Genomic DNA, 126,751 nt, shown 5'->3' on the forward strand with positions numbered 1-126,751 from the left:
GAGGTACAAAAGCGACCTCGGAGACAGACAGGCGGCTGCCTGACAGCGAGCCAGACAAACAGACAGGAGGAGTTGCACCACACAGCAGGTGGGGTTCAGGCATTGCCGGAGCCTCCACACAGAGAGAGGAAAGACGTCTCCAGTAGTACATTCTGATCGAGGTGGAAATGAGTAACCAGTGGAGCCTGTCAGAGCAGATGGCTGAGAATCCATTAGCTAATAGTGGAGGAGCCTCCCAGCCAAACTAATGACGCCCTCATTACTACGCTGCACGCGCTCCCACCCAGCCAATGGACTCTGGCTGGGCCTTTGTCTGGACCGGGACACACAAACACACACACACATTTAGAAATGTACGCACTCGTACATGCATCTGCACATGTGTATACAGACACAGTCACACACATTGTGAGACCTCGTACATTCTCCAGTAAGTGCATGAAAACACACATACGCAGCAGTACTGTGATGCCTGCAGGGAGGGGCCACATTTGGTGAGAGAGGAAAGAGACAAAAATGTGTGGACCGAGAGACTATCCCATCCATCTATCCATCCTCCTGCACACATGACTGCCACCTCAAAATATGCCATCTGCTTTTCACAGCACGGAGAGATGAGAAACGAAGCAGAGATGAAAAACGCAATATCACAGCTGCATAAATAATTTGGCCTGTGTGTGCTCTGCATGTGATAATGCACAGCTATTCATTCACCGATCTGTTATCACCTGTGTTTATAAACACACTCTGGCACATGCTAGTGGGCTTGCAGACACACGTGGGCGCACACAACCTTCTGCAAGCTGAAAAGCCAGCCAGGTAGACAGACGGGCAAAGAGACAAGGACAAAAGTTAGACAGCCGTTAAAGTGACAGCAGTGGTGTCTAAATACTGTCTAACTCCATTGAGCATTCCAGTTTTAACAATGGTGTTTATGTATATTTTAGTGCTAAACTGAATATTAAGAGGAGCTGACAGCTCTCAGGACCCTCTCTGGGGACAGCTGAACTACATCTGAACTGTGTTTCATTTTGCATCTACCTTGTTTCCTTCTCAGAGGAGGATTCACCTTCTTTGTATTTTGCAGTCAAAGAGGAAGCTAAAAAAGTGAACTCAGTAGAATGCAGATCTTCATCCAACGTTGAGATTCTCTCGCGAAGCAAAGCTCTGATCGATCTGAACTCCAGCAAGAAAGCAAATTTTACAAGATGTTTGCTTGTCATTTTGTGGACACACCTATCAGCCTGAATTCAGACATTTTACAAATAATCTTAGCATTATGTTGGCATCAAAAGTTTGTATTGAGTAGGGTTGCAAAATTCTAAGAGCTTCCAAAGTTGGAAACTTTACATGGGAATTAATGTAAATTTATGTAAATTAACAGGAATTTATGGCCCTTAACAGGGAACTTAAATATAGTTGGGGAAAACTATTCTAGCAAAATCTTGACTAAAACAAGCAGATTTCATGCAAGTACACTTGAATATCTCTGCTATTCTTCCATCACATGTACACAGCACACTGCTTCCTGCAGGGCTGCTGAGGCCTATATGCACTGTGCATCCCTCCATCATGTGCACAGATGATTTCTAGAACCCTGGACCACACTTTTGAGCCCAGGCTAGCAAGGTTATTATAGTTAACGAAAACTAACTAAATAACGAAAACTAGAATTGAAAAAACATTTTCGTTAACTGAAATAAAAATAAAAACTAGAGTTTTTAAAAAAACGGTAACTAACTGAAACTGTATTGTGAGGTTACAAAACTAACTAAAACTAACTGAAATTATAGTGAAAATGTCCTTAGTTTTCGTTTTTTTGTCAACTTTTTTCATTCATAATTCAGTGTTTCTTTTTGAAAATGCAACACATGGTGAATATGTTTACTGAGACTGGGATGGGAAACAAAATTCAAAACAGCCAGAACTGTAAGAGTTAATAACCTTATTGGGGCTGAGATGATAAACCAAATGAAATAAAGGCAAAATTTATTATGACCTCTTTGAATCTGGCACCCAACACATAGCCCATTACCAAAAAACTAAAACTAACACTAAAACTAATAAAAACTAAACTAAAACTAAGCATTTTCAAAAAATAAAAACTAAACTAAAACTAACTGAATTTGAAAACAAAAATTCACAACGAAATTAAAACTAAAACTAATGAAAAATACAAAACTATTATAACCTTGCAGGCCAGTGCCTGAAAGGGTTTGGGAAAAAAAAATATTTGACTCACTCAACATTCATGATTTTGTTGTTCAATGAAAAAAATTATTGTTCAACAAAATAATTAAAACATAAAGTTCTGCTTATTTGTAAGTAGAACTTTGTTTTCAACAAATAAATCTATTGAAATGTCACATTTTTTAATTGTATTATCTAGCATGGATGTCTGCTTATGACGGAACAAAATGTTTATATTTATGTTTGGATATGATATAGTTGAATGTAGAAATGTAATGAATCTCTGCATCACTGGGATGTCTTTCAGCATCCAGTCCTAAATGTGCTAAACAAATCTAAACATGATTGATCCAGTATATGAGAGATTATCTGTGGATACAGATCAACAGACAAACACTCACACACCAAACCAAATGCATGATCCCTTCCAGGTTTACACCTGGTTGAAAATAATAGCACTGACGGGCGCAGTAATGTGCTGCCCACTGCTCCTTGCATGGTGTGTTCACTTGTGTGTAAAAAAGGATGGGTTAAATGCAGAGGTTGAATTTCCCCATTGTGGGAATAATAAAATAATCTTCTTCTTCTTCTGACATACAAAAAGAAGACAACAGATGCTGATCACATCTGCTTTAATATTTCCGTTTACCTTGCTATAAGCTATAATGTATTTCCACAGCTGACAGCAAGTGATTCCACTGAGCAGTGACCGGTCAGTAGAGGTCAGCTTAGTCATGTTCATGTCCTTCATTGACATTATCAGGATCTGAGGACAGAAAGACAAGGGCAGAGTCAAACATAATTTCCCCTCCTGATGTTTGACTTCAGCTTGGTTCATTTGTAAGACCAGAAGAGAGGTTAGTGCAGCTATTGTGGCTTTAGAGGTGCTGGTTCACCTATATTACAGACAGGACACTAAAGGAGGGATGACAGCCCAGCTTGGGTCCACATTCCAGCTAATGCAGTCACAGCAACCGCCTGCTATTCCCATGAAAGTTTGTCCTAGACCACTCAGCCAGCAGGGCAACCCCACAGAGAGAAAGTTGACAGCAGCTTGCATGACTAATATTACTTTGAAATGCAAGCTAATAGGCTTTTAAACAATGGCGACATTTTTGGGTAAAAACTGTGAAATGTGACAACCACTCTCTGTTATTAGTGAACGATTGGCTCACATCGCCCCAAAAAACCTGAAGAAAAGATTTTGCGATCAGGTACAAAATGATGAGGTCTTTTCAAGTTTGCTGTTTCAAGTTTTTTTCCCCCTCTTTGATACATTTTTGATCACAGCCAGATCCCCTGTGGGGCGTTAGACACACATTTCCCTGGTGTCAAGCCTTCATCTACAGTCACTGTCATCAACTCCCTGTATGAGTGAGTGTGCACAATTGTGTACGTGTATATGCTAGTCTGTGTGGGTGTGCAGGTGGAGGCGGGCCACTTCCCCAACAGACCTTGGAGGACTGTAGTCCTGTTAGTCTGACTGGCGGAGGATGAGATCTGAGGTCACAAAGAAGTGAGTAGGGGTGAACATTGCACTCTGCAGTGCCAATTGCCTCTGAGACCTTTCTTTGGTCTGCAAGATAGAAACATGCAATCTCAATGAAGGTGTTAGTTTAGGCAGTTTGGTGCAATCAAAAATAAAAGCTTGACAGTGTTTTCTCTGTGTTAGGAAGTTTGGAGCTCCACTGGCTAGCTTGTATTGCAAGCATGAGAAAAGGATGAATTTTGTGGACAAAGAAGGAAGGTTCTGTGGTCCAAGCTATCACGTCTTTGTGTCACTAGAGGGGAAAGCTGTGTCCTCAGCAGGAGGTCGACTGCATTCTCACTGGCTACTGAGCTCTGCCACGGCTCTGCCTTGTCGCCCATTCTGTTTTTATGATTTTAATTATGAGTGTCCAGTTTGTGGCCTCAGTACTGCATCTCTGCCTCTTGCTGATTTGGTTGTGCTAGATTTGTCAGTCTGTGACCATCAGTGTGCTTGGGAGCAGCTTGTACCTTCAAATCCAAAAACAAATTTTATCTAGAAATGACATTTTTACTAGATTTTCTTACATCACTATTGCTATCTCACTTTATTTTCATTGCTTTCATTTTCAATCTATTCAAATGTATTACTTTTTAAAAATGTAATAAAATTAATTATATTTGATCTAGAAATGATTTACTGACTTTGTTTTAAAGTAACCCTTTTTAAATAGATGTTTACATCACTATTATTATCTTCTTTTTATTAATGTATTTCATATTTATATTTTCATTGCTTCAACTTAAAATGTATTTAAATGTATTGCTATTTTTTAAATTTCATTATTTTTTTCATCTAAATAAAAAAAAATATCTAGAAATTATTTACTAACTGTTTTTAAAAGTAATAATTTCTTACTAGATTTTTATATCACTGCTGTCTCACTTTTATTTATTTATTATTTCTATTTTCATTGCTTTCATTTAAAATGTATTTATATTTCAACATGGTCTCACAGGAATCCGTGAAATAGCCACAGATTTGCTTAACTCAAAATCCGTGGAATAGCCACAGAATCACTCAAATTTCCGTGAAACTGACACGGATTTCACTACAATGCAAGTTAATGACAGTCATATCCCGTGGCTATTCCAACATACAAAGTGATTATTTACATTCACTGAGTGAATATTTAGAAAATAAAACATATATTTCTCGCTAGAAATGTGATCAAAATTCATTTTTATGCAGAAACTAAGTCAAAATATTGATTTTTTCACTAAAGATGAGACAACTGTCCGCCATGTTTTTTGTTCTGACCGCCGGGACCTTGAAAGTCACGTGACTTGGAACAAACCAATAGGAAAAAATATCCATGGAATAGCCATGGGATATGACTGTCATTAACTTTCATTGTAGCGAAATCCGTGTCAGTTTCACGGAAATTTGAGTGATTCCGTGGCTATTCCACAGATTTTGAGTTAAGCGAATCCGTGGCTATTTCACGGATTCCTGTGAGACCAGGTTCTTATATTTATACTATTTTTTTATTTAATAGAAAAATGAAGTTCTCTTTTACTATTACTATCTCTGTATCTCTCCGTGTTCTAAGTAGTTACCTATGTAGAAGAAGAATAAGTTTACATATCTTGGGGATTAGATGGAGCATGAGATCACTTTTTGCATCACCCGCAGTCATGCAGATGTTGGACTTCTGGTGCTGGAGGAACTGAACCTGAACTCTCCATTTATCATTCTATCTCTCACCTCTGGCTACACAATTTGGTTAGTGACCAAAAGGATAAGATCATGCATAAAAGCAGCTCTAATATGTTTCCATTTCAGGATGTCTGGGCATGCCCTTCAGGCCAAAGCATTTCCAACATAATTTCTCGAACACAGACTGTTTGAACTAAGCAAAGGTGATTCAAAGTTGATTGTGCTGTTGTTGCATTCCACAATGTTGTTGCAGCCTAGCCAAAATTCTCAGCACGGTGCAAGTGTCAGCTTCAGTTTAAAGCCTTGCAGTGAGGAATGGTATATGAGGCGAGAACAAAAAACGACTTTTAAAAGTGTTTTTCAATTTGTTTTTACATTTGCACTTCTGTTCAGTCTTTTAGAACTGTCATGGCGCCCCATGTTAACAAGTCTCTTGTTGTATCACCACCTTGAGGACAAAGATAGTTAATTTCACAGCAACATAAGGAGAGCCATTAAAACAGCAGCCTATGTTTTGCTGGAAGGGGAGAAAAGTGATTCCTTTTGGGGTTTTTTGAGGGTATTTGGAATAGATCAAATTTAGGGGTAAACCTGTCTCTTAGTAACAACTTTTTAAATCTATAGATGAAGGCTTTATGCCAAACAGCAGGTTTGTCAGCTCAATGATTATGTTTAGAATTAAGCCATTAAAGGTTCACAACTTGAGGTGAACTAGCCTTTTTTCATAGCTTTGAGAAAATGAATAAACAGGTACAGAAAGCCTGCAATGGAACAAAGGAGAATGTGACCAAAACCTGCCCAGCCTATTAAAGGCTGGCCTCCATCAGTAGGGTCTTACATTACAAGTAAGAGTATTACTGCATGGTATGGCATGGCTCGATTTAGGTCGGCTTGCTCATTTTTTTGTTTTTTAACTATTATTAAAAGTTGTGAATAGTCCCGAGTACTTTTTTGGAGAGAAAATCCTGCCTACATTGTTGGCAACAACATCTAGAAACCTTAACGACACAATAGTCCTTTGTCAATACCATCCATAATGACACATATGAGCATTTGTCAACAGTGGCTCCCGGTACAGAGCGGAGCATCTAAAAATAGCACACACGTCATTAGACATATTACGTACAGTTCGTGGTTGTAAAAAAGGCTGCAGTTTCGGTGAATTTAGGCTACAAAACGACTGACCTAGGTTCAGGGCAAAAAACTTCCTGGTTAAGGGTTATAACTGACAGTTTAAACAGTAAATAAATGTACGTAAAAGACAGAAGTGATGTAGTTACAAGGGTGATGTGAGCCATAGAAGTTACGTAAAAAACGTAACAAAAATAAAAAAAACGCCCAGTCTGATTGATGGATATCTGCAGTGGGGAAAAAAAGAGAGAAATAGACCAAAAGTATCAAAAATGAGTTGAGTCGAGTTTGCTGTATAGTGAAAAAAGGCAATCGTCAAAGTTTGCTATATTTTCATTGCATGAGTAAATTCCTCCCTAAGAGTTTGTGTGCAACCCTTATGTGTACTGATAGAGGTTGTAATGTGCCTGTAGCAAATGTTTAAACCCCATTACATGTAGATCAGAGAGACTGACTCTTCATTAGGAGCACAGAGGAAAGAGCAGAGTTTATTTCCAGTGTGAAGAGGTGATGGCACGCAGGCCAAATCAAAGTAGTCCTGTTTAAACACCGCCGGGGAGTGCAGCATGAACCCCTTTTTAGCCAGGAGCTACAGAGCAAAGAGACAGGTGAAGGAGAATGTGAGAAAAAGATGACAACACGTAAGGAAGTAGAAGTAGAAAGACTAAAATAGAGACAGAAGAAAAAGAACCATGAGAGACAAAGAAGAAGTATGAAAGGAGAAGGGTGAATTATGCAAGGTTGTCAGCTTTGGATAAATAGGATTAAAATTTGCAGTATAAACCAGAGATGAGGCGGGGTGAGTGAGAAGGGCAGTGTGCCACTAAAGCATGTCATGAAACATAAATCCATCAATTCCCATTCCCTGCCTCAGTGGACTTCAAAGACAGGTCTCAAATCATGCATCCATTCAACCATATAGTCGGCCTGCATTGCAGCATGAAGAGTATAAAGTGAGCTGAGCGTAAGAAGTGCAAGTCTGTCGTGAACACTCAGGATGTCCCAGCTTGTAGTTGTGTAAGTCCTATTTTTGGCAGTTTGAGTATCTCCATGTCTGTGTTCATACAGCACGTTCACGCTTTGTTTAAAATACAATATTCCTCACACATAAATGTATTACCACGTGACATGTATTGTTATTTTCCACAAATGCTTGGAATAACAGTTTTAACGCTACTTTTGTCATGCAACTATCACTATTCTGTTCATGAAAACAGTTTATATGTGTGCATGTGATGATGAGGGTAAAGGGACAGGGAGTACTGTATGTGTGAGTGAAATGTTTCTCTGACACATATTTCAATCAGTATGCAGGACTCCTGGGCCACTATGTCAGTTTGTTCTCATCAAAACCTGCTCCATGCAGCTCATGAGACACAGCAATGTGCGCAGACACACAATACATGCACACACACGTAACACAGCACAGCTGTCACACTAGGCAGCGCAGATGACGGGCTTGTGGGAGGCAAATCCACCTCCATTCTGTTCCTGCTCAAAGAGTAGTCAGAGAGCTCCCAAACCAGGCCAAAGCACGCAGAAGTAGGCCAGTCCGGGGACCAAAGTCTCCTGCAGTGCCAGGTAGCTTTTTTTTTTATACCAATAATGATTTGACAGCACCTGGCAACAAGTTAAAGTTTGGTGTGTACTAAAAGTGTGCAGAGTTTGTGTTTGTTACTGGTGGAAACTAAGACATACTTCTACTCAACTACTTCTCAGCAAATATTGTATTTTTTACTCCACTACAATTTTCAGCCTTAGTTACTCCAGATTTAGATTAACAGCATAAAATATAATGAATAAATAAATCATAATATCATTTTATTAAAAAGGCTTTTTTGGTCTCCACTGGGACATAAGCAAACTATTCAGCAGTATGTAAGTTAATACATAAAATATGTAAGAATAAATTATATATTATTTTTTATATATATATTCATATATATACTGTTTATTTAACTCTAAATATAATTTTATGCTAATACTTTTGTATTTTTACTGAAGTAGAATTTTCAATGCAGGGTTTTTACTTACTTCACTAGTATCTATACAGTGCCAAATTAGTACTTTTCCTTACGTAAAAGAAGATCTGAGTAGTTCTTCCACCACTGGTGCTTTCCCCTAAGAATACTTCTATCCCACTGATCTGAAAGCTTTGAATCAAAACGAGGATGTCATATTGTAAAGGTTGGAAAGGGAGGATGAAGTCTTGCACATAATATTCTTTTATGTCTTATCATGAATAGTAATAGGTTGTTCTCATGAATTATTTGTATGATGTCCTACAAAACAGTAATGCACAGAAATTCTGTATGTTGTCTATGAAATTCTGTCTGGCGACCAAGTTTAAATGACGAGTCGATGGAAGCAGCTGTGGACGGATCAAACTAACCCTGGCTTTCTACCAGAAGACCAGGGGAATGGCGTTTGTGTCCTGTTAGTTTCCCATTGAATGTTTTGTACATAAGCAGTATTTATAACCCAAATCCTGTCCTTATTTCCTCACCTTAACCAAATTGTTTTGGATTGAATAGTTCATTTACATCATGTTTAAAACAGCAACCGGTATTTCATAGTAAATCATACAATTTCCCATGCATTACTTTTAATTCATGAGAACATGTTGCAATAGTTGCTTAGTTTTCGTATGAAATCAAATATCTGTATTAACCACGTAAAATGACTTGCAGGTTATCAGTGCAATCTTCAGTCTTGCAACTGTTTGCTTCTACTGTGCATTATGCATTGCTCTCTATTGATGACAAATCCTTCCATTACAAAACTCTGCTCAAAACTGGTGGAAACTTGGGCTGATAGCACCAAGGTTACAAGAATCCTCAACCAAATTGGTTAAACTATCAGAGCTGATTTGGTGTAAACAGAGTAGTAAGAGAAGGCTTGGTAGCCTTGTGGGAGGAGCCCATAAAATAATGCTCATACACCACAGTATTCAGCGACATGGAGTACTGAGTGGCTGTGTTGTTTCAGTCTTAATCTGTTGTTGTTTGCACTGCTGCTTGGTTAACACTCCTAATTCTCTATCTGGCACATAATTGCGGCTCCCAACAGGATCCAGCAGGCAAGACTGGTGCCATGCTAGCATTCAGCCTAGTATATATGTGTGGCTGTGTCTGTGTGTGCAAGTGAATGTGTCTATGAGTAATAGAGAGACTGCTGTTTTGCTAAAGTTTTGAAAAAGTTGGTGAAGGAAGTGTAGTGTGTGTGTGTGTGTGTGTGTGTGTGTGTGTGCGTGTGTGTGTGTGTGTGAGCTGTGTGGGCGACACTGTTGGATTTAGTTGAAGTCTCCAGGGAGCAAAACAGGTTCATGTTCAGGTGCAAGACGGAATTAGGATCTTGTTAAACTCATGCTGGTTAAGAAGCACACATACCACCATGACCTGTTCTCGTCACTCGAAGAAAGCAAATACAGCCTGCACACTCATGCACACCATCTCTCACATTAAACCACACACACACACACACACACACACACACACACACACACGAAGCAGCTCCCTGGTGAGTCAGCAGTAATCCTGCTCTAGCTCTGGTCCCGGAGAATCATGTGTCTCTGGTAATCATCACATGTAGGTACATACACACAAATACATGCACACATTAATCCTTTCACACCTTGGCCCTGCACCAAACCCTACATTGACACTGATCCCAGACCAGCTCTTGCTGCTTAAAGGCGCTTGAAATCAGTGGGGAAACAGATGGATCAACACCCACCGCTGATCTATGTTCAGCTGAGGCTCCAGCCGCTCCAAATAATGGGATGGCACATTCCCTGTTCACAATCACTTTAATGACGGTTATTTCGGTTGGGACAATGGCAGAGAAGGCATTTGTCTATTAAAAACCTATACAAAAAAGTATGTAATTCTAAAAAGAAGAAAAAAAGTCTCAAAGTCTGTAACTTTGACATGAAAAGGCAAAAGGCAAGCAGAGTATTTTTAATTGAATCCATCAGTTTGATTTGATGATATTGCATCTCTATCAGTGTAGAAGAACTCAATCTCATCTGCTGATTGCCTGAGCTCTTCACATAAAAGAAGCGGGAATGTTTCATTAAGGCTGTGATAATTCAACAAGATATACTTTAGAAATCAGTGCGTATTCAGAACTGTGTACAGGGTAAAAATAGCACCCAGACAGAATTCATTAAATGGATACATCCACGATACAGACAAGGCCTTGTTACTGAGAAGTGAGACAGTTGCATATGAAAGTAGGTATCGATATAGTTACATAAAGTAATTCTATCTCTCTGTGTTTCCGAATAAATGACAACACTTTGTGGCTGGCCTACAACCAGCAGACTAATCCTGGCTAAACAAGTCTATACTCTCCCAGTATTGTTCCAGCAGAGTGGATGAGGAGCCAAATCAGGGTTTTGTTTCACAGAATCACCATGACACACACCATGAGTCATTGTCAGCCCAATGATTCTGCACTTTAAACTGCAACAACATGCAATGTTAATGTGACTTTGACAATATGGTGTATTGTATTGGAATACACAGTCTAAGCAAGCTTCAATCCTCTACTGGCTGATTTCCTCAGACTGTCCTTCCCTAAAAACCAAACCAATAGGTCATTGTAAAAGTCTAATCTAATTACGATCCATATTTACATTTATTGTTCTGGCAACCTCTAGTGGATGTAACAGTAATGACAGTAACAAAGGAGGTAAAAAATCCCACAGAACTTTAACCCTGGAGGCGGCTACTCATGTCTAGGGATGGGTACCTTTCACATTTGAATCGATACGGTATCGATACCCGGTACCTGGGAATCGGTACCGGTACTCAACGGTACCAATTTTCGGTACTTTTGCGTAACATATTTATTTCTCAAAATATAAACTTTAAAAAATATATCAAAACAATATAAAATCCAGGATGAGCAGTGCTTTATTGTTGAGTGAACGTGCATTTTGTAACATGAAGGTTGCAGTGTTATCAAAGAATGCAGAGGAGCTCTCAGGTGGCAAAGCACGGAGGAGAAAAAAAAAAAGGTGCAAGTGCACGTGTGATTTGTTGTGATGACGTCGTAGCTGTGCGGCGCAGCACCGGTCAGACAGTATTGTGGGCATAGCATGGTTGGAATAAACAAAGTTGAGTCGGGCTGCTCTGTGTACATATAGAGGATGACGCAGGAGTCCGAGGGATTTAATTTCAGCGAGGCAGTTTGGAGTTAAGTGGCAGGTAATATTCCTGAGTTGAAGAGCGGAGTATTAGCGGAGGACCAGAGATGCAGCAGCTAGCTGCTAGCTGCTAATGACTAGTCTACGGATGAATGGAGAGAGCAAACGGAGTAAGGAAGGTCTAATCTGGAGGCAGACGAAGGCCAAGCCCGGGTAGAGACATTGGAGAGATAGTAGCTGGCGGCTAGAAGACCTAGAGCCGGCTGTTGGTCTCTGTTCCGCGGTGGAAGAGGGCAGCAGTTAGCGGCCGCGGTGAGCAGACAGGACCAGACGAGGAGGTAAATAAATAAAAAAAAAATAGTGCGATCGTCAGCAATCAAAGACGTCAAGTGAAAACGGGTTGAAATCAATGATCAGTTTAAAGTTGACGCCGTTTAGGTACCGAAACATGGTACCGTTTGATTTTACATGAATCGGTTCTCGGTAGTACCGACGGAATTCGGTCGGTACCTATAAAAGTACCGAATTCGGTACCCATCCCTACTCATGTCCCATGTGAAACCCATACACTGTATATAAATAATGGATGTAGTCACCCTAGTTTATGGACTGCCAGCTTCAAGCATTGGTTTCGGCGCTAACTGCTGTCACCATATTGCTTTACATCCGTCAACATCTTCGTTTTTTGAAACTGGGAGAGACCATATTTGGGCTGGGACGCGTGAGGACGGTTGTATCTAAAAAATAAACTCTCAAGGCTACAACAAAATAATTGTTACTTGGTGGAAAAAAATAGAAGAGCGACTCCTTGTGTAAACTCGAACTAGACGTTACCAGACACTTGAAATTAACTGAAAACACACGCTGAAAGGGTCAAAGTTCTGAGACAAAAACACGCCAATTCACAGCTATTTAGATGTACACAGTTCCGTGGCTACGCACTGACAGCTCGCTGTGTTATTGACCTGTCAATCAAAGGTAGCCATGCCCCAAATCATAAGCTTCTTTATCATCTATTTTCTTTTAAATGGGACCATTATTTACATCATTAACATCATATTGTCTTGAAGAAGATTTGAAACTAGCGATTGAGACCATAATGTTGCCACAATAATTTTTTAGGAAATCAAGTAAGAAGTAGTCTTATTTTGTATTTAGATAGATAGGACCGGAGTGTTTTTGCAACGGCCGTTGGCGACCCCTGTTGGAATTTTTTGAAGGAATGCAGGCTTATGGCAATTCCGGTTTTGCTTCATAGGTCAAACCGGGAGGTTGCCGTCTGGTGAAACCAAACATCAACACTGAGTTATTTTAACTTACATAACGTACATATTTTACGTAGGTTTACTTGCGTACACAAGTTAAGTTATGTAACACATGTACTTATTTTAACCCATACCATGATCTCTTCCTAAACTACCAAACTCAGACTGAATCATGTTAACCACCTGTTTGAACAATGACCAATTAATTTAGGTCCTGTATAAAGATGTGTAAATTTCCTGCCAACAGTAGGTCCTGTAGGTCATATTACAGGGTTGGAACAAACAACTTAAGTGGTCGTATGGGTAAGAGCACTTTCTGGATTTCCCTATTGTTCTAAAGCACAAACTCAATTTTGAGCCAGCAATCTATTATTATTAAATATTATTAACAGATATGGTTTATGTCATGAGTTCAGAAACATCCTGACTACACACTGTCCAATATGTGATTTTAACTCTAATACTCATCAATCATTATCTTATCATTAACTCTCATAATCAATCATCTTCCCTGTCATCTATATTGTCATTGTCATCCTCCGTTGTGCCTGTGGCAGACCAGAGTAAGCGCATACTGCCGTGGTCTCCAGCATGAACAGATAAGTTTTATTGCAATTACTACTGTGCCGAGCACAACAACTAATTTACCTAATAATAGCACTAATCCTTTGGACAGACTATTCATAAGAAGCAGAGGTGTGAACTGACAATGCTAATGCTATTTTCTGTCGGTCCAAAATGAATTCACTAATTATAAATGCTATTAATCATGTTGCAAAACTGTACTGGATCTCCAGAATGGGAAAGTAATCAAAGTGACGCAAAGACCCTGCTACAAAAACTGTAATACTGCCTGACACACTGTGTTAATACAAACAAGTGGGAGTAATTGGTGACGGATATGTGACAGGCTGATTGATGAGCTGGTATGTGTTGGTGGCTTCACTGATTGACTGAATATCAAAGTGACACCTGTCAGTAAATACAGCAGTGACAAGCTGTCAATAATTTTTGAGTTTATTGTGGCCATATGCATAAGTATGTGTTGGTCTAATGGCATGAGGTGGCCCCCAATCATTCCAATGAAAGCTGCTCATTTAACCAACATGCAATTCTGTGTTGCACAGCACGTGCATTAGGGCCTCTTTCCCTGGCCCCACCTGCTGAATTTCTTTTGAGGATGACAATGCAAGAAGACCCATCCCCAGCCCCTGACTTAAGCCATTCTTGGTTCTAGATCAGCAAAGTGTTGGACCACTCTGGATCCGGGTTTCCTGGCCGAGAGCTTGTTCTTTGGCTGTCAAAATGTGAAGAACTGGTTTGAGATTAGTCCTTGGGGATACACCGGGAAAAACAGATTCTAGAGTTGGGTTGATTTCTGGTTTTGTTGGTCTATCTGGTGTACGAGCTTTAACTGATTAGATTTTATGCAAACCGGCAAAACGCACTAAATCCAACTTGTGTTTATAGTGTTACCCAAACATAGACTTTACTTGGCGGGCCGCCCAGCAGCTGCCCAAAATATATCTGGAGACCCATTTTAGCTTTTAAATAATATATATATATATATATTTTAAATATATTTTCTTTATCTGCCCAGGAGTACATTGCCCTTCGTTGCTCAATGGCACAAGCTCTGCTGTCAAAACAGAGAGAGGCATTCTCTGGTAACAAAGTCATTTTAGAAGACGCTGACACGGTGCAATATGACACATGATTAACATTATATTATGTTTGTTTATAAAGTGACAGCCACTTGTGTCTGACAGGCCGTTCGCAATTTACTGCCAAGCCAAGGCCAGCACCTTGAAGAGGATCAGACTTCAATAGGGGTGGGGGGATTTGTGCACAGAGCATCTTGTGTTTGTTTACTAGAAAGTTCATGTGCTTTTTGGTGTGACAAGACAAAACATGTCAAAGTCAGTCTAAAAAAAAAGCATCAATATGGCAACATTTTGGACGAAAAAGAGAAGAGCCCCACTCTCTGCCTTCGGACTCGACTAGGAGTCGTCAGTCTCATTATTTTCACTCTGTAACGGCTGCTGAGTAAAATGTGACACCTACTGTTAAAATTCAGTGAACCAGTTCAGTCTGGTTTGAACATTTTTACACCAGCCCAACCCTAAGGGAAGAATAGCATAGAATAGAACTTTGTGTTTATATGACATCATATACATAAAAAAAATCTAGGTTCTTGGAAAGTTTTATATACATCAAATGTAGCTAATATGGCCTTGTTGGGCTGTTACCCTCTGTCTGCCAGAGGATAAAATACAAGTAAGGAAGACCAAGCACAAGCCAGGTTTCTATTTCTTTTTTTGCCAGCAAACTATCCTGATGTTCCTAAAATTGACCAGTGTTTTAATTGAAAGAGCATCAGGACATGCCAATAGGTTGAGGTAAAATCAAATCCTCCCTTCCACCAAAACCCCTTAACAAAACTGATAACGTTAACAAGAAGGCAATGTCTGACTGAATAAATGAAGTGGCAATGAAATGGCCATTCAGTCTAAAATATCAGCCTAGCAATTCCCTACTATATCCTGTTGGAAGAGCAAACAAAATGGGAATTGGGCAAGTAAAGTGGATGTTTTTCTGGCCTCCTTCCAACTCAAAACCTCATCTCTTGCTGCTGTTAGACGGGCCAGCAACGTAATGAGTGTTGGTGGAGAGTGAGAAAGCCTGATAATATGGGGAACAAATGTGAAACAGAGAGAGGGTGTTAGTGCTCCAGCATTCTTTTCAAGTGTTTCTTTTACTGCCACAAACTGTTGAATGCATGAAAGCTATTCATCTGTACCGACGTGTTCCATCACACCATTGATTTTGGCTTTTAAATTTCATTAAATTGCAGTGGTGAGAAGAAACATGGAGATGTTACAAAGATTCATTTCCGCTGCATGGCTTACAGCCGTCATCCCATCGACCAAACCTCTAAATGAACATTAACAACCACTCTCAGACGTATCAATTTTCTGTTTGGAAATTCCTGCTTTTCTTCCAGCTCTCTATCAATATTTTTTATTCCATTTCTTTTGCCCTTATAATCTTTTTACTTTCCTCCTTCAGTGCATTTCCTTTTCCAATGGTATTAATGTCATTACAGCCTGCTTTGGCCAGTTTCCACAGATGCCCTTTAAACAGCACCAAACTGGGCCCACTCTCAATTATAAAGGTTTGTAATTTATTTCTGACAGAATGTGGTTCTACTTTCCACAACTAAGCCTTCATTTTGTTCTTTGCAATGTGAACTACCTCATATCTGCCAGTGAAGATCAAAGGACAACCTCTGGGTCTGATAAGTGAAGCCAATGCCCAAGTGCCTTAAACCTTCATTCTCTCTAATGGACAGCAGGGGGCAGCTCCACTGGTTGCAAAAAGAAGAAGGCTGACTGAGTGACAAGTTGCTACAACGGCACACTGAGTGTTTTTGTTTTAGAACTTTGACCATTTCACCATGGGTTTTCAGTTGAGTGTAGTAGCCTAAACGTGACTTGTTAAAATCATGCATATGGTTACAACGCCAAACTCAAGGTTTCAAAACTACAGTTTTGAACACCATAATCGACTTCTTTTGTATAGTATACAATGATGACAAATCAACATCTAGTGGAAATGAAAAAGGATCATATTTAGTTCGGCATGTTGAGGATCTGTAATTTAAACAAAATCATTGTGGTTGGTACAATAGGCGATACAATAAGAAAAGGATGAAAAATACTGGATATCAAATTGGTCATCAAATTGGATTTAAAATAGGAAAATCCATTTGAATTGCTTTAAAATGCATTTTGTATGACCTTCAGAGACAGTGAGATGAGCGTATTATTGCATCAGTCTCAGTCAGTAATGTCACAGAATGAGATTAAAAAGGGAAAAACCAAAACATGTACCTGTCTTGGCCAATCTCTGACCTATTTGTTTGTTTGTTTTTTCAGAATAAATAGCAGCCATTCTCTCTCTTCAATATCACAGAGCCAAACTGACATGCACAAAAAAAATGTGGCTCATATTTACCACCATGACCATCTCTACTGTGTTCATTACCGCCAATGTCATCATGATGATGCTTAGATCTATCATCATAACACCGCCCTTATCAGTGTCATCAGCACTCTGAACACATTCATTGGCATTTTTGTCTGCTGTCCTATTTAGTTCAGGCCTTGAACAGATAAAATGCAGCTGATCTTAACTTACTGGTCCATCCCCGTCTCTTTCTTATGATCCCACACATCAAAAATGCATGATTGATGATTTAAAAATGTATGCAGGGGTTGACGTGTTGCAGCGTATTACAATAATGCTTTGTTGATAAGCAGAAGGTGGGTGGAGGGGGGTTAAACTGGGGTCACATTTGGCCCAAAGCTTCTACTTTGTATCCATCTGTGCTTATGCCTGAAAGGTCCCCTTCTGAGATACTTGATTAATCTTAATAAATGGCATCCATGAGATGAATATTATGTACTTATGTACCCTCTGAGTCTTCCTGTGGATTTTGTGTCACAGGCCAGTACATCCTGAACATCAAATTCATCATGATGTAAGATGCTGAAATGGGGCTAGATCAGCAGGCTGACACACTCAATAAATGTAGCCTTCAGGTGGAAAATCAGATAAAGCCTGGCATATGAGATTTTTAAACCCTGATAGAAAAGAGTCATTTAGCAGTGGCTTCAGTATGAAAAGATGTTTTTTGCTTAAATTAAGAATGTCATTGGGTTAGTATAATTCCATTAGATTCCAATTCAAATTAACTTGTTTGTTCGTTGATTGGGTCGTTGGTCTGTTTGTCAGCAGGATTACAGAAAAAACTACTGGCCAGATTTTCATAATAATGATAATAATTCAATATACAGTAGTGTTCAATATAATAGCAGTCCAATGTGACTAACCAGATTAATCCAGGTTTTTAGTATATTTTTTTTATTGCTACATGGCAAACAAGGTCTTGTTGGTTTTCTGAGAATCTACTGCAACTACTGGTACCTTGTTTGCCATGTAGCAATAAAAAATATACTAAAAATCTGGATTAATCTGGTTAGTCACATTGGACTGCTATTATTTTGAACACTACTGTATATCAAGTGGTGATCTTTCAATGACGTCCATATCTATCTACGTATTATAGTTATATGAGCAATCAAATATTGATAATGCTTTATAAGGATAAATAGAACACATTATAAAGCATTTTAATGATTTACAAGGTTAAGCATCATAATACGTCATAGTTGCGAGTCACTTACAGACATAACTGTGTTTATAATGTATTATAGAAATAGGCTGGCAAAAACAAGTGAATGACCAACAATTATAAGTTATGATATCTTTTTTATGCAAATCTTTATTGAAAATGCATCCAGTAGTTTCGTACAGAAGTTGTTGAATTTTGAAACTCAAATCCATATCTTTTCCCTAACCTTAACCTTAACCATTGCAGATTTATTGTATACATAAAACACTCCTAACATTAATTGTGTTTCTAAACACCTGTGTTTTAGAGATATTACTTTTGAAGACTTCACAAGCCATGGTGGTTTTCCAAGCAAAGGTAATGTTATGAAAGTCTTATCTCATGAGCAGCTGCTCCCTGATGTCCTGTCCTTGAATAATCTTCTGAAAGGGTGAAGAAGAAAGGGAGGAGAAGGATGACAAACAGAGACTGAAGTCGGGTAGTGGAAATAAAGACAGAGAAAAGAAAACCAGATTATTAAAGGATGACAGGAAGAAAATGGAGGTAAGAAAACTGAAAACCAGATGGCTGTCACAGAGATAAGAGCAGAAAACTGGAGTTCAATGTGTGCTGATGTTGAGAACATTGTCCTGTTCATACATTAGAACCAGAGCGAGTGAACAAATGTGCTTCAGGACACCACTGGGCAGATTATAGAGGGGCTAACAGTGTGTTCAGAGGATTAACAGAGTTTGCTTGTTTGGAATATGTGTAAATATTTTGTTCATGTTGGGTACAGTGACATTTTATTATGGATTACTTCACGCACCCCCAGCAATCCACACATATGAATAGAAATACACTGTTTTGGTGAATGAAGTGCAGCTTCTTAATGTAACATAGACCTTCCATCAACAATATAGCAGAGAATGCTTTTCAGCATCACCACAGCATCTGTATGACCAGCACTTTCGTTCCTTTAGTAAACACAAATGCCTCATCCAGCTATTTACTGCACATGTAGTACCCATTTTACATACAGGAGAGGGAAGGACAGAAGAAGAGAAACAAGGAAGAAAGTTTTTCCACTGGCATCTACAACAGGCCAACAGTTACATAGCCAGATCAATAAATAGTGGTATAAATAAGTAGTAAATGAAAACAGATAGGAAACAAGCAAGAGATAAAGAGCAAATCAGAGAGAATGCCAGACAGACACATTCATCGGGCACCGAGGTAGCGGGCATACTCAGATAACCTCGAGCCAGCTGCCATGGCTTCAGGCAGGGACTCTCACCGCCCCCTGGTTTGGAGACAGAGCTCTTCTGTAAATACCTATTGTTTTTGACATTGGCTAACATGACATGACATGAGAGTACGCAGAGCATGACCACATACAGGCTACTCAGTGTAGTGGTTTTTGAGGCTCTATGAAAATAATTAAGCCTGTTAGTCATTATGAAAAAACAGCTTAGAAAAAGTGCTGGATTGCTGTCCTTTTCGACTAAAGCGGTTACACTTACACTTACCACTTATGTCAGGGCCTGGGGGCAGGGTTATCTTACCAACAAGACCAACTTAAACATGTTTTAGTTATTAAGTAATTATTATTATTTTTATCATATTATATTGTATATAAATATATGTTATATATATTATATATTTTTTCTTGATATGTATCCGGGTTATGAGACTTTGCTGTTCCCCTCTGGCTCGGGGCTCCTGGACTCAATCTCTGGCCCTTTTCATATGAGCGGACAATTGGGGGCATTTTGTTGGACCGACATGTTTTTGTGCACATTTTCTTTTTACGTTAATGAGTAAGTGGTGGCTGGCTGTCTGTTGCTTCTGTTTTGTTTTATCTGTTTGTTTACTTTTATTTTATTTATTTTTTTCTCTGTTAGATTTTTTCTATATTTCTTGTACTGTATGTGTCTGTATATATATATATGTGCCAAAACTTTGCATAAATAAAATTTACAAAAAAAAACAAAAAACATGTTTTTGTTGGTCTTGTTGGTAAGATAACCCTTTATTTATTTTATTTTATTTGTTTAACTGCAAAGTGATTGATACGGGCTAGCGTTAGCGGTGCTTGCGTCAGCGGGCTAGCATTGGCTTACAACAATTCTAACAAAAACATCTTACGTTCTGTATTAATAAGAACATAAACTCACAAAGCCAGGAGCAACATTTGTAAAGTGTAGTCTGCTGTTGTTGTTATTAGAGTCGCAGAGAACGGAGAGATTTCCAGATGTTTACAGACATATACAGTGATGTAATGACGGAAAAGCAAACAGGTTCTGAGACAGTTCACAAGTTGAACCAACTGCGAACCAGCACCAGTACCAGCAAAAGAACTAGGTTCACACTGGTCGAAAAGCGGTAAGAGGTTTCAAGGTGAATATTCACTTTACCAATTCAACTTTGACTATAGGACCATGTTTGTGGTTATTTATGGAAGTCCCAGATATGTCAAAAAACCATCATGTCTGCATTAATAAAATCATCTGGAGATGTATACAGCTCCATGGATTTCACTACCTACTCCAGGAACTGTGTCTGGATGACTGCTGGTTCAAGAGTTATACTGCAGTATGTATCCAAAATATTCCACTTTAGCTTCTATTTAATAACAAAAAAAAGAGATACAAATCAATCAAACTACTTTTAAAATGGCTGATTTCACACAGAGTTTGATCACGGTTATTCTGACTGCTGTTTGTACATTGGTATGTACCCAAAATAATCAGTTTTAACTGTGATTGAATTTCAATAGATGAATAACAAGTTTGCCAAAATAACTCCAACGTGATGTCCATGTGTTAAAAGTCTGTAGTCATGCTTTGTCAGCTCTGTCTGCAGAATGACAAGCAAACAACTTTTAAAATGACTGTTCTCTGAACTGAGCTTGGATCGATCAGAGTTGTTTTGTGCAGGAGATTCTCATCCTTTTTCTCCCAATTCTCCTGTGCTGAGGAGTTCACGTTTCCCGGCGAGAACGGTTCGCAGTTCCCTTCTACTCGCATCTTTGCATTGACTTAGTATGTGATAATGCCGTGCAGAATCAGACATAAATCTACTCTAATATGTCAAATGGAAAACAGAATGTGACACATGCACACTCACACTTTCTTATAGTACACTCCACACTACAGACAATTTCCTACATAGATGTTTCAGAGGAAAATCCATTATATAAATATTACAGTGGTCGGATGTAGAGCTCATAGGCTCCAAGCACAGTATGGTGTGCTGATCCATTTGTAGGTGAACAAATAAAGCCAGCCAGCAAACAACACACACACACAGGCCTGACAAAATAAATTTATACGTGCACCTCGTAACTCATAAACACAAACAGTACACCAGAGAGATGAGAAACACCTCTCTCTGCACATTCTAAGAGCACATCCTAACAAAGAGGTCTGTGAGAAACTGTGGGAAGGGAATGGGCTGTAAAGAGGGGTGGCTAGGGGAGCTCCCTCTACCTCACACTCACACACACACACACACACACACACACACACACACACGCTAGAGGAGGAGGGGAACATAGTGATGCAGCACCGGCCCTCTCCTCCCTGCTTGGCGTGCCTGGAAACCATGGCAGCAGTGTCTCACGGTACTGCAGCCGTCGCCATGCCAACAGTGGCGGCAGCTTTCTGTGGGGATCAGACTCGCTGGGTGACACCTGACGAATGCACAGACACACACACGCGGACATATACTCATACACACAGGCAGGGAGACTCTGAAAGGAAAAAGGGAACAAAGACAAGCGTGCAGATGAGCTTCACACAGGTGGGTAAAAATACATGCAGAGATGCGCACGAGAGCATGTACATGAGAGCACAAACAGGCAGCGGGACATGTACACGTACACTGGCGCACATACAAACACACACACATGCACAGTGTAGTGCTTTCAGCAGGTGTATAGAAAGGCAACCTTTCTTTTATCCCTCTCCTCCTGTTCTGAGTCTGCGTGTTCCACTCTGTCTATCTAATTAGAGAGCCTGCCTGAGTCTGGCTGTCTGCATGGGGGCACACACACACACATACACACACACACACACACGGACAGAAGGACGCATGCACATTCACAAACACATCTTCATCTTTCTCTCAACACAAATCACACAACATCTAGTGCACGCAAATGACAAGAGCACTCTATCACTCTCCACACGCACAGAGACACACACACACACACACACACGTCTAAACTCACAAAAAAAGACACACACATCCACTACCCACATATTAATAACCAGGTCTCCAATGTCAATTTGAGCTCTCAAGGACTGTGGGTGCTGAGCAAGGCAGAGGCCACACAGAGGGAGAGAGCAAGAGAGAGAGAGAGAGAGAGAGAGAAGAGTAATGGCGTAATGCATTCAGGTTCTTATTCATGCTGATTCCCCCGCTGGGTGCACAGACTCATTTACCTAAACAATACATTTCAGACAGGGCAAAGAGGACACAGAGGTAGGGCTGGGTGAGTGTGTTTTTGTGTGTGTGCTTCAGGGTGAGTGATAGCCTGCTTTAGTCCTTTGTGTGCTCTAAAACGTGATTTCTGTGTCGGCGAGAGAAGGTTTTGCGTACAGTATGCATGTGTGTTAGGATAAAGAAAAAAAAAATAGTGGTCACCGAGTCAGAGCAGTGAACGTAGCCAAGCCTCGCCATGGCATTGAATAGCAACTGTCTGCATCTGATAGAGGAGAAAGAAGGCATAAAAAGGCAGCTGAGGAAAGGCTAGGAGGAAAAAAAATGAGAGAGCAAGCAAGGGTAGAAAAAAGAGAGGCCCTTGAGTGAGATGGAGGTTGAGAAATGCAGTACTTGACCTCTAGTGTGTGCTTAGCATGAAGGGAGGAGGCTGAAATCTCCCTTTCTCTGTCTATCTCTACCTTCATGAAGGCTGTCTGTGTTTATACTGTCACACAGATACTTGAGCAAAAACAAACCTGATACATATACAGCACACATTTGCTATACCTATACATGTTCATATGAATGGCAGAAAAAAAATATATCACACATTAGAATCGGAATAAAAAGATAATTTTCTGAGACCTGGGAGCACACTATCATTAGACACAGAGGCTGTAGCCCCAATATCAGAAAATCTATATAGATAGATAGATAGATAGATAGATAGATAGATAGATAGATAGATAGATAGATAGATAGATAGATAGATAGATAGATAGATAGATAGATAGATAGATAGATAGATAGATAGATAGATATAGATGTTGATATTTATAAATATACTGAACAAAGCAGTTTCACATTATGATCAGTATTTCTTTAATACCGTTTGGCACATCAGCAGAGGAACAGGTAGCTGAGTTGGTTAGTTAAAAACAACCAAATTCTAAAAAGTGTAAAAAAAAAATAAAATGTGGCTTAAACTGGATAAAAAGCCATTTTATGACAACTTCTGGCAGACAACCCAAAACTGACGCATGCCCAAATTCGATATGATGCCATTGACAAGCTACAGACACAGAGCATGTCTTTGATTAAAAAGACTCATTTCTTTCTAAACATTTGGGATAACGTAAATACATGACTCAACAAAATATGCAACATAAATCTAGCTGTTTAGACAATTTAATCCAGAAATGTTACATGTTACACTTTTAAGTGTGTAGACTTTATGTCATGTTGCTTCTGCATGCATGTACGTCCACAACCAAACACAACAGGGATCCACTATTAAAAACATTCCCCTATAGTGCTACCTGCGGTCCACAGACTACCTTTAGTTTTCAGTTGAGAATGTTTATGGCTACTCCAGCAAATCACAGACGAAAAAAACAAAGTAAAACCCTGTGATGTCACCCATTGGTTTTGTGGACTGCCAATTTGAAGACGTAGGCATTTTGGCCATTGCCATCTTCTTCTTTTTTTTTTTTACACAAATTATTATATTTGGACAACAGGGTTGAGCTAAATTACCAGCTAGCAATAGTTAGCTGGATTGATTAGCAAGGAGTAAAAATGAACAGCCGGCTCCTTAGAATCTTTGAGTACAACCAATCATAAAACAAGACATCTCTTGGGGGAACCAAAAAGTAACATTTAACTTTCATGAACTGAAAACACACTGTGAAAGGGGCAAAGTTTGAAGACAAAAACACAGACACTAGCTATTAAGACTATAAAACCATTAAGAAAACGTTTACTGAGGTAATAAATCAAGTGAGAGGCAAGGTCCTCATCTCATAGGCTTTTATACAATTGGACTTCAATTTCCTGGCCTGGAGGTTGCGTCCTGGCACACACACAATATTCCTGTGCAATAAGGAACTGATAGGGATGTTTCTGAAGTGCTAAAAGCTATAGAAACTGCTGGCTTGTTTACAACCTGCCTAAGTTCCTTGCCCTGGACTTTGACCTCGAGCTAGGTTTTTCACAATTACTACAAAAAAAATTGCCAACCAACAGAAATGATGGTTAAACTACAAAAATATGAACCATATTGTATTCAAGCAGAAAACACTTAAGCCTAAATGCGCATATGGAGGAACCTTATGCTTATACACTGTAACACACAGTATGTTCTGCTTCTATCCATATGCTGTGACCTTAGCTTTTCTGCCTGAAAACATAACCACTAACCCAGCTTGAAACACACACACACACACACACACACACACACACACACACACACACACACACACACTGTTCCAGTAATGACATGCTGACTCAATGCAGTGACTCACGACATCTATTGTACAATCCAAATCATGAGCGCACAATCCATCTTCTCACAAGCTGAACAATTCATAATAAGGTACAATATCGTAGTAATTACATAGGTTGACGGAAATAAATCCCCTAATGAGTATGTGCACAATAAAATACACATAGACGTAAGAACACAAAGGCTGTCATAATAACTGCTACGGCAACAACTCGGAGACCATAAACTTATTGACCCAGAACCCTCTCGTTGTACAAGAGGATAACAGGATCTGTCCTGCTTTAGAATCTCTCTCTCTCTCTCTCTCACACACACACACACACACACACCAAATGTAGTGTAATACACTCATCGATCTGGGTACTTAAGCCCACCAGGCCAAGGTGTAGCCTGTTGGTCCATAATACTGGCTGCATGGCTGAATTTAGCTAGCAATTGAGAGATGGAGATTACACACACACACACACACACACACACACACACACACACACACACGCAGATGTCCAATGAGAAACAGTCATTACTGCCATGCTGTTTAGCCTGCTGTGTCTTTGTGTGCATTTTCCATCACACAGAAAGGCTTGGGAGTGTTTCACATGAGTACTGCAGCATTATCTTCTGAAAGTCTTCTGTTGATGAGTAGCTCTGTAATGCACCGAGGAAAACCTTTCTGTGTCCGCAGCATTTCTTTGGCTTCCCGTTCCTCTGGTTGGTGTTTTGGGGTCTTTTAGACTTTTCAAGAGTAATGATATTTTTTGAGGTGTCCTGCACAATGTGTATTTGCTACTATTGAAAATGTGTTCTGTGTGAGAGTTTGTATGTGTGTGGCACCTGCCTGAGGGCATGTTTGCACAGCACGATGTGCTGATCCACTGCAGGGTTTTTTTGTGGTGTGAGGAACAGGTGAGAGACGAGAAAAGGGAGTTGACAAGATGCCCTCCCTGCACGCACACAACAGTGAAATCACATCGCACAAATTTATACACCACTGTATGAAGGGGGAAAACGAGCTCAAGCAAACACTGTTGAACATATTTTGCAATTCTAGCGCGAGGAAAAAAATGCTGCTGTGCAGAGCATTCGCTCAAGCAAAATACACAATCCCGCAATTGTTTAAAAGTCTCCATTTTCCAAAGTTGCCAGTCTGGCATGAGTTAAAAATCAGAGAAATATGCAGCAGATAATTGGGACCATATCCGCACAGCACACTGTTTATATGAGCCAATGTTTTTGTGCATTATGTCTCCAAGGGCTCTGAGCGTATTTGACAGCATCTAGAACATATGAGAAAGTATGTTCCACTGGAAGTATGCTGCCACCAAGTCAATATGTGGACATGCTGTGTGTGTATGTTGTGGAGATTAAACAGATTAGGCAGGTAGGTCTGTGTGTGCATGTGTGGGTTTTTTGTATATGTTTGTGTTTTGGGATAAGTAAGCCACTGTTATAACCGCATTATAACAGACAACATACACCAGAATCCCCATAACTTTAGAGGACATTACACTGAATTACATTCATTTCCTTGGGACTTATCCTAACCCAAAACTATTCTGAACCTAACCCTCACCTTCCTCGTAGTCTTTACCCTAAAATTGAATTATTTGCAATATTGGGATTTACATTTTATCCCCATAAGGAAGGCAAATGCCCAAAATATAACTGTGTAAACCGATTAATGTCCCCACAACATGAGTAATACGCGCCCACACACAAACAAACACAAATCTTCCTTCCAATCACACTAATTCAATTGTAGATATGATACCCTTGCAATCATTTATTGGTATAGAATCAGATCAAACAAGTAAAAGAAACATTTTTTGAGCTTGTAACACACTGTTTTTGATTAAAATCACTACTGACCTATGAAAGCATGATTACAATAGGAGATTATTTTGAGTCATTAGAAAGTAGTTTGGCTCATGTTAGAAAGCAATGGTTTGGAGGCATGTACGTATTTACACTGACACATGTACACAAGTTTTAGTGCATCTCAGATGTTTAATTTGCTCATCAAAGTTGGGAAAAAGTTTTGGTTTGTACGATGACAGGTTTGTTTCCATCTGTCTTTGTCCAAATATTATGAGCGAACAAGATGCTTATCTGCAGGGCCGTTTTTCCTTTATTCAATCAGCTTTGTCTATTTCCTCTTGTTTTGCTCAGAAGTTGGCAGAAATATTGCCTTTTGTTTCTTCTTTCACCACTGTTGATGTGGAATCTGTTGGCATGGTTTGCCAGCGCTAAAGACTGGGGACTATTTCTTTTTATTACCATCTCGGGTGGATTTTACCATGAGGTGAAAAATGACTGATCAAACATGTAACATGACCTAAGGTGTATCCATCAGCAGTAAATCATTTCTGATTGTTTCTATTTCAGATATTTCAAACCCGTGGTTAATTTCGCTGAAGGATATATTTAGAAATGTTTCATTTGTTTCATTTTCTGTTGCTCATGCTCCCTTTCCTCCACTCTTGGCTCCACCATCCCACTGCCTCCTATACCCTCCCTGTCTCCCTCCATCGTGTTTACTGTGGGCCAGTGGCTGACTGTGGCCTTCCCCCCTCTGCCCAATCAGTGGCACTGGCTTGGGCTGCTAATTGAATTGGGCTGGAGGTCTAATTCTAATGTGCAGCAGATGGCCGGGACATTCCTGCATTCAACCAGCCGCGGGCCGCCGCTCTGTTCCACACTGCTCTGCCCAGGGTAATGTAAACCACCACAGGGAGAAGGAGAGAGAGAGAGACAGCCCTAACACAGTCACCTTGAGGTTACACACTAATGTACAAGGTCTCAAATTTTACCTTAATTGCATTCACTGAGCTGACTGCAATTGAACCACATTAAGTCACACTTCATACATGCTTCATACATAAATAAAGCCTTGTATAAACAGCCATACATAGATACAACTGTGTATCCAGTCACTATATGTTACACTTATATAAACAGGCATCTAAACATACACAGCAAAAGATCTGCTTCCACTCTCTTTGTTACGCTTCAGTGGGTTAAACCATCACTGGATGGCAGTGTTGAGCTGCACTGAGCGTTCGGATCTGGTGATGCTGGTGAACAAGGTTCCACTGAAGACATAATAAAGACACAAATCAATGGCCATAATTTGGAGAGAGACTCAGCTTGGGTTAGAGTTATAATTTCCCTGGTTTCTGGTGCTGCATAGGAGAGTAAACACTGTAAGTACTAAATCACAACAGACAGAGCAGGAAGGAAGAAGGAACAGAGGGAGGCTGATAGATAAAGGAAGAAATCCAGAGATATAAGGCGGAGAGGTGGAGAACTGCAGAAAGAGAGAAGGGGATAAAATCGGAGCTTCTAATGTAATAACAGCCCAACACAGAGATGGGGAACATTGCTTCTCACAATGGCCACTATCACCAGCTATCAAGTGCATCAGGGACACGGCATCAGGAAGTATGTGTGTGTGTAATGGTGTGTGTATGCATGTGCACGGGCAAACACAGCGTACTTTATGCTTGCGCGGGGCTGCGCTTACTGTTTTGAGATGACTCCCCAGAGTGCAGCCTGAGTGCTGTGAGAAAGATTATGAGTAAGATAGAAAGCACACATGAATTTGGGCTTTGTTGTGCGGCAAGATAATAAAAGATGGAACTCTTTGTCAGAGCGGGTAAGTGTATGTTTTGCGAGTAAATGACTGACAACACAAAACAGCCATTTGGGCTGTGGGTGTGACAGTAGCTCTTTGTACAAAGATGTTAGATTTGTAAGCAAGTGTGTTTATACATTTTTGCCCAAATGTATGAGCACAAGTAGTTATTTAGATGCATCTCAGTGGATGTTCTGTGTGTTTGTGCGTCGGTCTGGGAAAAGTCAGAAATAAATGGCTGAGAGTGGGTGGTAATTGCAGGTGATTTGGGTAGTGCACAGTCTTTCCTGACATTCTCTTATTATAGACACACTAAGACAATGCAGCTTCATCTGCAGAGCTAATAGACAAGTTTGAGGCCTAAAACCAATGCTCGAATTACTGGGACAGCAACTCTCTGTAGTGTAGTCTCTTCCAATATCTTCTTAACACACTGGTAAAAATAATGCTTGTCATACAGGGAAACAGGTCCTTTAATTCACACGTTTTAACTCTAGAACTGTTCTGCCTTTTGTCACTATGGCTGTTGTACAACTGCACATGTTTTTCAGCAGTTATCTCAACTTCTGTGAGACTAAATAGTCGGGATCCAGGCTAGACTAAGAGTAGTCCTGCATAAACATATCGTCTTTCTCACTAATGCCCGCATTCTGGTCTAAAAGCTGGACGACCTGAAACTGTGAACACCAGTCAATGTATTGATAGGTGGTTTTTGGTGCTAACAGAGACCTGACTGAGAAAACATTGCTGCCGTATCTTCAGCTGTATTGTCTACCATGCAGACTGCACAGTTGATTTCATATTGTATCACCACCTTTGTGTCCTCTCTGCCAGGCTGTTGGTCCTGGTGCGCTCCACTGAGTGAGTAATCTCTGTCAGGATGGTGCTAGACTCTCTGGGGACCTGTCTATAGAGCGCCACAGCAATCAGTCCTTAAACCCAGAATTAATTTAGCATTTTAACGCCATGGGGTCTAACCTCTCAATGAGGATTTTGAATGGGTTTTTGGTTAGAACAAAACAATTTATTAGGCTACAGATTTGCTAGCTTGTCAAAACCGCTGGTTAGCTCGTTGGAGATCAACTGAAGCTAACGGTAGTGATGTAAAAGTCATTCTATCGTGGTGTAGTTCACTATGGCATAACCTTATCTTTTTACTTCTGTCAGCTGCATTAACTAAATAAAAGTATTTTCTGCAATGTCTCAAAATCCAATACAAAAATCCCATATGCAAATTCTCAATAGACCCCATGCCGATGCTAACTTACGGGTTGGCCTACAGAAATACATCATTTAGTTTGCTCTCTATTGCAACAGTCTCTTAAAGCAGAATTTCAGTTCAGTTGAAGGTCTTAATTTTAGTTTTAGGTGTAAAGCTGCTTACTGTAGTGCTAACAGTGGAGCTGCCTTTGTCCTCTCATGTTGGACCGAGGGCAAATTGGAAGTAACAGTGACTCACTGTTACTATAATTCAAGGTACAAGTGGTATTACAAGACAGGAAGGGCCTTGGTTAGCGGGTTAGCAGGCTCATTTGTGTTGAAATCTCAGCAACACAATAACCATGTCTGCCACAAAATGTTTAATTCTTCAGATGCTGTTGATAAAGTCAGTTAAAGTTGGAATACTTGTGGTTATATAGCTCTCATTGTACTTTTAACCCCAGTTTGTGTCTCGGATGTATTTACATTCGAGTCACAAAGGTGAGCATTTGTTTTATTGAGAAAGTAATTCGTCCAAGAGTCACAACATGCTCTAAAAATCTTTTCCATCGTGCACCAGACTGAAGAGTTTTTCACCCAGATGGTTAGAGGATTTTGGAAATACCTTTAGAGCAGCAATATGTGTTGCTTAACGACCTTCTGGGTTTTTTAAACAAATCCGGGTATATATGTTCAGAGAAACGGATGCTTAGCTCTGAGACTCAATTGTGAATACACAAGAGGCTGGCCCAGACTGTCTTAACAACTATGGGATGGATTGCCATGACACATGGCACGGACATTAATATTTTCCAGAGGCTGAATTAGAATAACTTTGTGATCCACTGAATTTTCATGTGGAGTCATGATCAGGTCAAATACCAGCTGGAGCAGCATGTACCAGATACTTGTTTTGTCTGAGCAATAGTCAAAATAAAAAACAGTTTGGCATTTTCACTTGAACAACAATTTACTCATCAAAAATGAATCACGTGATCAATGATGAATGACTTTCTCAACCACTAATCATTTCAGCAAAGCAAAACTTCTCTAGAATATGGTGTACGAATGATGCTTTTGTGAAAAAGGCCCATGATCTTCAGTTGTACATGATGAGTCTTTGATCTATGTATTAAAATGTATTTCGTGGAGTAGAATCACAGGTATTGTGATGACATTGTTATTCCAGGTAACACACCATTTCTTGTGAGTTTTATATTGTAAGCTCGGCTGTGAATTCCACCTTTAGTTGTCTGTTTAATATATTTTATACTTTCGCATACACAGACACTGAAATCAGCACAAAAAGGAGCAGTGATGTCTCTTTCCACTCAGTAATCTACGGATGCACACACAGTTACATCTTCAGTGTGTGTGTCTGTCGGCATGCAGGCGATAATGTCTCAGTGTGTGTCTTACTCATATTGTCCATAGTATCATCATTAATCATTTCTCCTCCGCCTAGACATGGCCATCAGTTATTGAGAGGTGCAATAATTTGGAATTGATTTAGTCCCCCCCACATGGAGCCTGGCTCCGAATATAAAATGCTCCTTTGGCAAGACAGAAGAATGAAAGCTAATGATAAAGGGCTGTCAGCATCTGAGGCTCTACAATTCTGCAAATAGCTGTGAGAGGTGTCTCTTTCCTTCCCTCTCTCTTTCTCTTACTGTCTATTTCCGTCCCTCTCTTTTTTGTCGGAGGAACATCTAGGAGGCAAGGCTGTAGGGAAATTGTTCCTGTTGTGTGCGTTTACTTGTTTGGAGGAGGAGAGAGGAGAAAAACCTGATGGATGGAATCTCTCCCCTCCTACGCAAAAACCCCTTGTGTTAACAAGGATACAGATTTAGGAGAGAGAGCGTGAGAGAGACAGACACAGAAACCTTGAGAGATAGTTAGAGAGAGACAATGGGAGACTGCGAGAGAGAGAGCTCCAAGCTGAAGAGCAGACTACTAAGCCTCTATAAATAGGAAAAAGATTGACGTACAAGGGTTGAGAGACCCTCTTAAAGCTCTGTTCTCTCTCTTTTATTACTTCCCCTTTCTCCTCTAGACTGCTCCCACTGATTTAACACCACATCACTTGGCATCAGGATCATTTCCAGGAAAATCTGAGGAAAAAATTTAATTATGCATCTATTATGTCATAGCAAAAATACTGCTGATTAATTTCAGGTTTATACTGCTGTTTAAGGTTTCTGCTAGAATATGTTTATATGCTTTAAAGCTCAAAAACATACTGCCTATGGCTGCTACACCTTGCTGTCTTTGATGCTCTGTTTTAGCACCTGACTGTTTAAGCCCCCTCCTGGAAAAGCCCAGTCACTGTGTCCAGGTCTTCCGCTTCTGTGTCATCCATCATTACAACCAGAGGAAATGAGTGTAACAAAGTCAGAATCTTCAATAGGAAAATCTACACAATCTAACATGTTGCAACAGTAATTCGATCTGAAATTGTGGAGAAATGTACAACAACGGCAACCCAGATTACATGTTTCCCTGACATTAGCACGTAGATTATTGTGCTCTGTTGTAAAAAATAACTAAAAAAATCACCAATTAAAGCTTAGAGACAAAAAAACTACACAATCATAAATGTTCCAGCTAGCCTGGGAAGGCGATTCTGCAGAAAATATATTTTAATTTGATCTGGCAAATGCGCCTGGTCCCAGTCCTATTCGCCTGATTATGGACCCCACTTATCTTGGCATGACTCGCCCTTTGAGCAGCCTTATTGGTTAAAATAAGGCACTGACCTTGAGTACCGAAGATTAAGATAACCCATTAGTGAGGGGATAGGACCTGAACAGATCAAGTACTGGTACCTCAGAGAGCATGGACTCCTGGCAAATCCTATCGTTGAATGCTGGGCAGCCTCCCGTTCGGACAGATTTTCAGTGGGCCTGGCCCTGGGCAGGCCAATCACAACCATTTATCTTACACAAGGCAGGTTTGATAAAAATTTCTGGTGTCCACCACAGCTCACAAAACTCAGATCAACCTAGGCACAGCTGATTGAATTAAATTAACAACATGGTTGTCCTGCTTGGAAAGAGACTACTCAATAGTATGTCACACGTTTTGTCTCTTTGACTGGTTAATGGGTTAATCCAGAGGTGCTCATAAACCCTCCTTGGAATTCAAAAAAGAACTGAGAGGTTCCAGACAAATACGCATTTAGTTTAAAAATAGTGTGGCGATGCCAGGCTATGTTCCGGCAGGAGAGTGATCCAAAATTGGGGAGAACTTGGCAACATCAGCAACAGTTTCTAAGTTTAAGCTACATGTACATTACATTACATTACATGTCATTTAGCAGACGCTTTTGTCCAAAGCGACTTACAATAAGTGCATTCAACCTGATGGTACTAGACATAGACCATAGGAATCGAGTAAGTACATAACTTTAAGAGCTAACTGTCATTGCTAAGGAGTGCTATATGTTAAAGAAGAAAAGAAGAGAAAAGAATAAGAATTTTTTTTTATTTTTAAATATATATATATCTGTTAGGTGACCATGACTTAACCGAGGTATTGTTGGAAGAGATAGGTCTTCAGCCTGCGGCGGAAGATGTACAGGCTGTCTGAGGTCCTGATGTCGGTGGGGAGCTCGTTCCACCATTTGGGAGCCAAGACAGAGAAAAGTCTGGAAGTCTGTAGCAGTGTATGTAATGTAAGCACTGCAGTAAGGTCCCTGGAGCAGATGACCATAGAAACCGGGAATAGTCCCAACAGTTGGAAACACAGGCCCTCATTTATCAAACGAGCGTACGTCAGAAAGTGAGCGCAAAGTGGGCGTAAGATCATTTCTACGCAAGTCTCAGCATTTATCAATTTGGACGTGAGCGGAGGGGACGATCAGATCTCAAGTCTGCTCTCAGCTCGTGTACGCAAATTTGAGTCGTGAAGTCCACACGTCTGAGTCGGAGAATTGATCTATTGTATCAATGCCTGGAGCTGATAAAGCTCTTTGGTGTTTTGATTTTTAACGGTGACAAAGCAAGACATGTTTAGACTACATCATTTATCATTAAAACATAATCCAAAATAAATACACCCTGCGATTGTGAAATTATTTTAACAGAATACTAGCCGAGGATATTAAATGTTGTTGTCTTCTGTTATTTAACTTTATCCAGCTCCGACACCGGAGAAACATTTCCAATCAGTGCTGCCACACGCTCCTCTGACTAGGACATCATTCTTAGTAAATTTAAAGAATAATATCTCTCCATCACAATAATAGCAATATTCAGATATTATAGATTATTAGGCTTTACGTATATATCACGATGTATAAATTAATTACTCAAACCTCGCCGGGAGTTTAATGGTCTGCTACTCTGCTGACAGCACCACTGATTTCCTTCCTCTTCACTGTTGTGTTGCAGCTGTTGGACGTCAGCGTTTCACTTTCTGCCTCTGAGAAATTCCTCTCCTTTTTGTATTAAAACTTACTTTAAAACATTGTTTACCTCCTTCAACCAAAAAGCTGTGGAAACTTCCAAGTCCGTGCTCCAAATGTAAAATATTCACTGAACTTGTTTGAGTTAAATAAGTACTTTTATTTCATAAACCTCTGTCGCTGCGTATTTCTATAATATGTCTATATTGCCCTATATATTGTCTATATAGATTTTTCTTCTATTCACTTATTTTGCATTTTGTTAATTGATAAAAATGAAACTATTAACATTTCTATTGTTGAAAGGATTCTTATTTTACAGCATTTTTTCACACTTGCCTAACACTTTTGCACGGTACTGTAAATATGACAGAAAAGAAAGGAAAAGCATAATAAGTCCCATTTCTGTGGCACAATCATTTTATATGTACATTTTGGACGTGATTTGTTTCCAACAAAGTTTTGTGGAAGTAGCAGCGGTATCTCCCTGCCAAAGAGCAGCTAAATGAGCAGCATGATAGCAGCATTGGAGCATTTCAGAAGCTATTGATGCCTGTCAACTATGGCACACCGTTATCAATTCCAATTCCAATTATTCCGTTATCGCTTCCAAATGTGAATTGGCTCTTGATATCGAACCCTTCCTTCTCTCTCTGCAGTTCTGGTGCAGTGCTGCCTAATCTCTGCCACCCTGCCTGTTCTGTAAATACATACACAAAACACAAGTGTGGTAAAGCCACGTCTCTCTCTTCAATTATTCCATGCAATCTCAGTATATTTAGATTGTTGAGGAACCAAAGCCTCAACGTCTATTTAGATTTAAGCAATCTGATGCAGGTAATGTAAAACAACTTCTCCCATCTAAACTGTGAGTGGACTCAAATTGAGAGAAAGGATGATTCTATATTGGTAACAGGCATTTAAAATAGTGCCAGGCTATCATCAGTAGAGGCTGAGACTGAGACCTTTATTTACCTCAACAGAAGAGGCAAACAAGCTATTATCACAGACCAGCTTTGTCCCTAATTCCTGTAAATCTGATCATGTTTATGTAAGAAGCCTCCCTGATGTTGCTTCTGCCTCCATTTGCCATGATAATTTATTGTTGCTGCTGTTTGCTGTTAATGCAAATTCAACACTTCCCACATCTGTTTCAAATTATAGTTGTTTCAGAACATCAGAGAGCATTATCTTTGCTGGAAGGCTTTTATTGTGAAACATCCACAGGATATGTTGAGATTAATTTACAGCAGTTTTACAGCAGCAACGAGTGTGAGAATGAATAATTGAAAGATATTAATCTGTTAGAGGGAATAGAAGGGGACTCAGAGGTACACAGCATCACATATGGTGTGACTGTAGTTTTGTACTGATAACTGATGCAGTTGAAGAGTACACAGCATTTAATCCATCATTTAAGTATTGGCTTTTATTGGGGAAATTATGGTTTAGTATCTGCTTTTGATCATTCCTTCTCCATTTCCCTTCCTCTCTTACTTTTCTTTATTGCTTAGCTTTCTCTTTACACTCATTCTGCCCTTGTCTGCAGCTTGTGTGTGTGTGTGTGTGTGTGTGTGTGTGTGTGTGGCAGCGGTCTGGTGGAGGCTGGAAAGCAGGTGGGCGAGAGGAGTTGAAGTGACACCTGGTAACAGGCTGACAGCCCCAAAGGAGAGATGCGGCACTTTCATCACTGACATGTCTCAACCTTCTCTTCTCACCATCATGAACTTTTAGACTCTCACACACAACTGTATACTGTAATTCTCTCTCTCTTTCTCTCTCTCTCTCTCTCTCTCTCTCACACACACACACACCAAAAAAAATAGCATGCATATACAGTACACGCAGAAGCAAATGACAGAATGCAGCAGAATCTTCCTGAAGGAAACAGACTTGTTTTGAAAAAAAAATTCCTATGGCGCAAGTTTTATATTTATACCTGGTCCAATTGTGCAGGTATCTTGTATTGCATATGTTTCTGGGGTTTCAGTTGATGCAATTGTTCATACAATATCTTTTAGTGCATGATGACTGCAGCTGTCACCAGATTGTTATTTCAGTATCACTGCGCCAATTAGTCCACCAGGAAGGGAATGGTGAGAAGTATGCAAAACAGTCATTCTGCGAATAAACACAAAGGAAAGAGAACTTAGAAAGGGAACCTACAATGATTTATGTTTGAGCAGCCTGGGAATCCACTGTGTCCCGTCCAATGACACCCACTGGGCCTAAAACATGAAGCCAAGGTGGAAGTGCCTTAAACGTGCATTCTTTCTAATAGCCAGCAGAGGGCGACTCCACTGGTTGCAAAAATAAGTCAGTGTGTATAGAATAGGACAATGACCCTGCTTCTCACTTGATTTATTACCTCAGTAAACATTTTCCAAAGGAGTTTATGGTCTCAGTCTTCAATACAGCATGATTTTCATTTTGTAAATCATGGCCCAATTTAGAGTGAAAAAGCAGGGCATGCTTTAGGGTGTGGCTACCTTATGGCTGACTGTGTTTTCCTTTTGGACATTTTGATCATTTAAAAAACACACTAAGGAGTTGGCTTTTGAATCTGAATAGCTTTTACCCCTTGCTTACCAAGCTAGCTAGCTAGCTAGCAATAGCGTTAGCTTGTGTCATTCTGGCTCCTGATCCATTCGCACATGCACTGGTTGTAATAAACCAATATGGTGACAGCCATAAATCAAGTGATGATGGCCAAAATGCCAAACTTGAACTCAAAGGTCAATTATTTTTTATAAAGTCTGTGGTCCTGTCGCATTTTTGCAGAAATACCTGCAGCCCCTTCCATTATCCATTAATTTCAATCCAAAGCAAACAAACTACACTATTGGTATATTTTAAGAACAGCCTCGGGGGTTTTAAGCACTCAGCTCTATGTCATGCCTAACAACACCGCTTAGCTGTGCTAAAATCACTGTAAACCATGGCCTCTTGTAACTTACTGCTTAATTCTGCTACTGCTTACCTCCCAAAAAATAATTGTAATCAGATCACACTGATCACTGTCTATATATAGTATATGCAGCACATCTTAGAATTTAACATCTCCTGCAACAACATCAAGAAAATCTTTAGTGTGTGTTTGTAGTTTTTTTGGTTTAGTTGGACCTTACAATTAAAACACAAAGAACAGGTGGTTGTTTAGAACAACAGAAGCTGCCATGCCCCAGGCTTGTTTTAAGCACTCGTGGAACAGTTTGTGCAGAAAAATCTATATCCAAGTTCAGTAAAAAAAACATTTCAAACCAACCAATCTTTCTGGACTTGTTTGTATCTAAGCCGCCTGCAACAACAAAATATCACACTTTACTGATATTGTGCAAAATGTTGAAATATATGTTCATAAAGCAATGCGAATAACTCTTAATATTAATTTGAAAGGATTTCCTTTAAAGCCCAGCCATATCCCAGATGCGACAGATGCCCTGTTACCGACGAGCAGTGGAGTCAACCATTGTAAGGCCCACAGATTTTTAAAGTCTCCGCTTATCAGAACTCTAAAAAGCTCAAGCTTTTGCACTTTAATCCCCTCTTTTTAACTCTCTCTTGTGTTCTCTTTCACTTCATCCCCGGTACCTCTGAGCTAGTGAGCTCCACTAATATGGTAATGGCATCAACATTTACACTCCAAGAACCGACACATCTCTAGATGGACTCGCAGTCCAAAGCGCTTCACTCCATCAGCCTGAGAAATAGACCCTCATGCTGTTTACTCAGGTATTGCTATTGTTTTTTCCTCCATATTGGATTCATTTTCTGTATGGATGCTGTACATAACTGAATGTGATGGTGCAAAACCTTCAGCTTTCACACAAACATGCACAACTCACAGCAGTCAACACCAATTACCCACAACCCAGTCAGCCAGGGAAACACATGAAAGTTATGGTTCAATTAGGAAAGAGGGTAAAAATAATCTAATCCATAAATTAGCTAAAGTCAATTAGGACAACTCACCAATTAAGGACAAATCTGTTACTTGAGGGCACAGCTATAATGAGGTTGCGGGAGGAGCCACGCTGAGACTGTGTCCTTGCTTGTTTGTGTCACGCTCAACAAACACAGAGCTTTGGCCATGTTTTTGATATGGAATTAGACTGCAAATTGAATTCGGTGGGGACCAAGCCCATGTCTGGCCACATGAGGAAGCAGCAGACAGAGAGTGAGAGACAGAGAGTGAAAAAAGAGTGAGAGAGAGAGAATGAGGGTGTGTTTGTGTGACTATTTATAGATGCTGTGTCAGTCTGGATACAGTAGAAGTAGAAGCTTGTGTGTTCTGTGGTGCAGAATGAGTGATTTTCATCTCACTCTATGCTGGCAAAACCCCAGTGTTTTTGGAAGGGCAGGAGTATTTATAGATGACTGATTTTCATTTTAAAAAGGAAAAAGAACTTGAAAGAGATGATTACCCTAAACAGCAGTAAAAATAAACACGCTGACAAATAGTTTCAATTAATCCCTGAGAGAGGAGATTAAACCACCAACTCATTTCAACACATTCCTCTACCATCTCCTCAATCTTTAAAGCTGATTGAACTTTGACCCTCCATGCCTTCAAGGCTCTCTCCTCACCTCGGCTTATAGTGACCCTCAAATTTGAAAGGTGCACCGTCGAGGAACGTCTCATGCCCTGTCTTGGTGATTCCCTCAAGACGCTTCAATATCAAAGCCAAAGTGTAGCGTTGACAGACGGAAAACATCTCAGATAAAAAGTCACCAAAGAGAGAAGACTAAAGAAGAGAGCAATGTTTCTTTTCTTTTCCACAAGACCAACAGTAACTTTTTTATGATGATATGAGGCAGCACTAGAGGCAGGAAACTATTGATCTTAGCAACTATTGAGCGCTGCAGCTTGCGCACATCAGAGACTGAGAGCCTTTTAGAAACAGGCGTGATGATGACAGCATGTAACGGCGTCTCTTTTATGTGTTCTCTCTCTCTATCTTGCCTCCCTCTACACTGCATGACTTGGCAGTGAACTGTGCTGAGATTTGTGGGAGTGAGTGGGGATTACTGGGAGGTCTGAATTAGACACCTTTGACACCTCCCCAGGCCAAGGTTATTCACACACTAAATCTGCACTTTTGTAACCTCTGTGAGCACTGCGCTACGTGACAGGGAGGTGGAGAGGGGGCAAGGGGCAGCACTGATGTTGACACTGGTTGACAGGCAGGCAGGGCTGCTTCACGAGCTGCTCCTGCTGCCCCAGGACAGCAGGCCCGGAGGCAGAGAGGAAGGACGCCAGTCAGCCTGTTCCCACTCTCCTCCCCAGTCTCACTTCTGGTCTGGAGGAAATTAAACCTTGTCTCCATTTCCCCCATCGCTTGCCTGCCTGAGCTCTAGACCTCATCCACACGGGCCCTCGGAGATGTTGGGGAATAAGCTGATGAGCTGCTGCCAGAGGCTACAAGGCTATATGAGCCACCATAGCCACTTAACCCTTTCTGTTCTCCTGCCAGCAGGGCCAAAAGCCCTTACCTGAGGAGATCACCACGTGGACCTCCACACCTGGCAGCCATTCATCATTTCCAGCAGCACTGTGGCCTTTGGTACATCGATATGGCTCTGATGGAGTACGCAAGAGGCATAGGCCTCACATACACATATATGCAAACAAAATTCAGGGTTGTGGGATAAATACGATTTGAAAGGCTATCCATTTTGCCCTTTGACCCCTGGAACTACAACAAAAGTGTCATGTGACTGACCCAGGAGAGCAGCACTGTACTGATGGATAGCGAGGTCAAATGAATAACTAAGCCATGGAGAATTTAAACACTAATGCTGCTGACCTTTTGAGAGGGGTGAAAGGAGAGATGAAGACAAATGGGGGAAGAAGAAGGGTGAAAATGTGAGAGGAAAGGTGTGTAAATCTGTAAGCCAGTAGAAAAAGCTTCAAATCATAGCAGGCAAAAAAAGTAAAACAAAAGCAGCTGCCCAGCCCGCATCTGCACTTATCTGCATCACAGCACCCCTTCAATAGGTACGGAGACGAGAGAAAGCCAACTAAGACTCAGCGGAGAAGAAGAGAATGGACTTACTCAGTGGAGAACTCCAGAGATCTCACAGATGCTGTCTGTAAATGTGTTGAGGCCCAGATACGATCTTCACTGGGTGAGTTCACTGCTGGTTTGGTCAAAGGAGCACCGCAGTTCCATTTCCTAAAGAAGGTGGGATCAAATGTATTATTAAAGACAAAGCACACAGAAAAGACCTAAAATCCACAGCGCATTCATGGAATAATGTATAAAAATAATTGTGAATAGAAAACAATTGGTTATATTCAAACTGTGGTCTGTAAAGATCCCCAAAAGAATCCAACCAAAGTGCCATGGCAACTGGACTGAGGTTTAAAAGGAAAGGACCGGCACCCTTTGGGTTACTCATGGATATCATATAAAACTGGATTCCAGACCCGGAGATGGCGCCTGTTAGGTTCAATGAGAATTTTAGTATTTAGTTTGTAGCTTTCTGGTCAACTTTCACATCCACTGAATATGCACATTAGTGTTTCTCTCACTGGCCCCGCCCACAAAATCCTACTCAGCCCATAGACTTCATCATGTTTATGTCAATGATTCTGATATGGCTTCTCAGCTAAAGTAAAGATTCACAAATATAAAACCTGGGGATGCTGCATTAAATGTAATCATTTGTTATTTGTTGAGCCAGTCATTTCTCCTCTGACAAAAAAGAAGATTTGAACGTCAACATTGCTAACCAACTTGCTCACAAGGTTATGTTCACAACTCCCAGGTGACATAAACATGAATCAATAATACATACAAGCTCTGCATACAGAGCAGTTTGATCATTCTGTATGTGAATATCACATCATGACATTTAAATAATACAATTAAAATATATTCAGACTAATAACCTAGAAATACTCCATAGGATTGAAGTGGCATAGTGAAAATTGCATATAAAAAGCTGTTGAAAGGTTTGTGTGAAAACTTGCAGTTAAAGGTGTGATGTTTAAGATTTCATTCGACACTGCTCAACTATAACAACACATTATTTGCACATTTCACAGGTTTGATAACATCCTAAAAAAAGAATAATAATAGACCATGAACCATAAAGTTTGTATCTCAGGTGAACCACTTTTTGGAATTAAAGCAGCAGATCTGGGTCTTGTTTGGACAGCGAGGGTCAAATGAGGGTGAATACGGGTTTGTTATCCTGTGTCAGACATGGGGTCTGTGTGTGATAGTGGTATTAATAACCGCAGCATGCCCCAGAGCTATCGTTGATGTATTAAAAAGTGAAATGTTTATGGATCATGAAATGCTTATCCTGCGTAAAAACCACAGTATACAAAACTAGGCCATTTGTGTACTGCTTCCATATGAATAGAGAGATATCTGGGCATGACAGATGTATCACTCTGCTCTGAGCTCTGTACGGGAGCATCATTAGCACACTGACTGACATAACTGACAGCTGGCACTGAGGGGAGAGGGATGGAGGGTGAAATATAGAGGGAGGAGGCAGAGCAGAATCTGTGCCAACTATCACCCTCTGGCTGTTCTCCACCGTTTTAATCACAGTAACAGTGCTCTCACTCTGCAACCCCTCAGAGACCCAGGTACCTTAGCCACACTTGACATTAACCACAAGGCGAATACACCCATGTTTAACAGAGACAAGACTCCTCGCCATCTTCCTCAATGTGCTTCTTTCTCTTTCATTACCCTCACCGACTACCATAACAACCAGAGGACACACTGAGCAAAGTAATATGTGTTTTGTATCCCTCTTTTTATCACCCTCTTTCCTTTTTTTTCAACCTTTGCTGTTTTGTGGTGTAGCTTAAGATCTAATCCTCTGTTTATTTTTGATTTATTCAGCGACTGCAGTGAGCTCAGGAAGGCTCTTTCAAAAAGTTACATCACTGATGATAAGACCCACTGACCGTTCATATTTGCTCGCCCTTGGCTTTTTGTCAAAACAAGCCGTGCCGAGTCCGACCTAACCATATTTTTGGCAATGCCAATGCCAATTCCGATAAAATGGAGGAGATAAGTCAGGACAGCGATGCTGGTATTAGGAAATGGAGCTACAGACATTGATGAGACTGAGAGAAAGACCTTGGACAGAAGGCAGCTGAACAAACTTCAGGAAGGACTAACTTTATTCTGTGGAACTTGGTCATTTGCCAGATCATCATGACGCCTTAAAAGAACATCAGCACTGTGCAGAAGAATCAAACCGAGCATTTAAAGTGAGTGGATTTTCAGTACAGCTGAGACAGCGTACACCATGTAGGAAAATGCCACCACCTTTAGCCACCTTAAAAAAAAATCAATATCAGTTTAAGTGTACACTATATTTAGAATATTTTCACAGCTGCCAGACAGCCCTTTTCATCAGAGAAATGAAGTTGCAATATCCATCTATGCTCTCCTCAAAGCCACCCAACTCCATTGATGAAAACAGAAATTTAACCTTGCACTATACACAGGAGATTCTGGTCTACCAATGGCTCAATGAGTTAGTGTGTTTGTGTTATTGTGTGACAATGGTGAATCCAAACTATAACCATTTAAAACAGCAAAAGTCGCACAATAGCACAAAAACAAACACACTAACTGATCAAGGCAGCGGTAGACCAGCAAATCTAGATATGCGTTTTAGTTGGTCTCTCTCAATGGCACCAAGTCGGTCTTGGTCTTGCTAGCATGCTATTGATCACCGGCTAACGTTAGCACGCTATCGAGTGCTGCACTGTGTGAGATAGGTAAACATCTGCAAAGTCTTGAGCAGAAGTTGTCATGTTCTTTCCCTTCACTTTCCATTAATTACCTTGCCCCATATAGCTCAACTGCAGTTGGAAGGGACATGACTTTGCAGGAGAAGGAAGAAATAACTGAACTGAGATAAAATCGTGGTCTAAAGCTGAGCTTTGCTGATCAACCTTTGGACAGTTTTTGGCTGATTTCTGCCAAGGAGTTCCCTATTCTGGGAAACAAAGCCGTTTCAGCTCTTCTCCCTTTCTCCACAACCTATCTATGCGAGCTGGGCTTTTCAAGCATGACTAATATAAAGACTAAGAAAAGAGAGAGACTCAGAGCTGTTGGAAATCTTCATGTTTGTCTTTCTTCAAATCCTGCAAGAATATCAGCTTTGTGTTCAACTAAACAGGCCCAGGTTTCACATCGAGAAAGTAAATTGAGACTAGATTTTCATTATATTTCATTATAAATACTTTTTGTGACATTTTTGTTTGGTGGTACGCCATGTGATTTTTCTCACGTAAAATATGCGCAGTGGCTCAAAAAAGGTTGGGAAACACTGCACTACACACCTTTATGGACCAAAAAACAGCAGTGGACAGCTCCTCTCTCTCCGTTGCAGGATGGGGAGATTTAAAAGATCCTTCGCTCCTACAGCCAATGGGCTGTCTAATTCTTCTAACTGAATTTCCCCTCGGGGATAAATAAAGTAATTTTGATTTTGATTGATTTGATTTGATGTCTGACAGCTGAGAGAAATGGTCCATCCTATCTTCTTCCTGGAGAAATCTACTCCCACTCTTTATTCTTCAATTACACAAAGATCCGGTCGTCAACTGAGGAATGTTTATGTTAGAACTGCTGAGGTGTTTATTATGGGGGAGCTGTGCATTTTGTGATATTAACACCAAATTTTGTGTATCCTGAGGGAAGGGAATAAAATGTTTTAGCTGTCATTGTAAAAATGCGTTTTAGGCAGACTCTTTGGGTCCAAAGCTAAAAATACTTCTAATGATGTCCCCTAAGAGTCTGCAAACTTTATATCCATTATAAAAACAAAGTGTAATTCTCTCTTCTTTCTACTGAGACCACGATCAAAGAACAAGTTTAAGATTGTTCTGTACTAAGCAAATTAATTCTTTTGGCATTTATGTTGTATTAGCATAAAACAAAACCTAAATTGACCCATATAATATACTACATCCATAATCTGCAGCTATCTAATGAAATGACCTTTAGTTCTCTCTGGAGTTTGTGGTGTTTTTTGAACACGTCCTGTTCTGTGCTTTCCATCCGAAGGGTAGCAAACTGACCCCAACGTTTCAATTGGTATTCTGATGTAATATCTACACAAACACAAACACACGTACACACAAAAGCTCAATGATAGCGTGCTGTTTGCAATACACTTAGGGCTGTTACAAGGCCAGCGTTCATAACACAGAACTATTCCTTCAAAACCCATGGCTAATACATTTATGCAGCTATTGTTAAGCCACAAACTCTCTGCTATGCTACACTGCACAATAAATGGAAATTCAGCAGGGAGCTGAGCTGATCAACAAAGAAGCATGACGGAAAAAAACGTGAACATCTTCCACTTTAGTTGTAGTAGGTGCAACACAAGGAGGTTTTCCAGGTACAATATGCTAAAATTGTCTCAAGAACATAAAACATTGAGAAAAAAACAAACATTATATACTGTGCTTGTTTTTCAAATGGCAATTAATCACAGGGACATAATCTTTACTTAGCAATACTTCTAAGTAGTGCACAGTGTTTTAGGAACCATCCTGTCTAAACCAGCCATTCCTTTACACTTCATAAAGGTCAGGCTGGAGTCTATTAGCTGAAAAGAAAGCCAGCATATGTTTGATTATCATGAGGTTTCTGCTGATTGTGAAAAAAATATATGATCATGAAAGCAATACACTTAATGTGATGAGCAGGAAAAAAAGCAGATACAAAAATTAAACTCTCGGTTCACTCACACTAATTATACCTGCAGTATAAGTTTAAATGTATAAAACTAAGGATGGGAAGGAGAGAAAAACAAAGTTCAGGGAAAAAAACATGCTCACATCTTGTCATTCACACTTATTGGTCACACACTTGGCACAGTTTCCTTCTGTGGATTAACTGCTTATTTTGTTGAAGGTCTGCTGCAGTGTGAGGGAGAATAAGGTCAGGTCATGTCAGGACACCAAAACAGTGCAGTATGATTTTATATATTTGGTGGTACAACCACAGACTGTGTAAAGGCAGTTGTGATGTCATCCATTGAGGAGGACCTAGGAGTCAAGGTTTTATCCTCTATTTTACTATAAATAGGAGGGAAATGTACAAAATTAACATCATGATGTGTTAAAGAAGACTTGAAACTAGCGATTGAGACCATAAACTCATTAGGAAAAAGTTTACTGAGGTAATCAGGTGGAAAATATGATCATTTTCGCATAGACTTCTCTACTGACTAACCCCGTCTGCTCAAACATAAATCCCAGTGAGCTTTATGTTTCTTTCGCCAGCAGCTTTGTGTTTATTTTGTGCAGAGTGACAGTGTTGCTGTTCAACACACTGTTAATGTGACCTCAACATCAACATGCGACACATGGAAGCAGGTGCACAGAAATGCAAAAATATGTGGTGCACAAATGACACCATGCCTACTGTTTCCAAAAGAGTCAGCAAGAATGCACAAATACTTCTGCATGTGTTGTGAAAACATCCAAACAGACACAAATTAGCAGAGTACAGAGAGAGAGAGATGGTGCAACAGAAACTAATATCATAACTCATCTTAATGAAGTAACACCCCTACTTCATGCACACAGACACACAAATGCACTCCAACTGATCTGACACATTACATGTGCTTGCGACATTAAGCCGAGCCGCTAATTTAAGACCTCTGTGACAACGCGCTCAGTGAGAGTTGCGACATAATTAGACAGCGGAGGAGTTGGAACATCGTGAGTGGAGATGTTATCTATGTGATGCTTAGTTTAAACAGCATCCATGTTGCCGTGTGCATGTGTATGTGTGTGTGTGTGTGTGTGTGTGTTGGGGGGGAGTGAAGAGGGAGGATGGGGAAAAAAGTGTCAGTTAGCTATTTGGTGTGAGGGAAGGAGTGGAAGGAAAAAGGGAGTGAATCGAAATGCGGTGAAATCAAAGATGGAGGAAGGAGGGTAGGAAGGGTGGAGGTCATTACAGGTTTTTTTTCGTGCATTAATTTTCAAACCAATATACTTTTCTGAATGTTGATTTTGACATGAATGATTTGATACAAAATGCAAATATTATGTGGCAAAAAACCAAATCCTTTTTTTATGGAACACGATTTCACACTGTTAATAAAGGCATCAACCAATCAGGTTGTGTTGTTTACTTATGAGGATCATAAAACAACAACACTGAGGTCCGAACCAAGACACCAAACTTTATTGTAGATCCACACTTTCCTTCTTACTTTTCACAATAAAAGCCCTTAACGTTTACACTGCAGAACTGTTCACCAGAGGTAACTAATAACCCCTCAGAGCATTTCAAGATAAGAAAACTAGCTTACAGTAGTTTACACGCTACAACAGCTTACCTCAGGCAGACTGTGAGAAGCTGCTCTGGGTCAATGGGATCCTGGTAGTTGGTCCTCTGCCTGCACAAATGTATTCAAACCTTTTACTGAACAAATGTTGCAACTTAAGCTTATTGGCATTGCTGCCGGGATGAATAGTTTTGATGTGAGGCAAGTATTTTTTGCATTTCCAAGTCGTTTATTCATCATACCCCCACAATTTTACAGGAGAAGAAGTCAGGGGTGGAAAGTAAAAGGAGCAAAAAATGCAAGATGAGAGATACGTATGACAGCAGGAGCTGGCTTGGGGGTCCAGGTATCCTCTTTGGCCAGGAGCCCCACACACACCGAGGGCTCCCACGGCCCTGCTCACTATTGCGACAGTTTTGATTTACGAGATATTCAATCTTTGCAGCTTTCCCTCCCCTCCCATCTACTCATAGTCTGGACCCACAGTCACTGCATACACATTCGTGGCCCAGCTCCCAGACCCCAGTGCCCCACACACAAGCACACACATCTGCAGCACATGTCTGCTTTCACTTAGGCCCTTTACTGCACTTTGCTGTTCTGACTGTTGCTGGACGCTGGCCTGTGCTCTAGTGAGTGGGGTCATAATGAGGAACCAATAACTTGCAGTAGCTATTAGAGATGTTAATGTAATTCATATATGATTAGCCACTTTATCTTAATTGAGAGAGCTGTATGTGGGGGGTAGAAAGAGAGGAAGTGTATGAGAGAATCAAAGAGAGAAGGGAGGGCTGGGCTGAATGAGATGGATAGAGCGACGAAAATGGAAAAAAGACAAAGAGACAGTGTAGGACATTGCTAATGATTAGAGAGTATGAGGAGGTGAGTATTTGATGAGACTGTATTTCTATCAAACTGTCACAAAATTCTTTTTTTTCCATTTGTGTGTGTGTGGGTGCCCTTCACAGAGGCACTGTGATGTGGCTGACCCAAATGACTGGGATATTATTGGGAGGGCGAGAGAGAGAGACCTCTGTTGAATACTGATGAAGCTCGGCACAAAGCTGCCTCCTGGCCTCATTAACCTGCCGAAGACTGCCTTTGTTTTCCTCTGCAATGCTCCAAACACTTTCTACATCCTGTCCGAAAGGGGTTTCGGAAGTCACGCCACGGACAGAGAAGGGGCAGACTTCAAGAAGCTCAGCATGAGCAGGCCCAGCACAGTGTGTGTTGGGAAAGGAAAATTTTCTGGGAGGAGGTGCTCTTGATGTCGGTGGAGTTTGTCTCTCCTCTTAGTGCTAAAAAGAAGAGCAAGATGTAGAAAGAGGAAATATAGCAGTGCAGTAAAGTGCATGTTCAATCTGAGAAAAACTTTTGTAAGGAGGTATTAAATGTGTTGAAAAGTGCCAGATGGAGAAAGGGGAGAAGTCAGCTCTTTGGTAATGAAGGAAAAAGCAAAATACAACACAAAACAAAACATGGATCACACTGTCTCCCACCACACTTGCAACAACTAAAGAAGCAGAGGAGGTGGAGGCGAGGACAGATAGTGAGGAAGTGGAGCGAAAGGATGAGAACAAGGTAAAGCAAAAGTAGGACGAGAGGTTTGCACTCTTTCATATGCCTTGGCACAGCACGTCGTTGTTTTGTTAAGTCGATGTGTGTGCAGCGTGATGCCGGTGCGCGCGTTTGTATGCGTCTTTGTATGTGTGTGTTAGCACAGGAGATTTCAATTTCATCTTTAATGGAAACAGCAAATAGGGGAACAAATAAAATGCGAAGGAGAAGAGCAAATCCTGCCAGCAGACGCCCAGTCAGAATGGATGATGAGGCCGACATGAAGTAAACATTCTCCTGTTCACGAAGCAAGGTGGCTGTGAGGATAGGGGAGGCAGAGACGGGAGACACGGGGGGAAACTGAGGTGAGCAGGGAGGAGGAGGTTGGAGGAGGTGAGGGGAAGAGGAGGAATGATGGGAGTATCCAGAAACACAGGAGGAAATAGAGAAAGGAAAAGGCAAAGAAGGAGTGAGGAGTGATGACAGGACGGGGGATCAGTCATGGTGTGTCTTCTAGTCGGAGTCGTCACTTATACTGTGGAAGGGAGCAGCCTTGTAGTCAGAAATCATCAGGAGCAGGAACAGATTAGATACAGGCTATTGGTTCTGATGAGGCCTCGTATAGATCAGTAATGGCTCAGTAGGGAGAGCCGAAAAGAGAGTGGGAGAGACAGAGTCAGAGCAGCTTTTTCTCCTGGTAACATTTTTCTACCAGGAGTATAGATTCCCTGTATGCATAAGTAAGTTATATTATATTGTAAAAAAAAAAATTTGTTGGTCCTGGTTGTCCACAGAACCCTTGTGAGGCAAGTGAGAAAATAAATTCTGGTGATCCATTTTCTAAGCTGATCTAAATTGTTTTCTCTCCTGTGTTTATCACTTAAGAACAGGTGGGAAAAAAGGTTCTGCCAGGATAATCTTTCAAAATTCCTTTGTTTTTTAATCTGTGAAACAGGTGGAAAAATACAGAGCCCCTGAGGGGACACAAGGGAGAAAAAAATAGATGCCGGGAAAAAAAGAGAAAGGGGAGAAAATTAGATGGATTCGAAAAAAGATAGCAGGGGAGGAAAAAATAAATGGGTGTAAAAAACAAAATAAAAGATTAATTTCTTTTGTGTTTTCTCAAAAACTAACAGAACGTAAAATAATTTGTATCAGTTCTTTCACCCATCAATTTTTCCCAGCAGATTAGCATTTCAGAACCTGCCAAAACTTTTTTTTTCCTCCACCTGTTTCACAGAGGGAAAAAAACGAACTCAGAAACATTATCCTGGCAGAACTTTAATGCCATGAAGTCATAAACACAGGAGAGAAAACAATTTAGATCGGACTTTTAAAAAATGGATCACCAGATTTTTTTTTTTCTTGCCTTTAAGGGCTTCCATATTGGTCTTCTACATAAAAAATCTGTAAAAAGCATTTGAGTATTATGTGAAATACACTAGTTTAATAAGTTGAATGTGATATTATTCCACCATATGTGTAGCACTTAATAGTTCCACCCTTCTCTGTTAATACACTTGACAGCCGGATGAAAACAGAGGGACAGTGAGAGGAGATAAAGGAGGGGAGTGGAGGGCTGAGGAGGGGCAGAGAGATGCCTCAGCCGGCTGCTCTGCCATGGAGGGACGTGACCACCCACTAGGCCAGTCAAGGCTGAGCCCTTGCATCATGTCAGACGTGCAGATAGACACCCAGCTGAGTCATCTGGTCTTTTGGGGATGGGACAGATGGACAGATACAAATGTGCAAATGCACACATAAACACATTCATGCAAGGACACCACACAGCCATGTGCAGGACATAAAGCCATGCCTCATAAAAGATTAAAAAATGTCTGTGTGATTGTATGTGCCAGAGGGAGAGTGAAATGCCAACACACACACACACACACACACACACACACACATGCACGCACAGACCTGGGTTCCTTTAATGAAGGTTATCAGATTCTTTGTTTTATTTAATGTCACTTTGGCCATGTATAATGTAATATGTAATGCGTTGAAATGAAATTAATATGTGAGTCTCATCTCATCTCTGTAGGTAGGTCTCATTTAACATTCCGGCAACGGACCACAGGATGGAAATTAGTCAATCCTGGCTTACTTTTTTGTTCTAATGTTGATTAATGTGCACTGTCCTTGACAAATTAATACAAATGTGAATACAAAAAGAGACATACATGCAGACACACAAATAAACCCATTCATATGGCAAGCAATCACACATTTTAACAAAGTTTAAGAATAATAAAGAGAGACAAACCAAAGGAAACTAGATGGGTGGATCAAATCAAACACAAGGACAGAGGTGACCTTAAATGATTTAAATGAGCAAACATATATTAGAAGGATGCTGTTCATCCCTGCTGTAAAGTTCCACAGACTTAAATAATCTACACCAAGGACCTTGTTCTGGAGGCTCTTGGTTGGGCGATATCCTTCTCAAACACTTTATTTAGGTTTTTCTTTCATTAATGACCACTCTCTGAGTATATAAATAAATATGTGTGTGAGTGTCAGTGGGAGTGAGATAGTGTCTGACCTGTGATCTTCTTTCTGAAGAGGAGAGGAAGAGGCTGTTCTTGAACTTCTTATATTCCCTAGCATGAGTTGGCTGTCAATCACCACCTGCTCGAGCCACGCCGACTCCCGATTCAGCAGTCACACATCCTGCTCCTGTGGGGAAACAGGATTGAAATCTTGATGAGAACCATGATGAGAATGTTTTTATAATATATACCGTGCCAATGACTTTCCACTGATGTCAGTGTTTTGATGCCTCAAAGTGTACCCACACAGATTTTACTTCAGAGGGGTCAAAATGCCCTTCAAAAACTTGTTCCTGATTAATATGAAGGTGAGATGATGGTATGTTTATACAACAAATCCTTGGGTCACATCTTTCTGTCTATCAAAGAGCAAATTAGTAATTTCCCTCACTGCATCCCTACACAATTACTAGGATCAGCAGCACAAAGTATGACAGGCATTTTAATTTGCACTATGTAGAACTGCGAGATATTTAGAGTGTTTAGAAGACATTATGGCAATGTTAACAGCAAATGTAGTCAATATTCAGTAACAAACTGTAACCTATGTAAAGGACCTCAGATGCATGTCTGTCTATTTTTATTAATCAGTGAACGTCTTAAAGCCTGTTCCATAGGGATTTCATATTTGCCCAGGACAGCAATCTGTTCATGGATGAGAGAAATCTGAGCCTCTGTCTCGGCCAAATCTCCCTGGAGACTTTCCAAGAGCTTCAGGCTCTCACCAGGCTCCACCAGTGTCTGGAGTGGTGGCTCTCACTTGTACTGAACTAACATGGAGTGGCTTGCCTGTCTGCATCAGACAGCTAAGCTTTTTAAAATGTTACACAGTGACAATCTCTATTTAACTCTTCTGTGATCATTTAAAATATTTCCAGAAAGGGGTATACAATGTGCTGTTTGAAAATATGAGCTTATGTTGGGAGTATTTTCAATCGGAACAAACAGAATGACGATCTTGGAGGAGGTAAACGACAATGTCCCTCTGAAAGTCCTGTGGGGGGTACTGCAGGAATACTACTTGGATTCTTGCTACGAGCCATCGAGCCAACAATAGTGAAAGTGGTGTCCGTCTACTCAACACAAATACGTCTTTTTCGACCAAGGCAGTTCCAGGGCTACCGTTAGCAGGCTAGTGTTAGTGGGCTAGAGTTAGCTTACAACAAAGTCTAACATTAACATCTTACGTTCAGTGTTGATAAGAACGTAATCTCTGTCCATAGCATCAAGGCAAGCAGAGCAGATGTGTTGTAAAATTAAAAAAAAAAAAAATGCTCTTCTTCTTCTTCTTTTCTCTTCTTTTCTTCTTTAACATATAGCACTCCTGTAGCGATGACAGTTAGCTCTTAAAGTTATGTACTTACTTGATTCCTGTGGTCTATGTCTAGTACCTTCAGGTTGAATGCACTTATTGTAAGTCGCTTTGGACAAAAGCGTCTGCTAAATGACATGTAATGTAATGTAATGTTGTACATGTTGTGTTTGGATGCCAATGTACACTCAAAGAGCCAGGAGCAACACTTATAGTCACAGAGAGCGACGACATTTCCAGACGTATACAGTGATGTAATTACGTGGCTCTCGAGCCTGTGGCAAACAGGTTTTGAGAAGGTTTGTGAACCAGCTCCAGTACCAGCCGAGTAAAAGAACAAGGTTTGCGTTAAAGGGGTTAAAGTGAAGCCCGTTTGCAGGGTTGTCTCTTGTGATTTTTTCATTGACAGGATCTCAAGGAGCAGCCAGAGAGAAGAGTGTCTAATTTGGGGGACTGGTTTAAATAAAGTCATTCTATATACTAGTGTTGCTTGAGTTTTGACCTCTTTAGCCTTTTTTCCTTCTCCGTGCACCTTGAAGTAGGTGAAGCTGTGCCAAAACTACTCTTATTCTTCGGTTTGGGACCTCAGAATTACGTCTCTGATCTTTGCAGATGATGTGGTTCTGTTGGCTTCATCAAACCATGACCTCCAGCTCACACTGGGGTGGTTTGCAGCCAAGTGTGAAGTGGTCAGGATCAGAGTGTGAAGCGGTCGGGATCAGAGTCAGCACCTCCGAGTCTGAGGTCATGGTTCTCTGCCAGAAAATGGAGGACTACTCCCTTTGGTTTGGGGGTGATCCCCAAGTGAAAGAGTTCAAATATTTTGGGGTCTTGGTCACGAGTCAAGGGAAAATGGAGCGTGTGATGGACAGGCATTTGGTGCATGCTTCGGTAAAAATGAAGCTGAGCCAGAAAGGCAAAGTCCGTCTATGTTCCAACTCTCACCTATCATCATGAGCTTTGGGTAATGACCGAAATATGAGATCGTGGATCCAAGCAGCCAAAATGCGTTTCCTCCTTAGGTTGGCCAGGCTCAACATTAATAATAGGGTGAGGAGCTCCAACATCTGGTGGGTGCTCATTTGCATCGAAAGGGGCCAGTTAAAGTGGTTGAAGCATCTGATAAGGATGCCTCCTGGATACCTCAGATTAGAGGTTTAGGGTTAGGTTGTATTAAGTTCTGCAGGTCTGTGGTAACCCTCCAACTGACACAAGGCCCAGGGGCAGACCCAGAACACACTAGAGATATTATACATCTCATTTGTCCTGTGTGTTATGTTCTGCAGGGCTGTTGTATTAGACTGCATTACTTTTTAGCTAGGTGTACTGTACTTTTTACTGTACAAAAAACTGGCATGTGTATAGTGTAGGACTGTGTGAATATGCTGCTTTCTCCACAAAAATGGAGGCCGGCACCCTTCTTAACTCCTGAACAAAAATCTAATTAAATCTTGGCTCTCTTGGCATTTTAAGTTTACATGTGGCTTTTTCAGTAGCAGAGACAGTCTGGAGCAATGTCAAACAAATTTGAACAATTAACTGTTCAAACATCAGTGTGTGCACTTGTACTTTGTGAGAAAAAAACCCTACTGTGTGAGAGAGTTTGTTGATTGAAATTTAAATAATTTAATTCAAAAGGAACCTAGTAATAAACACAACCACCTGTACTATCCTGCAATCATGTGTAACAGCATCAATACCACAAAACATAACAAGGAGCAATACGATGCTAACTTTATTTGTGCAATGGAAAAAATCAGATTAGTTTTATTGATGGGGGAGTAATATCGACATGGCTGTAAAAGCCAAAGTGCTGAGACTGCTACTGTGTGTACACAGAACAGTGTTGACAGTAGAGCCATTTACATACCAATGTCTTTACCAAATCCATAAGGCAATAGTGCATACTTGCACGGTGGCTGTACAGTATATGTATGTGTATGTGTCTGTGGGAATGTGGTGTCCAGCTTTATGTTTGCACAGATTGTGTGACTGGGCATCAGTGTATAGATTCCACTAAGGTCACAAGGACAGCGTTCTTTGCTTTAGTGCTCCCTGTCGCCTCCGTGCCTAACTCATCAGTTCTTCCTTTGCTTTTCACCACTTACACTCTCTCTTTCTTGCCTGAATCATTACAGCTCCTGCATTCTTCAAAGCCCTCTAAAAGCTCACCAACAGAGTCAAACACACATTTTTTATAATAGCCTGAAACTTGAATTCTCAGATCTACAACAACTCGGCGCAGTCAAGACTGTCCAGGTGTGCTTAAGGGTGAATACTGGCAGGGCTCTAAGTGCTCACAAATACTTTCGTGTTCATTCTTCACACATCTACTTCCACATTCATGTTGACTGCTCAACTGTTTTCAATGACGAGCTCTGAATACAAACGCTGAGTGCCCTTTTATATTCAAATTTGTATCACTCTCCACCTTTTTAAATCTAAACTTACACTGCAGGTGTTCAATACACAGCAGGAAATACTGAATGGACGACAGTGGAACTGACATTTCAGATAGTACTTGTACAGTTTCATTTTGACAAACTGCATCCTGCCAAATTACTTTTAACACCTCAAATCTCTTATTTTTTCACAAAGTAGCTCATATATTATCAAAAATACACATAAGTTGTTTGTGGTGTGGTTTTTATGTACTGTGTTTATAGCACTGTTTGTTAAAGGATAGTTTTCGTAGCATGGTTATATAAGGTACTTATCATAGTCAGTGCATTACCATAGTAGATGGAGGTCAGCATTGTCCCAGTGTTATATCCATCTTGGCTCTTTTCAAAGCCACCAGACTCCTTTGAGCAAACAGCAATTTTACCTTGCTCGTCTTCAACTGCGTCAATTGCTAAATTTATGTGTGATTGTGTGACTTGATGAATAAAAACTTACTCTTTAAAACATCAAAGTCACAAGACCACACAAACAAACTAACCATTTGAGGCAGTGGTAGACCAGCAAGGTAATTACTTACTTATTACAAACCGATGTAACAACTCAACTCACAATTCAAAATACAATTTCCAATACAGGTTTAACAATATATAAATACATAAAAGCTACAAAATATATTTTCTCTTATCTTTAACAAATCAAAGAGAATCTCTTTTTATTCTGAGGTAGGGTAAACTGTGCAAAACAACGCATATGTAGGCCTGTCACGATAATTACTATATCGACTTCAATATATAAAAATGGACACAATTTTTTTTTATGGACTCAATATATTGTCGTTTACCTGCGTGACTTTTTGTGCTTATTTGTGTTGTGTTTAAAGTAATGCTGCAAATGGACAGGCAGTACGAATTGCCGAAAAAAAACCCCTATATTTCCCAAGCAGCCATTCCAGCTGTTTATTTGTTATTTTAATAATAAAATAATATAATAAATAATGATTATCTCATTGCAATGTTTTGTTAACAGAGCCTGAAAGTCTATTTTATTTGTTTTGGTTGTAGTATATTTAATTGTTTTATTTATCTAGGATATTTTAATATTTATTTTCCACATTTCAATTCCAATGTTTAATATTCTCGAGATTAAATAAATCATTGTTGAAAAAGGATGTACTTATTGTGCTCTAATTTTGTTATAAAAATAAAACAACATCGATACAACAATACTATCTTTATCGTGACAGGCCTACGCATACGTCCTCTTAAAAGTGCAACTCCTCAACAGCTGAGATCTCTGCACATTCACAATGTCCCCTGTTGGCTGTTAGCAAGCTGATGTCAGCTATATGTTATCAAGCTAATGTTAGCGATGTTAGCAAGCTAATGTTATCAAGCTAATGTTAGCTATTTGGTAGCAAGCTAATGTTAGCGATGTTAGCAAGCTAATAAGCACAATTTTTTATCGACACTACCACAGGACCACATATAGGACCGTTAACCAGATATGATGAAACTGCAATTTTAAATATGTTTACAGTGCAGTAACTTAACATATTTCATGCTCAAATACATGTATAACAGTATAAATAGGAATACAAAAGGTTTGAAGCAAATAAAAAATAACCACTTACTGTGATTTCTTTTTTTCAGTGCAAGAACAGCAGACCAACATTAATTGGTAAAATAAAAGTAATTTTGTGCATTTTTACACAGCATTTTTAAGATTTCATGCTCAAATGCATGTAGTTGTACTGAGGACCACTTCAAGTGAGGGTGCGGGCCGTATGTGGCCCCCGGGCCTCCAGTTGCCCATCCCTGCTGTAGATAATACATTGATTATGACTAAGTACCTCATACAATCCCACCAAAAAAAATCCCAAAACTATGTACCTATCCTTTAATGGCAATTTCAGTCATCATTTTGCATGCAGCACAACACCACTGGGGTTTACACCACACACTAAAGTTGCAAAGCTGCTTTTATTACTATAATTAAGTAAACACATTTTCAAAGAGACCAAAAGGTCAGCCCAGATCACAACAAAAATGAACATAAAACAAGCCTCCTTTGATTTTTCCCCCCCTTCATTTTTAATCTCAAGCTGTGTCCCATTTCAGGGGTTAGGTGTTCAGAAGCGGCCCATAATGCTGTGCCCTTCAGAGGACCTGAAACCCAGCTGAGCGTGATTGTCCTCACTAAATTAGACCATCCACCCTCGGAGGGACCAAAATTAACACTGCACTCATTTTTAACTTAAAGACTAAAGTTTATCAACAGAAAGTTCATATTCCAGTTGTAAAGAAAGAGACAAGCTTCTGTTAAGTGAGTTGACACTATAAACTGATATATCTTACACATGATGGACATTTTGCAAATAGTGTATTGTGTTAATAATTAATATTGGAAACTCATACATCATTTACACGCTGCAGCTGCTTTTTTTATAGGTTTAGTACACGTTTTATACTAATCGATGATCATCTGGACAAATATACATGGACATACACGAGGCTGCAAGGAAATACTGTAAGTTTCCTCAAAAGTCAGCAAAAGCAGCCTACAGTTCTTGGCTGTATCTGGAGACTTTGAAGAGGGACTGACCTTCTTGGCCTTTCATGATATATTTAGTCTAGAAATGTGAGCTCTGGAGGATGCAGTGCCAATCAGGGGTTCAGGAGGAGACTAACTCCTCTGCCTTCCTCTCTTTTATCCTCAGTAGGGACTGAGAAGCAACAAATTGTGCAGTGCTGCCACATCAACTCCATCTTATCTTTTGGACCTCTGATGACTTTGTGTTTGCGATACCATCCATCTCAGTCACGGTTAACTTCTCACCCCACCTTCATATTGAACAACTGCTTTCATCTGAAGACTACAGAAGCATTTATACACCACTTCTGTTCAACCTACAGCCTTCAAAGTCCCCCTATGCTCAAAAAGTGTTTTTCTAATGTTAAAGCCCTCTTAGATGACTGACCTTGACTATACTGACTTGTATCTGTGTAAAGTTTGTCACTACAGAGGTGTTTTCATATCCCTCCACTGAAGGGAGAGATGTCTGTGCACTTCACAACAATCTCAGATTCAAATGTACCCTGAGCAAGATATAAATACAGAAGCAACTGCTGTCTAATATGCAAAAGCTGATAAAGAAACCCAAAACCTCGAGGGGAGAGCTCCAGTGATGCTGTCAGCCACCGCCACTTACAAGTTAACAAGCTAAAAAAACAACATAAAAGAACAAGCACAAATTTGCAATAGCTGTGACCACATATACGACAACTGGTTCATTTTGAGTTTTACCATGCCGCTGCCCTTTTTGCCTATTGACCTTTATACAAAACCATTTGCAATTAACTGATCCTCTTTCTCAACCACCTTGTAGCCAATAGGGTGCCACATGAATGAGTTCTGAAACCCGGAAGTAAGTTTTTTGGTTAGATGCCTGAAATAAGGTATGTGGTTAACACAAGCTGAAGAGATGTTTGGTTTGGTTGTACATCATGAAATACATTAGTAAATACCCCAACTTGTAGATTTTGAAGTTTTTACGTGTCCTTAAAAAGGCGGTTGCTAACAAGTGGCTAAATGAGACTACAGTGGTCTGCCTCACAGCCTCTAGTCGTGTTTTCAGTGCTCTTACAAACTATTGTTGATTTTAAATTATGTTCGCTGGCTTGTCAAATCCGCTGGTTAGCTTGTTGGACATCGTTTGAAGCATAACAGTAGGTAGTCATGTGACCTTGATGTAGTTCGCAAAAAAAAAAGTTCATAAAAGTGGTTTTAATTTGTGTAGATTAACCTGCTTAACAAACGCGTAAGCATCAGAAATGTGTGTTTGCCACAGAGCTTATTTTCTGCAATGATCCAAAAACCAGTGCAAAATTCCCATAGGTTTTGTTTGCTCCCTTGGGCATGAAAACAAACACACCTTCTGACATACCGACTTGACCTACTCCAAGCCAAATTTCAGTCTTTTAAGCAAAAAGGCTGCCTGTCCCCCTTTTTTTTTTTTACTTTTTACTTTAAAACATGTCTCGAAGGGGACTTCAAGCAATTCAGTCCTAACATCTGACACAAGTGCCATTCCCACTATCTAAATGTTAAATCTTCCTAATAACCTTTCCCTGAAAAAAAGGAGAGGAAAGAACATGTGATGGCGGGTAATCTTTTCATGAATACAGGCTGTACTATGCACTACCTCTGAGACGGCTTGTTGATCTCCAACATCTTCTCCTGGCCTTTAGTTATACCTGCAGGTGTCCAGCTTTGGCTGTCATCTCTGTGGTCACTCTTTCATCTCTACATCTTGCTCTGAAGGATTAAAGAGGATCAAAGTAACAACAGGGACAAAAGGTTACAAAGTGGAAACACAGAGGCAGACATGAACATTAGCTGTTCCAAAGAAACGTCACTGTAATTCAGTTATTTACCAGGATATACAACAGACATTCTAGAAAACAGAATGGAAGCTTAACAATACAAATACACACTGATCACAAATAGAAGTACATTTCGCAGCAAGATACTACAAGTGGATGGGCTGAAATATTTTAGTAAGGCAGTGTATGGCACTTATTTCCTCCCAGTGTCATTAAGGCAGAGCAGTTTACCTGCAGTCTGTCAAACGTCAGTACATACAGGACACAGTACAGGACACAGTACGGTGATATATAAGCATCCACCCTGTAGAACCTGATAATGTAATAAATTCCCGATAATGTAATAAACCCGATAATGTAATACAAATCTGCACTTGAGTCCATTGAAAATGTAATAAAACCTGATAATGTAATAACTTCCTGATAATGTAATACACTTTTTTACCAATAATGTAATAAAGTATAACACCAAGCACCTTTAGATTTCAAGAAGCTGTTGAATGCATTCGTGTGTCATGGATACCTCGTTTGTGAAAAACGGATGAACGGGTCAAAAGTTAATAAACATTCAACTTTGACCTGTTGGTGGCGCTAGAGCTCTTGAGCTAGAGTTGCCTACACAGTATCACCACTTGAACCCAAGTAATGGGTGGTCTGCTGTTGAATTATTACATTATCAGGACTTGGGAAATGAAGTCTAACCTGATAATGTAATAACCTCCCATTAATGTTATACTTTATTACATTATTGGTAAAAAGTGTATTACATTATTGGGAAATGCACTTTATTACATTATCGGGAAGTTATTACATTATTTATTACATTTTCAATGGACTCAAGTGCAGATTTTTATTACATTATCGGGGTTATTACATTATCGGGAAGTTATTACATTATCGGGAAGTTATTACATTATCAGGTTTTATTACATTTTCAATGGACTCAAGTGCAGATTTTTATTACATTATCGGGGTTATTACATTATCGGAAATTCATTACATTATCAGGTTTTATTACATTTTCAATGGACTCAAGTGCAGATTTGTATTACATTATCGGGGTTATTACATTATCTGGAATTCATTACATTATCAGGTTCTACACACCCTCACTCACACATTGGGACACATCTGATGGCTGAGGTAAAATGGATAGCTGGATGGACAGATGAGAAATGAGAAGGGAGAGTGGCATGAAGCAAAGGGTAATGTTTTTAAGATGAAGGGGATAAAGAGGTGCGGATCAATGGAAGGAAAATACGTCTGGCCTGGGTTGCAGGGGTCATTCAGTGAATATTTTGGAGGGAAAGAGGAAAGCTGACTGAAGAGACTAAAGAGACTAAAGATAAGAGAGGTCGTGTTTCCATTAAAGTCGAAGCGAATTTTGAAGCGAAATTTTTAAATGTCACATTAAAGAAAATGCAAATTAGGGACGTTTCCATCAACTGGTTAAGAGCGAATAAACAAAGCCACATAAATGGTTTTGGTAACACTTTATAATAAGGTCCTTAATAACCATTAATTAACAAGTAATAACGCATTGTTCTCGGTTTAGATCCGGAATTCGAAAAAGCATAGTTAACTTATAGTTAACTTATAATAGATGAGCAATCAAGTATATTTTAATATCAATAAGCAAACAAAATAAGATTAATAAAGGCATGGCAAAGACATAATGGGTGGGTCATGGGTGTTTGTAATGTCATTATTAACAGTTATATAAGCTTATAAACACACAATGATGTTAATAAGCATCTTGTAAGGACTTACAAGGGCCTTATTACTTGTTAATTAATGGTTATTACAAGGACCTTAATATAAAGCGTTACCATGGTTTTTTGTCAAAAGATGGCAGTGTAATGTGTTGCTTTAGGCTAATCCGTCAGTAAACAGTAGAAGAAGAAGAGATTGTGCAATAAAGAAAACAGTAGAGGAGAAGATTGAGCAAGAGAGAAAAAATAATTAAAAAAAAAAACAGGTTGCTTATCGGACAACTTTTGCCACCCATGAGAGAAAATATATCTTCAGGAATTAGATTCAATTGGGCAACTTATAATTTTTCTTTTGTGTCAGCTCAGAAACAGCTGATCAGTCATGTGAGTTAAATGTTCGCTGTCTCAGAACTTATCTGCAAAAAGTGTTTCCATCTCCCGTTTAGCACAAAAAATAATTTTCAACAAAGACAAAACCACCTCAAGGAAGTATTAAAACTTTGCATTTTCCAAAGTTTTTTTTAATTTTGGTGTTTCCATCAAGCTTTGTTAATGCAAAACTTCAAAAGCACATAGAAATTCATTGATGGTAACACGCTATTGTCTTGATCTAACCTCATGAATTTTTCAGACTACATTTTCACACATATTTGTACTTTAACTTTGGGTTTTTATGTCTGTCACATTTGCTTGCTCTCTTTTTCTATTCAGTCACAGAAGAAAACAGTTTTTCGACTCAAATGTGTATAATGGCAAACTCATGCTGAAGAAGACAAGCTCAATATGAATATTTGATCTCAACAGTTGAGGCAGAAAAAATACCAATAATCTGATCAAATAGAATCATTGCAACCTTTCTTACCCTTTACCTTTCTTTATGGGTAAAGTACTTTTACTAAGTAAATGTAGAAAATAGCTTGTAGAAATGTATTTTGTATACATTAACTAAGTTCATGGACACAGTCTTTCAACGGCATTTGAAAAATCAGCCGACTGAGCATTTACAGTGGCTCACTGTGAAACAGCCACAGAAAGAATCTATTAAATGTAAAGAACACAAATATAGAAAGAATGATTAAACTTGAGAAAAAGAGGTAAGAGTACTCTGGAGAGCAATGTAGTGAGAAAAGAGAAACAGTTTGGCCATTGGAAAAGGGATTACAGTGAATGATTTGTCAAATATGTGTTCTACAAATTCCAATAATGCTGACTAAAGCTGGACAATATTCCATTTTCTCCTGTTTTTTTTTTGTTTGTTGTTGTTATCATTCCCAACAAAACACATGTGGTAACGGTTGAGTAAAGGCATTGTTATCACAAAACAAACAGCAGTTTCTCCTTTTGGATTTTATTCAAAGGTTTATAAAAGTCCTGAAAGAATGTTAATATATCCCCAAGTGATTCCAGGAAGAATTGTATTGACAGTTATGAGCTAGGTTTTTAAATACAACCCATCTGATCATCACATGAAAGCTTGTAAAGTAAGGACATTTTTTTCATTATTTATAATTGTGGGTTGTTTTTTTTTAACACCAGATTAAAACTAAGTTTGGCGTCTGGGAAACACAGTTGATAGGAAATGCAATAAATATATTTGCATACTGAATTCAAGCTCCCACTCCTTTAGTGCAATGTTACATTTTGATTTGCATGATGAAGGCCTTGTTGATTAAAACACTGCAAACAAAGAATGGGAGCTTGGATCCAGTGAGCAAATTCATTTTTCTATTTTTTTCCTCAGGGGCCTCATTACAGAAACTTTGTCAGTTTAAGATGACATTTAGGAGTTTTGGTTTAACAGAAACCTGTTTCCTTACTGCATTTGGGAAAATAATTAATTTTAACCTAAGACAAGAATTAGGCTCTAAAAGAAGCATCTTAATTTCCTAAGTAAGGATGGCATAGACCCTGTCCTAAACACAAAAAAAAATGGCAGTCGCACTATTGCTCAGTGACAATGAAGATGACAAACAATGTGAACATGGAAATATAATGACTGAAAGGCTACTTAACCATATGATGGTACATCAAATTTCCTGGACCATGTATCAGGACTAGGGTTGCAAAAATTTCAAACTTTCAATGGGAATTAAGGGGAATTTATGGGAATAAACGGGAATACACAGGGAATTTTCAAAGTTTGAGGTTGGCTTTTAACAGGGAACTTAAATATAGTTGGGGGAAATATATTTTAGTATAACCTTGACTAAAACAACCAGATTTCATGTAAGTTCACTTGAATACCTGCTATTCCTCAATCACATGCACATAGCACACTGCTTACTGCAGGGCAGCTGAGGCCACGCCCCCTACATGAACTGTGCATTCATCCATCACATGTTCAACTCAACATTCATGTTTTTGTTGTTCAATGAAATAACTGATTGTTCAATGAAATAATTAAAATAATTAAAACTTGAGTTGTAAGTTCTACTTGCAAATAAATCTTTTTTAATTGTATTATTTTGCATGGGTGTCTGCTTATGACAAAACAAAATATTTATATTTATGTTTGGATATGATACAGCTAGTTTAAATTATCCCCAATTTCCAGTTAATTCCCATAAATTTCCATAATTTCCCATGGAAATCTTCAGATATGGAATATTTCCAAAATTCTCCAGCTTTACTTCCCATGGAAAATTTCTGGAAATTTACCGGAAATTGCCTGCCCCTTTGCAACTCTAATCAGGACAAGGAGTTTTATCTGTAATGAGGCCCCAGGGCCCTGTACTATGAAGCAAGTTCAACATACTCAGGCTCTCAACACAAAGCGGTTCTATGATGTCGGTTGACAACTTGATAGGTCGACCCAAGGGTTCCCAATCTAGTAATGAGTGTGTTTACATAGTTTATGTGGTTGCAGCATATGACCCATCACAGTCAGTTAAAATATCATCCAAGCTAAAAGCAACAAAAATTTCAGCTGCTAAATGAAGGAATGACAGCTGTCAAAAAAAAATCAATCAATGAATTATACCTGTACCAGTAAAATATGAAGACCTACTTACACTTTGAATTATGTTGTCATACATATTCTTTATTTGCTTCCAAGCTTTTTTTTCAGTTGAAACAATAAGGCTAAAACCATGGCCCAGGCGTCTAAAATGTCTGGGGGCCCCTGGCCTTTACCTGCAAAATGTCACTCAAAAAGACACATACCCACGAGGAAGAGACTTGAAATGAAAACAGAGAAACATAAAACAACTACAATGAGACACAAAGGAAAATCAACAACACCAAAAAACTGTTACGAAAAGACTCAAAAGACCATAAAGAGACACAAAGTGAACAGAGCAATGCAAAATGACTAGTCAACACCAGAAAAAATCACTAGAAAAAACAATTTACCAAGGCAATTATGTACAATAAAACGACTACGAAAAGACACAAAATGACCACAGAGCAAGGTTATAATAGTTTTGGATTTTTCTTTAGTTTTAGTTTTAATTTCGTTGTGAATTTTTGTTTTCAAATTCAGTTAGTTTTAATTAGTGTTTAGAGTGAGCCATATGTTGGGTGCCAGATTCAAAGAGGTCATAACATTTTTTGCCTTTATTTCCTTTGGTTTGTCCATCTTAGCCCCAATAAGGTTATTAACTCTTACAGTTCCAGGTGATTTGAATTTTGGTCCGAGTGTAGACGTCCAAGTCTCAGTAAACATATTTACCATGTGTTGCATGTTAAAATAGAAACACTGAATTATGAATGGAAAAAGTTGACAAAAAAACGAAAACTAAGGACATTTTCACTATAATTTTAGTTAGTTTTGTAACCACAAAAAACAGTTTCAGTTAGTTATCGTTTTTTTAAAAACTCTAGTTTTTATTTTTATTTCAGTTAACGAAAATGTTTTTTCAATTCTAGTTTTCGTTATTTCGTTAACTATAATAACCTTGCCACAGAGAGACATAAAACAACAACAAAAAAAGGCTTGACAACAATTACCCAGAGCTAAAACACACTATAAGAAAACATCAACACATTCATTTAATGTAAAACACAAATGTAATTATAGTGAGTCTTTACACTTAATACATATTTATAGAGTATATACAGTCAATGGTGTGAATGCTTAAGAATATAATATTACAGCCACATCTAGGGCATAAATATATCTGAATATAATTACATATGTGTATTCCGTTGAATTAATGTGTTGCTTGGATGTATAACATGGTGTGTATTGGTGGCAATTTTAGCCCTATTCTTTCAGCTGCAACCCCGGCAGTATGAAACTGATTTGGCAGCAAGAATATAAAAACAGAATTCAAACATTAAGTAGGCGTACTTTCATTTCTTACAAGTACAAGCACAAGGCTTTAATGATCAGTATATATCTCTCATATAAAACATCATCAGAAAGCCAAAGGGCTTTTCCATTCTCTGAACCCTCTCATGATCCAAGCACCATGGGATCAATGGCATTTTCCAAGCGCATTGATTGGTCAGTAGGCGGTGGTGGCTTTATAGACGGGGATCTCTTATCTGGAACATAACTTGCTCCAGAACAGTTTAAGTATGTAGTATAAATATAGGATTGAAAACCCAGGGTTAAACCCATATAAATAATGGATGTATTCACCGTGACGTCACCCATTGGCGTCACAGTGACGTCTCCATTTTGCTTTACGTCTATCAACATCTTTGTCTTTTGAAACCGTGAGAGAGCATATTTGGACTGGGGAGGTGCCAGGACGGGTGTATCTAAAAATAAACTCTTAACACCAAAACAAAGTGTCTGTTACTTCCCGAAAAAATTGAACAGTCAACCCCTTGAAGTGTCTGTTAGAACAACCGAATGCTGAACAAGACATTTTTACATGACTACAATGTTCAAATAAACTTTCATGGACTGAAATCACACGGTGAAAGAGTCAAAGTTGTGAGACGAAAACACGGCAAACAAGTTCATAGCTGTTTAGATAGATAGCCACGCCCCAAATCATAAGCTTCTTTATCATCTTTTTCTTCTAAATGGGACCATTATTTACACAATCAACAACATATACTTGTTATATACATACTGACACTAGCAATTGAGACCATAATGTTGCCAATCAAGTGAGAAGTTATCTTATTTTGTATTGAGATAGATAGGACCGGAGTGCTTCTGCAACCGCGATTGACAACCCCTGTTGGAAGTTTTGAACGATTGCAGGCTTAAGGCACATCTGAGTTTGCTTCACTGCTCAGACCTGGAGGTTGCCACATTGTAAAACCTTAAGATACCTCACCAACCGTAAATCCTGCTTCGTAGTACACGGCTTCACTCTCCTGGATAATGTAGTTCCCTGAAGAAAAGTTCATGAATGATGTCGCCCAGCTTATTTTCTAACCAGGGATCAGATTAAGAGCTGAACCAACTTTTAGCTAGAAGGGAGGTCTGGACTTATGGACATAGACAAACACACACACTAACACTGAATTTATCCATCGCACACAACCACTTGCCCCATTGACATTAATATTAACCATGGGATCAATGCATTCAGCCTTGAGTCAGGACTACTGGAACAAGTCTCTGCTTCCTTTTTTTCTACAGAACAAAAACAAAGTCAAATCTAAACTACGGCTTGTATCTCAGACAACATCATTGATTTTTGTGACATAAAGATTCATCAGGTTGGTTCTTCTCTAAGCCAATATTGTTGTGTCAGGGCTAGCCTGTCCACAGCACTGAACTCCAAGCTGACTTAATATGTTGTGATCCGTGCTATAGCTTGTCTCTTTAATGCAGGTTACAGTCAAACAACATGCATAAGGCATGACTCACGTGTCACTCCTGATTTACATCTAACAGTGCTTCCTGTGATCTATGATGCCATCTCTCTTTGTGGAGTATTACTGTGTGGGTGGGTGTCTGTGTTTACATGTTTGCTTACTAGATATTTCCCATAAAAACCCAGCATTGTGTGTGTGTTTGTGTCTGTGTGTGCCGGGCTGTTTGACAGGAACAAATGGCTATGCTCCTACCCTATCATGCTGTATACAAGGTGTTGCCCTGTCTGCATGGGATTCTCAATGTGACTCAGACCTTGGAACTGCAACAAAGCTAGGGCATCACACAGAGAAGATAGATGACTTTGTTCAGCTCAAAAATATGAAATTCTTCCCTTTGTATATGTGTGCGTGTTTGTGCCTGAGAAAGAATAATATTGGTAGAACTCCCCCGTCTGAAGTAAATGTCAGAGTGAGATAAATAAATCTCTCCACATGCCTTTATTGCCTATTGTTATTTTGCATTCTTTATGCAAAACTTTCCTGCTGCGGGGACTATGTGTATGATAATGTGCCAGCACGTCTGGCATCATATCTACTCTCCAAAACACCGCACATGTTGTGTAAGCTTGCCCTCTATCATATCTGTCTATAGAATCATCTGAAAAACCTGGAAATAGTTTAATATTTTCCTGGACTCAAACTTTTCCTGGAGGAGAGATGGTCCTAACTGATGCATGGGAAGATGTTCACTTCCCTTTTTATTATCTACTTATCATGACATCTCCTGGATATTAAATGCCTTATTAAATCAGGCCTTTTTAGGTGGAAAATAACATCTAATTATCAATTAAATGAAACTCATTCGACATTTGTATAATTCCCTGTGAAATGCAAGGCCATGTGTCAAAGAAAATTATGTTGTACAGTAATTCTAGGACACCTGGTATGGTTTACAGCAACTCTGCTTATTTTAACTGTTCCAGAATCAATAGAAAGCGAGGCTTATTATGGGTTATTGCCTAACGAAGCCAAGTCTGTTGATAGATTTGTCCATCTTAGGTGAAGTTCATACTATTCTGCTGATTCCAAATGCTTTTATGCTTTCACCAGAGTTAATATAGTCAAGTATGGGAAACCGCTGCTTTGGAAAATGACTTGGTGGAATGAGATAGAAAGGTAAAAGAAGCACTGTTTCAAGATGGGTAGACGAAGCACTGCTGATAACAATACAAACGTAATTTAAAAATGCAAAATAGTATAATTAGGAAGATAAAAAGAGTGATTGTGTGTCTTTTGAGTTTCCCTCTAGACTGCTTAGTAGCAGCGACTTCAGCAGAACGCTATGTAAACAATAAGGGTTCAACGGTTCAACAAGCCCGCGATTCGGTTTGGATTGCAGTTTGGGTTTGTTACACACAAAAGGGAGAAGAAAAACAATTTGTAATGTTGTATTTTGTCATTTAGAGTAACATTTTCTTCCATTCAGAGATTTGATTACATATGAAATCAACAAGTTTTCTTTCAGGAGCAAAAGTGTTCCTCAGCCTATTAAAAACAAAAAAAACTTTCAGTATACATGCTGTGCTTTTCCTTTATTGCAAAAATAATTTTTAAAGATGATGGTGCACTAACTTAGTGAATGGTCGAGTTTTCTTTAGTAAACACCACATGAATGAAGCTGCCTCTGCACGTTAAAGGGAAACTGCTATTATCAACCAGGACTTATTTTGCCATGTTTTTGTGTCTTGGTGACTAATGGGGACAACAATTTTTGAAATTGGTCGAGTATTGAGCGAGATGGGATATAATATAATCCTTGGGACAAGTGTGCACCGTCAGTGTAAGAGTGCTTGTTTTGCTGCTGACAGGGTGAGAGTGTTATTAGAATAATTCTCCTTGAGCGAGACTTGGTTAGGCACGGACTGGATCAAGCGACAGCTAAAGGAAACTTTTTTTATTTATTTGTAGGATCCTTTCCATAAAGTTGTCAGACACTTATAATAACAATCTCAGCCTGTCAGCGGCAAAACCAAACACTCTTAGTGGACGTACATTGACGGATTACATTGCAGCTACTGCCGGCTGCAGCAATGTTATTCAATACTGAATTGCTTTCAAAAATCCTCATTAGGCACTTAGACACAATAAAGTGGGAAAATAAAGTCAAGGTTGAAAGATACTCACAAGTTTTTATTTAAAACAATGTGAACATATTTGCATGTATCCCGTCCCAGCTGAAGGTGTGAGTTACTTTTGCTGAGGTCTAGGGGGCTCTCTGGTCCAGTGTACGAAAGTCCCTGAAGACATGCGGTTCACTTTCTTTGTGAGGCTCATCCATTGCTCCTGGAGCTTAAACACAGAGAGAGAGAGACGACAGAGAGCCAACTCATTAGATACAGCTACAGACTTAGTTGGCTAAACCTCTTACAGTCCTCTTGGAGTGGCTGAGAAAAGACACACAATCCTTAAGGACGCTAAGAAAGTGTATTATCTGCATTATCCTGATTTTTTTATTTTTTTTTGGACTGTGCTCCAAACAGCTGGTTGTACCCTTGTTGTTGGCATACATATGTGGCACTGCTCAGCTATGTCATTCCTCAAAACAGATTGTTCAGTGAAGTGGAACCATTATATAGAGAAAATGCACACATACACACATATACACACACAGAAGAGTGTTTGCAGGCAGCAGGGCAAGAAGGAACTTTAGAGCAAAACCAACACTGCTGAGCACACTGTTTGGAAACGGTTCTGCTGGTGAGCCTCTTGGTGGTCCTCAAGCTCCAGCTCCTCTGGAACAACAGCAGGAAAAAGAAAACCCTGATGCAAACCAATAAAACCGATGTGCATCACGTGTAAACAATGTGCACTGCTTCAGACAATGTCTTAATAATGCAGAGCTGGAACAAATGTAACAATTGCTCTCTTAAAAAAAGGTTTGCCTTTGCCTCTCACAACAAATACAGAAAGAAAGTAAGGTAAACAGAAAAGCCCACAGGTGAAGAACAAACTGTTCTGTTGGAATATTTCATAAAGCACATATCTGGAAATATGTTGGTGCCTGTTCAGTGACCCCTGATGTACTTTGATACCAATTTTTTGCCATAAACTATACATAACTACATAAATACTGTAGTAATAAAACATTTTAGACATCATGGTTCGTTGAAGTCAGTACTGTATGAGGGACTTATCCATTGTCAGCAAGTTAGCTTATGAAAAACGTTTTATCCACAGTTTAACCTCCATCTGCTGCAGGTCATACACTGACTATGGACAAATAGAGTGTGCGGTATATTTTTTATGTGATAAAAAAAAAAGCATACCATGATAATGTCAACATTCCTACTTTTTGACATAGTGAAACAAAACATTGCATTCAAAACTTAACTTAAGTTAAAGTACAAAAGTACCAGCAACAAAAAGTAATAAAAGCACCCGTTATGCAGAATGACCTTACCTCAGATTGTTTTATATATTCCATATACATTGTTGTATAACTATTTTTGATACATTTATGTAAGCAGCATTTTACTGCTGTTAAGGTAACCACTTATTTTAATTACTTAATACACTTTTATGTGGTTTAATTTATAAAAATGTTTAATAACGTTTTTATGGTAAATCTTGTTATGAAAAGTAAGTAAAGCTGTCTGCTAAGTAGAAGTTTAAAGTTACATAAATGGAAATAGGCAAGTCAAGTAGATGTACCTCAAAATTGTACTTAAGAACAGTACTTGAGTAAATGTACTTTACATTCCACCACTGACATTTGCTGTAATATTTTTATTATTATTTTCAAATACTTCCATTTTGCATTGAAGAGTCAAAGAGTATTTGTAATGTATTTGGCAACTGTTGGGATTTGCACTTTACACTACAATTTAAATTTGTGGTTGATTTTAATTTTGTTGTACGATTTTTATTTATACGGACTCGAAAATAATAATTTAAAAAAATCACATTTTCAATATATTTTTCAGTATTCTATCGTATCCTCAAGAATATCGTTATTGCAAAAATACCCTGAAATATTGTGGTATTCTTTTAGGGCCATATCGCCCACCTCTAATCCAAACTATCCCTATAACTTCTGTTGTGCTTTGTGAACACCCTCCGTTGATGACACATACTTGATTATAATGATTCCGCTCAAATCTTGTGGAAACGTTGGCTAGTTCGCTAGACGGCACTGAGGCTCCAAGAATCCTGAAAAAAAACTGATTCAAGAGTGTGGGACTATGTGGGGATGATGAGAGGACAGGATTCTGTGAACACAAAGAATTCCACTAAGTCTGACAGCACCGACTGCCCTCCCCCAAAGGCCTCGTTCTTATTCCAACATCCCTTCTTCTCCATTTCCCAGTCCCTCACTCCTTTTCTCTCTGCCTCTCGGTGCAGTTCTGCAGATCAGAGGGGGGCTCATTACATAGGGATATCATGACTCCAACATCTCAAATACAACAAGAGTACCTCATATCCTCTGTCTCACTCTCTGGTTTGAATTACTGCAGACAGGCCTTATCCAGACAGCATCAGGCCAACACACATTCAACACTTTCCTTTTTCAAGTTGTGGGAGCAGTGAGCACGTTCCCACCGAGACTCAACGCGCTGCTGTCTCTCTACCTAACTCTTCCTGTACAAATCTGTCTCTACAGAGCATGCATCACCCGCCTCTCTCTCTCTCTTACTTGCTGTCTGCAATACTGGACCTAATTCCTAAGGAGAGTAATTTTGCTCTCACTCAAAATTCCAGATCCAAGCGCCAATCTCCGGATTTTATGGCTTTCATGGGGATAAGGCACAGCGTGCAGAATAAGCCCCTGCGAGGAATTTTGTTGGTGAGGAAGGAGGGTGACTATTCTGAGCCAGTTTAGATCTCTTTTGCAGATTCCCTCTGTCTCTCTCACGCTCTCTGTCTGTGTACCTAGAAACGCAGAGACACACTGCCAGGCTTTTGACTTTGGGCTCCACAGATCTTGACATTGGCTTGATGTCGGCCTGATCTTAAATCCTCAGGGAGGAGTGCAGTGGCAATCCCTGCCAATGAGCATTAAGTTTTCATTAGGCATGCTCAACCTGCCGCGGCTCAAGCTGCCCCCTGGCAACTCATCCCAAGGCTTTTATTATTGTTTTTGAACTGTAGGCCAACAGCAACCCATGTAGGGAAGCTCTACAGAGTGTGTGTGCCTGCATGTCAGATCTATATGTGTTTATGTGTCTGTCATATCCAATTAAATTTCTATCCTAACAGTTAATGCCGATTCCTCCCTGATGAACCGTTAAATGAGTGCAGATGAAAAGACAAACATATTCACTTGCTTTCACTCAAGCACACATGCTTGAACTGACACACATGCATGAACTGCACACACATTTTCCCTCTGGTCATAACTGAGCGCTGTGCGGAAAGTCAGCACAGCATCTATCTTTCCATTTTATGACCTTTGTGGGGTCTTACATTAGATTCCCCCTTATAGTCTATGCAGAACCGTCTGGACTGCAGCCAGGCTGCCTTCACTGCTGCTCTGCTGTATTCATTTTAAACATAGCCTCTTAAAATACAGATGACAGAATGATGACAGCTAAGCAGCCAGAAAAACACAAGGGAGTGTGAGTGAGTGAGTGACTGAATGAAGGAGGTAATTAGAAAAGAGGAGATGGGGAAGAGACCACAATAAGAATGTAAATACAGGTGGGGAAGACATAAGAACAATTTTTCACAAGAAATATTATGTGAAACAGAAGAAATGGAGGCAAAGGGAAAGTACAACTCTATTTGAACTCTTACTGCTAGTAGACTTAGCTACTCTTGTACTGTGTTCCCAGCTGGGCTCAGAGCACAGCAAGGTCAGCAAGGTTATGCTTTGCTTGATAAATCCATAACCCACATACAGCTCAATGCATCATGACTTGACCTACATTTATCTCCCATATCTTCAGCTGTACAATCTGCTGGGATTGAATCTGCAGTCGATATGGGCCCCTTTAATAACACCTGCACACCCAAGCAGACAACTAAGATGATAAATGCTTAATGTAATATGCTTAATGCGTAATTCAGTGTGATCAACATCAAATGATCTTTCCTTGTATAAAATACTTGGCTCCTATTTTATAATGCCATTGTTTTTGTTTAGCACATTGAAACCAATATCCCTCATTAGGCGCACGTCTTCGCAATAAACTAGACTTAATCAAGTTGTCCAAATCGTTTATTGAACACAAGCACAATCAGGAGCCGCTTCGCACAGCTTTGTTATACTTAAGAGGACAACCAGCCCTTAGGCTTTATCAAAATCTTATTTTTTGACGAGTATGAGAAATAATTTTTTAGGACATCAATGGAAAGTTAACTTTGACCTTTGACCTTCACATTCATATAGCTGCACACATTACCCTGAAAGCCCTTGAATACAACTATAGTTTTCCCCTGATGTACAGTAGCAGATTCCCAGGACAAACACAACTCCTGACTAATGAAACATACCCATTGCAGAAGCTAGGATTTAGGTGCTTTGCTGAACTTAAAGGTGATATTTTCCCTCAGTCTAAATGCCAAAAGACACTCTTTGTCAATGTGTAAAAGACGGTCACAGACGAAGACACTACAATATTCTTTATTATATTCAGGCTATTGTGCTTCGGGGGTACGGTCACTGTTAACTATGGAAGAGGATTAGGGCGAGGTAGGAGAAAAAATAATGAGAGGAGACCATTTTTTTTCATTATGCAGTCCGAAAAAAAGTCGAAATGACCAGAAGAAAGTCTAAATGTTGAGAATAATGTTGAAATACGATTTTGAGAAAATAAGTCAAAATGTGGGGAATATAGTCAACTTTTAGTGTTCGGTAAAGTTGGAAAGATATTCACAGATTGGTTGTTCACGTGTCAATAGTTCATCAGGGGAACATTATTTTAGAGAAACAGCACGTCTATCTAAACAGAGACCAGACTGCAAGCTACTACCTGATTTTCATCAGTCATTAACAACAACATTTAAGGGTGTAGTAATACTAAAATCCCCCTACACATAAATGAGCTATTCTTAGGTTAGAACTATTGTTTTGGGAAAATCTGCTTTTATGCAGTTAATGTGAATTTTTTTGGACATAAATTAGACATATTCAGGAAAATCAAGTTTAGTAGCTTGCAGTCTACCTTACCAAACTAAAAAAGATGATTTTATTCTCGACATTTTGACTTTTTCTCTCACCATTGTATTTCAAGTTTATTCTCGACATCTTGACTTTATTCTCATAATTTCAATTTTTTCTCGAAGTGGATTATAAAGGTTTTTTTTCTCCTCGTCCTTTTTCTCCTACCTGGTTCTAACCCTCTTCCCTAGTTTAGTCTCAGTCTGATTAGCAACTTGAGACATGAAAATTGATTTGGAGTTCAGAGATGACGTCTACGACTGGATTGTTTCACAAGTATAATATATTAAAAGAAAGCTAATCATCATCAGACGACAGCTGATACTGCTTGGACAACAAGAAAACTACAAACTGAAAACAAAATGCTTCCAAAACACCTTTCCCCTTAGCCTACAGATTCTGTTATTATATGTGGAGATTAGACAACCACAGGAGCTTGGTGAATCTGCTCACACACATGCACTCAGGTCAAGCAAATATTAGTTTTTTAAAATTTTGGTCACTGAGTGAGTATTATTGGAGAGGGCAAGATTTTCTCATAACTAAAGCTGCTGAGACAGCAGTGTGTGTCTGCAAAAATGCTATGTAAGGTGTTGTACTGCCAGCTGAGAGAACAGAACATATTTAATAGGAAATGTCTGACAGACCAGGCATTCAGACAAAATGATCTTTTTTTCTCTTGTATGTAAAAACTCATTCGACAAATGCCTCAAAGGGGATCACTGTTTCATTTATTGAGGAATATCAGGCCAAAGTCTGCCGGCATTAGCTGTGTTTGAGCATCCACTTGACCTTAGCCTGGGGATCTTCTTGGGTTATGAACATTCATGGCATGCATGGCTAGCTCGATTTGTGCTGGCTCACTCGCAGAGACACACACATACTGAAATGCTCTTTCGCTCGCTACATGAAGGTCTAATTTTCGGACGAGTTTGTGTGCAGCTTAGAGGAGTCTCAGCTCTGTATACATATGAGGTCTCTGCTGTCACTTGCATTGTGGCTGTCTGACAACACTATTACCTTTTGCATGATGAGGGTGTAAGTGAATGTGTAGGTGAAGCCTGCTTTTTTTTTCGTGTTTACTCAGGGCTTGTCATCCGCTCCCCTGCTCTCCCATATTGCTTGTTTTGTTCAAATCCCCTGTTTACAAAATGTTTGTGTTTATAGTAGAGGCGGGTGGACTGTTGATGTATCAGCATGCATGCTATGTCACTTTGACAACTCCACAAGAAGTCGATGAAGTCAGAAATTTCCTCATCGCGTAACATTACACACTACTAAAATCCCCCAAACAAAATGTGCACGTGTATGTGTGAACACATTAATGCACGTAGGTTGTGATGATGACAGGGGTTCCGTTATCCGGTAATTAGCGGTTTTTTTGGTTGTTGTTTTTTTTACAAGAATCTGTTGATGTCCAACATGTTTTAATCTCCCCATTCATAATGTCTGATGAAAATGATTCCTCTTAGCTGCATGATTCACTGCTGTGAGAATGGGTAAATGAAATATAAGCCAGCCATAGGTTATGGTTATGTTTTTCCATTTGTTATTTAAGTATTAAAATTAAATTTTCTATAAACATTTAAATTCAAATTACAAGGGAAGCTGAAGATTAAAACGATGAAAACCTTTTTTTTTAGGGCCTGATGCACGATATTTATATATATATATTTATAAATTTGCAGTTAACTAATACGTTTTATATATATATATATATACTGCAACTGCAAATGTCTGTAAAACATAATGGGACTGTGCATAGTTGCATACATTGGTTAAACAGTGTAAAAATAAGGTCTGATGGAATCATATTGTAAAAAGACACATGGCTACTTAATATTCACGTCGGATGGGTGACGATGATCATAAACCTACCAAATGTGTATATGATGCACCTGGATGCAAGAAATGCCATAATGTAAAATAAGTGTAACAACAAATAGCAAGTTAAGTACACAACTGGGCATAGTTTGTACATTACAGGTCTTTGTCCGTCAAGATAAACAAAACAAAATATATTAAAAAAGGACACAAATCAAAAGCATATGCCTACATTAGAATTAGGGATAAACACTATTGGATTTTTCGCTGCATATCAGCGAAAAATCCATATTTATGCCTATTTATGTACATTTTTTTCTTCTTTCCTTTATTAGGATTAAAACTCTCAAAGACGAAGCGGACACATGCACGTTTATGTGAGGTATCCACATACCTAGATGTCATCATTTATATAGCCTGTCTAGCAGATATTTTTAAGATCAATAATCTGAGATAATATTTGACTAGAATGTTTCTCATTTGCCCGGGACATTAAAATCTTCCAGGACATGTTGACCCTGACCGATGCTAATTGTTCTTATGCCTAATATTAACATACAACAATTCTAAAGACTGATATTCCAACACTGATGCCATTGGAGATCCTATTACAGAATGTTTATATTCAGTTTAGTGTTTGTGTGTGTGTGTGTCAGAGCTCACCAACAGCTCTCCTCTGACCCCCCTGAGGACATTCTGTGCTGGATGTCTCAGGCATGAAGTGAGCCTGGATGAAAAGCGAAAGGACAAGGGTGTAGGTCAAAGAAGGCTGGATCCAGTTAAGACCATAAACAGTAACTGTTCCAGCTCTACAAACAGCATGTTCACAGTATAATGCTTTCATCAACCTGTTGTCTATTACGTTACAGTGAACACAAAAAAGCCACAAAGCCAATGAAAAGTATGTGCAATAACGCTTCTTTTTCAGCAGATCATAAGCTGCAACCTCTGGACCTGAAAGTGAAGCCCATTCAGAAGTGCCATAAAACACTAAAACATTCTTTTTAGCAGGGGGCAAAAAGCAGTCCAATTGAATAGAGGCCTATGAGAAAATGACTCTATTGCTTAGTTGTGTATTAACTTAGTTAATATTTTCGTAAAGAGTTATTGTCAAAATGACTAGTTTCAAGTCTTCTTAAACACAGCATGGTGTTCATTTATGTAATAATTGTTCCATTTAAGGTAAAATAGACAGCTGAGTGATCAGACACTGGCCTTAGATGGTTAGTCAGGATAACCCATAATATAAGTCAAGTTACCCTATCCATTCAAGCCAATGCCTAACCTGAGTTACTGAATGGTTAGGGTTAGGTGTGGACTTAGAATGGTTAGGGATAGCTATTGACCAACAATGGTAAGGGTTCTGCATTGGCCTTGAATGGTCAAGGTTAGGTGTTGAAACTAACCTTGACCATTCAATGCCTAACCTTAATCATTGTTGGTCAATGGCTAACCTTAATACTTCCTTGAGATTTTTGCAAATGTAGGGCAGCTGCTCCCTGGAAGAGGACCTTCTCCCGATGTAGATAAAAAAAGTAGTATTCTAAACTGTTGAAAACAAAACAATTCTATAAAATATGATATTACATTTCTGCCATAAGATCCCCCTAAATCCTATACACAAGTCCTTTCAGGCATCGGTTCTAATATCCTGGTTGAATTATTATTCTTCACTGAGATTCCCTTTTTATTATTGCATTGTCATCACCTGCTATTTGATCCTGGAGGTATCATGAAATCAAGTCAAATAGATGCCAATCTTTTGAATTTGATTACACATCCACTTGTGAAGACCATAGTGTCTAAATCAATGCTTGAAAACTACCTATCTTCTATGGTATCATGACCTTCAAGAGAAAAAGTCTGAACCATCTGTGAAATGATCCCTACCTCAGGCTTTATTTCTTAATCATGAGGGGGCAGTTTTTATGAGCAGAGAGCAAAAAAATTATAGTATATTCAAGATTCACAGTTCAACACAGCAGCATACATATATTATCTATTTCATTGTTCACCAGAGACTGTTTCTGGGTTTGTATTGAGCTCATGTCTCATATTTCAACCTTAATAGGAGAACCTCTTATTCCAAAGAGAAAGTGAGGAAAAAATGGAGGGCAACACAATCATCATCATAACCCAACTGTTGTTCATTTTTGTTCTTTTTGTATCCGGAAGAAAATAATAATTTTAAACAGAGTATGAGCTCTCATTGTTTTTGTACTTTTGTGTGTGTGTGTGTGTGTGTGTGTGTGTGTGTGTGTGTGTGTGTGTGTCTGTGTGTATGTGTGTTACCAGAGGCAAGGCAGCAACAGCTGTGTTTAATAGTGACCAAGCCGCCAAGGCCACAGCTGGACTAAAGCCATAGATATGGAATTCTGCTGGTGGGGGATCAAGGGGAGGTTTGGTCTGGCCTGGGTAAGTCTGGTTTATTCTGGGCAGGCACAAGATTTCAAAACAGGACAGCTTGTGATGGTCTGAGCATGAGTTGGCCTTACTTGGCCTCCACTGGCTCTCTGAAGAGCGGACCATCAATGCTTTTCTCTTAATGAATAATGACTAAACAGTAACCACATTCAACTACTATGTGTGAGTGAAGGCATTTTTCTCCCTCCAGTGGTCTCAAGTATGGAGATGTGACTTTAATGCTTTTTTCAAGTTAAAAGTTCATGTTCAAGGGCTTTTTGCCTGCTGGCGTGAAAAAACTTCATCTTGATTGTATTACACTGACCTATCTCTCACTGTTTGTCCACTATTTCAACAGTTTACAAGCCACACTCTGCGTATATGTGTAGTTTGCATGTGAAAAACAGACAAAAGAAGGAAGAGAGGAAATCGTGTTAAACAGAGTACATGTGCATCCACTCGTTTTCAGTTTTGGGCATGCGTCCATCATGATTTTTTCCAGTTTTGGTTCAAGTGCAGGTTGCAGTCATACAGTTTTCTTGTTTTCTGTCTGTTTTACATCTTCTTTCTTGTTTTTCCTTTGGGTATGGGGTAGAAATTTTCCATTCAAATAGGACAATGCAATGAGATGGCTCAAAGAACCAATGCTCAGTGAAACATTTTTAGGACACCCTAAATTGTGTGTTTGTAACTAAGTTTGGTGTAAATTGTGTTTGCGGTGTAATTGCTTCCATGTTATTACTTATTTTTCTAATCCATATTCTTGGTTAAAGTGCTGGGTTCTGTATTGTTTTCAATCATTATAAAAACAAAGTCAAAATATGAATGACTGGTCTATCTTGTGCATCCCATTGCATCTTTAATGTCTAAATAGCATGTTATAGTTGAGAGATGGTGACATGCTGACCTCTGGGTAGTGTTGAACTGCACAAAGACTCTAAAAGAAGAAACCTGTTGATATGAATAGACTGTCACCATAAAAATATCAACAAGGAGGAAAAACAATATTTAAATGCAGTGTGCATATCAGCCAGACTTGGATACAGAAAACAAACAGCTAAAAAGATTTAGTGCTGGACACAGCATGGCAGCTAAATTGTTGACATTTTTGGAGCTGAGCAACATTTTAATTATTTTTTAATTGACCTGGTACCATATTTTTAAACCATATTTTAACCATGTATTTTTACTAGATGTGGCCTAGATGTCTAATGTTACAGTAAATACATTTTCATATGACCATAGACTGTATAAAAGGAGTGGACATAGCCACCATTATTTGTTTGTGGACTACTGTTTTGAAGCCTTGAGTTTTAGCATTTTGACTGTCGCCATGTTGGATTTTTGGAACCAGAAGTGGCCATATTTGCGAGACGGTGGATGTGACTTAGAACTAAAGTCCACTGTGTTTCAGTGTTAATTTTGATAACTAGGACCAAGATTTAATTTAAAATTATCAAACAAAATTCACACTGGTTTCAAGCAAGAAAAAAATCTGAATCTTAAAAGCGACGTAATGTAATAACTTTTCAACTAAAACTAATTTTGAGTTGTCTTCATCTAAAACTAAAACTATAAAGGATAAAAACTACAAAAATGTGTCTGAACTGATAAGAATTTTCTTCTAAAAATTAAGACGAATTGTATTTAATTAACACTGCTATGCACATCAACCTATATCGACAATCGTCTATAGACTTCTATACAATTTGACTTACTTTTGCAACCGGTGTAGTCGCCCCTGCTGGGAAGTAGAAAGAATGCAGGTTTAAGTCACTTCCGCATTGGCTTCACTTTTAAGACCTCAAGGCTCCATACACTTCTTTTATAAAATCTATGCATATGATGTACTCACTGGCCACTTTATTAGGTGGAGTATGGACCTAATAAAGTGGCCAGTGTGGTCTTCTGCTGCTGTCGTTCATCTGCTTCAAGTTTGGAAGTGTTCAGAGATGGTCTTCTGCATAACTTAGTTGTAACGAGTGGTTATCTGAGTTACTGTTGTCTTTCTATAATCTTCAACCACTCTGTTCCTTCTCCTCTGAGCTCTAGCATCAACAACTGCTGCTCACTGGATATTTTCTCTTTTTGGACCATTCTCTAAAAACCCTACTGTTGTGTGTGAAAATCCCAGTAGATCAGCAGTTGTAAAATACTCAGACCAGCCCGTCTGGCACCAAAACCAAGCCATGTTCAAAATCACTTAAATCACCTTTCTTACCCATTCTGATATCCAGTTTGAACTTCAGCAGTTCGTCTTTACTATGTCTACGTGCCTAGATGTATTGAGTTGCAGCAATGTGATTTGCTGATTAGATATCTGTGTTAACGAGCAGTTGAACAGGTGTACCTAATAAAATGGCCGGTGAGTGTATATGCTGCATAAAATATTGAGTTGTCACACTTTATCTGGCATTGTGCTTATACTTTACACTGAGGTCCGTGTTCATATACTGCCATAGAAACTTCAGGCATGATTAGTTGTTATTGGACTTTAAGGTACTTCACATGGTTAATATTAAATATCATTATTACTTTTATAGTATCACTTGCATTATTAACTATCACAGTACAACAAGCATATAGAAATGCAATTCTATTGTGGATTTCTGTGCCTCTCCCTTAAACCAGAAAAAGACAGAATTTAAAAGGGAATTTTGCAACTTCCTCTATGAATGAAGAAGTAATGTGAATGTGAACAGACTACTCACCCATTCCCATTTGCCTTCTGTCAAATATTTACTTCAGACATGTGGCTAATACAAATGTAGTTAATGTACTTCTGCTTGCTCTTGGCAGGCTAAGAAACCGTCTGTCTGTCCTTTCTGATACTTTCTGTGACAGTTTAATTTGTTTTTTTTTACTATAGCCAATCACATACAGATATTGTCACTGATTGTGGTACCTTTAGGATTTCTGCTGTCAGACGACTACACACGTTCCAAAAAAGGGATTTAATTAATATTCTCCGGATTACACAATCCCAGTCAATCACCTTTGGTTGATTCACAGTTTTCAGCAGACTTGGCCTATGAACCAGTGAGGACACAAATACCATGGGATTATTAGAGGAATGGATTGCTGTGTAGCCTCATGTTTCTCTTTAAGCGATGTTGGAGGGCCCTCGCCCAGTGACTGCTATCAGAGACCAGGAGTCCTCTGGTCCAGCTTCCTATTAACAATACTGAACACTTCCTACACCTTCTCTTCTGTGATGTGTTTGATGGAAGATAAGTGGATGTGAGAGTGTCGGGGATGAAAATACAGAGAGAAAAAGAGCAAGACAATGGAAAAAGAGTTTTTACTCAGGAGAGTGGTGTTTATATCTATGTGTGAATACATAAAGTTGGTTGAGCGTGAGAAAGAAGCTCGTAGTGAATGCAGCACACACTGGGAAGCTGAGACAGACCTCGGGGCTCTCAGAAAGCTCAGAAATCAACGGAGGGTGGATAATCTACACACCAAGACTATTGTGGGAAAAGTGCCTTTGCTCTCTGTGTATTGAAGTGATAGAATGGGCAGTTCTCTATGGTCCATTTACAAGAGGAAAATGGACTTTGTAGAGAGACAATAGGTATACTACAGTTTATATCCAGGTAACTGTAAATACACTATAGGGAGAGAGAGGGTGTGAGTGGGTATATGCATTTACTTATGCACAAAATGTTAGAGGTGGAGGAAAAAACTGATAAAGCATAGTATCGCCATATTTTGAGTGGCAATATAATATCGATTCATGGCCGCCAAGTATTGATATTTAGTGCCGACAGGCTGTCAGTATTTTCGTTGTTTTTTTGTTTTTTTACAGAGGTTATAACAGGCTCAAATTTAGGAATATACTGGTGATGGGTATCATATGAAACTAGAAGATCTAAGGAATCTATAGGCATCAAGTGTCAGGATATCAGGAAGTTGTTGAAATAACGCTGCAAAGTTAGGCTTTATTTTATGTTTCATTTAAAAAAAAAATAAGAGCAGTGAAGCTTAAAGTTGAGCAAAGTTTGATAAAAATGCTGCAATTGTTGTCGTCCATACATGTTTGATATCAGTTCAGTTCAGTTTGACTAAATACTTTGTTGGTCAGTTTGTGGGTTTGACTCTCATTGTCGAGAAATAAAAAGGCTGAAGTGCGATGAATAGACTGAAATTTTTCTCTTATTTGAATAAACAATTCTTGATTGAATTTAATTTTGTGGACACAAAATGCACTTAACAGTTATATCGGAAAATATTGTATCGCAATACACCATATCGCAAAATGCTTAAAATTGCAATTATATCGTATTGTGACTCAAGTATCGGGATAACATAGTATCATGGGGCCGATACGCTGATTCACACATCTACAAAATGTACACGTATGCTCTTATGCACATGTGAAAACAGACATGGAATGATTGGCTGATTAAATAGATCAAAAGTACACATCTAAAACAGGAATGCACACACACATACACAAATATGCATAGAAGCGGAAGGGGTGTATTGATTTGACTAATTTCAATGTGCTGAGTCGCTATGAAACACCTGCCCCAGACACAAGCGCAGCTGTTTGTCTTGGCAACAACATCACAACCCTCTAACCCCCCCATGACCCTAATCCATCATCCACATTGCACACACTCACACACACATACCTACAACATGCTGCCGGTGGACCCCTTTTCCCGAGACCTTTACTGATGTGTCAGATGAGCGGGGGGGAGGGTCAGAGTCAGCACGAGTCCCTGCAGGGTCGGATCCTCACCTTCATGACTTTACTCTGTAAATGCACACAGAATACATATGCATACATATACACATATATGTGCAGACACACATACACATGAATATATACACATACATAAAAACATGTCATACATTTGCAAATGTATGGCACACGGGCAACTCATCCATCTTTGATCATGTTATTCAGATAAGAAGTCAAATGTCCTGCTGTCATGGCGGCTCTGAATGACAATGAAGGGGCGTTACTCCATGTCGCCCCCCCTGGGAGAGCAAAGGCCCCAACACAGATAAATTACAACTGCGCACACGAACACACACACACACACACACACACACACACACACACACACACACACACGAACAAGTGTAGCATTGCAAGCTCATTTATCTGGAAGACACATACTAACTATGCATTTAATGTCAAATTTATGGGCACACGCTTCCATGTGGACAGGCTGTCTAGACGCAACACTAATTTGATGCACTTTGGTTTCAAGCAATGGACAGCAGCCATTAGTCCATAAGGAGGAGTTCTAGACTGGGACAACTTGAGGGCTTTGTGTTCGTGTGCTGCATGAATGTGTGTGCTATTCAGTGCTTGTGCTTATTTTTTGTAGCATATTTAATATGTTACTTTTATTATTTATCAGTTATTGATAACTTTCTTATACAGTGTACACCTAGATAATGTTTTCGGCTCAGTTTGTTGGTCTGTTTGTCACCAGGATAATGGAAAAATAACTGGCCTGATTTTGAAACTTGGTGGTAGGGTGAAGCATTGGCCAAGGAAGAACTCTATCCATTTTGGAGCAGATACGAATCACAGGACGGATACACAAATTCATTTTCACATTTGTGTTGCATTCATGTGGTGTCGGAATAATCAGAAAAAATGAATTCCCAACTAGAAAAATTATTGCCACTATCCCTCAATTCAGACATAGAAAGTCTTTTTGGTACACACTTTATGGCCGAAATGATCTGTTTCCTTTTCTTATGTCACACAAACACTTGAAACACTGGGAATAATAACATACAAAAACATTGTCTTTGTAGAGTCCATGTCGTTTCTACATTACGAGCTTACAAGTCGGAAGAACGACTTCCCAACTCTAAAATGGGAATATCAGAGGAGCACATGAATACACCGTTGGCCTTGGCAGAGGTCGGTGCTCCTCCTGGACCATTTTAGTTACTTTTGTTCCTTTATCAACTTTCAGAGACAATGTTGTCTGCTTTTAAAACCAGGAAAATATTCCAATCGAGCTTTGTTATCTAAAACTAACTATGCTGCACAATTGTTATCTAAATTTTGACATGTTGACTAGTTAAGACACCACAGCATTCATGACAAATGGCTGACTATCTATGACAACAATTAGTTTAAACAAAGAAACTGTCTATGACAAATTTATCTACAAACAATGATGCTGTTATGCCAACAAAATGATAATGGACACTGATGTGGCCGGATACTGATGCGTGTGATGTTTTGCATACGTATGCATGTCTGAAAGGGATGAAAGCTGATTCCTGTCCTGTCTGACAACTGGTACAGCAACCCATTATTACTTGAAAAATGACAAAAACATGACAAAACACCCTTGTGTGTGTGTGTGTGTGTGTGTGTGTGTGTGTGTGAACCACCATAACGGGGAGATATTTTATCCTGGCTCACAGGGCAAGGCACTGACTCAGAGGGAAGAACAAGATAGATTCTCAGCCACACAGCATTTATCTCTATTACTTCCAGCAACACCAGGCATCTAAATTCTACTGATGACAGCCCAGGGATTTTATACCAGTTATCAGCATGATCCTCTCATATCAAACGTTTAACACTCTCCTTGTTCAAAGTTGGTTATTTTTTCAACAGAATGAACTGAAAGGAAAAGATGGTCTCGAAACTGCTCTTTAGAAAGTGCAGACGCGACAGCCTTATTTACGCCTAAATTTGGCAGTGATGTGTGTTCAAGTCTCTTGACATCCCTCCCACTTGTGCTTGGCATTCACAATGACCGAACACCTGAACGCCTCAAACTGAACACCTCAAAATCAAGCACAAAAATAACAAGACAGTGGCTTTGAACTAGGCCCAGCTAAATCCCACTGAAGCCACTCTCTCCTGTTTTATCTTAGAATGTGACCTTTTGAAGGACTGAAACTATACTTGATTGTTTGGAACAGTCACCAAAGTTAGATCATGTAGCTTACTCTTATGCAACACATTTACATAATAACAACACCATAACAGTTGCAGAGTTTAGTGTCTGGCATACACATATGCTCATGCATCTACTTGCAACTCATTGTACCAAGGTTATTACCCATTAGGTTTTATTTTGGGTAATTACACATTGCCCTTGGCCTACTAAAAGCTCATCATCTGGTTTAACACTTTAAGATGGGCCCTAGTAGGTGCTTGGCTGTGTGTTTCACATCCTTCCTGAATTATTCAGAAGTCATGCTTAATCAAGCAAACTGAGTTTATCACTTCCATGTACCTTTAAAGGTTCTATGTGAAGCAATTTATAGGTAATAACCGTATTGCCAGTATGTCAACAGATTGTACCTTAACTTAAAAACTGAGACCTCGCTATAACCAGTGGTGGAATGTAACTAAGTACATTTACTCAAGTATGTACGTGTATTTCACTTGAGTATTTCACTTTTATGTAACTTTATAGTTCTACTCCACTACATTTTGAGGCAAATATTGTATTTTTTCTCATTTAGCTGCCAGCCTTAGTTACCTTTCAGGTCAGAGTGATCAATTTAAAGTGATTAGACATTTTAAACTTAACCTCATAATAGTATATTAAGTAGTAAAAATGAGCCCTATCTTTATGAAATTAAAACACTGCCTACATAAATTGATCAATAAGAGTAATTGAACAATATATTTAGAATATATTAACCAATCTGAGTGGGTTCATTCTACATCACGAGAACTTATACTTTTGATACTTTAAGTACATTTTGATGCTGATACTTTTGTGCTTTTACTTAAGTAAGTTATAATTTTACTTGTACAGTGTGGTATTTGTACTTTAACAGCCTGTGCACTGATTTCATTAGCTGCTAGCTGGCTGGGTACTCAACATTTCATTCATAACAAGGACTTTCAGAAAATTCTACATAGTAGCTTTAAAAGAATATACCAAACACACCTGCTTGCATTCATAAACTCATCAACATGTGCATATTTATCAGACATTTTAAGACACAGAGCTTCAGTGAATGTAGCTCATCAGTTTTATTACTTATGTATATTGTTACTGGTTTCATTCGAGTTTTGTTCAAGTAAATTTCTGTTTAGATTCTGAAAAGGTTTTGTCTCAATGGGAAAAAGTACTTGGGTTTTATACTGAGGAGTAAATATTCTTGACCTAAGAAGAGCCTCTGTTTATCCATAGCTTGGGCAAATGCAGTGTTTTTAATTTTAATCATTCTGAATGCTCTCTGCACTAACAGAATTTAATTTGCATTGGCTGAAGCAGAGAAGTATTCTTGTCACATGTTGGTCTAAATTCTCGGTGTTGTAGATTGTTTTAAAGGTTAAATTTAATAATACCCAATTGCTTTTATCCAAGAAGCTTGTATATGAGCTGTGACAACTCTTATTAGTCTAATAATAGTACTGACACCCACCAGGCCACAAAGGTCACTGGTCCCCATATGTGAGGAAACAACGAAGAAACAGAAAACAGGAAAAAAATGTCATTGTCCTTTAAAGATAAACAGCACTACCTGTTGTAATCATCGTGCCAGGTGGTGTTTCGACGTCCAGGATGCCTGTGCCAACAAAGTGCAGAATCTGGAGTCACGGGTAGAAGTTGCTCTGCGTATCCAGCAGGCAGCAGGTAACCTCTGGCCCGTGGTGCCTGCCAAAGCTCGGCAGGGCCCTCTGCTGACCCTCCTCCCAGTGGGCAATCTGCTTCTGGCAGTCATGGGGCCAAGAGGAAACGGTATCCCGCATGACAAAGCTGCTATGGAGAGATAGGTTAAGATTAGGACAAGTATGTATAAGATGTTAAGTAGCAACACTGCTCTACGTGGCATAATGTTGTATAATCTATGGAAAATAGCTGCAGGTGGACCATAGAGACGAAGTAGAAGGGAGAAAGGGCAGGGTAGAATAGATGTGAAAGGAATAAACACATACATACTGCATGGAGAGTGTGTATGTGTTATGTATGTATGTGATGAGAATTGAGAAAATACTGTATGGTCTGAAGACTGAATTTATTCAAGGTCACATCCCATGGATTTGTAAAGGAGGATATCTGCATTCAAAGATATCTTCAGCCAAAGCCCACAGGGAAGCTCGGTCAACAATAGCAGTGATAGCGAGTGGATATGGAATACATGAATGGAATGGGAAGAGAAAATGGGAAAAGCAGCCAAAGGTTAAGCTAAAACATGTTAAAGGTCATAGACACGCCAATTTGTGAGGGCGTTGGTGAATGGAGCTGCATTATAACCCTGCAATCAATTAAATCAAAATAGTGTTTGCACAGGACAAACAGTAATATACAGAGGGTTGCATTTTCACATCTCCGATCAAACTATACGTAGGTTTTTACTTAGTGTCTGCAGTGAAGCAATTCAGGAGAAGGCTTGCAGGACAAGAGACAGCAGCACAGCAATGTCATGGCTCACAAAAGGAGAGGCCAAACAAAACAGACAATGAATTCCCATGAGAGAGATGACAGATAGCCACAGTTTGTATGACAAAAAGGTATGGATAAACTGCGGACGAGATAAGAAAGAAACATTGAGCATTCAGACAGTGTTTCAGATATATTCAGGAGTGTGACACAAGTGGCAGAAGCAGCATGAAAATATGAGACGAAGATGATGGCATTGAAGACATCTGACATCTATTTCAACAGCATGAGCCTGCAGAGATGAGAGTGTGGAATCCCATTCTGTGTGTGCAGGTGTGTGTCTGTTTGTGCTCATGGCTGTTTGTGTGTGAGAGAGAGCAATTCACCTCGAGCGGATCCCTGAACCTTTGAAAGAAGGCATCAACAAGAACAAAAATGCTGGTTTGGCCCAGGACCGTGCCTTTGGAAAACACCTGGACGGGAACACAGATGATAGAAAGAAAGAAAGAGAGACAGAACAAAAGAAGAAGAGGAGGAAAGAAGTGGGAGCAGAGAGGCCGATAAAGAATAATAAGAATGTTACACTGACAGAGACATACCCAACATAAAAAGTAAATGGAGTGAAGGAGAAAGAGCAGCACAAAAAGTCAAGCTGTCTTTCAAACACATGAGCACCTCAGCATTTTAGAGCTGGGTCTCCAGCTGTCACAAAACTGTAAAGTGCACGAAAACAAAAAGCAGGCTGTCACAGTGGCAAAGCGCCATCCATACAGGCTGAGGGATAAAGGTCAGAAAATGATCTGTCATTGGCATAATTGCATCCGCTGAAGTTGTGTATCGGTGGCCTGGCGTGGCTCAGATTGCTTTTCACACTTCATTCTTCCCCTGATGGAAAGGTAATCCTGAAGAAGCAAATGTTTATACTTGCTGCTCACAGTGGAAATGAGAAGCTAAAAGAGGGAGATGGACATCAGGTGAAGTCAGGGTTACACCTGGTAAGCTGCAACGGGGATGCGACCTTGGCAAGTTAATACACTTCCTGCATACATCTTTAAAAAACACGACCATTCTTTGCTGAGCTTGAAACAACTTGTGCAACTAAACATTCTGATGTAAAGGGAATCTAGTTGATGAACTTTTGCCCCCATATATCTTTTTTACAAACCAGGATTGCCTGTGCAGGTGACGTTGAAGGATTTATTCATTTTTTTATGTTCTGTTCAACCTGGGGGAACTTAAGTACAGGCTTTAACTTTTTTTTCTTCCAGTAGCTTTGTACTATAGCTTGTCAGCAGCTGCTTCATACAAGGAAAAGTGGGTATTTCTTCACTATACTGTCAATGTATAAAACACAGGAACTCCTAAAATGCCTGGCAGCTCAGAGAGCCCTTTATGAACCTTTTTGTTATGGTTACAAGCATGAAAAAACACCAAATGTTAAGGCTGACACAAGGTAATGAAATGCTTTATCATAACTGTAACAACATGTGTAGCCTCAAGGCTCAGCATATACTAGCAAGGCTGGATTACGAAACAGGTGAAGTAAGATATTGGTCCAAGCTGGCCATCGGGGGAAAAACCAACTATCCCTCAATATTGACTTTGTATTGAAAATTTAATCTGCTAGCAAAAAACAGAAAGATGGCCAAAAGCTGTTGTGTGGTAAATGTACTACCAACAAGTTAAAGAAGCAAGAACAAAGTTTCAAAATCTGATGAACTGAAAAACTAAACTTTTAAGACGTCAAAAGTGGATATTAGCTAACATTAGCTTGCAAACACATAGCTGACATTAGCTTGCTAACTTGTCCATGGGGGACATGGAGTGCTAAAATAATCATACATGTTAAAATCTTTAGTCTTAGCTGGAAACAAGCATTTTGTTAGCGTTTCAGCCATGGTTGTCTCAAAGTTAACAGTAAATATATTAAGTTTCAGGCTCAGTTTTCCCGGCTGCTGTTATCTTAAGTCTGTATCCACTTTTTTTGTCAAAAATTTTTTTTCTTTGGTTCAGCTTTTTATGAAAACTTAGTTCTGGGTTATTTAACCTGTTGGTAGTATTACCACACAGCAGCTTTTGACCATTTTTCTGTTGTTTGCTAGTGGAAGAAATTGTCAAGGAGGCTCTGTCTTAATCAATACAAGGGCTGTGTACTTTAAAGACATACATTTCTTTGGTTTGTATTATACTTTAAAGTGTAATGTCACAGTGGGTCTTCTGCTGTATGTCCAAGGCTGTGGAACTTTGAAATACCAACAGTGTATAAAAAGGTTACAGTAGCTAAAACTAGATTAAACTAGGATTGGGATCCATAATACAGATGGAACCAAAAAATTTAATAAATATACCCACACCAAGAAGGAAGAAATAAAATACAACAATAAAAACTTGGTAAATACACCCAATGGTAGTTCTAATAAAATGTAATAATAATAAAAAAAAAACTAGAGTCAGAATCATTAGCAAGAGGGTACTTGTCTCAAAGGAAAAAGGAAGTTCATTAAACTTTGTTTCTGGTGTTTAAAGTCACAGGTGAGCACCCTGGTACCTCCCATAACAAAGCTTAAGCCTTTATGGATGTCACTTCCCCCAGGAAACTACTTGGTCTGTAAGGCTGATGAATGCAAACTGTTAAAGAAATTCTAAGTAGGCTAAATTAGGAACCTTTTTATAAACTCCACTAGCTGCATCACAGCATTCATCATAGTGTCAACAATGGCTTGTCCCTTTAGTTACTGCTTCCCATTAGCCATTGTCTTCCTGACACTATGTTATTCTGGTCATACATCGGTATCACCGCTCCACCTTTCTTCCCACCTCCAAGCCTGCTGTGCTCATGTGACAACTTCTCTTTGCGCCTGTTCTGTCCAGTGGGCATTCCCTCTTTGTTTTTGTCCATTTACACTGTAGTGACTGTAATAGTTGTCATGGTCACCATTCTCATCATTACTGTTGTAATCTTTTCCATTTTCCACCTCCATGATGGGGAGTCACCATAGTTCTCTGGTCTCTGTCTATTAGTACTAAACGCTCTCTTTCAGTCTCCTTGATATGTTTTTTTTGTTTGTGATTCCACAGGTATACTCTAAATAAGCAAGTACTACTGAGGAATGGGGCTATCCACTTGAGCTCAGGTATAAGTAAATAGTTTTATCTCTTTGACCTCAATGCAAAGAAAGAAGAAAAGAAAGACAGAAAAGCAATAAAAACTCAAGGACATTGAAATGAGAAAAAAACAGAGCAAAGAAAAAAAAAAAAAAAAAAGAAGTTAAAAGTTACTGTCTATGTAAATCAAATCTGCCAATAATTTTCAAAATACATTTATTTTTAATGAAATTACCATAAATTGACATAAAGCAAATATGGGTCCAGATTTTAGAGATGTTTTTTGTCTTGGTCTAGACTGTCTAATGGTCTAGATTTAATAAAAATGCCACATGTCATCTACTGTGTTTACTGTACTTGGTTTGTATTTGGACTCAGGCTGTTTCCATACACCTATGAAAGTAATGCTCTTTTATTTGAATATAACCCACATAATCATGAGGTAGGCGGTGTACCTTGTCACAACCTGAATCAAGGTTTGTTGTTAAGCAGCGACTTTTATATTCCATAGGAATTATAATGGGAGCAGGGGTGGATGGATGAATCAAAAGAATTTGCAGGACTTTCATTCAAGGGACTGCTGTTTATGTCTCCTGTTATTCCAAAAATTAACATTGTATTTACATCACATTCTGTGTCATATTAGTAACTAGGTCATATATTTACTAGGGTTGAGCAGACATGAGTATACAGTACAGATACTGTACTCTTTAAAACCACGAGTATCTTTCCAGCAAAATGGGTCAATATCCATCCTTGTAATGAAGAAAAATCCTCACTGGGTAGCTGTGAATAGTTCTTACTCTGTGATGAAAAACATTGATTTGAAGCCAATTCTGAGTCCGTTGTGTAAATACTTTTCTAATAAATGATATTTATAGCATCTTCTGATCAACTCGTATCCATTTCAAGCTTATAATACCAATTTCCAGTTAGGATCTACTGACTGATTATTCATTTCACTGCATTTCTTGACAAGATCAACCCTGCATAGCAGCCTGATAGGTAAATGTCAGACAGTGACTTCAAGTGGTTAGGCCAATACAGGGCGAGTCTTGCCAAGAAATGCATTGGGATTCATAATAAGATGTTACTGTGTGTCTTAAACTGCAAGCCTTTCACGGCGTTACATAAAAAGGTAATTTCTCATCACATGAAATGTGTATGGGGATTGTTAGAGTAGGCAGGGTACATACACAATGTGTGGGATGACTCAGAAGTCCAACAGCTAGCTTTTGGATTGAACGGCTCCAGTAATTAATCCTAATTAATTTAGTAAATGTATGTGTCAAAACAGAAAATTCAATAAAAACTACACCACACACATTGCTGGCTCGAAGTGGGTGCTACAAAGCATGTGACTTAAGTAAGTGTGATATAATTAATTTAAGTGTAATAAACTGCCAATTTGAGTTGCTATGTTTAATTTGCTCAGCACTGTTGCATGATTCACTTAAATGTGTGTAGTGAAGCTGTTTATTAGCAAAGATATGATAAGCATGTCATATGAGTAGAGAGTAGAGTATACACCCACACACACACACAAACACAGCCACATAAGTATGCTACGCATACATTTAAGGCGGAAGTATGAAGGATGGGGTTTTACATTCATGTGAACTGCAGATAATGGTATTGAAATGTGCAGGAGAAATGAAACAAGAAGAAGGAGAGAGGGTCCACATCTGTGACTCCGTCTCTAACTGCAGATGAAAGGAAGTCGTTTGAAGTTGATGTGGTGCTATTTCTCCAATGACTCAGATTAAACACTGATGCCGGTGCCGAGCAGCACATTCATCACTTCAATGATACTTTTAGTGGTCGTTCCCTTGCTCAGGCGGAAATTAACAGCACTCCGGTGCCCAGTGTGTGCGTAAAAACCTGCTCCCTCACACACACACACACACACACACACACACACACGTGCACACGCACGCAAATAAATGCCCAAATTCTGCTCTAATACAAAGACATGCAGGTGTTTGGGGGATTTAAAGGATATGTTTTTTATTACTTCTACTCTTTCCCACTAAGGGAAAAAAAATGCTTTTAAAAAAACAAAAAACGTTTGGCCTTTTTTTAACTCATCAGACTCATTTACCGGAAGAGTTTGAGACTCTTAAATTATGCCATTAAAGCATTATAATGAATCATTAATTTACAAGGTTGATTATAATTTAAATGACAGATGATACTTGTGAAAAATGTTAAAAAAAGACTACTTGCCTGAATTTTCAGGCAACCAGGTGAACGAGGGGTCTTTAAAGAGACTTTCACAATAATTAAAAATAATAGTATCACAATAACTGTATTAGAGCAATATCAATAGAAAATTTGAAGTAAAAAACTAAGGATTAGTCAAATTCATCTTTGACTTTTTTTAATAGTGCCTTTTGTCTCTTTTTGGCTTTTGTCTCTTTTTTGTGACAATGTGATTTATTATAAACAGATAAAGTGAATATCTTCTGAAAACTGTATTAATCAATCTTTTTCAAACATATCACAATGAAAATGAATCCACAATTAACAGAAGATTGTGTCAAAACAAAATGATTCCTTAATTTTATGGGTGACCGTGTATGAGTGTAGGGAGGTGGAAAGAGAGTCTGTAATGATAGCTATAGAAAAGTGTACAAAAACAACAGTTATGGACAGTAAAAAGGGAACCAATTTAAGTGATAAACAAAAGGAAGGAAGGAAGGAACAAAGACAAACAGAAATGATTTGAGTTGCTGGATTATTAACACATTATCACACACACATAATAGACATTTTATTATTTTGTTGATATCAGAATATCACATTTATTGCCAATTTCAGTATATGCGACAACCCTAGTGCACTCTGTGCTCTACAATTAACATGACAAATAAATGAACCATGTATGAATGGTGGGAGGAGGCTATGTCAAATACTTTTATTAAACTCAAGGGGAAAATATGTGAATTCATTTCTGAAAGAAAAGCAAACAACAGTTTAAAGACGGATTCAGCTCAGTCTGAAAACAACCTTTTTATGTCATTATGTCAAGTTTATATGACATTAAAAACCTTTTTTTCTGCACACGATCATCTCCAAGATAAACTGCTTTATCCCTAAAGACACCTGTTATTTTTATTCAGTGACTCAGTGATTTGAGACTATGTTAAACTCTACTCCTTACAGTGTCGGGCTCACAGCATGGCAGTTTGGTCTGGCTGTGTGTAGACAGCAGCCTGGCCTCTAGGGGTCTCTGTTGAGGTTTTAAAGATCCTTACTCTTGTTTAAGAATCAAATAACACATTTTCATTTCTAACGAATGATAGGTTGATATGGGGTTGGGGTTTCAGTATTTATGTGGAGTGTGCGTGTGCACTATAAATCTACCCGTGCAGTACTTAGCAGAGAAGTTAGCTATGCAGAAGTCTGAATCAGTGTAATTTGATCAGTGTGGCCCTAACCTCATGGGATAAATACCCAATAAAAGACATTTTGGCGTCTGGATAAGCGTAAATCCATCCAATTTGGGGCCTAATTAAGTGGGACTTACACAGCACACTGGGACAGTCGGTTATAAAGGACATAAAAATGGCCAGAGGCATCAACGTCTCTGCTGTCTCAGGAGAGCACTAGATCCAATAAGGATGGAAATAACAGAGGGGTCACCGTGGCTCACTTTAGTATGGAAGCACATCATCAGTATAACACACACACACACTATGCCATATGGCAAAAGAAAGAGAATTTCTGACCGATCTTAGAGTGCGTTAAAGGTGCAGCATCAGAGCTGCACTAAGTGATTTCATCACAGCAGCTGGTTGACCCCTAACCCTTAGGTAAGGGTCAAGTAATACTTCCCCTTTTAAGAATTAGAAATCTGAAAGACAAATAAACCTTTATATTGAGAGGCAGATCATCCTTCTTATTTTTATATCACCCTACATTATCACATCATAAGCTGCAGCAGCTTTAATATAATACTTCCCATAGGCATAAAAGCACAGCTTGTTGCTTCCGCTATAAACAGCCACGGCTGCAAACAAACATAAACTGCTGCGATAAGCGCTATCTTATGATCATAAAAGTGTTGTGGGGGGGGAGGGATGTGGCTGCTCCTATATGGACAAAGATATACACGAGTCACGTCAGGCCATGAAACAAATTAGTCTCTGTCAGAATCCCTTCAGATGTCTTCCTGTGCATTTCCAGATTTCACAGGCAGAGCAAAAAAATAAAGGCCTCCTGCGATAGAGAGACAGAGAGTCGTATCAGGAGGTCATCTGTGCTTCAAAAGGGAGATATATTAAATTCATTCATCTCAGTCAGTGGGAGTGCCAGTACTGTGGCTTCCATGTGATGAGGGATAGAGAGATCTCCCCCCTCTCATTCGGCCTGCCTGGCTCACCGCCTTCTGAGGCATTGTCTGGGAAAATATCCCTGTAATAGAGCCAATGATTAAATAAAGACAGAGAGGTGTGTGTGCACGACTGTATTTGCGTGAGTGTCTTGCATGGATGCGCATGCACAGAACACAGTGAATAGCTGGTGCTTGGAAGTGGTCTGAAGGAAAAGAAAAAGAGAGCAGGAGGGTGATGAAAAAGGGTGAAAAATTAGAGATAGTGATGGAGAGAACAACAGAGAGAGGAAGAGAAAGAGAGGCCACCAGGAGGGCAGAGAGGAGGGAGGGCAGACTGTGGCCAACCTCACATTCATCATGTGTCACCAAACCATGCTCATACAACACTTACATTCACATACAAGATCGAGTATCTCTCACACACACACACACACACACTGCACAGAAAGCATATCAGCTAACACCCCTGAGGGTTATATAAAGTAAATAAACTGTTCAGTGTGTGCACATTCTATATTACCTAATATAAACATATATGTTCTGACTGTAAAGAAAAGGTTGCACAAGAGCAGGAAAGCGAACAGTGATTCATAGCCGTTTTCACGGTGAAGCCTCAGCTTTGATCGATCTGCGAATGTGTTTTGCACTCCTGTGTCTCCTTGAGTCGTTAAATTGGCTGTTGAGTGAGAGGCAGAGAACGAGAGAGTGCGAGGAGGAAGGTGAAGGAGGCAAGGAGGGAGGGAGGGAGGGAGGGAGAGGAGGTGGTGAAGGCAGAAAAGAAACAAAAGGAAAAGTGGCGGCAGAAGTGAGGCCAAGTTAGGAAATGAGCTGATGAAATAGTTTGAGCCAGATGGAGGGCTCAACACCTGTTTTATTACCGTACGAAGGCGAGGTGTTGTGCGATTGTCTTTGCAGCTCCAGCATGAACCTGGCTGGAGAAGAAATCATCAACATGGCTCGTGATTACCCACGTCCATTGATAGTCTTGATGGTTCAAAGAAATTATGCAATGTATACATTACAACGGAAACCCTGAGAGGCAAGTGAGAAAGAGAAATGTGTGAAACAGGTGGGGAAAATCAATCAGTGTTTGTTGTTATAATGCGTATTTCAGCCACAAGAGGCTGAAGTGCACCTCTACCTCTTCCTCTAAATAGTACTGAAAAGCATCCATTTTTTCATCCAGGTGAGTTTTAATTACTCCATGCACTCTAAACACAAAGTGTAAAGGCTTTCCTGTTTGCAAGTTAAGGACCATCACTATCATGGCTTTCTGTTTGCTTCAAATGCATTTTAATTGGCACTAATCCACCACAGCAACACACTACATTAAGCCAACTGCATAGCTGAAGTTGGTATCAGAGACGGGACAATTCACAAGTAAATCTCAAGTCTTTGTAGGCCTGTCACGATAATCAATATATCAACTTATCGTTCAATAAACAAAAATGGATAAGATAGTTTTTCCGGACTCTATAAATTGTCGTTTACATACGTGTTTGTTTACATAAGTCATCAACACTCAGTTGTGCTGCTTCTTTCCCTCTCCTGTCAGGCAACTTGCAGGGAGGCGGGGCTCACACACACACACACACACACACACACACACACAGACGGTGTGGACAGCGCTGAAGCAGGTGAAGCAGAGAGAAAGAAAGAATTAGCATACTCGAAGCTAAGTTTTCAGACGGCCGTAGTTGTACAATTTCAGAAAGCTGAGTGGCAAAAATGGAATCAGTTCCAAAGTCTAATACCACAGCGGCGGTGTGGGAACATTTTGGATTAAAACCAGATGAATGCGGAGAGCCCGCTAACATCATTAGGCCGGTATGTCAAAATTTGTATCAAGATAATCGCAACAAAAGTGTCAACACAACAAACCTCAAAGTCCATTTAAAACACAACCATCCCATCTAATTTCTTCAGCTGGGAACAGAAAACACAGCGGGAGCCGCTGGACATGGAGCGCCCTCCACTAACTGACAACTTGCAATTAAGGATATCTTTGCCAAAAAATGCAAATATAAACATGACAGCGTGGAGTGGAGAGACCAGTGTTTAGAGAAATGCTGCAGACTTTTGATAGGCAATACAAATTACCTGAACAAACTTACATTTCCCAAACAGCCATTCCAGCATTTCAATGCCAATGTTCAATATTCTTGGGAATTAAAAGTTAATGGCTCTTAAGAAGGATGTACTTCAACAATACTATCGATTCTCGTCATAGTTTTTGGGAAAATATATCTTCCTAAAAAAAAATTGTTATCGTGACAGGCCTAAGTCTTTGCATTCAAGTTCCAAGTCCTAAACTTTGACTTTCAAGTCCTAAACAAACCATAATGCTCTCTCCAAATGCAATACCATTTTAACAACAAAGTTATATTACACGATTGCCCATAAAGTTGGAATTAAATATCTTTTTTTATCTCTTTCCGTGAAATGATTGTGACAATGGGATTTATTCTTTAAAGATTATTTTTTTGGGCATTTTTTTGCCTTTTATTGATAGTGATAGATAGAAAGGGGGTGATAGAGGGGAAGACATGCGGCAAAGGGAGCTCAGGCCGGATTCGAACCTGGCTCCACCGCAGCAAGGATTCAGCCTACATGGTAAGCAATGTACCGGTGTGAGCCACCGGGACACCCCGGGATTTATTCTTGACAGAGAAAGTGTATATCTTCTCAAAACTTTATTAATTAATCTCTTCCAGGAAAATGAAACAACAATTAACAGATGATTGTGTCTGAAAACACTGCGACTGAACTTAATCACAACAAGTGCTGACATTGCACATTCAGAGCAGATAGCATGACTTTGGGGAAGGTGTCAAGAATTTTCAAGTTAAGATGCTGAAGTCAAAGTCAAGTCATTTGTGTCACTTTTTTTGATTTTGTCGAGTCTAAAGTCTTCAAATTGTGACTCGAGTCTAAAGTCAAGTGTCTACAACTGGGTTTAGTTTACTGTAACAGGGACACGTCACAGACACTGAGGAAATGATCCTTGCTTACACTTGCCCCACAGGGCTTCCGTACATTTGTTACTTATTACAGAACTGTATCTAATATTGCATCTATGACTACACAGTAGAGTTTTCTTAACTGCTTGTAGCCTAATGAAAACTGAATAAAGTGCGTTTAAATGTCAGTTCTTAAGAAATGGGCATTCATACATCACACACATTTACTTAACTGCAATTACAGCTTGTTCTGCGGTGTTAATGTCTCCCAGAATCACTTTATTGCACTTAATACTGCGTGGGAGTGACCAATTTATCACCACAGAAACATGTGAGAAATAATGTGCTTTAAGAGCAGGAAGGTGAGAAGGACGCAAATGCTACAGTCTGGCTACTGTGGTGCTGGGTACAATTTGCCAGTAGACTTTCAATTTATGACTTCATTCTGCAGCTTATTCCATTTGCCACAGAGGAGACTGCATTCCCTGGCGGATACCTAATTCTGTGACAAATTCAGAGATGGTGGGATCCTTGGGGGACTAATAAATGGGTTTCCAAGCTGTCAGTATTGTTGTGTTGACATTGCATCTCACAGCACTTCACCAATTTCCCTGGATCGTGCTTTTCACAGCAGCAAATATGTACGGGCTCGGCTGTGTCGGAGCTACTGAGGTGTATTCTGATGTAAAAGTCCTACTTTGCTTATTCATACTGCATCCCTTTTATGCCCTCTCTTATAGCCTATCCAACACTCTGACAGGGTTCCTCTCATCTTTTCAACGCAACCGTCATCTCTCTTTATCTCCCTCTCTATTTCATTCTCCTCTCATTCATTTCTCTTTTCCATAACTTGGTTTAAACTATTTGTCTCTATTTATTGATTCTGCATGTAAATGCTGTATTATATAAAGCAGAGAGACAGCAGGGCTGAGAGAAAGGGCTTTGAACACATTGCATTGTTAGCACATGGCATGCATCCTATTGCTATGAGCTACCAGGACATGCCACAGTCACACATTTTTACCCTTGTTGACTTCTCCCTTCTTCTTCCTCATTTTGTCCTCCCTCCTTTCAGCTCTCTCTCCCTGCCCTGTGACTGAACCCAGTGTGTGGACTGACTGTGATATTGGCTGTGTGGGTGACAGGCTCACTGGTGTGATATCTGAAGGGGAGAAAAACAGATCGGCGTCTCTTTACTTAACACCCTCCCTCCTTCACCAGCTGCTGATGAACGAAGGGCTGACTCGAGATAGCGGGGAATGTTATTCATTTATTTTTCAAAAGGTGGCCATCTTTCGCCAAGAGCCTGTTTTCTAGTTCAAGGTCTCTTGGAAATTCCATAAATAAAGAAAAACTGATGCAAAAGGAAATAATTCAGATTCTTAAGGTTTGGAAGCTCTGACTTTCAAACGTATGTATCTCTCCTACACTTCACATCATTATATGCCGTCTCTATCAGGCTTTCTCACAAACAAACAGTGAACCAGAGACAGTGATATATGATGATCCTCCACTCTCTGCATTCCTCTGTGTGTGAGAACAAAATAAACTTAACCTTGGGCTCACTCTTAGTCAGTAATGCACCTACAGTATAGTGTGAGTTTAATGACTCATACTTCTTGTGATAACATAACTTAGGCATCATTATGAACTGAAGTATGTTGATTCATTGACAAAAAACATCAACATAAAAGTATTACAGTGATTGAGTTGACTTGTAAAGTACATTAATGATGGACATTGTTGGTTTCTTGGGGGTAAAAACAAGTGTTGCTTCTCCATCCTAAGCCCTTCCCATTCGATGAGCATACACGTATGCAAGCATTTCATCCCGAGATTATGTGATTATGATTCCGATTCTGTTATCAGCAAGTCTATCAGAATTGTCCTGTTTTTTGCACGCTTGTGGGATACCGTGGTTCTGCCATTTTATGAATAAAATGCATTTCAATATCAGCAGAGCATTTCAGAGACAGAGACAAAAATGTTTAATTTAGCCTTCTGCTGACTGTACCCAAACGCTTGCAGCTACAACTAGCTCACCCTGCACTAAGCTTTTGGTTACGGTTAGCAGAAGAAAGCTAGAAGACACTACCTCCTAGTTAGCAGAAGGCTAAACTATTAGCAGTATTTTCTCTCCATCTCTTAAACACTTTTAATTGTTTTGCTGTTGAATTGCTATTGGGTTGCTTAGCAGTGTGGGCAGGTCTTGCCAGTGCTGAAATAGCAAATTTTTCTGCAGGATTTCTGCCACTGAATCAGACGTTCAACCTCTGAAAGAAAGTGCACACACATCTGCATTTGTAGAACAGCCAATAGGAACACCCTTACTCTAAAGGGACCTGTGATTTGCCAAAGTCTCCTGTCACAGGCTCAAGTTTTCCAAAACTTGAAAACAGAGCCAAGAGGAGATACAGACCCTTCCACTTGAATCACAATTTGCTAAAAGGTAATATGGGATTTTTACACCAAAGTAAAACTGCATGACCCCGCTTTAACAAGTGGATTCATTGCAAACTGTGCAATAGCTTTATCAAACCAAATGTTTCACTAACAAAGTGATGCAACACTGACTTATTTTCTTATTTAAAATGAATTCCATTTGGCAGGGCAATTGATGCATTTGACACATTAAGTGTGATCTCAGGGTGAGGAGCTTTAGATAGGAAGGCCACTGGGTCATGACGTGGATCTTCTTGAACAGCCTCCCTCCTCTCCTGCTGTCCTCATCCTGCCCCACCCCCCCAACCTTATAGCCATCGATCAGGAACTAAGCGCCGTCTTTAATTGGTTGGATGAGGTCGATTGCCCGTGTAGACAGCAAGAACCCCGGAGGGGTATTGGAGAGCCTGGAATGTGTGTATGTGTGTTTGTGTTTGTGTGTGTATTCAAGTGTGCCAGCCAGTGAAAACACTGGGAGCCCTTCAGACTCTCTCTTAGGGCAATCATAGTAATGAAGTGAAAATCTGTGGTTCAGAAAACCACTGACCCACTGATTAACTGACAACTGAAGGAAACAAATAACTTGAAGCACAGTTTCCTGCTCGTCCCCTCCCGCTGACCCGATAAAAAATGCTGTAGTTTTTGCATTATACTCCATCTTTTGTTGGGAATATCTGAATGTGTGTGTACAGATTGTGGACTCATTACTAGAATAGCTACTGTATGTAAATTCATGCAGAGACAGCGAGAGGAAGGTAACTCGCTGACAGGAAAAGCAGATGTTTGCAGTGATCTGCTGTCACCGCACTGCTTTCAGTATCACTTTGAAGTAAGCAGTCACTCACATCTTTTGTGATTATACACAACTGCTCTATTATGTTATCATTTAGTGAAAAGAATGTGTCATTATTATCAATGGCATCAGTAGCAGAGGTAGCGCGGTGATATGTCACATTTCCACAGAGGTGATGTGCTGAAGAATGTAACAAGCAAACAAGAGCAATCACAACTGCTTTTGTATTTTCTTCTGGTGATGAAAGCGGTTCAGGCAGTAATTATTGTAGGGCTGTGGCATTTTTCATCATTTTTAAATGCAGATTAAAAGACCTAATTAATAGAGCAAATGCTGTGACTGACAGCACATAGGTTTCTACCCAAGTACAACATGTTGGTAAGCTTGTCCTAGCAATAACCTCTAGCTCAAAGCCTTGCTTTCCCTTTTCTCTTGTGATAAGAAGTACTTTTATCTGCAGTATATTCAGCTCATAATCTAAACTTCCACTTAACACTTTGTCTTGCATTTTCTACAGGCAGGGTAGCACGCCATTCTACAACAAGGAGAAAATGACTGTGTCTCATGTCGTAAATTAAATTAAAATTTGTTCTAGAGAATGAGTTGAAGCTCGCTAATCCGACTCACAAGTGTGGCACCGTGTGTACTGGTGGTAAACTGATCTCATGGATGATCTGATTGCTTCTAAATTTCTAGAGAACACAACAAGCAAAACAGCAAAATCAAATTATTTATGGATAAATACAGCTAATGAAAGTATTGAAAAAATAAATCAACAGCAAAAGAAAGGTTCTGCGTATGGTATGCAGCCTGTCTGAACTGGATTTGCATGTTACATGATCAACTGAAAATGAATGCAGTGCAGCTGGGAACACACTAAACTATTTAAAATCCCATTGTAACCCCAATTTGGCTATTATGAGTTTCTCGATTATAGAGTCTGCACTGGTCTGCACAAAACAGGGCCAAGGACAGTCGGCACACACAACTGACTGTGGATTCAAAAAGAAATCTCTCGCCTTCCAAATAAGGCCCACTGCCAAATCCCCCCAACACTGTTTGTGAAAGGTTTCTGAAGCATTGTAGCAGTCTCATGAACAGAAACACTTCTAGTTGTGCAATTGTTATCATTCATACTGACTGATCGTCTCATTTTTTCATTCATTTTTAAAAGATCTGATTGACAAGATGCTGTCTAACAAGTAAAAGAGTGTTACTTTTTAATTAAAGCTATTAGCAAACTGAATGCATTAACTGGATGTCAGTTGTCATGCTGCTGTCATCTGTATAAACATTTATACGCTTATAAATACAGAATCTGTAATTGTATGAGTTCTGGTTTCAGTTAGTAGTTGACACAAATACTGTCTGTCAAATGTCAAATGTATCTGCTATGATGTGCAGAGAAAAAACCTCATCATCGACATCATCTTTCAATTCAAACTCCTTCCTCAGGTCTCAAGTTGCTAATCAGACTGTTAGCATTAGCCATGTTTTCATCAGTGAATTTCGATGTGCATTTTGAGGATTTGCATGAGAAAAGCTTGAGGAAAACACCAAAATTTGATAAAACTCACTTGGGGTGTCTTTTGTCTTTTACGAAAAATAGTTAATTTGCTTAACGGGAGATGGAAACACTTTTTGTGAATAAGCTCTGATATAGCATACATTTAACTGACATGATTGATCAGAAAGAACAATTATAAATTGCCCAATTAATCTAATTCCTGAAGGCATATATTTTCTCATGTGTGGCCAAAGTTGTCTGATTAGCAACCTCTTTTTTTATTATTTTTTTCTCTCTTGCTAAATCTCTTCTTCTTCTACTGTTTACTGATGTGATTAGCCTACAAAAATACATTACACTGCCAACTTCTGACCAAAGTATGCAGCTTTGTTTACTTGCTCTAAACCAGATGGAAACCTCCCTAATTCGCATTTTCTTAAATGCCACATTTCAAAATTTCATTTAAAAATTTGCTTCGACTTTAATGGAAACACAGCGATTGACAGGCACACAAAAGAGGAAGTCTAGGCTGAAACCTTAGAACTAGCAGTCTCATGAACAGAAACACTTCTAGTTGTACTATTGTTATCATTCATACTGACTCAGTAATCAGTGATAGACAATGGATTCTCAAAAAAAAAAGTTCTAGCTCTCAATTTACTGTAAATAGACAAGTTAAATGTTATTTTCTAGTTCGTGCTGAAATCTGAAAGCAGCATGTTTGTCCAGGACTGTAATTTGTACAGTTCCGTCATTAAATGAGATGTTCAGAGTTGATTAGGACTGGGATCTGGGATCTGGTGCATTTCCAGCCCAGTAAACTGGACAAGAAAATAAATCCACACTACAGTCAGTCTCATTGATTTACCATGGCTCTAATAGGGTTTATTTTTGGCTTACTTCCATACTCTGCCTCAGCTATCTATTTAATTTTACAGTTGTATGAAAATAAATTTAATTAAAGATAAATCCGCACAACACAGTGAAAAATTAAGACCTCTAATTACTACATTTAATACCCCAATAAACTGCTCTATATGGATTTAAATTCAAATAATTTGATTTAAAGGACCCTCAGTGGGTTGAAGCCATACATTGGAGATATTGTTCTTACTTGTGGGAAATCTGTGAGTCGTGCAGGTAGATTTCCTTCCCAGCCAGGCAACACTGGATACAGTCGCTGAGGTTTTGCTCGCTGGGTAACACATGGCTCTTAGAGATCCTGTCCAGAGAGATGCTTTGGAAGCACAGGCGGATGATCTCATTACTCATCTGCAACACAGCAGAAAACAAACACTGTCTCACACACTTGTCACAAATAATGAGCTTCAGGGGACCAAGTTACACACACTGAGATTTACATTTATTACACGCTCAAGTGCTGAGCTATAATAACAAGTCACTGTTATACAAAACCCTGGATACGAAGTAGTCTTACAGTACAAAGTCATTAGCTACGAAAAGGGGACAAACAGCAAGCAAAACCAAGGTATTAGCTTATTCATTACCCGCTTCAGAGCACACGTTTTGGTTTTTATAAAGCTCAGCTGAAGAGACAGAAATATTATAGTGGATGAAGTGGACTGGCTCAGTGTGAATTCTGAGTCTGGGTCCAGAAAAGTCCACACAGAGACTCAACTTTGGGCTTTTCACACCAGCGCCTTTTAGTTTGTTACAATTGGATCTGGTTCGTTTTCCCTTTCTTGTGATTCGTTTGGGCAGGTGTGAACACAGTAATCGCACTCAGGTGTAGAACCGAAACAACCACAGCAAGACCCTTTGAGGGGCTGATCTCAGGCTGGTGAACTCTGGAGGGGTTCACTTGTGGTGAGAATGTGATCCAACCTCAATCCCTGGCTACCAGGTGCACACTGCACATTTGAGCTAAACGGCTGCTGCAGCCAGGTGTGCTTCAATATTTTTAATAGTTTAACATGTTGACGAGCAGCATATGTATATGCTCAATAGAAGCACCTTCTGCCTGCAAGTGTGAAGCAGTGAGAATTGGGGAAGCTTCTTTGAAAGCATAGCTTTGCCATCTACTATTTACTTCACGCTGAATGTATGTTCTCACATAGTATGAAGTGATAATTTTTGGTTTGCTTGGATTTTGGTCTAAAAGGAACAGAACCAAGCAAACAATATATAGGTGTTAAAACGCCTTTATTTAGTAAGTGATTACAGGTGCATCTCAATAAAGTAGAATATCATATAAAAATAAATTTATGTCAGTAATTCAATTGAAAAAGTGGAAATAACTCATTATATAGATCCATTTCACACTGAATGAAACCATTCATGTCTTAATTTATTTAATTTTGTCTAATTATAATGATTATGGCTTACATTTAATGAAGACCTAAAATTCAGTGTCTCAAAAAGTATGTCCATCTATATGCACTCAATACTTGGTTGGGGCTATTTGACCTAAACTACTGGAAATTGACTTTTCCATCATATTCTAATTTATTGAGATGCACCTGTAGAGTTCTTAAGGTTGTCTAAAATGACGAAAACTAACAAACACATTACATACGAAAGACAACTAAATAGTAGGTTGTAGGTAAACAAACCTGACATTTAACTTTCCGCAATGCACCACAACTTTTACTTTTTTTTTTTTTTTATCACTTCTGCACCAAGACGATCAAAAGTAAATGAAAAAGGTCATTGTCTGTTAACATTAACATGACGAAAACAAACGTTGTCGCGTCTCCACCAGGCATCACCAGACACATAAAAATATCAAAGATAAACGTGTGTGCCAGTGTGATAAACTACACTAAATATTTGAACTCCGCATATACCATGTTAGAGATGTGTCATTGGTTGAATCCAGCCTTCAGCCTCTGTGTATACTCTCTAATACCAGTGAAAATGGAAATTCCATAAAAACAGTCATAAAAAATGAAAGGGATCATTCTTTGACAGCTTGGATCTGGTACCTCTTGACGTTCACACCAAAGGTCACATATGGCATCGACTTAAATTGACAAGACCTTAAACTTACTTTACACTTGGGGCCTTGCCGTGTAACACTTTGCTTGAACTGAATATTTGATCACATTCATAAGCTTAAAGCCCCAGATTGAAGTAGTTAGTCGCTTATATCCCCTGCAGGTTCAGTCTAACCGCCAGATGTGAGCCGAGCGGCTCTAGGCACATCTGTATTGATTCAAATGTGGACGCTTGCATGCTCACATGGGCACACATGCACAAATATAGACATTAATATCACATGAGCAAACACAAACCTTTTTACTAACTTATCACATAACTAAACTGCATTTTCACTAAGAAGTTCCTGGTATTTTAAGTCCCAGGGCTGTTATTAAAGGAAATAAAAGGCTCATTTAATGCATTTTCATCTGTTTCCATAGCTGTGTAAAGTTGGTGGGCAAATCAGTGCTCTGACGCATGAAAAAGCAACATGACATGGAGCAAAGTTGCAGGTCCAGTGTGCCTGCCTGTTGCGTAAAAAAAATAAAAATAAACAGCTTAGGTTTTGTTATGGAATTTACCGCTATGTAGTACTTAGGCTGCATGTTGGATGTAATGTAGGGCCTAATGAATGCAGAGGAGGAAAATCAAGCTAAAAGCGCCGCAGTAAATCATCTGTTGAGTGTGTGATGGTTATTTATCTGTGCTTTAGAACATAACCGCTGTGAAACAATCAGAAAATAACACTTTATTCTCTAATGCAATGGCTTTCTCATCACAGCATTGCTAAGCTCTCTCTCTTTCTGTCTCCAACCACTCGCTCACTGTGCTGTCAGGACGCTTGCGCAATCTCCCTCTCTCTATTTACCAACAGAAAAAGCCTTACTTTGCTTTTATTGTTTTCATATAAAGAGAAAAAGTGTTTTCCTTCATCCTAAAACGATCCTAAATTGATACTAAAGCTCTTCCTTATTTTATGAATGAAGCAGGATACAAGATGAAGAAGCTGTGCTGTGTGTGTTTGATCAATCAGTGACGGTCATCCCTCAGCTCCCCATTGGAAAAGTTAATGTACTTTAAGAAACTACTATCCCCTGACCAGGGCCTTTTCTGGTTGGTAAAATGTCCCCAGGACTTAATTTTGACTCAGGTCCCTGGAGTCAAAATGCAATAAGTTCCTCAAAAGGTTAGTAGTTCCTGGGGAAAGTTCTTGTGGTCAAAAAAGGGGCTTTAGATTCATTTCCTGGTGACTTACCCTAACCTTAACCGCTGCCTGCCTAACCCTAACCTTGCCTACTAAACCAAAATCTGCTTTTTGACATGTGGGGACAAGGCTTTTGTTCCCAGTTGGACAAACTGTCTGACATGTGTCCCCGAAGATAGCCTAAGTCAGGAACAGGTGTGGCTTTATACCACGGAGGAAAAAAAAGGGTAGGGTTCAAAGTGAGTGTAATTCAAGCAGTCGCACATTTCATAAAAGCCCCTATTTGATGTGCTGGGTGCCAGTCAAGCATGCGTGTGCGTGTGTGTGTGGCACACGAGCACGCACGCACACACACACACACACACAGGTAGGAGGTTATAAGAGAGGAGGAAGCGATGCGAAGGAAGGAGAGGGTGTAATTATTGAGGATGATGTGTATAGAGGCCTATGTGGAATGACAGCTTCCCTTTCATTTCTCTGATCACTGGTTTAATCCTGACAGAGCTACAGCGGGCCACGGAGCTGCTCTGCCTGCTTGCCTGCCTGGCCTCCAACACACCGCGTCTTCATCTGTGTGTGTGTGTGTGTGGACTTGCACATTTGTGGATGTGCATGTGACAGGATGACACAAAGTATATGTAGGTGTGCTCATCTCTGCATTTGCTTGTGTCAAAACATCAATGTTTTTCATCTGTGTGTTTTACCGTGTGTGTGTGTGTGTGTGTGTGTGTGTGTGTGTGTGCACGTGCAGGACGCATAAGAGTGTGTGTGAGTAGTCACTGCCCATGAAAATGTGTTGTACAGGCTGATTGCAGTGGCAAGCAAATGCTGCTTTTAATGAAGGAGGGGGAGAGAGGAGAGGGAAACACAGGAAATTAAATTGATATGTAAATGACGGAAATTCTCATTTGAGCTGAAGGTTGAGAGTGCTACAGCATTAACCAGCTTATGAGTTAATAATGATTTTTTTCCTCCCTCTCTCCTTTCCTTCTCAGTCTGACTCCCTCCCTCTCTCTCAGAAAAAAAAGAAGGATGGGTAGTAGAAGGAGGCGGGTGAAGATGAAAACAACATATGTCCCTTAATCTTAACTCTCCAGAGATTTCCCCTAAGCCCTTGTATAATCAGTTTCCTCAGAATCTGGACCTCTTCAAAAAAGATGTGCATTACAACAGGCCGTTCTTGACTTTAAAAGTGCATATCCACTGGACGTTTTGCTCTCGCTTCTGACTACACGTCTCTTACTTTTGTGTTTTTCCCTCTGTAAAAACAACCAGATGGTGTTGAATATATCTCAGATGGACATGGAGGAGACGAAGGGTGTCGGACAGCTTGTAATAGTGGTGTAGCGCTGTGAAGCGGGGAGAGAAAAAAACCACAAAGACAACATCAGCTGCAGCTACAGAGAGCACCAGAGGCAAATGACTGCAGAATGATCACTGCAGCTATTATCAACCACTAGGGTTATTATTTTCTCTCCCCTCTCTTTGGTATTAGCTGGAACGAAACAGCCCAGTCAAAAGTCCTTGCCCTGCAGCCTTTAGTGATTGGAAAATGATATTAAACCAGACATTGTGTTCCCCAGTGCAAAAAGAGAAGAGGAGGGGAATAAGAGAAGAAACACAAAGCTGCAACAAATGAAAATGGTTGAGGCCCTGCAGTAGAGAGAGGGGGCAGTGGCAAGTCACACAAAAAGTTGGAACACAATGCAGACTCACACAGTCGCAGATGTGCACACACAGCGGGACTCACTGAGTGCATGCATTACACATCACAGGCACATACAAAAAAGCCAGACAATCACACACGCTACCATGACACAAATGGACTCTGATTAGAAAGTATTAGCCAAAAAACATCAGACACAAATGGAAACCACATCAGTGATCTGGTTCTGCTCCAGAGAAGGAGGAGAGGGCCTTGCTGCCTGATGGAAATCCTTTTTCCAGCAGAAAATAAACAAGACATTTTCCATCTCTATTATTTCATATAACTGGAGGGGGAAGAAAGCCTCCCAACCATAAGCAGAGATGGAAAACATAAAGCAAGCAGTGCTGCAGGAGAGGCTGTGGAGCTGCACAAAGCATGGCGAGCCACAGGTTTCCAACTTCCTCCATGGCCAATGACAACATGCACCGCTGCAGAGAGAGCAGGTTACACATACACATACATATGCACAGTTACACTTCAAGATGTGTGATTTCTTTCTAACACACACATTTATATGCGAACATACATGCACAGATCCAGGTCACTGGTTGGTAGTGAAGCCTGCAGATTGCTGGCGTACTCGACACATGCAGACAGGGCGCCTTTATCCAGCAGCAAGACGTCTAGGTGGCTGTAAAATAGCTTACTTCTACCTCAGATATGAGGAATAATAAATAAGTGAGTAAAAGGACTCAGAGGGCTAAGAAAAGCCTTTTGTGACATCGCTGAAGAGCACTAGAAAATGTGAAAACATTAAGCCAGACAGCAGAGATGTAACCAGATGTGAGAGGCTCAAGGCTGAGGCACTAATACAGGTTATGAAGTCTTCAAACCTCTCATCATATTTTCTGTCTTCTCAAATGGAATACAATGTGATTAATAAAATTCTTCTCCATCCTCCAACTAACTCCTGCAGCTGCAACTGGAAATCAAGTGTCTTTAACAGGCGTTCCCGGCCGACATTAATTAGGTATGACTGGAAAGCTGAGGCTCATGTGGATGCAATGAGCTCAGTTTTATGGATGTGTGATGATGGTAATCCTCATAATGGCATTTTATTATAGTGAAATAATTTTTTGAAACTTTTTGCCCATTTTCAACAATTGTCAAGTGTTCAAAAATGGTTAAATTTAACACCACACTGTGTAACAAATGGTATCAACTTAAAATTGGCTTCAGTAAGTTATGAAACATAATGGAGCCTTGCAATGGCTAGGTTATACTTTTATCATAGTGGATAAACTTTAAACATTTGAATAGATGCCTACACAAAAAACAATGTTTGTTACAGGCGTATATCTAGGAAAACTGGACACATCCCAGCTTTCAAATGGTATATGCCACTTCTATGTGACATCTACTGTTAACTTGCTATCCCCCCCCGAAGACCGACAGACCCATCGCCACAAAAAAAACGTCAAAAAATGGGTCTGTGTTAAGGGGGGTCAGCCATTCTGAAAGACGCATCACCCTAACACTGTTTAGGCTGTCAGATCATTGCAGCCACATCCACACTTATAAAATAATTACACTAAATGTTTTGTTTGAGCCAGCGCGCCTTGATGTGTTATCAAAGGAATAAGAGAGAGAGAGAGGGCAGAGAGGAAGATGAAGATGATGCTGAAATAGAGGGACACATTAAAGAGTAAGAGAAAAAGAAATGTCATGCAAGAGGGCAGCAAATGATTGCAACAATGAGAGTTCAGAACATAATAATTTGAGGTTAAACATTTTCCCCTTGGTCTGCGGAGCTGTCAATTGAAATGAAAAGAGTTGGGGTAATGAAAACAGCGGTGGGGCCTTTAATTCGCTGCATTCACTCTCAGGGTATAGTAACTCTGAACACTAGTGTCTGAACACCCAGGATGAGCGGGAGTGGGCTTCAGTGCTGATGAAGCCTTATCAGAACAAGACAAAAAACTAATCCAACTGGAGAGCTGATCTACAACTGAAAGGACATTCTGACAGTGGAAGGTTATCTGTTAATGTTGCTCCGCTGACTTATCTGTGGAATACATGATTGCTTGTGTAAATGGTCTCGAAGTAGCGCATCTATTAATAGTCTAGAAGAAAGTCGTTTGAAATATTAAGGCTGGGTTGTTGGAAAAGGCTGCATATATGCAGTATGTAGGTATGGGCGTAATGGGAGTTAGAGACAGACAGAGCTAGAGAAACAGTGGTGAAATGCAGGTGGATGGAGTTGATCCAGATGATGCACATGAGACTGACAATGAGACGCAGCTTAGTTACAACTCTGCCCACAAGACTTCTTCAAAAGATAGACTGGAGAAGAAAATCTGGGCACAACGTTCACAAAGAAAAGCATTAAAATCTGAGTACACAAAGTCTCGACCAAAAAGCAAATTCAACAGTAATGCATAACATTTAACCATATATAGCCATCTCCAACTATGATCTTTCCTATAGACAACTGCAAGCATGGATTGATTACTAAACAGGTTTATCTGCCACAGGCCACAGGGCCCAAAGTGTCAGGGGCCCCACTGCCCTTCACCTGCAAAACGCCACTCGAAGTGACACATACCCACCAAAAAGAAATGAAAGCTAAACATTTACAAAGAGATGTAAAACAAGTGCAAAGAGACAAAATTAGACTCACAAGGACTATGAAAAGGGGCAAAACAACCACGAAGAAACAAAATGACTACAAAGAGACACAAAGTAACTACTAAGACGCACAAAGTTACCACAAAGAGACATAAAAACAACAAAAAACACAAAAAAAAACAGATAAAATAATACAGATAAAATAATACAGATAAAATAATGACTAGAAACAGACAAAACAATAACGTGGTGATTTAACACAACTACAAATAGACACAAGAACACAGAAAGAGAAATGGACAGCGACTACAAACTGACACGAAACAACAACAAAAAGATGCTAAACAACAAAAAACTCCGGGAGTCTTGAGGTGGTGGGGCCTTATATTGTGTCATAATCCGCTCATGGTTGCAGGCTGTAATCTACAGATTTTTTTGCACTGTACCTCTAGTGATAAATGACAAATGTCAAGCTCTGCTCCATACTTCACATGAAAGAGAAACATTGATAGAGTGTTGTGTGCTCCTGCCCCACAGCCTGCTTTGGCTGCTGTATGTGAACATACTGAAACTTCAGCCCACATCCTTTACAGTTTCCCGTCTAAATACATTCAATAAGCTCAAACACTGGCTTCAGTCTGTATACAGCGAGGGTAACTGTGTGTGATTTGAGCATTAGCCAGTGTCATCAGTCATGGACTGCCTAAATTTCACATCCAAGCAGGTGCTGTTGGGCAGGGTTGGCCCTACAGTGTTAAATGGATTGTTTAGCTGGCTAAGCCAACTCAGAGCTGTAAAGCACAGTGGATAAAGCCTCAATATTCTCTGCTTGCCCATATTTCATCATACTGTGCCTCTATGGTGGCTTGATACCAGCCAATATGCTGTGCTGGCCTAAGCTACGTGCTGTGTCACATTGCTGCAAGCCACACTTTATGTTCACTTTGAAAGCTGTCTTTAAAAAAGCAGTCAATTGCAGAGATGCAGCTAACTTCACTGAAATAACAAAAACAGTCACCGGTGTTAACCCTACTGCCACACTTAAAAAATATATGCCATAAAATAATCATTACTTTTATTCCACTTCCAGTGAGCTAAATATTTTACTACAGTCCTGATCATAACCACCAAATATTATTTAATGTTCAGTTTTTTAATTGTTTAAATGCCAGTTTCTTTACATAATGTCACTAACACATAAAAAGGTATTTTTTCAGTCTAGGATTATTTTTATTAATTTAATTTTTTCTATTACATATCAGATTTAAAAGATTGTCACCTTGTTGTTACCTTACAGGGCAAAAATGCCCCCTTCCTATAACTACCATGAATAAACTACATATTAAAATGAAACCCTTTAAACCAACATCAATTCTTTTTTACTTCTGCGACTGTAGTTACATCTGTAGAGTAATTGTGTTACAGACCTTTAAAAGACATGTTTACACTGGTTATTGATCTGCAGACTCTCTGTATTTATCTCACCTATAAAAAAAAAAAACGTAGGTCAGCTCCTGGCTGATGTGAACAGACTGGCGAAGCTGCTTCTCCAGAACACTGTCTCTTGCAATAAGCCAGATGTATTCTTCATCCTTCATCATTTTCTGGGCATTCAATGGACCTGTGGTCTGCAGTGATGGCAGGAGGGGAAGATAAAGAGGTGAGAGAAATCAAGATAGGCCAAAGGGAGCTAAGAAAAGGCTGAAATGACACAATGAAAGGTTGGAATAAAAGCATGGATTGGGGGAGATTGTTTAAAAATGGAAGGAGAGAGATGTTGGAGGTACAAAGACAAAAAAACGATGGAGAATGTGGATAGGTGAAGGTGAGAGGTGAAGAGCCCAGTGCCTCATTAAATAAAAACTCTAAAGAGTGAGAGTCAGGAAGCAGATGCTGGAGCTTCAATGGCGTTTTGAACAGAGAATCACAGATCAAAAGATAAAGTCTGAGTGACCTTTTACACAGCATCCCCAGAGAGACAAATGGAGAGAAAAAGGCAACCACACAAACACACAAACACACACACAGCCCCTTAGGCTTACCCTCCATTCTGTGTACTGGCTTCTTGTCCTTGTTGACCTCCTCAGGCCGCGCTGTAGGCCTTCCGTTGGGATGTGCAGCACTATGTTGCTCATATTAAACACATTATCTGTTCAAAAATAACATGATAGAAAACGTTACACATCACACTAAGGCTTCCACTGGGTTAATCTGGTGTGAGACAACACAGATGATGCAGAAAAAAGGTTTGTTTTCCCTTCAAAAAACAGGAAAATGCAGTAAAGTCATATATATCATCTCAAGAGAGCAGTGCTCTCTGAAGTTTTTATACCTACAAAGTGCAAGAATAGGAACTGCATAAAAGAAGGGAGAGTATCGAGAGAGTGGCACTCTTTAAGGTTCTCTCTGTCTACAAAGCGCAAGAAAAACAGCTGTTAAGAAACATGGAATGAAATATGCAACTCGCTCTTTGCACTGAGATCAAATGGATTTCAATCTGCAACCCTCAGCGGGAGAAATCGAAAGTGTTTACAACTTCAACAGCAATGGACAAGAGAAAGCCGAGAAAAAACTTCCATCTCCTCCAAAGCGCAGCACATACCCAGTGTCTACCGACTGGGAATGTGCACAAGGTGAAAAATAACATCACATACCAACATGAATAAAACCATCAGTCGTAAATGAAGAACAGGTATGTGAGTGAAAGCAGAGGGAACAGTGTGTAAGGTCATAAAGAATAATGAGGGACTTTAAAGGCCAGCATATTGGTGAGACCACAGCTTCCTGCTAGGACCCCCCGCTGAGGGAACAGTCAGGATCAGCATAAAGAAGATTGCTGGGCACCATCAAAACAGACTTTCATACCCAGTAGCAGCAACACGCAGCCCTCCATTAGCCTTTAAACAGAGGAGATAAACAACACAAGGACAGGAAACAAAGGAGGAAAAGAGAAATAATGAGCCAACTGGAAGCACAGAAGGTGAGCACAACAGCTGAAGAGCACAGCCAGTGGGTATAGTTTCCTCCCATACCTTACCTTAGTAAGCATGTTTTAATGTGAATTATTGAATATGTATATCCCTGTGCATGCTTTCTATATGGTCATCTAACCTTTGTGAGCCTGCAGAGAATGGATGAAGACTGATTGAGGTGCAGCCTTGCTTAGAGCCAAATAAGTGCTTTGCATGATTGCTACCACTCAGTCTGACATGGGAGTGAAATCTGTATACCCAAAAGCTATACCATTACCTGTGTTCTCCATTTACATACTGATTTATGCTCTAAACCCCCCATGTGCAGTCACGGGGGGCAATCATTGTGACCTCATTGTTATTGAATATGAAAAGTTTAGAATAAAGTTTCTAGAAAGCAAAAAAGAATAAATGTTTACCCCACAGGGCAGATTTGAGAGTCTAGGAATTTTAAATCCTTGAAATGCCTTTGATTGTTGGTGTATTGACTGAAAATGATATAGCAAAATGAGAATTTGCAGGGGGCTGAGGGAATGAAAAGGATTTCTGTCAGGATTATCCAATCTTTGTCTGATTATCCGGGAAACATGGAGCTGTGTCAGGTAGAGGAGGCTGTAATTGTGGGTGTGCAGTTTCTGTTTACTACCAGCGTGGGTGTGTACATATGAGCGTGTGTGCCTGTGTGTGAGTGTGTTGCTTCTTTGAAAAGCAGTGGCGTTTTGTACACTGATTGAGATAATTAGCATGAGAATTGAACCATCACAACGCACCAGTACACCGTGCGATTACTCCTGTATGTCTCCCCATTCAACTAGTCCGTCGGCATTTACCTTTCTGGCTTTGCACACAACTGCGAGCATCTCTTTGGCTGTAACGTGAAAGAACAAGTCCAAATTATAGAAGAGCTTGTCGTTCCACACAAAGCAGATCAATGGTTAACTGTCAAACTGACATTGTGTCAAAGTGGATAACCTTTACTGTGACGCACTCTACTTTCAATAGGAAATGTTGTGCGCATATGACAGGGTCATTTTTAGGTAGCTTTAGTGAAAAGTAGTGCTGCTGTTCATGGAGGGACACGTAAGAGCCCCCCCCCCACACACACACACACACACCCTGTCGACGTAGATATTCAGTCTCAGAAAAGAGGAAAAGAGTCTTAATAAGTCCATCTTTAGTAATTTGCATCCCTTTGTAGTCATTTTGTATCTATTTTGAGTTGTTTTGTATGTGTTTGCGATTTTTTTTTGTGGATTTTTGTATTAATTTAGTATTGTTTATATGTTTTGTTTCTCTTTGTGGCTGTTTTATACTACTTTTTGGGGAATTTTTCACATCCTTGAGGTCACTTTGGATCCCTCTGTGGTCATTTTGCGTCTATTTGTGTTGGTTTTCCATCAATTTTTAGTTGTTTTACATATCTTGTAGTCATTGTGTATCCTTTTTTGGTCCTTTTGTGTCTCTTCGGTTGTTTTGCACCTCTGTAGTGATTTTTTGTCTATTTGAAGTCCTTTTGGGTCATTTGTAGTTGTTTGCATGTTTGTTGGCATTTAGTGTCTCCTTGTCATCGTTTCATTATGTTCTACAGTGACATTTTGTGAGTCAGATCCCCTGACCTCTTCAGCCCCTGGGCCTGTGTCAGGTAGGCATGTTGAGTATTAAAAAAAAAAAAAAACTATCCGTGCTGCTGTTTATAAAGGTTATCGCTAAGACATGTGAACTATAATGACTGAAATATATAATAAGGAACTATGTCAAAGGTTTAACTATAAAAGTATAATTGCATATGATAGATGTGGTACCACACAAGGTCTAGTGAAATAGAAGCCTACCTTTTTTTAAAACTCATTTTCAAAGCCCTGTCAGGTTTCACTGAATATCTTGTCTAGTTAAGTTTACTTCTGTAGCCCAATATAACATCCTCAAAAGAAAACAAAAAAAAAACACCTCCAAACTGACTCCAACTGACAGGTACAGGCCTGCAGAGCAAACCACAGACCACAGCTACCAGGCTCTAGGACAGTGCCAAACTTGTGGAAGAGGTTAGCAAAAGTTAATGGAGGTGATGAATATCTGTAGTGAGTAAATGTAGTACAGAGGAGGCCCATAATTGTCCTCTTTATAGGAGCTTCTTCAGAACCACTACCAACTGTCTTCCACTGAGGTACCCACCTGTGAGGCTGACAGGGAAGCAGAACATGTTGGCGCTATAGTTGTCCTTTCATGCTCTTTTCCCAGTAGGTGCTGAGGGCAACCAAGGGGGCATGCAAACAGGTCATCCAGCTCAGCTGTGGGTGGGGTCGTCCTGCACCGCGCCAAACTGTACGGCCGCATCAAACGTCTCCTCTGTGATTACTGTCTCTGACACATGGACGTAGTAGGCCAGCTGCTCTGCCACCTGTCCATGTGAAAGAGTGAAGCAGAGGAGAAATGAATCAGAGTGGTGCAGTGAGGCTGAGATAAAAAGGGAACACAGGGATAAAAGTAAGAGGGTGAAAGAATTAAAGAGAGAAAGGGCAGGTGGAAGAAAAGGGTGAGTGCTGAGAGAAAGAGAAAGCACAAGAGACACGGAAGAGTGAAGTAGAAAAGGGAGAGTGGAGAAAGACAAAGAGCGGGATCATAATGGGGATGCAAAATTTCCAAAAGGAGCACATCCATGCAGAGGCACCCTGAAATACATAATTAAATTATTGCATTCAGTGATTCTCTTTTGTGATCTCTCGAAAGCAGGAAACCACTGCGGCCATGAAATGGGAGACATTTTTATTAATTCCTGTGGGTCTCTTTAGTTGCAGCTCACTTGGTATTCAGGGACATCATTACTAAAATCTACAAAAGCTCTTATCAGTTATAATACTGCATAGCATTGCACCCATGTGTAGAGGTGTGTGTGTGTGTGTGTGTGTGTCTTTGACAAGGCTTGGCAGCAATCTCTGCTTCACATCTTTTGGCTTCTGAGGAGAATGGGCAGTCCGGCTTTTCTACAGTGTTTTTGACATTTCCATTAGTCGGGATGAAAGCTAAACAGATATCAGACAAGCTGGACAAGGCTGCATAAAGAGTCTGCACAAAGGCATTCGAACACCTCTCTCTGACACACAGGTACATGCATATCAAACTAGCTGCACATGGCCAATTAAAAAACCACAGCTAAACATGGTTTCTTCAATCACTACTTTTCAGCCACTATTTTCTCTATCAAAATGTGTTAGCTACTTGAACCTGCTCGTAGGAATTAAGCAGCCCCCCCTGGGATTTTCAATGTCAGAACATTCATTATAGGGCTCAATGGGGCACAACTCTTTCATTAAGGGCTCCATAACACATGTCTCACTGGGGTTCAGTCGTTATCTGCCGGTGCAGCACTCCACTGCAGCTACTTTTGGTTAGGGAGGGGGCGTCGGCTGTACCTGTGAGGGCACGGAGGACTCCACCTGCTGCCGTGGTGGTGGTGGAGGTGTCCTTGGTGGATTTATACAGCCCTCTATCCACCAGTCCTTGGTTACATCATGAATGATCCACAGAATGGATAAAAAATTCTGCTGGGTCCAAGGACAAGACAGAAAAATGTGGTTATACAGTCTGATAATGTCACCATGCTACTGTGCACACCCCAGAGAAATGGCAGGAAAGTTTGTGGAATTAAACCCGATGACCTGTATCTCCCAATTATAACCATGTAGATCATAATTGGAGAGGGCTGTGTTCTAACTTCATGAGGTCCCCCCCAACCCCCAACCCACCTGGCCTCCATTCCTCACCAGAAATGTAAACTTACAAGCAGGTGGTGCCAAAGCTACATCCAATCTTACCTAAATTATATCACTATGCAGATTATACATGGAGCTGTCTTGTTGAATAATGCTAACAAGCAGCAACGGCAAAATGTGCATGTGTCAGTGTGGAACTGCAGATCTGTGTGTGTGTGTGTGTGTGTGTGTGTGTGTGTGTGTGTGTGTGTATGTATGTGTGTGTGTGTGTTTGTGTGTGTGCCAAAAGTATGTTCCCAGGCAGAATTAGGTAGTTTAGTTTTTTTTCCCAGGTAGTTTATTCTATTAATTTAATTGATTTCAGGACAGTAGTGATGTCAAAAATATTGAGATATTGTCACATAGATGCTGAATATTGAAAAAGGTTTCAATATTCATTTTCAGCAAGTGTCGATATTGTGAAGGTTTACTATCATTCTGCTGCTTCTTGAAGGAAAATAAGCTGTCAATGTCAAGTTATAGTTATGTCATATTGGATTTGTCTTTAAATAAAAATCTAAAATTTGATGACCTCAATGTTGTGTCAAGTTTTTCTTTTGGATATCGAAAAGAATATATTTTAAAAAGCTATCGCATTGAAATGCGCACTAGCATTCTCAACCTGCTCTCCATATTAAGCTCTTTTTAACTGCTTTATATGGCATTGAATTTTATTTGCACATTTTATTTGAAAGTAATAACATTGATTTTAACTACCTGGAGAAAAATACCCATTACTTACTTAGGCAAGTGAGATGAGATTAGAGGAAAACAACTAGGAAACAGTGAAACTATCTGGATTCACTATTGTTGTTAGGTGACTGCTTTTACATGCACATCTGTAATTAGATTTGTCGTGGCTTTCAGCGGAAATCCTAAAACTCCACGTGAAAAGAAAAATTTAATTTTGTTCATCGGGTTAAGAGATTAAGGGGAACCCAGTTAGCACAGTGGGAACAGAAACCTAATTATGTGACCATGTATACACTTAACAAGGTGTCTTAAAGCTGTTTCAACAGGACAGTGACATTGTTGCAGCAACATCAGTGGAGTGTGAGAAAGAAAAGACAATTTATGGCTAGAGGCAAAATACATTACATGATATTTGTTTTGATATTTGATGTTCAAATTTTAAGAATGTGATGCCTTATTTAACTCTGTTAAGCGTCTATACAGATATAGTTTATTATCTGGTTATTAAACCATTCACCAATACTAGAGAAATGTAACTATATTGCAAAATGGTTGGTATAAGCTAGACTATATTGGTCAACCCCAATTGTAGTATTGCTTTATGCCTATTAATTCAATTTTAATCCGTCTGAAACCGAATGCATCTGTGTTAATCTTCCTTTTATAAAAGCACACTTTAACCATTAAATAGAATTTTTTTTGAACAGGTTGTTTGTATGTTATATTTTTTATTATCATTATGCCTATGCATTTACTACATTCTTGTTTACATTACGTTTATTCATTTGCAATTACAGCCTAATTTACATTACTACATTTCTTATGGTCGTGTTTACGATTCAGTATATCTGTTTGTTTGATTGTCTGTCAGCAGGATTACAGAAAAACTAATCGCCCAATTGTCATGAAACTTGGTGAAGGGGTGTGGCATGGGCCAAGGAAGAACCCATTACATTTTGGATCGGATAAAATTCATGGGACAGATACACAAATTCATTTTTCACTTGCACCACTGGCCTCTGCAGAGGTCTGCACCATCCGAATGGATAAATGAAACATTAACTAGTAATGTTACATTTTATCACATATTTTAACATGCACCATTTTATATTTAGTCTCATTTTGTTTTTCTTTCTTATACATATTTCATTGAGCATGATCAGAGGGAGCCTGAGACTTTAAATTTTCAGTGCCAACGACTGCCTCCCTGCAATTGTTAAGCATATGATAAATAAAGAACTTGAACCTTATGCTCCGATGAAACAAATTCAGAGCAACAAAATTAATCTGTAATGCAGGAATTCATACTGGGTGTCAGGAGTCAACATATATGTTGTTGCTATGCAACAAAATAGTTTAGTTTTTATTACTGAGAAAATAGATCACAGGTTAACAACGGGAAAAAAATCCTAATGTACTTCACGAGGTCATGTAATTTACACTATATATGAGACTCAATATGAAAAGCATGGGAAGAATTTTCTAAGAGAGCAGGAATGATTTTTAAGGTATGATCTGTTTGAGCACTGGTTTCATCGCTATTGAAGAAAAACTAATTTGGTTCTATAAGCTTGAATAAACATCTGGTGGCTCCAACTTCCACTCTTTGCTTATAAAGCACTTCTTAGTCTGGATGACACAGCAGGTGAGTCCTGACAGTCTTTTGGCTTCAGATGAGAGTTGTTCATGTTCGCAAACATTGGTTGGACTATAGTAGAACACAGGAATAACATATGTCTTGAATGGAGTGGTTTTCCAATCTGATGTTCGTCTGTAATGTAGATAATGCAGCTGTAACCCTGCAGAGTGCTGCTGTATGCGGTTGGCAGACGCTGACCATCAATTCTTCATTGCTGACAAGGTTTCCAATAACCAGTTTGAATGCTTTACCAGATTACTTGTGCACAGTGTGGCCTTTCTCTTCCTTCTCCTTGCATTCATCTTCAGTTTGGTACACACAGACATATTGTACATGCGGAAAAAAACATTTTAAAAGACGTTTGAATTGCAGTGATATACTCAAGGACACCAATTTCCATAATTACATCTGGTTCACATTGTCAGAATAATCTAGCCTTGCTATTCTTCTTCTTTTTTTTGTTATTTTGAGCACCATCATTACTTTTGATAGTTGTCTGGACTTGAGGGTTGATGGAACTGTGATGAGATGTACTATTGTATACATGAAAATCCAAACGCCAAAGGAAAAATCACGCCATTTCTTCCTCCCAGAGGTAATCACATAATTACAAAATTAGGCATTTTGGAGGAGACTATATGGGATAATTACGTGATGATGTGTCATTTTAAAGATTTGCTGGACACCACATCAATAGAAATATTCGTTGTGCAGGAAAGAAATGGAGATCACTTTTTAAGCACAATCATACAATCTTAACTTCATTTTCAGTACATGTAGAGCACATACTATTATGTATATATTTTTAATATGCACATTATCCTTCAAATCATGCCTCACACTCAAATGAATAATTGATTGCATTGAATAATTGACCATTATTGATTAAATAATTTAATATTAAACATAACATGTACAAGATTCATGGGGGGTTAAGTCAAAAAGCAACAATATTCTCAATGTTTGAGAAACTAATTATGCACAAATAATCACTTCTTCTACAAAATGTGTATTTTCCTGTGTGTAGCCATCATTATTATTTACCTTTAGATTTGACCTCCAGTAGACAGAATGAGAAACTCCAGGTCATCATACTGGAAGTAGCACATTGTCTTCTCCAACCCTCCTGAGTCAGCTTCAAAATAGAGGGGAAAGGAAAGGTCGGAGAACTAAAACATTAAAGAAAGTAAGACGCGGTCTCATCTAGTCTTCACTGCTGCAGCTTTGTATGTGTTTTTAGTAAAGTAAAGTTGAAATGATTATATGGTATCATATTAGCTTTTATCAGGATCTTGGCGAGTATGCATGCACCTGAGCTCATGACAAACGTACAACTCCCATCTTCCCTACCAACTCCTAATCCTGGGATTGACAGCTGGGGCCTGTGGGGAGCACGATGAATAATTTGTGGGCAGATAAAGCTCCAGGCAGCCGGAAAATTCGGAGACAAAAGTAATAAAATGGTGAAGTCAACAGCTTCATGAACTATTTATCTTTCTGGGACCGATATGTCCTCCTTCAGTCTCTTTCTGTACTGTTCCACTCCAGCCACCTCACTTGTCAAAGCCCACAGCAGTCCAGGCTTTATTGAAACTTTGATTCAGTTTCCCAAGTTGTCACTTTCTAAGGACTGTGTGCAATAAAGGAGACAGGTTATTGGGGAGAAGAACAGAGAAAGGGACTAATGAAAAAAGAAACCTTTACTGGAATGAAAGTAGAGAAACCCACACTAGACTACAGTGTGATCTGAGGTTGGAGGAAGCGCAAAAGTTGACAATGATCAATAACATTAATATGGGCTGCTGCAGACAGTCTGCTTCAGGCAGATTTACTATCTGCTGCTGAAAGACAATAGACAATAGTGACAGACTAAAGCTATTGTGTAATATTTAGCCTTCAAAAGTTTTTCCTGCAGGATTGTGGTTGATCCACTTATCAATTATGGGTTTAAAGTTAAATGCATATATACAAAACCATATAGTCCAAATAGCTCATGTTTTGGCATTAATTAAAGCTGCATAATCCTTCTGGAAAGCCTTAAAAAGTGTGTTGACTGTTAGCCAAACAATATTGGCAAGGTTAGCCCAGCTGGTAACTGTGACAACAATGTTCAGTGAAAATTTGTTAGTGATGCAAAAACTGAATGTCGTGCAAGGACAAGACAAGCGCAGGTGAAAGAACCATGGCTCAGCTGTGTCCCTGTATGTCAACTCAATGAGCCAAGGCCCTGGACAGAGCTCACCTAAATGCAATGCACTCATGTCAGCAAGCTAACGGAGCTAATGTCATCAGTTACACCTGTGCTTTCCTGCTACAATGAGTCAAAAGGTCTGCTGTACACATACTGCAGATTAAACCTCTGAAGTCCAGGAGATTTTGGTTCAAATTTGTCAACTTCTTATGCATTCATTTCTGTCTGTGTTTACCGTATCATCTTTCAGTCTGTCCTTAAATCACATGCATGGCTCCTTTGTCACGACACAAACTTGGTCAGATTGGTCAGATCAGTCAGATTTTTCATTTTATTTTAATTAACAAAGTATAAAGCTGCCAGGAACCGAAAATACAAACAAAAGACACAGGTGTCTATGAAAATGTACCGTTTTTTGTACCATTTATACACACAAAAACAGCAAAAAAAATAAAAATAAAACTACAAAACAGTCTATTTGCATGTAATTAAAAATAGTAATAGTTTTTATTGTAGAAAGAAAATTCACATTTTAAAAATGGTCTAGAAACATAAATGGCACACTGTGAAAGCTCCTATGATTGCACTTTCAACTGGCTTTCTCAGCTCGTCTACATATCATATATAAATTATTACTGTAAATAAAACGTGTATTTTCAATAAATAGATGGACTCCAGAGGGTTAAGTAACAATACTGACGTTTTACATTGTATTTTTCAATAACTTGAGGCTAAATTGAGAATTAGCTAGTTTAGTTCCTAAATGTAAAAACATTGTTTGTTTTTTGTTGTTGACCCAGTTTTATGACTGTAACACCGAACCCTTTCCTCCCAAAACACACCTAAAATATGGCGTTAACGTTATTTTGAGACAATTTCAGCATTTATTTATTAGATATAAAAATGGCTCTCAAAACTCGCTTAAAACTAGCTAGTAACACCGTAAGCTTAGCTCGTGTTAGCTATTAGCTACCTTCATAGACTGTATATAAATAAGGAAGGCTACTATACTATGGGTCAGTTAGTTATTTGTGTAAATTAACTTACTATCTGCCTTTTCCTTTTGTTATCATTAAGTTTACACCATCTAGAAATTATGGTGACAAAGCAGCGTTTTTTTCGGGACTTGCTGCTGCAAGTGGCGTCAAATTAAAATGCTTAAAATTAAAAACAGGTAAAATGTTTTAGCAATTTTCAGTGAGTTGCATTCTTAAGGCCACCCACTGAATTGCTTTCAGTTAGAAACTGCCATATTCATTTAGTTCGGTAATACTACCTTAAGTATGATAATAAACCAAGGCAAACTCATTGGAAGAATGTTGTGCTTTTATTTTGGCAGCATCCACTGGAAGATCAGACATCAACATTTAGTATTTCGATTGTTTAATGTTGTCAATGAAGACAACTGTATAGTGTCAACAACAAAAAAATATGTGTCTCTTAGAGTGATTAAATATATTCCAAAATCAAATACAATGCTCAAGAATAAGTAATAATATTCAAAGTCCAAATTTTAAGTGCATTCAGCAGCTCTCTTTGCATGGTGGCTCCACATGCTGAAGTGACCTTGAGCAAAACAATTAAGTCCAAGTGGGCAGACTGGTTCCTTTTCCATTTACAACTTGTATATTCCCCTTAACCTTACAATTTTTGGTAGCATAAACAGGCCTACGTCAAGTGCATCTACGATATGTGTGACCTAGAGTGTTCCTCTACCGTAAGGCATCATTTGACTGAAAATACTTAATTTCAGAAAACTACAGGTCATTATTATCTGACCTGAGTCATGTCCCCTCATTTTTACCCCTTGTCAAAAATGGATTTACTATTCATTTAGATGGCATTCTGCACAGTATCTTGTCATATTTTCAGTTCTGTTTGTTTTTTAATGCCCCTAATTCATTCATAAATACATGCTAAAATTACACTAATTCATACAAAATTAACTAGGTTTGTTGAATTAACTAAGGTTCCCCTGAGTCATCGACAGTACCAGGAAGGCATGTTCCAGCTTTTGAGAGAGCCTAATGTGAACTCTTGCTAAAACTAAGTAAACACTTGTTCATTAATGTCTGAAGGCCATGTTGTTATTTAAATAGCAGAGAAAGTGCATCATCATTATAATATTCTATCCCTCTTGTAGGTTTAACTCTCCATCTGATGATTCTCTGTAGCAGTTGGCTGTGTGTGTGTGTGTGCCTCCAGAACACAAGTACAAAACACCGCTGTACATGTATCACATGCCTGCCTCTTATTTTTGACCTATCTCAAGCTTTTAACAAGAGCAGGGCGAAAATGGAGCGGCCCCTACAGCATTCCTATCAGCAAGTTGACCCCCAGTTGAGAAGAGCCACTTCTATGATTTCCTCTAAAGGGTAAGTACTGAACTGTAACTGGGATGACTCTGCTCTGAGTGCTCTTTCGCAGTCTCACCCTCTTTTCTGCCACTTGGATTGTCCAAGAGTTGAACCCATCATACAAGGCAGCAGGAAAGACAGGGGAGTTCATGGTCCCACTTCTATCATATTTTATTTAAAAACTAAGATTAAACATTAAATTCTCTTCAAACCTTTTTTATATGTGAGAGAGAGGAGAAACTCTCCTGATGCTGATAGTGTCAAGTCATCACAGAGAGCTCGTAATGCAGTTCACCTCAATTACCTGTCCAAAATATTGCTGCTTACTATCACCACAGAGTGCTCCTGGACACAGTGTTTGCTGGAGAGACACAAACACACAGGCAACAAATATAAAAAATAAAAAAAGACACTGAATACAACTGTATTTCAGTTTCACATTTATCCCCTTTAAAAACCTTTGTCTTTCACAAATCGCATTGCTTTGGGAATTATTTTGTATTAATTAGTTGGAAACTTTCCCTTAAAAGCTGTAATCCGGTGAAAAAATGATTTCCTATTGTGCAAAGTAAGGCTCTGTGACATAATTTAAATGGAAAAAAGCATGAAGAGTATGTTAACTGGCCAATTAAGAATCGATAGGCCTGTGTGCATTTTAAGGCCCACCCCGCAGCTTTAAATCACTTCAGTATTGACTATCGGCAGTGAAAAAACTCCCTCATGCAGTTACCATTAGACAGCTGTACATTGAGAAGTCCAGCCGACTAAACTAACTAAATTGATTAAGAAATAATTTGACCAAAATACAAACAAACTTGCAAAACAAATAAAAAAAATATCCAAAGACAGGATTAAAAGTCCATGTATATTTACTGGTGCAATCTTCTTTTAAAACATATTTAATTATACCTACCCTCAGAGTTGGATATTCAACACATATGCAGCAGTTGCTCTGTGCATTGCCGAAAAGAGGTTTTCTTACCTTTTTCTTGTGAGTGGATGAGGACATGTATGTATTTGTCAGTGTTCTGAACTGAATGAAATGTGAAGGTGAGCCAGCAGGGAGCTGGTGCTGGAATGAGCAGGATTGATGTGCTCACAGCAGACGGTCTCGGATCCATCATCGGCTTGTCTAAACTGGGCTCCCGGGTTTATTCAGTGTGGAGTATACCTGCAGTATGGTGCCCTTTACAAGTCTCTGCTGCACAGGAGGCCACTGCAGAGGTCATTGTAGTAGCTTTATTCACACATGAATGCACACGGGAACAGTACAAGAGAACACACACACACACACACACATACATACATACACACACAGGCACGACACCTACTGTTGCTGAGCAGACCTGTGCAGAGGGCTAAATTAGGAACAAAGCTGTATTACCGGGGTGCTACTGGAACAGCTTCGTTGAATTCTGTGCATCAGACGGACCAGCTGTGTGTCTAGACGCTGTAACAGAACAGATGTAGCACACATTTTCACTTTCAAGAAAATAAACTGCACTACTTTTTCCTGGTACCAGACTTTGACAGCATCTAGAAGAAAAAACATCACACTGTGTACAGCAAGTGTTTTAGGTGCACACAAGGGCTGCACGATATATCATTTCAGTATTGACACTGTGTTGTCAAGTAAGGGAAATAAACACGTCATGCAGCAACTTTTTTGCAGCTTGATATAAAAGGAAAACTTGCAGTACTCATTTTTCCTGCATCGTTTTCACATTAAATACCTGAAGTCTTGCTAGGCCTGCCAACTCATTGGGTCAGGGACGGGCGTTCAGTGTGGGAGGATCTCCTCAGGGGACCTCTCTGAGGCAATGGCTGCTCTTCACTGTGCAGTCGGTTCTGGGTCGGCTTGGAACGCACCCCACACCTGGCCCTCACCACTTCCAGGGGCCATGGACTTGGTGCTTGGTGCACCCACTCTCCTTGTAGTAAGGGACAGGGCCCCTGCTCCTTTTAGAAGCTCCCTGCTTTTATTACTGTGCTTTGTGGGTTTGACTTTTTTTGCAGTGTCATCACCATTCATATTTATACTACTGACGCGTTTATGATTTAGCTTTTTACCAGAGCACAAAATTGTTAACAAGAACACAAAGTTCTTCATAAATCTAGCTTCTTAATTTTGCTATAAACCTGCACCGCACTGATGCATTTAACTTTGAAAAGTACAACATTTTCTTCTAGAGGATCATTCCCCTGGATTCACCTCGAGGGTGATAATTCCTGTAGTTTTTATCGCAATATTAATCTTAGAGGGATTCCAGTATCACTTTTTTTTCTAATATTGTGCAACCATGGTGTGTACCTATGTTTATAGGCAGTACAACACAAAGACACAAAGAAAACCAGTGTTGCTGGACAGAAATGTTATTGTGTTTATACGTGATATGAGATACACATTTTACCTTTGTTGAGAAGCCTTATGAGTGTGTTGACAAAGTTGTTGCCCCTCAAAATTCAATAACGGATGCTGGTGCAGGGCTTTAAATCCGCCTCTATGCATCATTGAGGCTCAATGTCAGCCAATTCAGTTCAGGGAGGAAGTTACAAAAGAAAAAAAAAGCCTCCTACCTTTGTCAGTGCTGTCAGGAAAGATGGAGCTATGGCAATTCACAAGAATGATATATTAACAGAACATGTTTTAACAATTGATTGGTTTGTATCAAATAGAAATATTTATTTAAAAAATGTACTCTAGCAGTAGCAACTGTTGTTCATTCATATATTGCAACCATCCATCCTGTTGCTTTAAAAACACATATACAAATAAAAATCAATACCTCTGAAAAGCTGTAATCACTGTTACATTTAAGTCAAGCGATGTCAGTCATGTTTGTTTCCAGCAGCATAACCGTGTCATTGATCC

The 126,751-nt window shown here is 39.4% G+C and overlaps 1 long non-coding RNA gene across 1 annotated transcript; it reads right to left on the reverse strand.

Annotated features, from left to right (window-relative positions):
• Nucleotides 1-2,839: 2,839 nt before the first annotated feature.
• Nucleotides 2,840-50,498, reverse strand: LOC131990035 (uncharacterized). Its single transcript, XR_009396020.1, has 3 exons — nt 50,452-50,498; nt 40,106-40,225; nt 2,840-2,956 (listed from the first exon to the last, which is right to left on the reverse strand). It is a non-coding gene; the product is annotated as an uncharacterized LOC131990035 (long non-coding RNA).
• Between the last annotated feature and the right edge of the window lie 76,253 nt (nt 50,499-126,751).

Source organism: Centropristis striata, chromosome 17, assembly GCF_030273125.1.
Source record: "Centropristis striata isolate RG_2023a ecotype Rhode Island chromosome 17, C.striata_1.0, whole genome shotgun sequence".
NCBI classification, from domain to species: domain Eukaryota; kingdom Metazoa; phylum Chordata; class Actinopteri; order Perciformes; family Serranidae; genus Centropristis; species Centropristis striata.